We start from the raw sequence: 144,179 nt of genomic DNA, 5'->3' as shown, positions 1-144,179 counted from the left end.
AAGGCACAGAGGAGAAAACTAATGAATACAGATAGAGTTTACAAGCTGCTAGTCCAAAGATCTTCTTATGCCAATGGAGAACTCTCCTGCCCCAAATGCCAGCGGTGCTTCTTCTGAGTGACTAACAAGCAAATTATAGATTGTAATTATGCTTATGTCCCATGGAGGTCAAATTTCAGCTGGAGGCCAGAAATGCTTACCAGTAGCATAAAAATCACACTATCATTTATGACATCAGAACACCCTTAACTGATGTGCATAAATACTAAATGTTAAAATTCTCCATGATTATACTCTCAAACCTTTTAAAATAACCTAAATAAACGTCATCTAAGTGTTTAGGTGATGAAGCTAGTGCCAATACTGAAAAGATGCCCTAAAAAAGTAGGAACCTTGGGATGGAAATAAAATGTAATATCACAGTTTGAATAAAGTGAGGCAGCCACCAAAAAATGCCACCCTATTAACTAAAAATACATATAGATTTGTGCTCAGAAATTGTTCCTTCAACTTTATTCTCAATCCTATGGAAAAATGGGAATGAATTGTTACCTTTGAATTATTATAAATTTTGGGAATATATTCCTTCAGAAACTACTACCACCTTGTACTTAATAAATTGCAACTAAAATCTATGCACCACATCTACAAACTACTTCAAAATGTCTAAGAGATACATGGTCCGATATGTGTTAGTTTTTATAATTATCTAATAAGCTCCTCAAGGTTGCTTTATCTTAGTTGTTTGGATATCCATTCATTAAAAGCTGGAAGTTAACCATGATAGATAAGGTTATCTCCTATTACCTTCCACAGGATGCCATACAACACAGTGATCAAGAATCATGTGCTACTGTCAGAATGATAAAGTTAGCATCTCAACTTTAAGCAACTTGTCTAAGGTTCAGTTAGAAATAGCATTATGTCTTTTTATCACATTTATAAAAATAGAATAATTTAGGTCAAACTCTAAGTCATTGTGAGGATTAAGGGATACAACTATAAAGTGCTTAGAACAGTGTCTGGAGTGTAGGAAGTCCCCAGTACATATTAACTCTAATGATAATTGTGTTTTCTTGCCATATACAGGTCAGAAAAATTTCCACGTTTTAAAATTCCACAGTATTTAGTGATAAGCTCCTCTAAATTGATAATTAAAAATACTAAGATAGTTCAGTTAAAATCTGATGAAAAATAGGACTGCTACTGACAGGTGACAGCGTGCTGGCAGCCCTTGCAGCCCTCGCTCACTCCCGGCGCCTCCTCTGCCTGGGCTCCCACTTTGGCGGCACTTGAGGAGCCCTTCAGCCCACTGCTGCACTGTGGGAGCCCCTTTCTGGGCTGGCCAAGGCTGGAGCTGGCTCCCTCAGCTTGCAGGGAGGTGTGGAGGGAGAGGCGCGAGCGGGAACTGGGGCTGCGCCCGGTGCTTGCAGGTCAGCTGTAGTTCCGGGTGGGCGTGGGTTTGGCAGGCCCCACACTTGGAGCAGCTGGCTGGTCTTGCCAGCCCTGGGCAATGAGGGGCTTAGCACCTGGGCCAGTGGCTGCGGAGGGTGTACCGGGTCCCCCAGCAGTGCCGGGCCACTGGCGCTGCTCGATTTCTCGCTGGGCCTTAGCTGCCTCCCCGTGGGGCAGGGCTTGGGACCTGCAGCCCGCAATGCCTGAGCCTCCCCCCCTCCGAGGGTTCCCGTGCAGCAGGAGCCTCCCCCACGAGCGCCGCCCCCTGCTCCACAGTGCCCAGTCCCATCAACCACCCAAGGGCTGAGGAGTGCGGGCGCACGGCACAGGACTGGCAGGCAGCTCCACCTGCAGCCCCAGTGTGGGATCCACTGGGTGAAGCCAGCTGGGCTCCTGAGTCTGGTGGGGACTTGGAGAACCTTTATGTCTAGCTAAGGGATTGTAAATACACCAATCGGCACTCTGTATCTAGCTCAAGGTTTGTAAACACACCAATCAGCACCCTGTGTCTAGCTCAGGGTTTGTGAATGCACCAATCTACACTCTGTATCTAGCTACTCTGGTGGGGACGTGGAGAACCTTTGTGTCTAGCTCAGGGATTGTAAATACACCAATCAGCACTCTGTCAAAACAGACCACTCGGCTCTACCAATCAGCAGGATGTGGGTGGGGCCAGTTAAGAGAATAAAAGCAGGCTGCCTGAGCCAGCAGTGGCAACCGGCTCGGGTCCCCTTCCACGCTGTGGAAGCTTTGTTCTTTTGCTCTTTGCAATAAATCTTGCTACTGCTCACTCTTTGGGTCCATGCTGCCTTTATGAGCTGTAACACTCACTGCGAAGGTCTGCAGCTTCACTCCTGAGCCAGTGAGACCAGAAACCCACCGGGAGGAACAAATTACAGACACGCCATCTTTAAGAACTGTAACACTCACCACGAGGGTCTGCGGCTTCATTCTTGAAGTCAGTGAGACCAAGAACCCACCAATTCCGGACACACTACTTAACCACAAATATATTAGAAATACTTCAACTTTAGAGGTGCCAAGTTCAGACAAATTTTTGCTTTAATGAAAACAACAACAAAAAAACAATTTAATGAAAAAACCTGGTTCAAGATCTAGTATTCACTACTGGAAGAACATCATGATAATTTTAAAAACTTTGGTCTTTTTCCCTTTCCCTAACTCTCTAATTAGGGATTCCCTATTCAAATTTCATACCTGTAGTAATGCCAGACCTTCTTCATTAGCTTTGTCTCGTGCCCTTTCCATATTCAGTAGACTTGATACATTAGTTAAATCTTCCATCTTTTTGGGAGGGACTTTCAGAGTTTCACACAGTTGTAGAAATCTTAAGGATAAAATAAAAACAATTATTTTGTTTATTTTTGAGTACTATTATTATTTTAAAACAGTCCTCATTTTTTCTTGTCCTCATATTCTTAAGGGTACAATATTCTTTTATTACCACTGGGTAACATTGCCAGTAAGTCTCCCCCTCTAAAAGCCCTGACAAATCATCATTTAGCCTTTCAATTTATTAAGATTTACCTCAAATTAAGGGACACTGGGGCTACTTTACTAAAAGAAAATTTTCTGTCTTACACATTTGACAATTTATGTACATGTTAAAACCAAAATTTCCTTTTATCATCCAGATGTTTTCTAGACTATTACACGACATGAGTCTATTATACATTGTGAATTGTTGGTTGAGAGACAGAACACTAGTCTAGAAGTCTTAACTATGACCCTGGACTCCAAATCTCAATTATTTTAGAGAATGTGATCAAAAATAGAGAAGATTTACATTAGTTATTCTAAATGATTTCAAAGAAAACTGAGTTCTATAGAGTTTAAGGCAAATAAAACACTAAGATTAAAGTGCATTGCTCGAAAATACTATAAACATGAATGGCATTTAATATTAAAGTTAAAAAATTCTTTTACAAATTTGAGTTGATTTGATCACCAGCAGAAACATCTATTTCTATCGTCACATCTGGCAGACTGCAAAATAACTTTCCCAGATTTGGTTCTTGAATTTTATGAGGAGGAAAAGCTAAATTTGATTCCCTTTATAACAGCAGTATCTTTGGGTTCTAAAAAGTTCTACTACTTAAGATTTGAAGAAATCTGAACAATAGTGGAACCCACTATCCCATTTTTGGGATCTTGTTAAAAATCTTAATTAAAAAAAAATCTCTTATTTTAGATTCAGGAATACATATGCAGGTTATGTAGGCAAATGTTGTGGGGCTTTGGTGTACAGATTATTTTTTCACCCAGGTAATAAGCATAGTACCTGATAGGTAGTTTCTCAACCCTCACTCTCCTCCCTCAAGTAGGCCCTGGTATCTTTGTTCCCTTCTTTGTGTCCATATATATTCAATGTTTACCTCCCACTTGTGAGAAAATGCACTATGTGGTTTTCTGTTCCTGTGTTAGTTTGCTTAGGATAATGACCTCTGGCTCCAACCATGTTGCTGCAAAGGACATGATCTCATTCTTTTATGGCTGCATAGCATTCCAAGTTTTATATATACCACATTTTCTTTAATCTACCACTGATAGGCCTTTAGGTTGATTCTATGTCTTTGCAATTGTGAATAGTTCTGTGGTGAACATAAGTGTGCATGTGTCTTTATAACAATTTATATTCCTTCAGGTATATACCCACTAATGGGATTGCTGGGTTGGATGGTAGTTCTGTTTTAAGTTGAGAATCTGCCAAACTGCTTTCCACAATGGTTGAACTAATTTACATTCCCACTAGAAGTTTATAAGCATTCCCTTTTGTTGGCAACCTCCCAGCATCTGTTACTTTTTGACTTTTTAATAACAGCCATTCTGACTGGTTTAAGATGGTATCTCATTGTGGTTTTCATTTGCATTTCTCTAGTAATTAGTGATGTTGAGAGCATTTTTGTCATGTTTGTTGGTCGCATGTATGTTTTCTTTTGAAAAGTGTCTGTTCATGTCCTTTGCCCACTTTTTAATAGGATTGTTGGTTTTTTGCTTGCTAATTTGTTTAAGTTTCTAATAGAGTCTTGATACAGACCTTTGTTCGATGCATTGTTTGCAAATAAAATTTTAATTTTTGTAAAGAAAAAAGTAGGCAGCAAAAACTCCACAAATCATAATTCTCATTAAACTGTTAAGACAAACTCTAGTTATTTAGAAAAATCATCATTAGGCTATCACATTTAAACACAAACTATCTGCCTAAGCTTTCCTAAGAGGAATAAGTTTTTTATTTTCTTAACAAAAATATTTTATTTATGAAGTTTCTTCTATATGTTTATTAAACCAATTATGTGGAAGGGTCATTCACTGCTCCAAATGTTCTAAATAGCAGTTAGATTTCCAAGAGTCTCACTAACTCTTAGAAACTAAAACCATGGCTTGAATATATCCTATTATATCAGCAACATTTAATCACCACTTATAACATTGTTTCTATAGGGCAGACTTTCTGGAAGTATGTTCCTTTACAATTGTAATGGCGAATAGTTTTGTTTGCCTAGCAAACTTGTCTGTGTAATCATGGGGCTAGGTATATAATCCAGTCTGTATCAATCATATCCATGGTAGCTCTTGTCAAAAAATCATGCCAAGAATAGGTGTATATCACCTAAGCTCAGCAAATCAGAAACCATCTCCTAGAATTTTCTAACTGAAGCTAAGGGGTAAGAATCGTCTTTTCCCTCTTTCTTCGCCAGGCTAAAATGATATACACAGGAAGCTGCCTATGACTATAGCTGTAATCTAGTAAGAACTGAAAAGTAAAAAATGAAAATAATGAAGCTAACATTTAGTCAAAAGCAGAGATGAGACTAATATATGAAAATGAGTTCCCAGAAACATCAACTTGGGAGATGCTAGGTTAAAGAAAATGAAATAGATTTATATGAAAATGAGTTCCCAGAAATAGCAATTTGGGAGATGCTAGCTTAAAGAAAATGAAATAGATTTATTTACTGCAGGGCTTCTTACATGCTAAGGTACCCAAATATAATTCACCATAGGTTACTTTTATCCACAGAATATCTGTAAGACCAAGTGTTTCAAATATACTTTGAGAAACACTGCTACAGAAAAATGTATTTAGAGTTCCAATTAGGATCAGTTTGCTAATGTTGTACTTTGTTGTATTGGTAGAAGTAACTGTATCTTGGGTATGGTGACTTCAGGAACTAAAGAAAGCAAGCTGTGAAAGTAAAAATAAGGGGGAAATAGGCCTTGAAATGTATGTACTCCATAGCTGTTACATGACAGAGACTGCCTATCTGTTGAATATAATCTTTTCCAATGAACCAAGGGGATCACTATGAACAGCAACTATTATGTAATAGTCACATTCATAAACTAAACATTAGTATTTGTTCTATATTAAAAAGATCCTAAACAGCTACATTTTCATTATACTTGTATTAGCTTATTTATTATCTTTTTAATATCTTCTTCCTTCTTTAATAATAGGCTGCTATACCTTTAAGCAATTTACAAGCCTGCTTCTAGCAGTTTTTAATTTGTTAAACCTTTCTCAGCAAACTCCCACCCCAACCCAACCCATCTGATTCACTCTTTCTACTTGGCTATTATGGGTTGAAAATTATATTTAAAGAAAAACTGAATAGAATTTGTACTCAAAAGAATTCCTTAAAATAGGTCACAAATATTTCTAGACAAACTTAAAACTGAGAAGCAGAACATTTTCTTTTTTTTTTTTTATTATACTTTAAGTTCTAGGGTACATGTGCACAACTGTGCAGGTTTGTTACATATGTATACATGTGCCATGTGGTGTGCTGCACCCATTAACTCATCATTTAGCATTAGGTATATCTCCTAATGCTATCCCTCCCCCTACCCCATGACAGGCCCCAGTGTGTGATGATCCCCTTCCTGTGCCCAGCTGTTCTCATTGTTCAATTCACACCTATGAGTGAGAACATGCGGTGTTTGGTTTTTCTTCCTTGTGATAGTTTGCTGAGAATGATGGTTTCCAGCTTCATCCATGTCCCTACAAAGGACATGAACTCATCCTTTCTTATGGCTGCATAGTATTCCATGGTGTATATGTGCCACATTTTCTTAATCCAGTCTATCATTGATGGACATTTGGGTTGGTTCCAAGTCTTTGCTATTGTGAATAGTGCCGCAATAAACACACATGTTCATGTGTCTTTATAGTAGCATGACTTATAATCCTTTGAGTATATACCCAGTAATGGGATGGCTAGGTCAAATGGTATTTCTAGTTCTAGATCCTTGAGGAATCGCCACACTGTCTTCCACAATGGTTGAACTAGTTTACAGTCCCACCAACAGTGTAAAAGTGTTCCTATTTCTCCATGTCCTCTCCAGCACCTGTTGTTTCCTGACTTTTTAATGATCACCATTCTAACTGGTGTGAGATGGTATCTCATTGTGGTTTTGATTTGCGTTTCTCTGATGGCCAGTGATGATGAACATTTTTTCATGTGTCTGTTGGCTGCATAAATGTCTTCTTTTGAGAAGTGTCTGTTCATATCCTTGGCCCACTTTGTGTTGGGGTTGTTTTTTTCTTGTAAATTTGTTTGAGTTCATTGTAGATTCTGGATATTAGCCCTTTGTCAGATGAGTAGATTGCAAAAATTTTCTCCCATTCTGTAGGTTGCCTGTTCATTCTGATGGTAGTTTCTTTTGATGTGCAGAAGCTCTTTAGTTTAATTAGATCCCATTTGTCAATTTTGGCTTTTGTTGCCATTGCTTTTGGTGTTTCGGACATGAAATCCTTGCCCATGCCTATGTCCTGAATGGTATTGCCTATGTTTTCTTCTAGAGTTTTTATGGTTTTAGGTCTCACATTTAAGTCTTTAATCCATCTTGAATTAATTTTTGTATAAGGTGTAAGGAAGGGATCCAGTTTCAGCTTTCTACATATGGCTAGCCAGTTTTCCCAGCACCATTTATTAAATAGGAATCCTTTCCCCATTGCTTGTTTTTGTCAGGTTTGTCAAAGATCAGATGGTTGTAGATGTGTGGTATTATTTCTGAGGGCTCTGTTCTGTTCCATTGGTCTCTATCTCTGTTTTGGTACCAGTACCATGGTGTTTTGTTTACTATAGCCTTTTAGTATAGTTTGAAGTCAGGTAGTGTGATGCCTCCAGCTTTGTTCTTTTTGCTTAGGATTGTCTTGGCAATGCGTGCCCTTTTTTGGTTCCATATGAACATTAGTTTTTTTTCCAATTCTGTGAAGAAAGTCATTGGTAGCTTGATGGGGATGGCATTGAATCTATAAATTACCTTGGGCAGTATGGCCATTTTCACAATATTGATTCTTCCCATCCATGAGCATGGAATGTTCTTCCATTTGTTTGTGTCCTCTTTTATTTTGTTGAGCAGTGGTTTGTAGTTCTCCTTGAAGAGATCCTTCACGTCCCTTGTAAGGTGGATTCCTAGGTATTTTATTCTCTTTGGAGCAATTGTGAATGGGAGTTCACTCACGATTTGGCTGTTTGTCTGTTATTGGTGTATAAGAACGCTTGTGATTTTTGCACATTGATTTTGTATCCTGAGATTTTGCTGAAGTTGCTTATCAGCTTAAGGAGATTTTGGGCTGAGACGATGGGGTTTTCTAGATATACAATCATGTCATCTGCAAACAGGGACAATTTGACTTCCTCTTTTCCTAATTGAATACCCTTTATTTCTTTTTCCTGCCTGATTGCCCTGGCCAGAACTTCCAACACTATGTTGAATAGGATTGGTGAGAGAGGGCATCCCTGTCTTGTGCCAGTTTTCAAAGGGAATGCTTCCAGTTTTTGCCCATTCAGTATGACATTGGCTGGGGATTTGTCATAAAAAGCTCTTGTTATTTTCAGATACATCCCCTTAATACCTAATTTATTGAGAGTTTTTAGCATGAAGTGTTGTTGAATTTTGTCAAAGGCCTTTTCTGCATCTATTGAGATAATCATGTGGTTTTTGTCTTTGGTTCGGTTTATATGCTGGATTACGTTTATTGATGTTGAACCAGCCTTGCATCCCAGGGATGAAGCCCACCTGATCATGGTGGATAAGCTTTTTGATGTGCTGCTGGATTCGGTTTGCCAGTATTTTATTGAGGATTTCTGCATCGATGTTCATCAGGGATATTGGTCTAAAATTCCTTTTTTTTTTTGTTGTGTCTCTGCCAGGCTTTGATATCAGGATGATGCTGGCCTCATAAAATGAGTTAGGGAGGATTCCCTCTTTTTCTATTGATTGGAATAGTTTCAGAAGGAGTGGTTCCAGCTCCTTCTTGTACCTCTGGTAGAATTCGGCTGTGAATCTGTCTGGTCCTGGACTTTTTTTGGTTGGTAGGCTATTAATTATTGCCTCCATTTCAGAGCCTGTTATTGGTCTATTCAGGGATTCAACTTCTTCCCGGTTTAGTCTTGGGAGGTGTATGTGTCCAGGAATTTATCCATTTCTTCTAGATTTTCTATTTTATTTGCCTAGAGGTGTTTACAGTATTCTATGATGGTAGTTTGTATCTCTGTGGGATCAGTGGTGATATCCCCTTTATCATTTTTTATTGCATCTATTTGATTCTTCTCTCTTTTCTTATTAGTCTTGCTAGTGGTCTATCAATTTTGTTGATCTTTTCAAAAAATCAGCTCCTGGATTCATTGATTTTTTTGAAGGGTTTTTTGGGTCTCTATCTCCTTTAGTTCTGCTCTGATCTTAGTTATTTCTTGCCTTCTGCTAGCTTTTGAAAGTGTTTGCTCTTGCTTCTCTAGTTCTTTTAATTGTGATGTTAGGGTGTCAATTTTTCCTGCTTTCTCTTGCGGGCATTTAGTGCTATAAATTTCCCTCTACACACTGCTTTAAATGTGTCCCAGAGATTCTGGTATGTTGTGTCTTTGTTCTCGTTGGTTTCAAAGAACATCTTTATTTCTGCCTTCATTTCGTTATGTACCCAGTAGTCATTCAGGAGCAGGTTGTTCAGTTTCCATGTAGTTGAGCAGTTTTGAGTGAGTTTCTTAATCCTGAGTTCTAGTTTGATTGCACTGTGGTCTGAGAGACAGTTTGTTATAATTTCTGTTCTTTTGCATTTGCTGAGGAGTGCTTCACTTCCAACTATGTGGTCAATTTTGGAATAAGTGCAATGTGGTGCTTAGAAGAATATATATTCTGTTGATTGGGGTGGAGAGTTCTTTAGATGTCTATTAGGTCCGCTTGGTGCAGAGCTGAGTTCAATTACTGTATATCCTTGTTAATTTTCTGTCTCTTTGGTCTGTCTAATGTTGACAGTGGGGTGTTAAAGTCTCCCATTATTATTATGTGGGAGCCTAAGTCTCTTTGTAGGTCTCTAAGGACTTGCTTTATGAATCTGGGTGCTCCTGTATTAGGTGCATATATGTTTAGGTTAGCTCTTCTTGTTGAATTGATCCCTTTACCATTATTAACGGTCTTCTTTGTCTCTTCTGATCTTTGTTGGTTTGAAGTCTGTTTTATCAGAGACTAGGATTGCAACCCCTGCCTTTTTTTGTTTTCCATTTGCTTGGTAGATCTTTCTCCATCCCTGTATTTTGAGCCTATGCGTATCTCTGCACATGAGATGGGTCTCCTGAATACAGCACACTGATGGGTTTTGACTCTATCCAATTTGCCAGTCTGTGTCTTTTAACTGGAGCATTTAGCCCATTTACATTTAAGGTTAATATTGTTATGTGTGAATTTGATCCTGTCATTATGATATTAGCTGGTTATTTTGCTCATTAGTTGATGCAGTTTCTTCCTAGCATCGATGGTCTTTACAATTTGGCATGTTTTTGCAGTAGCTGGTACCGGTTTTTCCTTTCCATGTTTAGTGCTTCCTTCAGAAGCTCTTTTAGGGCAGGCCTGGTGGTGACAAAATCTCTCAGCATTTGCTTGTCTGTAAAGGATTTTATTTCTCCTTCACTTATGAAGCTTAGTTTCTTATAAAAAGAAAAAGTTGTGTAAATACTAGAGAAAAGTAATTATTGTAGATCACAGGCAGTGGTGTGCCTTTTAAGAACTCCTGAGAAGAAATCTCCATTGGTGATTTACCATAAGATGAAGAGCAATAATATCTTAGAAAATTATACTTGTTGCTCATGCAAATAATTTAAGACAATATGAAGTGGAAAAACACAGCAATAGGGTAAATATCAGATAGATAAGAGTGGTGAACTATTAACTTCAAATTATTAAAAATGAAGTTGAAGGGAGTTCAAGTTGACAAAACTGTTTTCAAATTCTGATATGGAAGAGTGAACTGTGGAAACAGAATTTCGTGATTTTCAGGGATTTTTTTGTAAGTTCCCCTGAAACTTATTTGAGAAACATGTGGAGCAGCAGTTTAGAAAAAAGAGAAAACATACTTCCAAGTTGTTCACCTTCTTTAAAAAAAAAGAAAAACTTACATTCCACAAGTGTCTGTTTGGCAACATAGAAAGAAGTCAGGTTTTTAAAAATTATGTTTTAATCATTTTAATTATGCAATAGTATTACCTTTTCTTCAGGAAGTTGAGATGGTATTGTATTTCTTCTTTTTCTTTAATACTGTTACTCAAAATTGTCCTAGAAAAGAAAAAAGATGGAATAAATTGTAGTCTGATGCACAAATCATATACTCTTTGTACTTTTTCTCTCTGATTTCTCTCAAGTGCCCCTCCCCACTAGCCAGGCAAAATCAATCACTTTTCCTTTCATATTAAAGACACTTTAAACAGAAGTACAATGAAAAAATTCTTCTTATATATATATTTTGCCACACTGTATTGTAATAATTTATATGCCTGGCTCTTCTGATAGAATTTGCTCCACAATGGCAGAATTCTGTCTTATTTTCTCTGTATCCCCTCCAGTGTGGTAGCTTCTATGTAAAGTGTCACTTTGAACTCAACTTCTTCCTAAAGAACCTCTATTGACAAAAATTAAAATTTTATTGATAGCAAGTCAGGCCACAAACACTTGCTTTTATTTCACTGATGGAATTTCAGGTTTCTAAAATTAACAAAGACTTTTCTGCTGAAGGCAAATACCGTCACATTAATTTTATCTTCTTCTGAAATAGAAATATACTCTATTACCTTAAAATAGATAGCAATATTTAAAAGAATAATATCCACAGGAAACACCTAAATGGGAACCAAAAGAATGAAATGGAAAAATTTTATACTCACATTATTACTGATTCCATCATAGTTTGCAAATGGTCTCTGGTACTCTTTGACAGAGGTTGCCAGGTTTTTCTCTTGCTGGCTGCTATCTTTACGTGTTTTAGGTTAGTGTGCTTTGTTTGTCCTGTCGTTAGAATAGAAGAGGCTCTGATCAATCTAGATGTTTTACATGTTTTTGCTTAAAAACGGAATGTTTTCATCTAAAAAAGCTTATGAAATTATCAGAACAAAATATTATAAAGCTGTATAAACTGTTTAATTTACTTTTTATCACACAGCTGTAACATCCCAGGTGTTGAATATGAATATGCTTTCTATTGATAAGTTAACAGATATACTACCAAGTGATAATAGAAATAATTTTAAATGAAGAATCAAACTTTAATTATGAAAAGTTTCATTCTCAGAAATGGCCTAAATTCTTTAAACATTTCATTGAGAGGACCAGGAAACTATTTTCCAAATGTTGGATGGCAACTGGAACAAAACAGACTAATCAAACCACAAATAGATAGTGTCAACTATGCTGTTGGTACTGTTCTACTTATTAGGTATTAAAAAAAAAGAAGAAATAGTACTGGATCTCATGAAAATGAGTGTTGGAGAGAAGGGATATTGAACAAATTATAGGTGTGCAAAGCATACAAAAGGAAAAAAAAGTATTGTACACTATGGCAGTATAAAACCAGAGGACCTAACCTAGTGTTGGCTGAGGAGACGTAGAGAATCCTTCCATGAAACAGTGATGTTTAAGCAAAGGCAACTACTCTAAACTAGTTTACTCCAAACAAACTTATAATAATGGTTCCAAACTAATCTATACAGAACAGAAAGCATATTTGTCTTGAAGAAAAATTAGTACATTTGTATTTATATCACAGATCACTAATAATTCAGGCTGTGGGCCACTTTGAGTTTCTCTATTTCCTATCAACTCAGTGGCATTGAAGCCTCTACAGTATTTCGTCAGAGGTGCTAAGTAAAATTTCAGTTGACCAAAATAACTAACCACTACTACATATTCTTACAAAAATGCAAATGTAGTTGTTTATTACTATCTTTTGCAGAACTCATAAACAAGATGCTGAACATTTTTTCACGAATGTAGATATAGCTTGATATAGAAGCAGGTTAAACAAGGTAATAGAAAAGAAATACCTTCAGAAGACAGATCTTTCAGATGATTTTTATTTTTTTTCACTGTGTTTCTAACCTAAAGGGAAAAACACATGCATAAACATAAACAGAATTAAACATCAGATAAAAGGATCCTGCTTTTACAATAGATTTTTATATATGTCAAAGAGTATTCATATAATTTCTAGTACATAGAAAAAATGTATGTTGCTACTTCTAAAGAAAAATGGTGTATATTTATCACAGAGAGGACATACTAAAGCAATTCTTGACAATGATAATAATAACAGAATTTTATACAGTGTCAAAGAATGTTTTAAATGAATTATTACTCACTTTGCCTATGAAATAATGTTATATACTTTACCTCCAAAACAAATATAGGCATTGCCTAATGAGTAGGGTAAAACCTGAAACTTTTTTTTTTTTTTTTTTGAGATGGAGTCTCACTCTTTTTGCCCAGGCTGGAGTGCAGTGGCACAAACTCGGTTCACTGCAACCTCTGCCTCTCGGGTTCAAGCAATTCTGCTGCTTCAACCTCCTCCCGAGTAGCTGAGATTACAGGTGCGCACCACCACGCCTGGCTAATTTTTTTGTATTTTTTTTTTTTTTTTTAAGTAGAGACGGGGTTTCATCGTGTTAGCCAGGATGGTTTCGATCTCCTGACCTCATGATCCACCCACCTCGGCCTCCCAAAGTGCTGGGATTACAGGCATGAGCCATAGTGCTTGGCCACAGTCGAAGATTTCTAAATGAGAAACTTGATATTTTCATTACCTTATTCTCTGACAACACAACTTCCTCATTATCCTTTTTTCTCTTTGGATTTCTTTTTAACTGTTGAGCGTTTTTCTCGGAGGCATTTGCTTTACCAGACATCTTGATCTAAACACAGTGCTTCGAAAAAAAAAAAATCTGTAAAAATGAAAATAATACAAAAAAAGCTAAAGCCTTGCACAATGTTTTGTTTAAAAAACTATCCTATAAATGTTCCACATTCTCTTTTTTTTTTTAAAGAAAAATCATAATAAAAGTTTGGGGATAGTATTGTATGCTTTTAAACAAGCATTTTTTAAAAGAAATAATTTTCACTCTTATCAGAATAAGGATATCTAATTCAATTTCATTCCTAGAAATTAACTTCCATTTGTATGGATTTTAGAAAATCATTTAAAAATGCTTTTGTATCTCTTATTTTATACTCTATCGTATGATAACATCCTCTCCATGTTTAAGTCCAAGGAAATAGAAATATAAAGTAGTCACAGATAATGTCAGTTCAAGGGAGTAAAGCCTAGGTCTTGTTATTTTAAGTAATAAATTTACCATTACCCAATTTTTGCCAAAAATGGAAGGAGACACTTTTCAGGATTATACCATCAATCTATGTGGAAATTCATGTGTTAGTCTGACACTATTAAGAATTTAAACTGCAATCCTATATGGGCTATGTGCATTTTAACAAGAGTACAGAAATGTACTGAATACCCTGCCCTCCCACAAATTACAAAACGGACATGGGCTTGGAAATGGGGATGTTGATAAAATTTAGAGTAATTTTCCCTCTTTTATTACCAAACTCATTTCTGATAAAAGGAACAGAAGAATGAAATACTTATTCTTGCATTACACCATAAGAAGTGGATAGAAGTTAGGTGCAGTATACAAGGAAATATGTATATGCACATATTAGCTATATATGCCTAGAAAATATATATATACACATATAAACATATACACATATTAGCCATAGCTAGATATACAGATAAATTATTCATCATTTATTTTCTAAACATTCAGAATTATTATACTGACACAGTTTAAATATATGTGCAGATTTAGAGAAAGACAATGATAAATCTATCCTCTCAAACGTTAAAAGCTTCAAACTCCCCTCCACCCAAGACTGGAAAAAAAATTGGGAAAGAATTGACAGAAAGATCACAAACTACATTTAGCAACCACATATCACACCAGTTACAAAAAGCAGTGGAAGTCAAAATATCACTTTACCCTGCTCTTGAACAATGTGATACCTTACCAAACACTCATTCTCTATCTTGTGTTCAATTTCTAAAATGCCTAATTACCTCAACTTTACATCTACACCCTTATACTTCCCCTACTTAAAAACCCATCCACATGACAGGATTTCACTTGTAGATCTCTCCTGGAAGGGCTGACATGTACAATAGTTCAAGCTGTTCACTGAATAAGAGCATCCAGGTGAAGGGACAAGTAACAGCCGAGATTTTAGATTAAAAATGGTACACATTCCTTCTCACGATTGTTAATGAGCAGTAAGGTCTATGTTCCCTTGTCTTAAATCTTGGCAGACTCTGAAGCTGTTTGAGCAGTAGAATATAGTAGAAGTGATTCTGTTCTAGCTTACTGGCTTAGACATGAAGAGACTGGCAACTTTGACTTCTTCTCGCTTAGAAACACTTGCTTTTTTTTTTGAGAAGTCTTGCACTGTCACTTGGGCTGGAGTGCAGTGGTGCGATCTCGGCTCACTGCTGCAACCTCTGCCTCTCAGGTTTAAGCGATTCTCCTGCCTCAGCCTTCCGAGTAGCTGGGACTACAGGCACCCGCCACCACACCCAGCTAATTTTCTGTATTTTTAGTAGAGACGGGGTTTCACCATGTTGTTCAGGCCGGTCTTGAACTCCTGACCTCAAGTGATCCTCCTGCCTCGGCCTCCCAAAGTGCTGAGATTACAGGTGTGAGCCACTGAGCCTGGCCAACACTTGCTCTTATAACTCAGCCACCACTATAGGAGGAAGGCCAACACCGAGAGGAACTGAAACCCCAGGAAAGTCTTAGCTGAGCTCCCAGCCAAGAGCCAGCACCAACTTGCCAGTCTGGTACATGTACCTAAGTCAATATGCTGCAGCCCACACTGGGTGGACAAGACATGAGCAAGCCCTGCCTAGTCCCTCCCAATCCCAAATTTTGGAACAAATTAATTGAGTAAAAAATTTACCCCAATACGTTCTGTGTAACATTCAAACTCTTTACCACGCCATTTTTAGTCCTTAACAACCTAACTCTGCCTACCTTTTCATACTTCTCTCCTACTACTCCTTAATCAAATCTCCCTCTCTAGCTAGATTTGATGATTTCCTGAACACACTTTGAGTAATTCTGCCTCCCAAACATACACTGTACCTTCTACCTGAGCAGTTCTCTTCTGTCTCTGCCCACCCTCTCAGATCATGAGCCACCTTCTTTTCAAAATCTTCCTAACTATTCTACTTCATTTCTCTCTAAGTCTGTGGCTCTTTTGCTCTGTCTCATTTGGTACTTATTTATAGCTTGGGTCCATTAATCATTTTCTTCTTGATATTCTTTATTAAAATAACATGTAATTTAGCGCTACTCCAAATCTCATTCAAACTGTTTGCCATAATCCTTTCAAGTGTGGAAATTGAAGGTAATCATTTAGAAACTTTTATAGCACTTTGATAGAGTAATTTTATGCACATTGAACCTTATCATAAAATAATTAGCCTTGTCTTTGCCATATCATTTTCTAGTAATTAGTATTTTTTAAAAACAGACTTTTTTCAGAACAGTTTTAGGTTTACAGAAAATTGAGCAAAACATACAGAAACTTCTTATATAATCCCTGCCCTTCCCCATTCCCTACAACCTCTAGTATTAACATCACACACCAAACTGGTACATTTGCTGTAATTGTTGACACATCATATTACCCAAAATCCATTGTTTACATCAGAGTTCACTCCTGGTATTATACCACAAGGGAGTTTGACTAATAATTGATTTTTAATTGCATTTTACAAAAGTATCAGTTATGACTGATTAGAAATAAAAAGCAAAACTGGTCTAACAGAGTTTGAGAAATACTGTTAACAATGAAACCTACCTGAGGCACTAGACTACAGCACGAAGTTTCTCAACCTCAGCACTATTAACATTTTAGATGGATCATTCTTTGTTGTGGAGACTGTGGTGTGTATTGTAGGATGTTTAGCAGCATGCTTGGGTCTACGTAGACCGTCAGATGCTAGAATACTTCCAACCCCTGAGTAGAGCCAATCAAAATTGTTTCCAGACATTGCCAAATGTCTCCTGGGTCAAAATCAACCCAGGTTGAGAACACTACCATAATGGTTAAGAGCAGTCCTGCAACGAGGGTAAATTGTTCAAGCTCCAAATCTAGCCCTGCCACTTAATTAACTGTATATCTTTGGGCAAGTAAATTAACTCATTTTCCCCATTAGTAAAATGATTAATAAAAGTACTAACATTAAAACCTTTTGTAAAGCAAAAATGATTTAACAAAGAATATATAAACCACCTAGAACAGTATTTGAGACATAGTAAGAATCCAATAAACAAAAGACATTGTTTCTATCACTTCTGGGCTACTCGCAGTGCATATAAAAATGAATAGGTATTTTGTCCCATTCTTAGATCCAAGGGAAACCACAGCTTAGTGATGGTGCACAGGTAGAGACAGATATGAAAATAATTACTATGTTTATTTATAAATGTTATAAAGAGGCAAGTGAGCGAATGACCATCTTAAACTGGTGTGTGCTATGGGTAAGAATGTACAGGCACAACTCTTTTTATTGTGTTTTACTTTATTGAGCCTTGCAGACACTGTATTTTGTTGTTGTCTTACAAACTAAAGGTTTGTGGCAAGCCTGCACTGAACAACTATATTGATGCCATTTTTCCAACAGATTGTGCTCACTCTTCATGTTTCTGTGTCATATTTTGATAACTCTCACAATATTTCAAACTTTTTCATTATTATATCTGTTATGGTGATTGATGTTACTCTGTAATTGTTTTGGGGCACTATGAACCATGCCAATATCAGACAGAGAACTTAATAGGTAAATGTGGCGTGTGTTCTGACTGCTCCACCAACTGGCTGTCCCCTGCCTCTCTCCCTCTCCTTAGGCCTCCCTATTCCCTGAGACACAATGATATTGAAATTAGGCCATTTAATAACCCTACAATGGCCTCTAAGTGTTCAAGTGAAAGCAAAAATCACACCTCTCTCACTTTAAATTAAAAGCTAGAAATGTTTAAGCAAGGTGAGGTAGGCATGTCAAAAGCCAAGATAGGCTGGAAACTACACCAGTTATCCAAGCTGTGAATGCAAAGGAAAAGTTCTTGAATGAAATTTAAAGTGCTATTCCAGTGAAGACATGAATGATAAGAAAGCAAAAACAGCCTTATTACTGATAGGGAGAAAGTTTGAGTGGTCTGGGATTGAAGATCAAACTAGCCACAACACGCCCTTAAACCAAAGACGAATTCATGGCAAGGTCTTAACTCACTTCAATTCTATGAAAGCTGAGAGAGGTGAGAAAGTTGTAGCAAAAGAGCTTGAAGCTAGCAGAGCTTGGTTCCTGAGGTTTAAGGAAATAAGCTATCTGCATAACATGAAAGTACAAAGTGAAGCAGCAAGTGCTGATGCAGAAGCTGCAGCAAGTTATCCAGTTCTAGGTAAGATAATTGATGAAGGGGCTACACTAAACAACAGATTTTCAATGAAGACAAAACAGCCTTCTATTGGAAGATACTGTCTAGGACTTTCATATCTAGAAAGAAGTCATTGCCTGGCTTCAAAGCTTCAAAAGACAGGCTGACTCTCTTGTAGGGGCTAATATGGGTGGTAACTTGAAGCCAATGCTCATTGACCATTCTGAAATATCCTAGAGCTCTTATTCTTTTAAATCTTCTCTGTCTGTGCTCTGGAAATGGAAGAACAAAGCATGAGTGACAGCACATCTGTTTACAGCACGGTTTACTGAGTATTTTAAGCCCATCTTTGAGACCTACAGCTCACAAAAAGATTCCTTTCAAAATAATACTGCTCAATGACCACGTACTTGGTCACCCAAGAGCTCTGATAGAGATGTACAAGGAGATTAATGCTGTTTTCATGTCTGCTAACACAACATCCATTCTGCAGCCCATGAATCAAAGAATAATTTTGACTTTCAAGTTATATTATTTAAGAAATACATTTTGTAAAGCTATAGCTGCCCTAGACAGTGATTCCTTTGATGGATCTGGGCAAAACAAATTGAAAACTTCTGGAAATGATTCACCATCCCAAATGCTAGTAAGAACATTCATGATTCATGGGAGGAGGTCAAAATATCAACATTAACAGAAGTTTGGAAAAAGTTGATTCCAACCCTCATGGATGACTTTGTAAAGGTCATGACTTTGTTCAAGACTTCAGTGGAGGAAGTGATGAAAGATCTGGTGGCAATAGCAAGAGAAATAGTGGAGCCTGAAGATGTACCTGAATTGCTGCAATCTCATGATAAAACTAGTGGAAAAGAAGTTGCTTTTTATGAATGAGCGAAGTTCTTGAGATGGAATCTACTCCTGGTGAAGATGCTGTGAATATTCTTGAAATATCAACAAAGAATTCAGAATATAACAAAACCTTAGTTGCTAAAGCAATGGTAGGGGTTAAGAGGATTTACTCTAATTTTGAAAGAAGTTCTACAGTGGGTAAAATGCTTTCAAACAGCATCGCATGCTACAGAGAAATCTTTAGTGAATGGAAGAGTCAACTGCTGTACAAAATTCATTATTTTGTTATTTTAAGAAACTGCCACAGCAACTCCAATCTTCAGCAACCATCACCCTGATTGGTCAACAGCCATCAACATCAAGCAAGACCCTCCACCAGCAAAAAGATTAGGACTTGCTGAAGGCTGAGATGATTGGTAGCATTTTTTAGCAATAAAATATTTTAAAATTACAGTATGTAATTTTTTTTTACACATAATGCTATTGCACACTTAATAGGTTACAATACAGCATAAATACAACTGTTATATGCACTGGGAAACCAAAAAATTCGTGTGACAGGCTTTATTGGTCTGGAACCGACCCCGCAATATCTCGGAAGTATGTTTGTACATTATTCATAGAAAAAGTATTAGTCTAATAACATTTTGAAATATTTAGCCAAAAAGTAGAAAAATGAAGCATCCAAGGGAAAACAGTAAAACTCGGACAGCAGGAAAGCTCGGAAAACAAAAAACAAAAAACAAAAAACCTGGCGTGTTCAGGCACAGGAAAATCCAGCGAGGCTTTTAATGTGTATAGGAGAAGTGAAAAGAAATAAGGCTGGTACAGTAGTTTGCCGCCAGACTATATGCTTTAGGAGAGAGGGAGGCATTCTAGGTTGTCTTGTTTTCCTTACCAGCTTGTTGATACTCATGGGACTCAATTATCTCAATTTAGACCTCTATGTGGGCACAAGAGTGAGTAGGACTCCTGGAGAAACACAGACACTAATGTCCAAGGCTGCACTTGACTTCACTAGTGCCCGCGGGAGAAATTTAGCAATGAGGATGAGCCATGAGGATGATTCGGGAGAAATAGGGAGGAAGTACTCATGGCTTTGCTCCCTCCCCCCAATTAAACATCTCAATCTCAGGATCCTAAGGGCAGACCTTTTAGGACATCGGGCATTTCCCCGTGAGCAATCCCCCCTCGCTATCCTCAAATGCAAACTGCGGAGTCTGCCACAAACACGTTGGCTTTAAAACTCATCCCTGAACTTTAGATCCATCCAGCCGGTTAAGGATATCACGACTCACCACTGATTCTTCTTGCACCCTTCTGGGAGCCGCGCTTAGAGTAATTCGCGCCCAAACATTCGTAAACAGAGGAGACCCGGAAGTGGGTGGGAAGAAAGCGGAAACGGGCATCTAACCCTACCCCTAAACGTCATCAGGAATGCGCCCATGAGAGCGCTATTAGATTGGCTGGAGGGAGGGCGGTGTCGGCCTACGCCCCCAGAGTCTTCCGGCTGACGCTAGAGGTGGAGCGGTTTGTGTGGGCTTGGTGAGGGCGGGGAGGCCTGGCTGTGTGGATGTCTGACAGGTGAGGCGGGGGACGCAGAAGTGCAGCCGCCCTCTCCCACAGCGGAGTCCAAAACAGGCCTACCAGTGAGTAGGACGTACACCTTTCAGATCGCTCCATTCTTCTGGCTCCTGTCCCTCCTCTACCCCTGTATTTTGAACTTTTGTCCTTTCTCTCCCGCTCTGTCCTTTACTTCTGTCTTCTTTACCTTCCTACTGTGACGGGATCCCACTCTCTGCCTTCTCCTTAGGTTTAGATTTTCACTTCGACCAACCTCTCGTTTTGGGCGAAGTCCCTGGCAATTCGGAGGTACTTCTGGAAAGAAGGTGCTTTTAATACTTTAGGGGCCATGTCGGTATCTTCTTTGGCCACTTAAGCACCCTGAACTGTTCCCGTTGGCAGAGGTCACTTTTTGTATGGTTCCAAAGGGATGCGCCTGCTTCATGGCTGCCTCCCTTCTAGGTTGTGGGTTATGTTATTGTCAGGGTCTTTCTAAGAGTTTTCGGGACTAAAAGTGATTTTCTGTGTGTAAACAGGATTAAGAGTGTAAACAGTGTTAAGAGTGAGAGGTAGAATACAAAAGACAGGTCTAAATTGACATAAAAGCTTACATTACTAACTCGTTCTCAGTTTTATCTAGAAAGAAGGTGGTCTTAGGGAAGCTCGAAGCCCTGGATAACGTATGTGTGTAAAGTTTTAAACCACTTGATGATTTTCTCCCAATATAATTTTGTGTTTAATGATGTACTTATGCTAATATCAAATATAATTTTCATGCCCTATGTTTCCATCTCCAAACCCAACTGGTTGAACATCAAAGTACCTTCTTGAAGTATTAATGTGCAATCATACGTCAGCAGCCAAAGCTTGAAACTTATTGGTTCAAGAAATCTTTTTCTCACTGATCTGTTTTTGAGGTGTGGGGGTGGGATTAATCATTGCTCTTTAACTCATTTTAGTTGTCAGTAACATATTTGCTTTGCATGTTGCTTCTTTGAATGCTTGAGGCCTCTCTTGATGGTCTTCTGAGAAAATTCAGAGGTCGTATTGCCATCCGCAGTAGTTGTGTTTTTATCTAAAAATGGTGTCTGTTTCCAGCCTCCACCAATTCACATGTGATTTTCAGGAAGTCACTTAAACGGGGCTCTTTCCTATTAGTTGTTCAGATTTAGGAAAGCCCACGTGAAATGAGTGTGATATTTCCTGCCAACAGTTTAGTCTCAGGTGGTTTTCAAATTACCTTTTACAGGATTACTATTGAAACAGTTTAGTTGTAGCTTCATTATTTTTTCATCCACCTTTTAAGCTAGTAAATGTAGTGGATGGCTTGCAAAAAGATGGATGACAAGGACCCCATGGATTTAAAGAATAAAAATCGTGCTAGTATTAAAAAATGGAAGGTTTTTTTGTTTTGTTTTGAGACGGGGTCTCTCTCTGTTGCCCAGGTTGGAGTGCAGTGGCACGATCTCTGCTCACTGCAACCTCTGCTTCCCGGGTTGAAGTGATTTTCCTGCCTCAGCCTCCTGACTACCTGGGATTACTGGTGTGCGCCACCATGCCCAGCTAATTTTTGTATTTTTAGTAGAGACTGGGTTTCACCGTGTTGGCCAGACTGGTCTTGAACCCCTGACCTCAAATGATCCACCTGCCTCGGCCTCCTGAAGTGCCGGGGTTCCAGGCGTGAACCACCATGCCCAGCCTCTTTTTTGTTATGTTTCCATTTAGACTTTGTTCTATGTACTTTTTACATAGTTGAACCTATTGCACTTACAATTATGTGTCTTGAGTCTTTTACTTACTACTTTTTGAGTTTGTTTCTCTTTTTTTGGGAAACTATGCATAACACATTTTTAACTTTTTACTTATACATATATTTACAGAAACTGCATAAAACATAACTGTATAATTTGATGAATTTCCACAAACAGAATATATCTAGGTAAGTGGCAATCAGATCAAGACCATTACCCCCAAAAGCCCCTCTCTTGCTCCTGTTGTATTCTAGCAACCATTAAGTAACCATTCTTCTGACTTCTAACATCAAAGATTAGTTTTGCCAGCTTTCTAAACATATTTTAATAACTACATGAAATTCTATCATTTGTATATGCTGTAATTCACTTATTCATATGTTATCAGATACTTATGATTTTCTTAAGTTTTCTCTATTACAAATAAAACTATAGGAAACATCTATTTTATATATTACTACAGAAGCTTTCCCAGGAGTAATATTCCTCAGTGGAATGGCATAAACATTTCTGAAGCATTTCATGTATATTGACAATTTACTTTCCAAAGTAGTTAAAATAGTTAATACTGTCACCAGTGGTTTATGTCTCTTGTTTAACGACCCCATAATAAGTGTTGAGTATTGATTTCATTTAAGCTTTACTAAACTGATAGGTAAGAAGTGGTATGGAAAATAAAACTTGAAACTCCCTTTACTTGTTGCCTTATCCAGTATAAAACACATAGTATAGTGAATATATTAATGTTTGTATCTCAATATCTTTTTAAACAATGGGCTCTATATGTTTAGGCTGTATGACTCTGACAAGTTTTAGTAATTCAGGTAAACAGTTTACGGCTTTGTGAGGTGGGATTTTGATCAAGCGACTTTATTTCTCTGAGCCTCAGTTTTTACATCTGGAAAATGATGACGCTGAACCCAGCAACCTAGTATAAAAGTCTATGCTAGTTATCCAGAATATGCAGCTCTAATGTTGGAGCAGTTTATAAACTAGCACAGAAGTAGATTACTGAAGAGGCCATTTAGCTCACCTTATGGGTTCTGGGATGAGTTGTGAGCGTATTAGTTAAATGCAAGGACTTTGAAACAGGCTGCATAGGTTACCAATCAATGCTGGCTCTTCTGTGCCTCAGTTTCCTAATCTGTAAAATAAGGATAATAATAGTACCTACCTCTTAGGGGTATTGTAAAGATTAAAATTGATACTCTCTGTGATGTCTTTATAGCCTTCTATGTTACTGGCACATAGAAACGCTGCAAATTGGAGATAATGCCTTAGCTGAATTAGCCAGAGAAGAACATTTTAGGCAGAAGGAAGAGCAAGAGCAAATTCAGAAAACTTTGACATATGTGCAGCCACCTGTAGGTAATCCAGTATTTCTAGTGCACAAAATGCATAAAGAGGACAAAGACAGAGATGGGTCTGAGGGGGAAACAGAGACCAGTTCATGAAGGCCTTGAATGCCTGTTTGTCTTATTCATCACTTTTTTCTCCATTACCCAACATAATGTCGTTCATAAACTGATATTTAATAAAAGCACTTTCAATGAAAAAATTAATTAGGAGGCTGTAGTATATCTTCCACATGATACAGAGTCTTTGAAAAATTCCATGAGGGGTGTGACATAGTCATATTTACATTGATGTCATTGTATGGAAGGGATTCGTATAGAATGGAGTACAAGGGGGGTAAGACTGGTCAGTAAGACCAGCTAAGAGGCTACTGAGGAAAAAGACTGGAACTACAGGACTGATAGTAATTGTGAAGAAGAGGGGCCAAAGTTATAAAATATCAGGTGCAGGAAGCAGAAAAGGGGAAGAAATGAAATCAGACTAATACATCCTCTTTCTTTTCTGTTCCTTTCTTATGAGTAGCTCCTATTTCCCACCCCCTCTTCTAAATGTTTTTACTCTATGTTTCTTTTTCTAGGTCAGTTCTTATTTCTATTGGGTGTTTCCATGCTCCACCATGTTAAGAGCTAAGAATCAGCTTTTTTTACTTTCACCTCATTACCTGAGGCAGGTAAAAGAATCATCAGGCTCCAGGCTCATACGGCAAAGACTTCTACACCAGCAACAGCCCCTTCACCCAGAATGGGCTGCCCTGGCTAAAAAGCAGCTGAAAGGCAAAAACCCAGAAGACCTAATATGGCACACCCCGGAAGGGATCTCTATAAAACCCTTGTATTCCAAGAGAGATACTATGGACTTACCTGAAGAACTTCCAGGAGTGAAGCCATTCACACGTGGACCATATCCTACCATGTATACCTTTAGGCCCTGGACCATCCGCCAGTATGCTGGTTTTAGTACTGTGGAAGAAAGCAATAAGTTCTATAAGGACAACATTAAGGGTGAGATTTTAATGTAAGACATAATATTTATGATAAGTCATATACCTCCTAGTTTTTTATTTTTTGGGGGTTAATCTCTGTAAAGATGATATTCACTCTATAATTTTGTAGTTAAAGACTATACTCTGAAAAAAGTGGATTTTTTTAACTTCTGTGGTCAAAAAGATAAGTGAATTAGAATAAGGTGCTAAATTTTTGAAAGAAAACAACACATGCACGTTGTTTAAAAGGAATTAGGTGAGGTAAAGTTGCATGAAGAAAAGAAGACATTAGCTTTGCCTTTGAAAAATGTTCAATTAACATTGTTGGGATAGCGGTTGGAGAGGAAGATAGTTTAGATGATGCCCAAAGAAAGTGTAAATGTGATAACGTGGTACAAACATATTCAGTGCAACCTGGCATTCATTCACTGAAAATTATCTTACCTATTATTTCTTCTTTCTGAGCTGTAATAAAATTGTACTGTTTGAATACTAAACTTGTAGATTTATAAGTTTGTATTGCCCATGGAAGGTTGAACTTACATTTAGTATAGACTATTTTAGTTATTTAAAAATTTTGTACGATGGTCATAATTCTGTTTTCCAGAATATTTGAATAGCCAGGAATCCTTTGTGACCATATTAGATAAAAGAACAAAATAGTAAGCAAGCATACAAATGCTAAGTTATTTTTACCATATATGAACAGCCAGATCTTTTCATGAATTTTAGAAATATTTCAATCAAGTACCATATCTTCAGATAGACACGAGATGATTGAGATTTGTTGTTTCTTCCGTTCTTTCCTTTAGTGAGGTCTGGAACTAAATTTGTGCATTTTGGCACAAGGGAAACAACTGACTCTCTTAAGAAGTGAAGTATCTTTATTTAAGTTGGTTTTGACATGTATGAGCATAAAAATAGTTGTTATAAAAGTGTACTGTTATGAGATGAATCAACATTTTTAGTAGTGTTAAAGTAAATCATTTTACCTTGATTCCAGACTCTTGAATCTTACATTATTTTTCTTTATGTATTTAGCTGGTCAGCAGGGATTATCAGTTGCCTTTGATCTGGCGACACATCGTGGCTATGATTCAGACAACCCTCGAGTTCGTGGTGATGTTGGAATGGCTGGAGTTGCTATTGACACTGTGGAAGATACCAAAATTCTTTTTGATGGAATTCCTTTAGAAAAAATGTCAGTTTCCATGACTATGAATGGAGCAGTTATTCCAGTTCTTGCAAATTTTATAGTAACTGGAGAAGAACAAGGTGTACCTAAAGAGAAACTTACTGGTACCATCCAAAATGATATACTAAAGGAATTTATGGTTCGAAATACATACATTTTTCCTCCAGAACCATCCATGAAAATTATTGCTGACATCTTTGAATATACAGCAAAGGTATACTTTGTGGTTATTATAGGTTTTTCTATAGTTCCTTGAATGTAGGAATTTTTACAACATGCTATAACTGAATTTAAAAATTTAGTCTGAGTAATATAAATTTAGAAAGTTTTGTTATTGTTACTTTTTGTTTTTAATGTACTAATTTTATGTTCTATCATTACTTGCAGGAATCTGGGCAACAGATCTTTACTGTGTTTTCTTTATTCCTAAAATTTAACTCTGATAATTGTTAGATTCAGGGAGGTCTTCTACTTACATTTTTAAATTTCCCTCCGAAATTCAGATGCAGTTGTGAAGTAGACACTGGTATCAGACAAATGAGGATTGGAATATCAGCTTTATTTCTGCTAAAAGCTGAATTGGAAGATATCACTTATCACTCATATCTGCAACCTCAAGGAGGTCCCTAATATTCACACCTGAATTAGGCTTATCTTTCCCAATAAGAATGATGGGAAAAGTCCTTCCATAGGGACACATTTTCCTCCTTCATTTTCCTGTGAGCAATTTGTTTATATTTCCCCCCATTATTCACACTTTGCTTCTTACCAGCAATGCGCTCCTTCTCCTTACCTACGTTAAAGTTAGATCATTATTTCATGGCACAGAGAAAATCATCATCAACCCTTTTTATCTCTATCAACCCTTGTAATTACTGTTATCTCCAAACTCTAGCAAGCATTGCGTAGCAAGCATTTTATGTTTGGTTAACTCTTGGTAAAGATAGTTTTTCTTGGCTGTGCAGGATATGTGTGATGTACTCTACCTAACATGAAATTTTAGGGGAATAGTGGAAATACAGTTTTTGTAGTGATTGTGGTGGAAAGAACCTGTCTGGGATATGCTTAGTATTAAATGTCACAGTAAATCAAACTGAAATATTTGATTTTTAAAGCCATGCATTTTATCCCATTTTGTTTCAACATATAGTACTAAGAATCAAATAATTTTATTTTTTTCCTACTGTGTACTTATTCATGTTTGATGCCTTCATTCAAATTAGAAAAGTAATAACTAGTAAATAATAATAAATTTATGCATTTTAAGCAGATTAACCCAAGGTTTGGGTCTACAACCTCTTATGAGGTCCACGTCATTGGTTTGGAATTAAAAATGCCTCATTTAGTTCTCAGGCCAAAGGTTACATTCCTAACCTCAGCTAGCTAATTCCACAATTTAAACTTTCAGAATGGTTAGTATAAATTCTTGTCCACCAGAAAAATAAAGTAGGTACAGTCCTGATGATGGTTCATGGACGAACAATTTAAATTGGAAAGCAAATTAAATGTAACAAATAAGCATTAAATATTTTGTTAACATTATGAACTACCAAGTTTATTTGAGTTTAACATCATTTTAAAATAATATTTATGCTTAGAAAGTGGATTTAATAGAACCTTTTAATATTTTTACTTATTCACTGTTACAATTTTTTTTTTTTTATGTAGCACATGCCAAAATTTAATTCAATTTCAATTAGTGGATACCATATGCAGGAAGCAGGGGCTGATGCCATTCTGGAGCTGGCCTATACTTTAGCAGATGGATTGGAGTACTCTAGAACTGGACTCCAGGCTGGCCTGACAATTGATGAATTTGCACCAAGGTGAGTAAATTAAACCTAGATATTGTTTCAACATCAAGAAATGCATAGGACCATTTTATATATTGATAAAATGAATTTATAAATATAAATGTCAGGCTAGATTTAGATTTTCTTATATTTTATCTGAGTGATAATGAGAGAAAAGGCCAATATTTCTAATAAAAAATAGAATTAAATTTGGCTGTACTTCTTTGTAAATTCGAGGAATATCTTGTCTCCAGCTATTTAGAGAACACAATTAAGTTGCACGTTTTAACAAATTACATTAAAATGTAAACATAATGTTGAGACAGTTTTTTCTAATTTTTCCATTTTAGAATACAGAATTCATCTATTATTATTATTTTTTCTGTTGCACTATCTAATGTAATGTTTTGGGATCCACTGTGCTGTTGAAACATTTGTTTCACAACAGTTTCTTAATAATGTTGTATGAAAAATATGGGAAAACTTAAATGAAGTTTATGAAATATTTAAATTTGGAAGTCGAAAGTCATTCAGTGGTTCAATCAGTACAGCAATCACTTGCTAAGCTTTGCTGTGCCAAACACTAGCCTATATGCTGACAATACAACATGTAGAAAACATAGCTTCTGCCTTTAGTGTTTATAGACTACTGAAATGCTCCTTTGTACCAGGGATTTGTGTACTTACTGTGACAGCAGTTCCCAAAGTGTGGTCTAAGAACAGCTGGGCATTGCTAAGACTCTTTCTGGGGTATTTGAGATCAAAACTGTTTTTATGCTTATATTAGAGCTTTATTTGCCTTTTTCACTTTCATTTTCTCAAGAATTTATAGTGATGTTTTTCAGAAGCTACACGATATGTGATACTGCAACAGATTGCAGAAACAGATATGAGACTCCAGCTGTTTTCTCTTAAGCCATACATTGAAGAGATTTGCAAAAATGTAAAACAATGATGCTTTTATTATATATATATATATATTTTAAGAAGCATACTTATTTTTCATAAGAAATGTTACTAATGTTAACATGTTGTGGGTTTATTTTGATTTGATTTGATGATTATTGAGATAGGATCTTGCTCTGTTGCACATGCTGGAGTGCAATGGCATGATCACTGCTCATTGCAGCCTCAGCCTGCCAGGCTTAAGGGTTCCTCCCACCTCAGGCTCCTAAGTAGCTGTGACTACAGGTGTGTGCCACCATACCTGGCTAATTTTTAAGTTTGCTTGTAGAGATGGGGTTTCCCTGTGTTGCCCAGCTGGTATCAAACTCCTGGGCTCAAGCTATCCTCCTGCCTTGGCCTCCTAAAGTGCTGAGATTCTAGGCAGTAGCCTCTGTGCCCTTCCTTATTGTTACTTTTGAATGAACTAGTAAATAAAATATTGATAGATATTATACAAATAAAGAAATAAATTATTTGGAATTTTCAGTAAGTTTTAAGAGTAAAACGGGAACCTGAGATCAAAATATTTGAAAACTGCTGTGTTAAGAACTTCTTTCAAGGCTGGGTGTGGTGGCTCATGCCTGTAATCCCAGTGCTTCGGGTGACCGAGGCGGACATGAGGCCAGGAATTCAAGACCAGTCTGGCCAACATGGCGAAACCCAGTCTCTATTAAAAATACAAAAATTAGCTGGGCATGGTTGTGCTTGTCTGTAATTCCAGCTACTTGGGAGGGTGAGGCACAAGAATCGCTTAAACCTGGGAAGTGGAGGTTGCAGTGACCCGACATTGCTTCGTTGCACTCCAGCCTGTGCAATAGAACAAGACTCTGTCTCAAAAAAAGAACTTCCAAAAATGTGTCAGAAGTAGATTTGCAAGCTTTGTGCCTTTAGAGACAGGCAAGTAACCTAAATGTTTAAATCAGCACAGAATATAAGATAAAAGGGAGAGGTGAAGGGCACAAATTGGAGAAGTATATGCCTAGACCAATGCACAATCATTCTTTTACAAAACACTTTTCTGGCTAAACAAAGCAAATTTGCTGTTTTATTTCATTCATAGGTGACTCCTGTCTTACATATTGAGTATTCCTAAAATATACATTTTTAAATTAAATTGAATCTTTATTTAATGAAGGGCATAGGAAGAGATTCTTTCATTAAGAAAACCAATTACAAAGTGAATAATTCTTACCTGAAACAAAATTTCTTCCATATGCATAAAACTGTAATTTTATGTTAGGTTTAAAGTTACATAAATATACATGTACTGATCTTAATTCAAATTAAGTTCTTCGAAATTAAAATATAGACCTTGATTTTCTAGTGTGTGATACAATTAGTTTTATTTTCTGCTCTATATTGTTAACTTTAATTAAATTCTGGACCTAATGTTACTATTTTAGGTTGTCTTTCTTCTGGGGAATTGGAATGAATTTCTATATGGAAATAGCAAAGATGAGAGCTGGTAGAAGACTCTGGGCTCACTTAATAGAGAAAATGTTTCAGCCTAAAAACTCAAAATCTCTTCTTCTAAGAGCACATTGTCAGACATCTGGATGGTCACTTACTGAGCAGGTATGTATATAATTTAAAATGTAGAATTTTAATAAAGTTATGTATATATATTTTTTCTGAGCAATGTGGCACAAGCAGGAAATAGATTTAAGAAGCTATCTGTTAATATTTGAAATGATAAATATTCTGAAGCATAATGTATACTTAGGTTTGTAATTATACATAATATAATAAATAAATAAATAAAAATTGTCTCCCTCTGGTGGTTAACAATATAAAATCACTTACTTCCTAGCTTCCCTGTAGTGCTGAAACACTTGTAAAAGTAAACAAGGCTGGGCGAGTTGGCTCACACCAGTAATTCCAACATTTTGGGAGGCCGAGGCACCCAGCCTGGCCAACCTGGCAAAACCCTACCTCTACTAAAAATACAAAATTAGTTGGGCGTGGTGGTGCATGCCTATAATCCCAGCTACTTGGGAAGCTGAGGTAGGAGAATCACTTGAACCTGGGAGTCGGAGGTTGCAGTGAGCCAAGATGACGCCACTGCACTCCAGCCTGGGCAACAAGAGCACAACTACGTCTCAAAAAAAAAAAAAAAAAAAAAAAGAAAGAAAACAGAATTTGATGATGAGAAAGAAGCAAAAGTCATAAGTTAGTACTCTCATATAATTGTAAGAGTTATAATTCTTAACATAAAACTGCCTATTTAAAATTAATTATATATACATACATATTTTATGTGTTAAAGTTATGTATTTAAGCAAGCATGCAAGCAGACTGTTTAAAGACTATTTTTACTTGGGTAATTTAATTTGTTCTCTTAAAAATTGTATAGTTATGGCCTTGTTTTTATACATGTTCTCTTTACATATGAAATTATTTTGGTACATTTAAAAATTATATGTGCAAAGTTACATTGCTTTTATACATTTAAATGTTGAATAATAACTATTATACTCTGTATGAAATAAAACTTCAGGTTCTTATAAATGGAGAAATAGACCTGGCACAGTGGCTCACGCCTGTAAATCCCAGCACTTTGGGAGGCCAAGGCGGGCAGATCACAAGGTCCGGAGATCAAGACCATCCTGGCTAACACGGTGAAACCCCGTCTCTACTAAAAATACAAAAAAATTAGCCGGGTGTGGTGGCAGGCGCCTATAGTCCCAGCTACTCAGGAGGCTGAGGCAAGAGATTGGAGTGAACCCGGGAGGCAGAGCTTACAGTGAGCCGAGATTGCGCCACTGCACTCCAGCCTGGGTGACAGAGCGAGACTCCGTCTCAAAATAAATAAATAAATAAAATAAAAATAAATAAATAAATACATGGAGAAATAAGAGATTTTTAGGGTTGGAAGGAACTTTAATAATCATTTTTATTTTAACCTGCTTATTTTTTCAGCTAAAGAAACTGAAGTTCAGAGAGATCCAATGACTTGCCCAAATCACAATTAGGCATGCAATAAACTAGAACTCAAATTTCCGATATCTCAGTTCATTGTTCATCTATTTTATTAACATTTATTCAGTGCCTGTTTTGTACACATCATTGTGGTAGATACTGTGAGGTAGAAAAAATAATCAGCAAAGAGTGAATTATGAAATGAAGGACTATATAATCTTAAGTAGAAAAAGAATGCATTGTTGATATACTTATAGAAAAGTATTTAGGCAATATAAAAGTAAGCACAACAATATCTGATATTTCAGAGGATTATAAGAGGCACTAAACACTGAACTCTGACTCTTCTAATTTTGGCTTCTAAACTAATTTGTCTGAATTTATTTGCTATTCTGAAGCTTAATATGGAAATTGACATAGAAAATATGCAGCAGTTGCTGTTTAATCATGTTGCTGTTTATAGTTGCAATATCTATCACCTGTTTCTTTGAGTTTTTGTTTTTTATCAAATATTTTAGGATCCCTACAATAATATTGTCCGTACTGCAATAGAAGCAATGGCAGCAGTATTTGGAGGGACTCAGTCTTTGCACACAAATTCTTTTGATGAAGCTTTGGGTTTGCCAACTGTGAAAAGTGCTCGAATTGCCAGGAACACACAAATCATCATTCAAGAAGAATCTGGGATTCCCAAAGTGGCTGATCCTTGGGGAGGTTCTTACATGATGGAATGTCTCACAAATGATGTTTATGATGCTGCTTTAAAGGTAAGTTTTTCCACTTTGCAACTTTGTTTTCAGAATTTACAGATTTGTAAAGATTTATAGATTTTAAAACTTACAAGTCAAGATTTATAGATTTTAAATTTATAAATCAAATCACTTACAGATTTATATAATAATTTAAACGATGTTTGCAAAAAAATTCAGATTTGATTTTATAGTTTTCAAAACAATCCATTTAAAAATACATTTCTATTAAAGTATTTTATTAAAAGAATTAAAAAGACAGCTAGTATTAAAAAGCTCATACAAAGAACAGCAGTTTTTGATCATCCACTTGTTTTTTCCTGCTTTCTGGAGTAAGATACATACTTCTTTGCTTATTTTTGTTTTTATCTGCATAGTTTAAAATCACATGTATACTGTTTCTTGTAATTTTATCAACTGTAGACATTACACATGAGACCTTAGACACTATCTATTGCTTTCCTAGTAGGGTAGTTTAGATTTTGGCTGATTCATACCCCTACTTTTCCTCCTCCCTTACTACCAATATAATTATATCTCAATGTAATCTTTTCTGAATTCTTCTAATGTTCTCATTTGACTTAAATTGTTTTTTCTCTATTTCTGCTCACTATTGCTGTTCTTTGACTCCTCTTTGCCATTATAGTAGGAATATATTTTCATTTCTCCTCTGTTTAATTCTGAATCTTGAAACCCATGTCTATCTCTTGGTTATTTGGAAGTACATCTCATAGAAACCTGCTAAAAATGGTGCATGGGAGATAAATTATTTGAAACTTTTCCTGTTTGGGAATGTCTTTATTCTATTTTTATAATTGATTAATAGCCTGACTAAGCTTGACATTATTTCCAGTCAGGAAATTCATAAGCAAGTTTATAAGCATTGATCTGTTTTTTATTCTAGATTTTTATTCTGGCTTTCAATATTTCTGATCAGAAATTTGATGCCATTCTCATTCAGGATCTTTCTTTCTGAAAGTATTGGGACCTCTTCTTTATTTTTTGTATTGATGTATAACTTGGTGTATTTTTTCCTACATGGTACTGAACCTTTATTGGGTCTTTTTCATCTCACCTTTTTAAAAAAATATTTTTATAGCTCTGGGAAATTTTCTTGTATTATTTCTTTGACAGTATTTTTCTTGTCATTTTCATATGGGTTCTCTTTCTAGAACTCCTAGTCATAAGCTACGGACCTCCTTAAATAATATCCTGATGTGCTGATGTTCTTATCTTTTTTTTTTTTTTTTTAAGACAGAGTCCTACTCTGTCACCAGGCTGGAGTGCAGTGGCGTGATCTCGGCTTACTGCAACTTTTGACTCCCTAGTTCAAGCGATTCTCCTGTCTCAGCCTCCTGAGTAGCTGGGATTACAGGCACACACCACCACACCCGGATAATTTTTGCATTTTTAATGGAGACGGGGGTTCACCATGTTGGTCAGGCTGGTCTCAAACTCCTGACCTCGTGATCCACTCACCTTGGCCTCCCAAAGAGCTGGGATTACAGGCATGAGCCACTGCTCCCTGCCTGTTCTTATCTTTTCTATAGTATATCTGTTTGCCTTTTTTTTCTGTGTTCTTAAAGATTTGTCAACTTTATATTTCTACTTATTTTTACATTCATGTATTATATTTTTGATTCGTAGAGCTCATTTTTGTTTTCTAATTTCCCCCTTATAATTAATGTCATCTTCATTTGTTTCATTAGTACAGAATCCATTTATATTCTGAATTCATGATATTTTCGGAAGTTTTCTTTTACATCCTGTATTGTCTCTGTTTTCTCTCTGTGCTTTTTGTTTTTAGTCTTTAGTCAGAGTACAGGCTTTTATTTCAGTAAGACATCTTACCCTTACTTCTGTCTGTATTTGGTATTTGATAATTCATTGCGTCTCGAGTTCATTTTCTGTAGACAGTAAACTTTGGTTCTCCTGACAGAATGAGAGAGGGGTGGTTGCAGACTCTCAAACTGTCTTCTTCTTTTTAGCTTCTCATTTTACACTTACGTAGAATCCAATATAGATTCTTCTTTCTTGAATTCATCAGGGAAAAGCAGTTTGACCTTGATCCTTTCTGCTAAGTCATATATCATTCCACTGTCTGTTTTCTGCCTTCATATATGAAGCTATGATTGAAGGTTTAAATGTTTCCTGATTTCATTAAAGATGAGGTTACATTGTTTCTCTGCAGCTCAAATCAAAAGTAAATTGCATTTTAAAATATATTTTTCTTACAGACTTTATGTAATTATGAAAACTTTATGTACCTAAAAATAAAGATTAGAGAATTGATGTTGCTTTAATTTTCTCCCAAGACTTAAGAGGTTTTGTGTTTTTTGGAATATACTTGTTAGTTGTCTTTTCAAGTAACTATAAACACACAAATTCTAATTAATGCCTTTGATGTTTATTTAATTCTGTTCTTATGAAACATTAACGTTTAGTTTATAATTTTATTAATATTAGTAATTATATAACACTCATAACAAATTTATATAGTTTACACACATTTTTAATATTCTCTTTTAGTTTTGTTAATGTTTTTCTTTTTAGCTCATTAATGAAATTGAAGAAATGGGTGGAATGGCCAAAGCTGTAGCTGAGGGAATACCTAAACTTCGAATTGAAGAATGTGCTGCCCGAAGACAAGCTAGAATAGATTCTGGTAAGATAGTGAGAAAGTTCATATATGAAATCCAGTAGTTAAAAAGAAATTCATTTCTGTTTGAAGATAACATGTATCGTTAACAAAACAAAAATAATGAAAAATGGAACTTGGGTAAATTTTTTCTCATATACTTGTATCTATCTATATATGTATTTTCACATACATGGATTCACACAGGCAAGCATATGTACAAAGTGTGTGTGGATGTCTAACCATTGTATATATGTACATGTTTGTGGGTAGATGTCATTAACATTTTGAAGATGACACTGTTGATGATCACAGTGTTCTCTGCATTGGAGTATTCATTCATTCAATGAATACTTTTTTAGTTTATTTTGTTTGAGGCACTTGCTATGTCTGGGCATACAACTGTGAACAGGACAGACATGACCTCTATGACCTCTATGCACACAAATCTTACATTCTAGTAAAAGAGAGGAAAATGAACAAGTAAATAAAGAATTATAGATCATGATCAGTGCTATGAAGGAAATATGAAGGAGTATAACCAGGGGTAGGGGTTGTGGGAAGTTTTATGTAAGGGTAATAATCTGGTAGTTTGAGGTAAAATATATTCTTTATCATGTAAGGAAGTATCTTTGTAATTTTGATTTACTAATAGATTATAGAAGGGTTCTTTTTTTGTTTAAAAGTGACTGGCTGAATTCAAAAAAATATTAGAAAAGCTACTGGGTATTCATTCTCTACCTTATAAATCTTAGATGGCAGCTTCTCTGATTGTTATTTTGAAGTGTTAAAAGATTTATTAGAAACCGTGGGAAAGTGTATATTAATAGTTTGGTAGAATAATGAAAGTCCTTCCTTACAGAGACTCTGACATATACCTCTACTTCCCTCTCACACCCCCTTCTCAGATTGGGATTTGCTGATCTATATTGAAGTTGCATTAAGAATTAAGAATACTACTTAAAGATATTAAATTTATAAGGAAAATACATCATAACCAGAGCATTACAATTAGGTAATTATTTGTGAATAAAATTTTTCTTTGGGAAATTACCAGGTTCTGAAGTAATTGTTGGAGTAAATAAGTACCAGTTGGAAAAAGAAGACGCTGTAGAAGTTCTGGCAATTGATAATACTTCAGTGCGAAACAGGCAGATTGAAAAACTTAAGAAGGTATTAATAGCTTGCTTTTTTTATTTTTATTTTTTTAAGTATTTTATGTGTTCTGGGCTCTGGCTAAGCTCTTAAACTGTCCTGCTTAAATTAATCCTTACAACAGCATGAGGTGTGTATTAATTTCCATCATTTCAAATGTAAGGGAACTAAAGATAAGGCATTGAGAAACTTGCTCAGGATAAATAATTAGACAACCAGGACTCAGTCTTAGTCTGTTGACACCAAAAACTTGTTTTAAACCATGATATCTACCTCTGTGAAACTTATAAGTTGTTATTAAAAACCACACTACAATAATAATACCTTCCATAATTTATAGATTAAAACCAAGGCTTAGATGATTATGTACCTTACTAAAAATTAAAAACAAAATAAAGTTTAGAGTTATTATTTGAACCCAGGGCTTCTTATTGTAATTTCTTTCACCAGAATGATGGCATCTGATACTACTTTGAAATAATTACTTGCTTTTTGATTTTTAAAATTCAACTATATTTGGTAGTGCTTTAGTAAGGTACAGTTTACAATAACCTTTATTTATTTTGATTGAAACTAGAGTATCGTATTCCCTTCTTATTTTTAGTTTGTCACTGAGTTGATCCAGAGCATATGAAATACTAAAATAGATAAATCAAATTAATTGTCACTGTTGTAACCTATATATTTTTGTTGTATGAAGCTACTTTGGCCTCTTAATCTTTGGCATTTGTAAGTACTGCTGTTTCCAAGGTAGGAAGCTTACACATTTAATGGTTTTTCTTTGTTTACTTTTCCTGAGATTGTTTAATGTATGGCTTTTTTTTTAGTTCAATCTATAAAAATCTAATAGTATTTATTTTTGGAAAACCCTTTCTTTTCTGTTATACTTTAGGTTATTAACTTTATATCTTCATAGCCTGAACGATTTCATTTATCATAAATAATGATAAGCCTTATTTTGGGCAACAGAGAGAAATTCATTAATGACAATATAGCAATAATAGTTAACATTTATTGAGCACTTACTGTGTACCCATACTGTACTAAATCCTTTTCTTGAATTGTTGTTTTTGTGTATTATTTTATTTAACAGGTAGTTACTATTTTTATTTCCACTTACAGATGAGGGAACTAATGATTGGAGAGTCTCATTTAGTTGCTCAAGTTTATAGTATAAGTGACAAAGCTGGGATTTGAATGCAGGCTTTTTTACTCTAGAGCCAGTTTAGGAGAAATGGATATTCTGATGTAACTTTTTCCTAGTTTTGAACTTTCTTAGGACCATGACCAAATCAAAGTTCTTCTATTATAAAAATTAATTTTCATAGCTAGAATCAGATATTTTTATAGCAAAATATATTTCTGCTGCAATACTCTGAGCTCTCTTTAGTAATGAACTCAAGTTTATATTTTCTTACGCTTTCCTTTTACCTATGGTTTTAACAATATTTTACCTGTGGTGGTAATTTTTTTAAAAATGTGAACTATCTCAACAGTAATTTTATATTAAATTATTTTTCTGTAACCGTCAGCCCTAATTAATTTTAGCATCTGTTTTCACTCCCTGAATTTTAGTAATCTGTTGTTGAGATAATTATAGCAAACTACCTAATCTAAGGATGACTAATTTTCTAGTAAACCAGAAAAGGTGTACTTCTTAGGTCTTTGCTCAAATGTCACCTTATCTAAGAAGCTTACAGTGATCCAATATCTACAATAGCACCCTACTACCTTGTGCCAAATCACTTCGTTATTTACTCGATTTACTTTATTTTTCTCTTAAATTGTATGTGTTTATTGTTTCTTTCTCCAATAAAAGATAAAGAAAAATGGGCATTTTTATGGAGAATTTGGAGTTGAGTTTTTTCTTGCTCTAAATATAGTTGAACCTCCATATCTGTGGGTTCCACATCTATAGATTTAACCAAAAATGAATTGAAGATATTTGAGAAAAAAAGAATGGATATGTCTGTACTGAATATGTACAGACTTTTTTCTTGTTATTTCCTAAACCATACAGTATAACAACTATTTATGTAGTATTTACATTGTATTAGGAATTATAAGTAATCTAGAGATGATTTAAAGTATACAAGAAAATGTACATAGGTTATATGCAAATACTACAGCATTTTATATAAGGGCCTTGAACATCCCTGAATTTTGGTATCTGTGGATAGGGTGGGCAGTGGGTCATGAAACCAATCACTCACAGATACTGAGGGATGACTATAAATTTTCTGTACCTCTGCTTATATATGCTATATAATACTAGTGGCATCTTGAGCAGTATATTTTAGACTCTTTTACAGGTGGTACAATTTGTAAAAAAATGGATTTATGCAACTTTATTTTGACAAATTATTGGCAGAGCAGAGTTAGGACCCAGGGAAAACGTTTTTTACTGTGCTTTTCATTGTATATCTTTTTCTTAGTCCCTCTTTCTCTCTCGAGATTATTTTTAAATAAAAGTATAGCAATATGCATATTATTATCAATACATTGTTATTTATCTAAAGGAAACTTAAAATATAACTAAAATATTCTCTAAGTTTTGATTTTTTTTCTTGTCACTATTAATCTTTAGTGTTCCTTCAAAATACTTCATATGAAAGACCCACTTGTTTACAATGTCTTGGTACTTTAGAAAAGCCTAAGTAACATGTGCTACTTGGGAAGGTCAGCACTATTATTGCCCTTCATGTTTCTGATTTGTTAGGATTATACCAAATGTAATATTATTTTAGGAAATCCTGAGTGAATGAATGAATTGAATGAATAAAATTCCTAGGTTATATATTATTCTTTTCAATTTTTTCCTCTTACATTTGGAGTTAGGATTATGGAAAAAATGCCATATGCTATGCATCAGAGTCTAATCTCTTGATCTCTGTTTTATTCTCTCTTCATGTAAATTGTCCCTTTCCTTGACTTTTTCCATAGATCAAATCCAGCAGGGATCAAGCTTTGGCTGAACGTTGTCTTGCTGCACTAACCGAATGTGCTGCTAGCAGAGATGGAAATATCCTGGCTCTTGCAGTGGAGGCATCTCGGGCAAGGTAAAGATATATAAGTTTGGAGGTTTCCAAAGACTAAAAGTTGACCAGTTTAGCTTTTCAGAGTATACTTAAATAAAAGGTTGATCCTGTAAACCATGTGAGCCCAAAAGAAAATAATGGCATCCATCGTAAATTTAATTCTTATCATTTTAAAATTTCTGTATTTAAAACATTCATGTTTTGAGTGAACTGTATTAATAATTGTGTATTTTACTGTGGCTGAGGAATTTTGAAACTATTGAAATGAATCCATTTCACTGATTCGCAGGTTGAAATGTGTTGGACTCTCAAGTATATCACCAGGTTTATGCCTATTACCTTGGTATTTTACCAGTTAAAATGGCTGTGGGGTGGGGAGGGGAACATTAATCTGAGAATTTATAGGAAAAACTTGTCATCCCATTGCTTTTGAATTAGTTTTAACCATGAAGCAACTGGAAGAGCAACCAACTTCCCCAGACCCCCTTCCCAGTCCTTCTTCCCTTGTTATTGGAGCCATGTGTTCCTTTAGGAGTAGAATACTTATTAATTGTTACTAGTCTTTTATCTCCTTTTGACATTTTGGTCTACTGCATTTGATTTTCTACTGTAATATAATTGCTCTTACTAAGTTCACTAGAGATCTCCTCTTTGTCTGATATTGTGGATAATTTTTAGTCCTTATCTTGAATTCTCTACAGTATTTAACATTATTGACCACCTCTTCCTTCTTGAGATGTTTTGCCTTTGTAACCCTTAACATGCTCCTTTGTCTCCTAACTTTTGTCATCCTGCATTTAAAAAAGGCTGAGTGAAAAACAGAATCTAATCTCATGTTATATCTGCTTCTGTGTTCCCATAGACACGATATTTGGCAAGGTAAAGTTTTTTGTACTTACTACCTAATAGGATTTTTGTGAGAAGACATTAAATCATTAAAAATAGTTCCTGGAACAGAATATGGCACTTAATGTGTTAATTTTTATTATTTTTCTATTTGTTGTTATTTAAAAATTATCTCATTATATGTATCAATATATAAATAAATTTATTATATTAAGAACCAGAAGGAGTCTGAAATATTACCCTTCTTGCAAGCTAACAAGTTATCCTGTATAGTGGGGTGTTGGTTGATGATATGAGATCCCTGGATCAGAACCTAATGACAGTTTGTTACTACAATATTAATAGCCATAACATCAGCAGGTTTTGGGCTAGTTCCTTTGATGCCCAATTGATGTGAGTGATGTGAAAAGGACTGCTAGATGATACCTCATGTACAGTGCATTGGGTTACATTCAAGGAGAGGAAGCCTGAGCTTAGGGATTTGGAATCTTTTGTAATGGGTAATAAGCATGTCCTCCATTTTTCTAGAGGAAGACATTATTATATTGGACAGAAAGCAAACCTATTCTTTCCTCTGGAGGTAGCCAATATTTCTGTCTTCTAAGGCGATTCACTATACAGACATCTTTGAAAAGATAGTCCAGAATAAAGAGCTGTCAGTGCTTTGCTCCACAGGATGTGCAGAAAAGCAAGTGACGCATGGAAAATTTTCTCCCAATATATGGCAGTATCATTAAATGATTACTTTTGCTTTTAAGTGTTTATTTCTTAATATAATGAAGTTTTAAAAAAATATGTTGCTTTAACTGGTTAAGGTATAGTATAACTAGTATGTGCTGTTTTTTTCTACTACTAATTTCATTAAAAAAATTAGATGACTTTTATTAAAGTCCTTTGATGGTTGCCCATTCCTTTTATATTCAAACCTAATCTTCCGATAGTCTGCAAGATGTGCTAGATGTGACTCTTGCCCATCTCTCTGACCTCATCTTATACCACTTTCCTCACTATGCCGTGTTCCTAATGCCCTTCTTTCTATTTTTAGAACATAAAACATATTTTCCTACATCTCAGAGCCTTTGCTTTTAGTGCTTCCTTTTTCAAACACTCTTACTGTTTTATGTTCCCTTGGGATCCCCCTTTTTATAATTTATATCTTAGTTCAAAAGTCATATCTTCACATCTTCAATAACTTTAAAATGGTTCTTCCAGACAGCCCATTCCATCTTTGTGTGGTTTAGTGTCTTTGTAGTACTTATTACCTTATGAAATTGTCTTACTAGTTTATTTATTTAGTTGTTTATCATCTGCATCCTCTGACTAGATGTTACAGATGTTAATGTCTATAAGAACAAGTACTTTTTCTTTGGTCTCATTTATTACTGTATCGCTATAGTAGATATAGAGATATAGTAATATCTGGCACATATTAGGCACACAGCTAATGTTGGATGAGTTAGTGAACAAATGGATGGAATATGCTAAAAGATTTACTTCTTATCAAAAAATATTTATGGGAGTGTTGCTGTTTATCCATTTGTGTTAAGTGGTGAATTATTCAGCAACCTTCAGGTACTTGTCTATATATATAATTATTAGGTCATTCAGTCATTTCTTGGTTGACAAATGTTGAAAAGAGAATTGGATGCATAAAGGCATCCAGAATAAATTTTTCTTAAGTATTTTCAGAAGAGATGCTTTCATAATGCATTAAAAAATTCTTATTTTACATTTTTACAGTCGTTTACTTATGTAATAAAATGTTTAATTATATTGAATATTATGGTAAACAGATATCTTTATCACAAAATAATGAAGTTAATGGAACCACCATTTCATGTTTCAGATGTACAGTGGGAGAAATCACAGATGCCCTGAAAAAGGTATTTGGTGAACATAAAGCGAATGATCGAATGGTGAGTGGAGCATATCGCCAGGAATTTGGAGAAAGTAAAGAGATAACATCTGCTATCAAGAGGTAATATGTAAGGTTTCTTAGGCCAGAATTTCATCTTTTCTGTTAGCACAATCCCCTTGAATCTACTGGGAGCTAAATTTCCTTACATACAACTGAGAAAATTTTTGAATTTTATAATAATAAATAGTAAATTAAATATTAATTATATAGACTATATAACATATAATAGAGTATATAATTTATTCATTACATATAATATATAATTAGAAATATATCATGATACATATTATATATCTATACTATCATTTTAATAGGTACATGATAATATTTAATAATAAATATCAAATATTGAAACTAATATTAGTTTTCATATAATTAATACTATTTTGAACTTTCACCATAGTCCCCTTCAGGAGTTTCTCATGTCAAACAGATGTTTAACTAACAATGATATTGCTTCATATCCTCCAGGTATTTATATTTCAATCTGCTTACTATGGTAGAGTTTCATATTTTTTGAAGTTGTTTACATTTTTCATTGGTTGAATAATTATAAAATCTTAATTTTTGTAATTGAAAGTAAACATTTAGTTGGCATCTATGCATACATTACAATCAGTATTTATTGAACTGATAATAACTAACATTTATTTCCACAGCATGACTTGGAAATATATATTAATGTGATCATATTTCTCAAGTGTAAAAACTAGCTTTTTGATGATTGGTCTTTCCAACCTCTGTAACAAGCTTCCAATTAAAAACTGAATTTCCATACTTGTACACTAGATAAATATCAAAACAGCCAAGGTGAAAGTCATCAAAATGGAACTTTTTTCTTTTAACAAAGATAAGTGCTTTTTTGTGTTGGAAGTAAATTTGTCAGTGGAGCAAGCAAGCATTTTGATTTATATAGCATGATAAGAAACCATATTGCTGTTACCTTGGGAGAATTCACACTTATGAAGGGTAGATGAGATATGGACAATTCAAAGCAGCCAGTCTATCACATATATGTATAAATGACCATGAAGTCACTTTTTAGTTTATATTTCAATCTTTCTGCATGTTGTACTCTGTACCCTGGCTCACGAAGGTGGGAGGTTGTCATTTTTTGTCTTAGTTCACCGTGATGTTCTCAGTGTTATGTGCTTACAGTCTGTGCCATCTTTCAGACTTTCCTCTAAGGGGGAGATGGCTTTAATGGAGCTCTCAATGTAAAATAGATGCATTAACAAAATATGGACGAGAGTAGGGAGATCATCACAAAGAATAGCTAATGGATGCTGGGCTTAATACCTAGGTGATGGGGTGATCTATGCAGCTGTTTACCATGGCACGTGTTTAACTATGTAACAAACCTGCACATTAACCCCTGAATGTAAAATAAAAATTGGAAAAAAGAAACCAACCCAAAATACAAGTAAACAAATTAGGTGCTTTTAAATAAACTTGAAAGATTTGCTGTGAATAAATTAGTTTTTATATCTTACCTTTGGAAAATTAATATCTAACTACTGATATATTTTTAAATGTTTTTCAGGGTTCATAAATTCATGGAACGTGAAGGTCGCAGACCTCGTCTTCTTGTAGCAAAAATGGGACAAGATGGCCATGACAGAGGAGCAAAAGTTATTGCTACAGGATTTGCTGATCTTGGTTTTGATGTGGACATAGGCCCTCTTTTCCAGGTACTAAAAACTGTTGGGGAGAATTTCAAAAGTATTTACTAGTCACTTACATTTAGAAAATGTAGTAAAATGATGACAGACATTGAGCAAATTAATACATCTCCTGGTAACTGGTATGTAGCCACTGACTTGGCAAATGCCTTTCTCTCCATTCCAGCCCATAAGGCCCACCAGAAGCAATTTGCCTTCAGCTGGCAAGGCCAGCAATATACCTTTACTGTCCTACTACAGGGGTTTATTAACTCTCTGGCTTTGTCATAATCTTATTCGGAGAGACCTTGATCACTTTTCACTTCTGCAAGATATCACACTGGTCCATTAATTGATGACATTATGCTGATTAAATCCAGTGAGCAAGAAGTAGCAAACAAACTGGACTTATTGGTGAGACAGTTGCATGCCAGAGGATGGGAAATAAATCTGACTAAAATTCAGGGACCTTCTCCCTCAGTAAGGGGTCCAGTGGTGTGGGACCTGTTGAGATATTCCTTCTAAGGATAATCTTAGAAGGATAAATTAATGAATTTGTCTCCTACTAAAACCAAGAAAGAGGAACAATGCCTAGTGGGCCTATTTGGATTTTTGGAAGCAACACATTCCTCATTTGGAATGTGTTACTCTGTGTTACTCTGGCCTATTTATCGAGTGACCCGAAAGACTGCCAGTTTTGAGTGGGGTCCAGAACAGGAGAAGGCTCTGCAACAGGTCCAGGCTGCTGTGCAAGCTACTCTGCCACTTGGGCCATATGACCCAGCAGATCCAATGGTGCTTGAGGTGTCAGTGGCAGATAGCAATGATGTTTGGAGCCTTTGGCAGGCCCCCATAGGTGAGTCACAGCAGAGGCCTCTAGGATTTTGGAGGAAGGCCCTGCCATCTTCTGCAGATAACTACTCTCCTTTTGAGAGACAGCTCTTGGCCTGTTACTGGGCTTTGGTGGAAACTGAATGTTTGACTATGGGTCATCAAGTCACCATGCGACCAGAACTGCCTATCATGAACTGGGTGCTTTCTGACCCATCTAACTATAAAGTGGGTCTTGCACAGCAGCATTCCATCATCAAATGGAAGTGGTATATATGTGGTCCAGCTTGAGCAGGTCCTGAAGGCACAAGTAAGTTACATGAGAAAGTAGCTCAAATGCCCATGGTCTCCACTCCTGCCACCCTGCGTTCTCTCCCTCAGCCTTTATATATATATATGTAAGAGGGAGTTTATTAAGTGTTAACTCACATGATCACAAGGTCCCACAATAGGTCTTCTGCAGGCTGAGGAGCAAGGAGAGCCAGTCCGAGTTCCCAAACTGAAGTATTTGGAGTCCAATGTTCAAGGGCAGGAAGCATCCACCACGGGACAAAGATGTAGGCTTGGAGGTTAGGTCAGTCTCTCTATTCACATTTTTTTGCCTGCTTATATTCTAGCCGCACCTGGCAGCTGATTAGATGGTGCCCACCCAGATTAAGGGTGGGTCTAGCCCTTTCCTAGCCCACTGATTCAAATGTTAATCTCCTTTGACAACACCCTCACAGACACACTCAGGGTCAATACTTCGTATCCTTCAACCAAGTTGACACGGAGTATTAACCATAACACATATAGTCCAATTAATTATGATAGAAATAAAAATAAAATATAATTAATCTTTCAGACTTTTAAAAGTGTCAGTTCAGAACTAAAACTGATTATGCCTCTGGAACTATGAAGATTACTTTCAAAGATCTTATTGTACTCTTTATTGAGATTTGACTAATATTTTGTGGGAAAGATAGCCCACATGGGATTGGTGAAAAGTGTTTTGAAAAAGAAATCAAATAGCAATATAAACTCAATTCATAAGTAAGGTTATTTTCGTTTATTTTTGTTGTTTTTTTTTTAACTCTACTAATATGTTACTTAGTCACAGAATATTAGACTTAGACAGGAAAATAGTTTGCAGGAGATAAATTACACTGACATTTTCCATAGAATGATAATACAAAAAAATTTGACTAGAAAGTACATTGTAATAATTTTATATGAAAAGCCTTCTCTACTACATACGTATTGATCATCTACCAGATGCTAGGCTCTGAGTTGAGTAGGATACAATTTTGTCCTCAAGGAGGTTACAATCTCCTAACAAAGAGAGATTTACTTACTTGTAATTACATCGTATGAAATTTACTATGTAAATTATTTACTATTTCGTACATAGTATGAAAATTACTATAACTAAATTACTATAACGTTATACTATACTATAACTGTAGTATAAAATTACTATAACTAAAATATGGACAAAGAGGGCACCTCACTTGTTACAAGAAACCCAGAAACTTATATTTGTTGATCCTTAAAACTTATGTTTGTTTCAGAAGCACAGTGCCATTCACTTTCTAGTAAAATCACTCTCTGAAGTGGATGGAGGAGAGCTGCAACTAGATTCAAGCAGTACGGTGAAGAAAAACAATGAGAAACAACGAAGACCTTAACTAGGGCAATGTCAGGATCTCAAGAGAAACCAAATCTCAGCTAGGATTTTGAAGAAAATTTAATGGAGGGACTGCTTACAGATATGTAGGCAGGATTGCTAGAACCACTAAGGAATAATGAGGCCTCCAGGAATTAAATTTTTAAGAATTTCAAAAGCCAGTTGTTTTTCATGGTGTGAAATGGTGTCTCATTTGTTTAAGTTCCTTGTAGATTCTAGAGAGTAGACCTTTTACTATTGCCTAAAACCAAAAGTGATAAGTACTAAAAACTTATCACTCCCTATACTTATATATTTTATTATCTGCTTTTTAGGTTATTTCCATCTATTTTATCTATATGGTAGTGATACTGTATAATTGTGTGGCTATTGTGTGTCTTTTTTTCTGCTTTGCATTTAGTAATGTCATGTTAATAGGGTGAAATTGGCTATGGTTGGAATATTCGCAACATAAAAATCAGCAAACACTAAAAATTAGGGATTGAGTTATTGTTTTCAGAAAATTTGATGAAAAATAAATAATCAGAACCAAGTTCTCTGAGGGAAATAATGTAACGATGAATATTAAATTTAAAAGTTTCTGATATCTGTAGGTATTACATTAGGAAGACCCCCAACATTTGAGGAAACATTCTTTTAGTATTCAAAAAAATATTATTTTTTGTTTGTTTTTTTAACTTTTATTTTAAGTTCAGGGCTACATGTGTAGATTTGTTATATAGGTAAACTTGTGTTGTTAAGCCTAGTACCCATTAGTTGTTTTTCCAACCTCCCTCCTCCTGCTCCTCTACCCTCTGATAGGCCCCAGTGTGTGTTGTTTCCCTCTTTGCCTTGTTTGTGTCCATGTGTTCTCATAATTTAGCTCCCAATTATAAGAAAGAACATGTGGTATTTGGTTTTCTGTTCCTGTATTAGTTTGCTAAGGGTAATGGCTTCCAGCTTCATCCATGTTCCTGCAAAGGACACGATCTCATTCTTTTTTTCTGGCTGCATAGTATTCTTTAGTGTGTGTGTATCACATTTTCTTTATCCAGTCTATCACTGATGGGCATTTAGGTTGATTCCATGTCTTTGCTGTGGTGAATAGTGCTACAATGAACATACATGTGAATGTGTATTTTTTTTTTTTTTTTTGAAACAGAGTCTCGCTCTTTCATCCATGCTGGAGTGCAGTGGTATGATCTTGGCTCACTACAACCTCCACCTCCTGGGTTCAAGTGAGTCTTCTGCCTCAGCCATATGAGTATCTGGTACTACAGGCACGTGCCACCATACCTGGCCAATTTTTGTATTTTTAGTAGAGATGGGTTTCACCATGTTGGCCAGGCTGGTCTCGAACTCATGACCTCAAGTGATCCACCCGCCTCTGCCTCCCAAAGTGCTAGAATTACAGGCATGAACCACCACGCCCAGCTGCAAGCATGTGTTTTTATAATAGAAAGATTTATGTTCATTTGGGTATATGTACGGTAATGGGATTGCTGGGTTGGGAGGTATTTCTGTTTTGAGGTCTGTGCGGAATCACCACACTGTCGTCTACAATGGTTGAACTAATTTACACTCTCACCAACACTGTATAAATGCTCCATTTTCTCCACAACCTTGCTAGCATCTGTTATTTTTTGACTTTTTAATAATAGCCATTCTGACTGGTGTGAAATGGTGTCTCATTGGGGTTTTTATTTGCATTTCTCTAACAATCAGTGATTTGGAGCTTTTTAAAAATACGATTGTTGGCCACATGTATGTCTTTTTTGGAAAGTGTCTGTTCATGTCTTTTGCCTGCTTTTTAATGTTGTTTTTTTGTAAATTTGTTTAAGTTTTTTATAGATGCAGGTATTAGACCTTTGTCAGATTCACAGTTTGCAAAAGTTTTCTCCCATTCTGTAGGTTATCTGTTTACTGTGTTGATAGTATCCTTTTCAGTGCAGATGCTTTTTAGTTTAATTATATCTCATTTGTCAATTTTTGCTTTTGTTGTAATTGCTTTTGGCATCTTCATCATGAAGTCTTTGCCCATTAGTATGTTCTGAATGGTATTGCCTAGATTGTCTTCCAGGGTTTTTATAGTCATTATCTAGTAATAAACAATGATTTATCTTTACTTTCTGACTGTTTAGACTCCTCGTGAAGTGGCCCAGCAGGCTGTGGATGCAGATGTGCATGCTGTGGGCGTAAGCACCCTCGCTGCTGGTCATAAAACCCTAGTTCCTGAACTCATCAAAGAACTTAACTCCCTTGGACGGCCAGATATTCTTGTCATGTGTGGAGGGGTGATACCACCTCAGGTATTTTTCATCTCTATTTTTCTAGTACTGTGATGGGAATCTTGAGTAATGATAGCTTATTTGTGGTTCTAAAGATAAACTTGTAGATTTAGGAACATATTATTTCCTGGTGATTTCACTAAATAAATTCTACAAGGTCTAAAAGTGGACAGTGTTGTTTTGCATTCAAGTTATATTGCAATTTATTATGTATAATTTAACTTAACACTTTACAAAGCTTCAATGAGAGAACTACCTCCTTGCAAACCAGTAACCTATGCTAGATGTTTACCTTCATTCTCAATAAACAGTTATGGAGAAGGAACAGGATAAAAGTAATAAAACTCATAAGTGGAGTAGAGAACAGTGGTAGTAAATACACAGTGAATATATCAAAACCTAGCCAGAGATATAGTGAGTACTCCTTGTCCTGGGGGGTGGAATGAGTCCTTTAGTTTGCTTGCTTCTATTTAGAAGGAGCTACCTTGTGCTTTTCCTCCAGGATGGTCCCATCCCTAAATGTTATCTTACCTCAGAGCTATATCATTTACATGGTCCTATAAAAACCCTTTATTATTTAAGCTAATCTGATTAGGGCTTGGTATTTCGGGAGCCAAAAATATCCTATTGCAGACATAAATGGAATCAGCTTGTCTTGAAAATTATAGGCTGAATGGGGAGGAGGTGAATGCATGAACAAAACTGTGAGTCCTCTTAGTAGAGGAGAAACAGATGTTACCTACAATGATATCAGTTAATTTATTAATGAGGTAGGGAGACACCTTCCACATATGAAATTCCTGGCCAGTTAAAATAGTTATTTAAAATACAAATAGGTTCTGTTTCCAATCCAGTTCTCAATTATATCAAGATTTTCTTTTTTACTGAGAACGGAAAAAATGTCAAGTTAGAAGAACTGTATATGAAGCTGTCGTAAGTAAATGACTCATAGATGCTAGCTGCAAAGGCCCCATCACTATAGCAGGAATCCATCAGTAAAATGTGACCTTGTTTCCAGCTCTACAGTTTTTTTTTCCTCCATTAATACTCAGAATATAGAATAGTACATTCATATACTACTTGTGAAAGGAGAAAATTCATATGAATAAAGTTGTGAGATTCGTAATAAAGTGGGGCTACTGAACAAACTACATATTTATTTTCTTTCCAACAACACATTATTTAATGTGATATAATCAACACAAAATTCTTTTTGTTAATATGCTTGCCTATTATATTCATAAAATAGGTCATTATTTGAGAAAATAAAGGGTAGTTATTCTTTATTGCAGTCTGTCTACAGAATGCTTCTATCAGCGTTGCAGTTTTAGAGTCTGTGATACCTAGGCATGATATTAAAATGTAAGGACCAAAATAATTAGCCAGTAGAAAACATTTGAATTGGAATTCATGTTGAGAAAAAAAAAATGCCTGTTATATAAGTGAGCTGACATTTTCAAGAATTATATTTCAAATAAGTTGTATTAATTCTCTGGATATTTAAATTACTTAGAACATCTTTAGGTGTTTGCCATGTGATTTTTCCCATGAATTTAACAACTAAGGATAAGGACCATTTTCTGTGTTATACTTTTGTGTGAATATGGGTATTATATAATTATAGCAGTTAACACCCTTGTATTTTCTCACTATTTGTTTGCAGTGAATATGTAAAATGTTGCTATTATTCAATTAAAGGTCACTTAGTTTTAAATTAGAAGGCACTAATATCTAGTGGCTAATCAAACAGATACAGCTTCTGCCATGTGGAGCTTAACAGTTTCTGCAGTCTGATTAAATGAATAAACGTGGTCTCTCCTCATCAGTATGTTACTACGATCAGCATTTTCTAACTCTCTTAGCAGCAGTCGCCTCCAAGTTTTTTCAGCAAGTTGAGTAGACTCACAATGCCTGCTTCCATCATGAAGCAGGCACTGTGCTATCCCTAGCCCAGCTAAGTGGAGGACATTCAAACATATATTTTTATTTGGAAATAATTTCAAACTAACAGATAAGTTGCAAAAATAAAAATAGTACAAAAAATATCTGTATACAACCCCCTCACAAAGGTATATTTTACAAGGCTTATGTAAGAAAGAGTTAGATAAGTCACATACCCTTTTTTCAGTTGCAACATCTTGCAGTTCTCTTCCAGTTGAATCCTCCATTCTAAATCCATAACTCAGATGTCAGGACAAATGGTACATGGGATTTTTAGGAAGGAGAGAAGTACAAAACCTATTAATCTGACATCTCCAATTTAGAGATGATTATTATTACATGTTTCATTCAGTTCCCTTATGAGCTCTTAAACTCTGTATCATCTACTCAAGAACAATGACATGTTTTGAGCACTTTTATGTGTCAAGTACTGGGGAAACAGATTGGACATGATCTCTACTCTCAGAATTTCACAGACTAGAAGGAGACAAGTTCAATGAGATGTGTTAAGTTCTGCTGCAATATTATAGTATTATAAGAATATTACAAGTATATAATAGAGACAGAAAAGTAGTAGTTGGGGAGTAATTAGCATGACTATATAATTTATCACTTGAGAATAGAAATGGGTGCTCTTAAAAAGGATGCTGCAACAATAAACAAAAATCAGACTGTCCTGTCATATATGATCACCCTACTACATAATGATCAGGTTCTTGTAGCACATCCTAACATCAATCGATATTGCAGCTACAAATGTTCAGATGTTATAACAGCCTAAATCCTGCAGTATTATTTGTGCCCTTGATATCTTTTCACTCATACTTTGACTGTTAAAATAAACTAAAAAGGCCAGGCACGGTGGCTCATGCCTGTAATCCCAGCACTTTGGGAGGCTGAGGTGGGCGGATCACGAGGTCAGGAGATCGAGACCATCCTGGCTAACGTGGTGAAACCCCGTGTCTACTAAAAATACAAAAAATTAGCCGGGCATGGTGGCGGGCGCCTGTAGTCACAGCTACTCGGGAGGCTGAGGCAGGAGAATGGCGTGAACCCGGGAGGCGGAGCTTGCAGTGAGCCGAGATAGCGCCACTGCACTCCAGCCTGGGCAACAGAGCGAGACTCCATCTCAAAAATAAATAAATAAATAAAACAAATAAATAAACTAAAAAAAATCAACAGCAACAGAGAATGAAAAAAAAATGGGCTTATTTTCATTTATAGAAAATCTATCAGTTGTCCAAATTCAAAGTGCCATCATTCACTAACTGCAGACAAAATACCTAGGAGAAAATAGTGTTTTAAGCTCAAACTTATCACATCATACTAAATTTAACACACATAATGACAACTAGTGAAAATTTAGGTGAGAGAAAATTATGGCTTAAGGCTCAGAAGTTCTCAGTCAGGATATCCAGCTTCCTACCACAAGCAACACATAGAGGCATTTAGAAAATGGGCGGAGTGTTTTGTTTTTTAAATAACTTGGGCTGGGAGGCTGATGCTGATGACTATTAGTAGCACTCCCAATCAAGGAAGAATTTTTTAGCCCCAAATGCCAGTAGTATACCAATTGAGAAGGTTTTGGGTAATTGAGTGACAAAGAAGAAAGGATAGGGTTTTATTTCCGTGAAAATGGAAATAGTGGCTCTTATTAATTAAACACATTCTTTCAACAGGATTATGAATTTCTGTTTGAAGTTGGTGTTTCCAATGTATTTGGTCCTGGGACTCGAATTCCAAAGGCTGCCGTTCAGGTGCTTGATGATATTGAGAAGTGTTTGGAAAAGAAGCAGCAATCTGTATAATATCCTCTTTCTGTTTTAGCTTTTGTCTAAAATATTATTTTAGTTATGATCAAAGAAGAGAGTAAAGCTATGTCTTCAATTTAATTTCAATACCTGATTTGTACTTTCCTTGAAGGCTTTACTTTAAAATACCTTACTTATAGGCCTGGTGTCATGCTATAAGTATGTACATACAGTTTCACTTCAAAAATAAAAAAAAAAAAATCCCTAAAAACTCTCTATAACAATACTTTATCAAGAACTCTGGACAATGGTATTATTTTTAAAAATCATGGTGATGTATTTATTAGAATGTTTCTTATAAATCTGTTTACTTTTTATATTAAGAATTAAACTGTACCTAAAAAAACTCTGACTATTCCCATTTGTCAGTTTAGCATTACATTGTCTTGAGCACCAGAAAATAAAATCCATATATTAATAAAAACCTATCTTGAAAAACTAGTGGAGTGTATTTACGTGGCAAAAGAGATTTTGGGAGGAGTCCTCAGCCAAATTCTACCAGAATCACCTTAATAAAAGAAGTATTAAAATCAAGCACAGCAGGTTGGAATATAGGGAATTTGACAGTATATTTCTTCAAGTCTGAGTTTACTTTCTTCCTGATCATGACCATCTGACCTTGTTATTTCTGGGCTTGGCTCAAGACCAAGGAGAGTGGATGTTTATGAACATTCCTTTAAATAAAAGTGCTTAGGTTGTAGTTATGGCTTTGTCTAGAATGGTGATGTCAACTGTGAGTGTAGGTCTGTGATACAGAAAGAATTCAACTTTCCAGATCTAGAAAGATGCTACCTTGCATAGATTTGCTCCTTAAACTTAAATTGCAAAAATAAAAATATCACAGAGAACACCTGTACTTTGCTTACTGAAAGATTTGCTCACTAAAGAAGGAAAGTTGCCATTTACCTGTTTAACAAATCTGCACATCCTGCACATGTTCCCCAGAATGTAAAATAAAAAAAATTTAAATAAAAAAGGAAAGTTGTTCTTTATTGTTACCATGATATATGTATTCATGTTAACATGAATATAACATAAATAATTATCTTTTTTAATAAATTTCTATTGTATTAGATCAGAGAGCAGTCTTTTGGAAAGTATTATAGATACATTACTGTAGAATTTACAAACTCATTGTAATACAATGTATTTAATTTTCAGAATATGATTATCTGAATGGTATTGTCATGATTATTGTTCCTATTTTCAGATGAACACTGACTTCAAGTCCAATAATATATTCACTATGCCATTTTATTGACTTTTCCTTGTAAAGCAATGCACACTAATTTAGTAAGTATTTGGTTTCTGTGATGTGTTCAGTTGCGTGCTGGGTGACATGTGAAATAAACTCATCCTTGAGGAATTTACAGCTCTTGACAGTATCTTTTGAGTAGACTACTTTGGGAGGAAGAATAGCAGCCACTTGCTACCAAATTTCACATCCATTGTGTGTGTGTGTGTGTGTGTGTGTGTGTGTGTGTTTGTGTGTGTGTGTTTACCCGAAGTCAGAAGTACTGGCTCCAATAACCTTACTATTGAAAACCTATTTTCTGAAATATCCAGTGGCATAACTCATAGAAATGAAATCTGGCCTGACTCTAAGATTAAATTTTCTCATTATTAGTAAATCGAGAAAGTGTTAAAACTTAAACACTTTAGTGTTATTTAGATTCCAAAAGAAATTTCATCCGACCTTTATTACTGTCCTTATTTTTGGATGAAAACTTGTATGCCCAACAATGAGCTGACTTTTGGAAATGATCAGGAAAATAACCAAGTATATTAAAAAAGTGGATAGATATTTTATACAGATAAGCTATCTGATATTCACCAAATAGTACAAGAAAATAATTAATGGATCAGGAAGACAACTACTTTCCTCATTTCCTTTCATCGAAAACATGTGATTCAAAATAGAAGATTCCAGCACAACCAAAACATACTGCACAAAGCAATTTAACTTACTGATATGTGTTGTTTCACAGGTGAGCACTTCATCAATCTAATAGTGCCCAATCTTAGTTACAGTTATTTCATCTTTGATAAGATTATATTTATGATGCATGATGCCAGTGAGGCAACTGGCAGAGATAGGAAGAAGATTTTGCATTCATAGCCAGTGTGATCTAGATATCTTTGCTTTGTTTATAGGCTAATGAAGAATCAAGAGTTCATCTGTGAGAAACACACCACATACACATATCCACACCTGAACTGAAGAAATAGGGAACTCAGGCATTAACTAACTTAAACTCTTACCAATCAGGGTTCAGAGAAGAAGAATCAGTAGGAGACGTGTGTGTGAGTGTGTGTGTGTGTGTGTGTGTGTGTGTGTGTGTGTTTATGAGCCGGCTGGAACCCCACAGGCATAAGCTGAAGCTTGTTTTCTTCAGGGAACCAGTCAGGAAGGAAGATAATAGACGGAAGGGAGAGCAATTGTTGATTCAATGACTGGAGTCTGGGCTCAGGAAAGGTTCAAACCCTTTTTATTATTTTTATTTTGTATTTTTAAATTATACTTTAAGTTCTAGGATGCATGTGCAGGACATGCAGGTTTGTTACATAGATATACATGTGGCATGGCGGTTTGCTGCACCCATCAACCCATCATCTAAGTTTTTTAAGCCCTGCATGCATTAGGTATTTGTCCTGATGTTCTCCGTTGCCTTGCCCCCCAACTCCCCAACAGGCCACTGTATGTGATGTTCCCCTCCCTGTGTCCACGTGTTCAACTCTCACTTAGGAGTGAGAACATGCGGTGTTTGGTTTGCTGTTCCTGTGTTAGTTTGCTGAGAATGATGGTTTCCAGCTTCATCCATGTCCCTGCAAAGGACATGAACTCATTCTTTATTATGGCTGCATAGTATTCCATGGTGTATGTGTGCCACATTTTATTTATCTAGTGAGCTTTTATCTGATTAAGTCAGATGGCTTGCTCAGGATAATCTCTCTTTTGATTAAAGCCAATTGTTTAGGGGCTTTAATTATATCTACAAAATTTCTTTCCAGCATTATTCAGAGATTAGTGTTTGATCAACTGGGGGAATGTGTTTGTGTGTGTGCTACAGAAGGATTGTCTCCTTTCCATCCTCCAATCCACAAAAGAGAGGGAATATCTTATCCGTTGTATCTCATCCTAACTGGAGATATACTAGAAAGGGAATTTTGGAGACTGTAGTTCATTCTAGCTAAATTGACACATTACACATTACAAAATCATCATATCCCCTCACTTTATGTATAGGCAACTGATGCAGAGAAAGGAAGATTTAACCAACACGACATGATATTTATAGCATGTCTAGAGCCTGGTTTGCTGGCTCCAGACTCAGCAGTTTTCATATTCATATCTGAGGAAAACCACATTATCAAGATTTATAACTACCCATATTTGCTATTCATTATTCTGCAGAAAGGTCCAAAATTTAGAGTCAGTACATATATAGTTGGTGACAAAAAATTTGAAGAAGAATCACTTTTGTATTGAATCAAACATTTGCATCAAAGGTATCTGAGGATGTACTTTCTCAAAACCAGTCTTAAAAAAATTATTCTCAGAGCTTCTTCTGTTATTAATGAATATGTCAACTGGGATTAGTAAATATGTAAGACTTTTCCAAGACTGTAACAACTAACAGTAATTGTTATACAAAGCAGGCACTACTTTTCCTTTACTGTAAAGACTGCTCTGATTATAGACACCGTTGACTCTTCTTCCCAAATGAGTCAGGAGTAAATAGACTCAAGTGGAACTTCTGGCTATAATAGATGGAGTTCCATAACTACAGGGAAGGCAAACAAAGTATTTCTAGCAATATTATAAGTAGGCTAGTGGCATCACATCTTATCTATGTGCAGTGTTCTATCAAAAAGCTAATCTGGAGAAGGGAAGTTCATTTGTTGAGCCTTGGACTCTTTCAAAGTCTTGCACAAAGTGTTGTTGAAAAACATATAGAAAATATATATAAAATATAGAAAAAAAGAACTCCAGACTGGATAATCCAGAAAATATGTTTCCAATTAATAGTCTTCTGATAATAGAGCGCTAGTTAAGTCATTCAAAAATTCTGTATCATATGTTTCCTAAGTAAAAGTGAGGAGGCTGTTCGCCTAACAATAGTGACATATTTTTCATTTGGATACTGTGTTTCTCAACTCTAGAAGTTACATTTGGGATTTTTTTTGTAGCTTTCTATTTCTCTTATTTGTCACATTTTTCTTTACATTTTTGAACATATTTGTAATATATTAGCTATGCTAAGGTTTTTGCATGACAATTCTATTATTTCTGTCATTTTGGAGTATGCATTCATTTTTTTTTCTTTCTGGTTGTGGGTTATGTTGCTTTTTTGTAGACCCGGTAATTGATCATTAGATGACATATTGTAAGTTTTGTGTTAGTTTGCTGTGTTAGTCCATTTTCACATGGCTAGAAAGAACTACCTGAGACTGGGTAATTTATAAAGAGAAGAAGTTTAATTGACTTACAGTTCTGCATAGCTAGGGAGGCCTCAGGAAGCTTACAGTCATGGCAGAAAGTGAAGGGAAAGCAAGGCATGTCTTCCATGGCAGCAGGGCAGAGAGAAAGAGAGGAAGTGCCACATTTTTAAACCATCGGATCTCATGAGAACTCATTCCCTATCATGAGTACAGCATGGGGGAAATCACCCCCAAGGTCCAGTCACCTTCCAGCAGGTCCCGCCAATAAGTGGGGATTACAATTCAAGATGAGATTTGAGTGGGGACACAGCGCCAAACCATATCAGTTGCATTCCTTCAAAGAGTATTGAACTATGTCCTCGCAGAAAGTTAAACTACTTGCAGTTCATTTTTATTTTTTCCATGCTTGCTTTTAAGCTCTGTTAGTCTGGGTCAAGAACAGCCTTTACAGTAGGGCTAATTTAGTGCCTTTCTTTTTCTTTTCTTTTTCTTTTTTCTTTTTTTTTTTTTTTGGAGATAGGGTCTCACTCTGTTGCCCAGGCTGGAGTGCAGTGGCGTGATCTTGGCTCACTGCAACCTCCACCTCCCGGGTTCAAACAATTCTCTTGCCTCAGCCTCCCTAGTAGCTGGGATTACAGGTATGTGCCACCACACCCAGCTAATTTTTAATATTTTTGGTAGAGACGGGGGTTTCATCATGTTGGCCAGGCTGGTCTCGAACTCCTGACCTTGTTGTCCTAGTGCCATTTTTAAAGTTCTGATGTCACATGATCCAGTAATTCCATTTCTGGATATATACTCAAAAGAAGTTAAAGCAGGACTCAAACAGATTTATACACTAATTGCTATGAACTGAATGTGACTACCCAAACTTTTATTTTGAAGTGCTTACCCCTAGTGTAATGGTATTTGGAGGTAGGATCTTTGGGAGGTAATTAGGTTTGGATGTCGTCATGAGGATGGGATCCTCATGATGGAATTAGTGCCCTTGTAAGAAGAGACCAGAGTTTTCCTGGTCAGGTGAAGATACAGTACAAAGGCAGCCATCTTCAAGAGAATCCTTACCAGGAGCTGAACTGGTTAGCATCTCGATCTTCTACTTCCCAGCCTCCAGAACTGCCTGTTCTGGAATAACAGAAATAAATGCCTGTTGTTTAAGCCATGCAGTTGATGGTAATTTGTTAACAAAGACACAAATGTTCATAGCACATAGCAGCATTACTCATAATAACCAAAAGGTAGAAACAACCCAAGTGTCCATGATAAAATGTGGTATATACTTACAATGAATATTATTCAGCCTTAACAAGGAAGAAAATTTGACACATGCTACAATATGCACATGCGTCCCTGAAGACATTTTGCTAAACGAAATGAGCCAGTTAAAAAAAAAAAAAAAAACAAGTACTGTATGATTCCAATTGTATGAGGTTTCTATAGTTTCCAAATTCACAGAGAAAAAAGTAGAATGGTGGTCGCCTGGAGCTGGGAGGGGAGGGGAAAAGGGGAAGTTATTCTTTAGTGGCTACCGAGTTTCAGTTTTGCAAGAGAAAAAGAGTTCCGGAGATGGATGTCAGTGATGGTTGCAGGTCAATGGGAATGCACTTAAGTCCACAGAACTCTACACTGAAATATGGTTAATATGATTAATTGTATGTTATATAAATATTTTATCAAAATAAAAACAATATATTTAGGACAATGGTTGGCACATAATACAGGCTTTGTAAATATTAGTTATTGTTATTATTGTATTAGTGTTCCTATTATTATTATTTTATAGAAATAATGAATGTTAAGGTGTGAAACCAAGCAGGTAGGTGGAGAACAGATTATTTAGAGGCTTATGGCCTTAAGAAATTTGGATTGTTATCCTGAAGATTATAGAGAGCCATATAAGAGTTTTAACCAGAGAAATAATCTGATTGTTTCAGCACAGCAGATAGAATATGGCTTTTTATGTGGGCAATGACGGAGAAAAGAATTAAAAGGCTGTTATAGTGATATAATAGAGAATTCAAAGTATCTAAGCTTATCTGCTTAGGTGCTGATGAGAGACATCAGAAATGGAGAGGATATGATTTTATTTTGGAAGGTTGGCTTGACAGAAACTAGATTTTATCTTTTTTTAAAAAGTCTCTAGATCCTTAGGTATTGCTGTGTGGAATCTGCTATATCCCCTCACCCATTTTGGTTGTTTTCTGTGGACCTCTTTTGATGTTCAGTGATTTCATGACTGAATACACTGGTATAATGTCAAAATCAGGAAAAGGTAAAATGATGGGAATTTTTTCTCAGTGATAATTTGTGTCCATACTAGAGCTCTCTGAGCTTTTCCAGCATCAGAAGAGCACCAGAATGATGTGTTTAGGGGGCACTGAAGGCATGAAAATTCTCTTCCTGTAACGTAATGAAAATTTAACTATTGTATAAATATTTTAAGTACAGGAAGTGAAGCAGAGCTTTGGAGAGGTGTCCTTTCTGAGCAAAACCTGCATGGAACTGGAGATTTAAATTAAAGTAACAGAAAACAACAAAAAAATTTGGATGATTACTCCTTCCTTTGATTTTCATCTCACAGAATGGGAATTCATATAATGGGGGGTGGGTGGTGAGGGGAGAAGCTTTTAAAAAGCTCTAGATCTGTCTATTTGCTAACAAAATTATGCCGCATGTCACTGCCACACTCCATTCTCATCCTTAAACTCCTCTGCACTTCATACTAGTCAAAAACCTATTCTTAAAAATAAAGCTAATAAAACCATATATGTTATGGTGAAAATGTCTATTAATGCAAAATATGTTTATTCTACCAGAAATATTTTTATTTTAACTGAAGAAAAAACCTGCCAAAGTGATTAATATCTAAATATACTTATTGCTGCTTGGTAGACACTCAGTAAAAATGATAATGAAGATGATGGTGATGATAATGACAATGATGACAACTAATGTTATTTCTACCGATAAGTAAATCCTAACTCACTTTCAAAGAACTGTGGGTCGTCTTTTAGGCCATTAGACAAAGTTTGATTTTAGAAGTAGCCTAAAGTTGAGAGATAAAATTGAAAAACCATATATTTGCTGTTAAGATATCCTTGTATATGTTGTGCTTATCATTATGAAAAATGCTCTAAGCATTCAAAAATGTTTTCAAGGAAGAACTATTTTGGTTTTCCTAATTAAACACAATGCTATTGTTTTCTGGTTCTCAGATCCTCGTTTTATTATTTTTTTTTCTACTGTACCTGTAGGTGTCTCCCTAAGTTCAGGATTATTCTATTTTCCTGACACTGTATTTGAAATGATGCCCATCCAAGAAACCCTTAGGTGCTATAAACACTCTGAGAAAAATCATGTCTGTTTAATAATTTACTTAGATGCTCCTAAGGTCACCCTTTGTGATTCTGATCTGTGGTCAATAAAATTAAATGTTGATAATTGTTTATGAACTGTGCTACATGTCATACTAGAATAATATGAGATTAATACTGAATTATATTCTGTGAATCCATCCCTAACTCACACAGACTCCTTTTTAAGTTACTAATTCTCCATGAACTGTTTCCTCCATTTACATTCAAACCTCTTATTGTTATACTGACCTCTTCTTACTATTTACCATAATTCCCCTGAAGTCCTGAAAAACAGGGAAAGGCAGAATTTAATAACTTCTGGCAGGATTATTCCAATACCCTTTTGATTCTGAAACCATGGGCAAAATATTAATTCAGACAAATGCTATGAATTCATGATACCATATACTTTTATTGGTTGACTATCATTTGCCAAATTTTAATATGCTATTACTTTTAGAAAATAAAAACAAAGATTTTCCTGTGATTTTGCAGAGCTACACATGCCCAGTAAACGCTATATGTCTCTTTAGTAAAGAGACATTTTTGCTGTTCAATTCCTTCTCTGAATGGAAAGCTGAGCCCTGAGCTTGCTTAAGGGGGTAGAAAAGTAGAGCCACACTGATGACATTCTCAGGTTTTCTGAACCATCTTGACTTGACTTTAGGCATTCTGTCCTATTGCCTTTATTTTAGTTTTGTCATTCTCATCAGACCATATGGTCATCAGAGCAATATTAGTGGCAATTTTTTGTCAGACAGAATAAGATGGTTATCTAGACATCAAGAATTGAAGGACAGTAGGCAGATGGCCCTCTTTGCCTGTAACATATTCTCATTGGTTTAGGGTACCTATGCCTATAAAAATATTATTTGAAAAAATTGCAAATACACTGAGAAAGCTTAATATTAAGTTGAACATTTAATTTTTTTTTTTGAGATGGTGTCTTGCTCTGTCAGCTAGGCTGGAGTGCAATGGTATGATCTGAGCTCACTACAACCTCTGCTTCCTGGGTTCAAGCAGTTCTTGTGCCTCAGCTTCCCGAGTAGCTGGAATTTCAGGCACACACCACCAGGCCTGGCAAACTTTTGCATTTTTAATAGAGACAGGGTTTCACCATGTTGGCCAGGCTGGTCTTGAACTCCTGAGCTTAAGTGATCCATCCCTCTCAGCCTCCCAAAGTGCTGGGACTGTAGGCTTGAGCCACTGTGCCGGGCCAGAACATTTAAATTTAATTCTAAAAACATTAACTGCAAGGGCCATTGCTAATTGTGCATGGGTCATACACTGTCCAACTCCAGAGACAGCCATTTACTTTGTTGACATACACTGTTGTAGTCCTGCATATTTTGTGCTGCAGTTTTTTGTCTTAAAAAAGGGATAATAATAGAGCTCAAATGTTTGTTACAAGAATTAAATGAGACAATGCATGTAACTTTTTGGAACTGTGCACCATGTGGTAAAAACCACAATAAATGTTTGCTATAGAAATTATTATTATACTTTGTAACAGTCTCACGTCTAACCCTTGAAAACAAAACTTTGCTTACCACGTGATTCTTTTCCTTGAGGAGAAGATAAAACAGGTTCCTAATTTTCTTCTGTGAGAGAAATAAAACCTTCAAAAACAGACAATATATGGAGCCTAAATAATGACAGGGATTAAATGGACAGAGCATGAAATTCATAAAAGGAGATAAGATTGAAAATATAGGTTATGAATTTTATCATTTATTAACATGTTACTGTGATATCTTTTTTAAAAAACTGAATTAGCTTACTAACTTCAAGTTGCATTTCTTTTTTGCCTAGGATTGGCCAAGGCCTCTGTGATTAGAGAGATAATTCCTAAGTCACGGCATATGGTTGATCTGCTTTGAAATCCTTTAGGATTGCTTATTAAAAGCATAAGTTAGCTCACAATAGGCCCCTTACTTTCAATCCATTTTGTAAAACCCTTACTCAGACCCGGGGTGGTTGTACTAAATACGTTATTGGTCACGAAAGAATCTGATAACTAGACTACTGGCAAACGATTTTATGATTTGGGGGAGTAAAACTTTTCAGACATGCCTTATATGTATCTAGATTGACAGCATCATTAATATAAAGTGGATCATAGAGACGATGTTTGCAATAGGCCAAATAATTGAGATAACCTGTGTTTACTGCCTTTTTTAGGTGAGAAAATTTAATCACTTCCTATTTGGCACAGAAAGCTACTTCTCCCAAAGAACTAAGCTCTTTGACTAAGATTTATTTTGATCATAAGGTGAATAATCCAGGAAAAGAAAGAATTTTTTTGTGCCAAAATTCAAAATGATTTTCTTTTATCCTCCCAAATGTCATACTTTACTATAGAAGGCATTTGGGATAATTCTACACTTCCATTTGCTAAGAATCCAGCTAAGGGTTCTTTAAACATCCAATTGTTAGTCAATCTGTGCATATGAACCATTCTTGAGCAGAGTAAAAACAGTATGTGAAATACCTTTCCTCTATTGTTTTTCTGAAGATGTGACTGCTTGAGATTACCATAATAGACATGATATTAAATAGCAGTTTTACTCGTTTAAAATTTCTGAAACTCTTCAAAGTCACTATTCAGTGGGACGATAAATTGTAGAACAACAACAAAAAATCAACTCATATGATTTCAGAGATGCTGCCCCAAAATAATTTCCTGCATCCTACATTGTGCTGGACATTTCTTTAACAGTAGACCACATCTTTAATTTCAGTTAGAACTCAGAGTAAACTAAATAGCTGTGATAGAGATGTTAACAGATCTTCCATATTAGGTCATTTACACACATACATTTTGATCTAGGAGAGATTATATAGGAGGTGATAATGTGAAAAGGGGATTTGTGTGAGTAATGGAATGAGGAAAGGGATAGGGAAGAGGAAATGATGTTAAGGCACGTTCTTGCAATGGGTTTTCCTAAACAGTAGGAAATTGGCAGCAAAAATATTTTTTAGTTACTTGTGTGCAACGTAGGCTGTCATTCACTCTACTACCCTACTGTTTATCTTCCATGCAAATATGGAAAACTGAGGTCAAATTTAATTCAAGAATCAGGAAATATCAATATATGTGTGATAGTATACTTCCTAGGATAATGTCAGTAGGAACTCTGCACTCCATAGGTAATCAAGAGTGGAAAGAAAGCAGGGTGCTAAGAAATGCTGCATGCATACCTCTTCGTATAGACACATTTCCTCTGTCAGTTTATTTGTACTCAATAATTGGAGTATTTTTAACACAGATGCATGTGAATATTTGTGTGTGTGTGTGTGTGTGCTTGCGCATGTGCACATGTGTGTGTGTGCAGATGATGTGGAAGTAATCTAATCATGTAATCTATATTGACGGGTATAATGCCTTCCATTTCTAAGATTCTGACTTCAGTTTGAAAACATATTTCTCTTTCTTTCTGTCGCATTGATCAAGTTTCCTCTGTAGGCTTTTATCATTGTACATCTAGGACTTTGTATCTCAGCTGAATTCTGTGAACATACTGAGTTTTGGAAAGAACATGGACTTGGGCAATAGGCTGACCTGGGTTGTAGCTCTATTTCAGCCCCTTCCCAGCTGTTGGATTCTGGGCAAGTTTTTTTTTTATTTGTCCTGCTTAGCCTCAGGTTTCTTAATACCTTAATACTTGCCTTAAATGCTCTTTGCATGAATGTGTGTCTCAGACAGAGTAAACTGAAGACATGCTCATTTTACTTCCCTTAGGGAGAGAGAAAACAAATGTATGAGTTATCTAATAATACAATGGGCAAAATTTTTTACTCCATTAAGACTGGAAGGAAAACAAAACCTGACCTTCTATTTTACATTGACTACCAAAGATATCAGAGGACACTAGTAAGTAAGGTGTGATATTTATTTAGTCAGTTTTCAAGGTGTGGATTTGTGATATATAGAAATCTACAGCAGCACATTCAAAGTAAGTCCTGCAAATAGATTTAATTTGAGTCACCTTGTCAGTTTAGAAACAATATAATAAATATAAATGACAAATTCCCAAGGAAAGGCAATGGCCATGCCACTTTGCTAGCTTTCACAAAACCTAATTTTCCATGCAGTCTCTGGTGCATTAAAAAAATAAAATGTAACATCAGTGTTGAAAGGTGTTTCCAGATGGCATTTTATTAGCTACTGAGAAGGCTATTTCTATTCTCTATCAACTGCACACATCACAGCAACAATTTTCACTTTTCTATATGATAAGTTCTCATTGTTGCATGAGATGCTAAATAACCCTTGGAGGACTGGCCCATAAAATATTTTTTGAAAATGCCATGTTCATGGCATAGTTCATAGGATCACAAATGCAGATTTGCTTTATTTGCTTGAAGGTCAGACAATGTCAGTAATATTCCTTCACCCTTTTAGAAATTATTTCTGCTTTTGACCTCTCTTATAAAATTTCCACTGAATGTTGTATATCTCAGAATAACTTTAAGTAGGAAAAAGAAATTGTTTGAGAGTTTATTCAACTGAGCACATTCCAAATGTTTAAGACTAGAAGTTCCTTTGTGAAAGCAGGTCAAGTTAATTTTATTAAAAAATAGTGAACATAGGGGCAACTCCTAAGCTCTTACATGACATTATGTAAAGAGAAATCTTTCTTTGTCTATTTTCCATGAAATTCCCTGTCATTTTCCTCTCTACTTTTCTACTTGCATCTTTTTCATAAGGACTTTCTGGAACAAATTCACTCAGCATTCCCTAAAAGTATAGATTAAAAGAAAACCAAACACAAAAGAAGAACCAAACCAGATTTAGGGTTTAATAAATATATTGTATGCTAAACTCTGGATGGACCTTATATCTTGACGTGTTGATTTCCATGGTTATTAAGAACATGAGAACTGGGTCATAATAAACCCTTGATCTGAATAGGGGAAATAAAGGATTATAGAGGAAAAAAAAATCTAACCAAATGGAAGCCAAGGACTCTCCTGACCTGCTCATTATTGTCTTCCAAGGGATTTACCTGAAACCATGGAATGTGGTTGTCCTAACAAATGTTCTTACCAAAAGTACTTGGAGCATTAAAAAGAAGGCACCCTGATTGGTTAGTGTTCATGTCAAATGATCTGGGCATCAAAATAGTTCTGTGGTAAGAGTATAAATTTCCATTAGCAATGAATATCCAATACGGAGGGAGAAGAAAGCTGAATAAAAGACTGTGGTATCCTGTAAAGATGAAGTCCTCAGTTAAAAAGGAAAGGAAAGGTGTGGAGGAAACAGGATGAATCGGATCAGAGGTAAGACAAGTGACATCTGCACAGACTGTGCTGGCCACTTCACATTTAACTATCGCAATCACCCTAAAAAGAACGTGTCATGGTTCCCAATGAGAAATGGGCTTTTCAGTCAAGTGGTGGAGACAAGAATTTATACCAGGGATATCACCAAAGTCTGCTCCATTTCCGTAGATGACAGCTTCATTCTCATGCAACTCCCATGCTCTCTCTGAGAAGCATCCATGGCCTCAGCCAGGCTATTTCAGCAGAAGCCGGAGACACTTGCCCCTTCGCCATTTTTGCTACTTCTGCTCAATTTAGCTTTTTCTTTTTATTAATTTTTAATTTTTATCAGTACATAATTGTTGTACATACTTATGGGGTAAGTGTGATATTTTATACAAGCATACAATGTGTAATGATCAAATCAGAGTAATTATGATACCCATCACCTCAACTGCCCATTTGCCTCTGGTACAAAAGGACTGCTCAGCTGCTGCCCTCTCTTGCTACCTGCTCCAGATGACTTAGACCAAAAGCCCTTTATCCCAAACTAAAAATTATTTCCTGTTTAGAGGCAAAAAAAGAATAAAGCATTTATTCACTGATTCAGTTGCCTAAATGGAATTGGTAGTAGTCCCTCAGGAGATAGGGGAAGAGGAGACACAAGAAACTGATGAAAGCACTGTGAAAGGCCAGGATACTATGAACAATTTTAGAAAGGAGGAAGTTCTAGTTGTTTTTTCAGGGTAATGTGGATTGGGTGCTACTAAATTAGATAAAGTCAATGACCTTAAATGTGACTAGCACAGCTCCCACGAATTCAACTTTACTATGTGATCTTTCTCCATAGTTGACGTTCTACACTTTCCTCTTCTAACAGATGGAAAAACTGACACTGAGAAGGTGAAATGACTTCCTCAAAGTTTTATAGCCAAGTTGTGGTGAAGAAATGATTAGACTCTCAGCTGCTCTTATTCAGCTTGCAGGGTTAAACAGGACAAAATCAAGTTTCTGCACACACTGGTGCTAGAATTCACTTCAGTGTCATCTGTCCAGCCTGATAAATTCTCCCTTGCTTCCCTTTCATCTCCCTCTTCTGTTTCAGGTTCACCTGAGTTCCAACAAGCCTGACTCCTGAACATGGCCCTTGTGGGTCAGTCCCATATGCCACCACTTACATATAGACAGAGAATTTGTCTTTCAAATTATACAGGTGACAGATGATTACACACTTTCTATGATGTGAAAAAATATGAAAGTGTATAGAACAAATGTGAAAACCCTCCTTCATCCCAGTCTCTAGATATATTCACCATAAAATGTTATACGTGCATCATTAACACATACTTCAAATGTTTTGACGTTGTTTTATCTAAATGGCATAATTCTATATGTGTAGTTCTAGAAATTGTGTTATAAAAATTTAATATGTCCTAGGTCAGTGTGTATTAATCTACCCCATTCTTTGCACATTCTTTATATTTCAGAACTACAGTTATGTAATCATTCTCCTATTGATGAGCATTTGGGTTATATCAAGGTATGCACCTATATGAATGTTTATTCAAATTCATTCCCAGAATTGAAATTGTCGGTTTAGTACTTTTCAGCATTAATATTCATTTTTCTATTAAAGAATAAAAGAAGCCTCTTCTTGGTGTCCCAAATTTGAAAGGAAAAGTTGTAATAGTGTGTCAGCATCATCATATTTTTATGGAAGAGTGAGTGTGCTGAGCAGTGACAGGCCACATCCTTGGAGGTTTTCCTCAGGTGGCTTTATCTGTGTCCATTTCTCTGCTAAGGTAGATAGTCTCTGCTACCCAGACCTTTGAGCTGAAAGAAAAATCTCACCTATGGAGGCCTGAAAAACCAGTGCAAGTAACATATGATTATTCCTTGACATTACCTTGAGTTGGAAACAAAAAGGGATTGTTTTGGAAACACCCTTTGATACGGCATTTAGCTTTTAGAGTTCTGTAACTTTCACTGCCTGCCTCATAGAAAGAATCAGTAAAAATAAATTAATGAATAAATGGACAAATAAGACTGACAAAAGGAAATGATCTAGTCTTCCCAATATTTGGTCAAGAATTTTGCAAAACACCAGGATGATTTACTTGGGATATTTTGACCATGTGCTGGAATTTTTACTTTGTAAGCGAGACCAAAGCTCCAGAGTCAGAGTGCATCATTCAGAAGGTAAACACAAGAAGAGAGGCTCATTTTCTAAGTAAAATGACAGAATTGACTGAAGGCCAGCTGAGTCCCAGTCATGGGCATCAGCTCTCAGGAAAGTTAGGTATGATACATGCAAATGTTTCACACATGTAAATGTCTCTATTTGTCTGCCTCTTTTGTGTGTTTTGTTCTGTGGAATTTCCCCCACCGTCTTCATCCATAGGACTTGGTTGGATGTCTGGGCAACTTACTTTCAAGAATATTACTAACTTAAGTTTATGATGACACATGCACAAGAAGCTAGGTTGGTGACACTGTGGAAAATGTTCACTTTTCAAAATCACTGAAAACTTCTTAGTGGTTTGAAGATCGGATGGAGGGCATGGCACTATGATTTTTCTCATTGAGAAAAACAGAGGTATTGTGACACTGATTTTGAGATAAGGTAAAAATGAAAAACAGTTTTTCATTCATTTACTTTTTATTGCAGCCTCAGAAAATATGGCTATTATTTGATGTATTACTTCTGAGTTTAGTAAAATGTTATATAACATGTATCTATTTTGTTGTAATTTATTCTTCATTTCTCTGGTTTCTTTATTCAATTACTCACCAAATATTTATATACCATATGTTATGCATTAACACATAACAGATGTGTAACCAATTGGACATAGCACATATACAATAGTTTTATGTAATTTTCCTTCGTTCCTTCTTTCCTCCCTCCCTCTCTCTCTCCTTCTCACCCTTTGTTCCTTCCTCTTTCTACTCTCTCATTCTTCCTGTATGTGTTTAATGAATATGTTATGTGTCAGTTTTATAGCACTAAGTTGTACTAAATGTTGAACAAAGCAGTTTTATAGTCCAATGTGGCAGACAGCAGACATAATGTTAATAGGTGGCACTGGGATGAGGGTGTGGAGACAAAAACATTAGATTGGCCAGAAAAGGCCTTTTACAGGAGGTGGCTTGGGGGAAAGGGATAAGGGGGAGAAGTGCAGGAACCTATGAAATATTAAACACTCTGACTAATTTTTGCTTTTAGATAGCTGCATTTTTGGAATTCCTACTGATAATCTCACTCTTATTTTAGTGAGTTGATCTTTGTCTAAAACATCTACCAGCACCTCCACACTGACATTCCTAATATTCTACTCTCCTGCAAGATCAATGTCATATTTGCTATTTTTCAAGTCTGATTTCTTATGGCTAACACTCCAAAATTCTAGTTCTAATCTTACTCCATTAATATTAATGTAAGAGCCTATCCAACATTTCCACTTTGGATTCCAATTTCCATTTCAAATTACCAGTTCCAAAAAATCACTGTATCTCAAACCAGACATTATTTTACCTTCCAAACAAATTATTTATCTCACTGCTCTCATTTCTCTTAGCGACATCAACATTGTTTCAGTATGTCAGGCTAGAATATTTGGAAATTTCTTTCATTTTTCTTTAATCCCCCATATTTCTTTTGTCATCTGATTTTGTCTTTTTTTTTTCTTCTGACATATTTATCAGAGGCACACATCTATCCAATTTCCAGTCCTTTTACCATCTTTGCTCTTAGGCATTGTGTCATAGTGACCATTGCCATGGCCTCTCACATCTGGACTCACCCTTCCCAGCACAAGCTGCATCTTTCAGCCAGGTTCATTATTTTTGGATGATACTTTGATCATGACATTTCTCCACTCAGAACTACTGTGTCTTATGAATGCTCACTTACTTATATGTGGATCTCCTCTTTCCCCCATTACCTAGCCCCTTAAGGCCCATTCAGTCTCATTCCCACAGCTCCTCCATGTGGCCCTCAGGCATTCACGATGCCATCCAAGCTCCCTGTCACATGCCGGCCTCCTTGCCTCCTTGTTTTGCTTATACTTGCACTTTACTTATTTTTTTCCATAAAGAAAAGAAAACACATTTACTATTCATTAAGTGAAAGTGGTCCATTATAAAGGTCTTTCTTTTAAAAAAGTTTTTTTTTTTTTTTAGGTTCAAGGGGTACATATGCAGGTTTGCTACATGGGTAAATTGCATGTAGTGGGGATTTTGTGTACAGATAATTTTGTCACTCAGGTAATGAGAAAATAACTAATAGGCAGTTTTTCAATCCTCACCATCCTCCCACCCTCCACCCTCAAGTAGGTGCCAATGTTTATTGTTTCCTTCTTTGTGTCTATCTGTACACAATGTTTAGCTCCTACTTATAAGTGAGAACATGTGGTATTTGGTTTTCTGCTCCTCCATTAATTCACATACAATAATGGCTTCCAGCTCCATCCATGTTGCTGTAAAGGCCATCATCTCATTATTTTTCATGACTGCATAGTATTCTGTGGTGTATATGTATTATATTTTCTTTATCCAGCCTACCACTGATGGGCATCTAGGTTGAGTCTTTGCTATTGTGAATAGTGCTGTGATGAATATATATGTGTGCATGTGTCTTTATGGTAGAACAATTCATATTGCTTTGGGTATATACCCAATAATGACGTTGCTGTGTCAAATAAATTGTAGTTCTATTTTAAGTTCTTTAAGAAACCTCTAGACTGCTTTCCACATTGGCTGAATTAATTTACATCCTCATCAGCAGTGTATAAGCATTCTCTTTTCTCTGCAACCTAGCCAACATCTGCTATTTTTTGACTTTTTAATAATGGCCATTCTGATTAGGGTGAGATGATGACTCATCATGGTTTTGATTTGCATTTCTCTAGTGATTAGTGATAATGAGCATTTTTTTCATATGCCTGTTGGCTAGTCATATGCAGAAGATTGAAACTGGACCCCTACTTTTTGCAACATACAAAAATAATCTCAAGATGGATTAAAGACTGAAGTGTGAAACCTAAAACTATAAATACCCTAGAAGAAAACCTAGGAAATACTATTCTGGACGTCAGTCCAGGCAAAGATTTTATGATGAGGGCTCCAAAATCAATTGCAACAAAAGCAAAAATTGACCAATGGGACCTAATTAAACTAAAAAGCTTCTGCACAGCAAAAGAAACTATTGACAGAGTAACCTAAAGAATGGGAAAAATTATTTGCAAACTATGTACCCAACAAAGATCTAATGTCCAGAATCTATAAGGAACTTAAATTGACAAGTAAAAAACAGCCCCGTTAAAAAATGGGCAAAGGGCATGAATGGACACTTCTCAAACACTTGCACTTCAGATGCCGTTCTTCATCCTTTCTCACTCATCGATTCCCACCTATCCCAACATTCTACCTGCTCTGTTAGGCTCCCTTCTTTACCCTTCTAAACACACACTCAATATTACTGCTTTTGCTAATACGTTTGCCTCCGCCTGTAATGCACTCTCTTCTCATCTCAATCCTTTCTTTACTGTTAAGTGACATGCCACCTCCTCTCTAAAATCTGCCTGTATTTTTCCATCTTTGTCCATGTGCCCATGGAATACTGGGATTCATATTCCTATTAGAGCATTTATTAATTGGTGTTGTATTAGACTGTGCTCTTTGAGGGCAAAGACTAAGTCTAATTTAGCCTGACTTTCTCCACAGGCTAACTCTTGCACAAAGTAGGTGCCCAATAAATTCTGTGGGACTAAACTTCTTGGCTGATCTTGCATTTATAGCCCCTGTCTTTGAATTTAGGTGCTCATTTGGTGCTAATTTTTTCTTGTTTGCTAATGTCCTCCTCGATAATAAGCTAATTTTTGGTGGTGATTCTGCTGTGTAGCACGTGGTTTTCTTGACTCAGTCTCCAGTCTTAAATGTCCACTCTAGTTCTAATTGATGTCTGTGATTTCTAAATTTGTATACTACTAGACTTACAAAGTTGAAGAAAGCTTCATTTGTGCTACATTGCTAGTCTTTTTCGTTACCAATATTAACTTTTCTTGTTAAAAAATATGAAAAGGGTAATTTACTTTGCAAGATAATGTAAAGATTAAGTCAGATAATTTATTTGAAAGTGCTTTATGAATTGTCAATTATCATACAACATGGTGTTATTAGTAATAGTAAATTGTATGCCTCTTGAGAGTAAAATATACCTTTTACTGTGCGGCAGATTTTGCCTACTAATCATCTACCAGCTGTCTGCACCCTACATGCTCCTTTGTACTTCTTTGCCAGCAGAATATTGGTCCCGCAGTAGGGGCTAAATATGTCTAATATTCTTTCTCCTGTATCACTTGCAGCTAGAACCTGGGCAGTGGACTCAATTTTGGCCGAGGAGTCCTGAGTGGAAACCCGCTGTGTGATTTCTGGGATAAATTTTGCTTCCTGTTTTTTTTAAATGCATGAAAATAAAATTTTCTGTTTTCTGTCTTGCTGTGGTTGCCAGGGACCATGATGGTAATCTTGCCACCCCAAGAGAAAAGCCAAAAATGAGTGCCAGTTATCTATGTGTGGCAGAGTGGAAAGGTGTAAGGAACATGGGCTCTTGTTCTGTTGTTGAACTACTACCTACACCCTGAAACTACTTCGCCTCCAGAACTTTTGTTATAAAAGAAAATAACTGTTCTTATCAATTAAACCACTTTTAAGCTGCATATTCTGTTCCTTGTACCCCAAAGGATTCTACTTCTATTATATCCTTCACAGTGTCAAGGCCAAGATTAGATTATTAAGTACTCCCTGTTTGATTATAATTGTACTTATTTTCTTCTCATGTTTTTGTAAAATGGGTACTAATATTCATCAACTCCTTGCAAAGGCAAAGAAATTACACTCCAAGAAAACATAGACACATTGATTGTTAAGATTATATGACCGTGTCATTATCAGGATGCCACAGACGCAAGGCCTGAAATAAACAAGACTTAAATTGAAAGCAGAAATACTATAGGCAAGATGAAAAGAGTCAATACAAATGAAAACTGTGATGGAGGACAGCTTCTAACTGTGACTCTGCGACTGGTAACAATGCAAAGCTTCATAACCTCTTGGGTAAATAGCTCTCATACTCCCATCATTGTGCTAATGTCTCCCTCATTTCTCTTTCTCATGTCTGAGGTCAATGTATCAAATTACATTATTTAATGGCCTATATTATAATTTAATTTCAATAGGATTGACCACATTTATACTCAGAAATGCTCAAAATCATATGTATGCTTTTTAAGAAAATTTCCCTTGGAAAAATTCCAAGCCTATTATTAAGAACCTGTGTCGACCGGGCGCGGTGGCTCACGCCTGTAATCTCAGCACTTTGGGAGGCCAAGGTGGGAGGATCACGAGATCAGAAGATCGAGACCATCCTGGCTAACATGGTGAAACTCCGTCTCTGCTAAAAATACAAAAAATTAGCTGGGCGTGGTAGCAGGTGCCTGTAGTCCCAGCTACTCGGGAGGCTGAGGCAGGAGAATGGTGTGAACCCGGGAGGCCGAGGTTGCAGTGAGCTGAGATAGCACCACTGCACTCCAGCCTGGGCGACAGAGCGAGACTCTGTCAAAAAAAAAAAAAAAAAAAAGAATCTGTGTCACCCAAGTAATCCATCTAAAATGGTTTATCAGGCTACAACCATAATATAAATGGTACAAATACGTTGGATAATCTTCATGTTAAAGCTGTGCTTTCTGATTATATCCTATCCAGCAGTTAACTCTTAGTATGAAGAGAAAATAGAGCTTGAATGACTGACAAATGCACCTATCAAGTAATTGGACTGGGCTGGTTGTCAGTGGCTTAAAAAAATTTATGACCCATGAAATTTCTTAGTAGTGTCATTATTGTCCACGGTACCCGACCAAAATGAAGGCTTTGTTTTCAACTGCAGCTGGATTATCATTTCAGATATTAGGACAGAGCTCCTTACTTTAAAAGTTCCCTAAAGTGAAAGATGGAATTTCAGATGTGAAAGGGTTCAACTTTTCTTCTCTCTGAATTGATATTGCTACCAAATTTAATATCCTTATTATCTAGTGTGGAGACATAATTATCAAAGCGAGGCACATTGTTAAATTAGGCAAAGAAAGGTGTGAAACCAGGAAACACAGATGAGAATGAGAGAATTCGAATCAATGATGGAAACCGAGTTTGGGAAAACTCCCTGAGTCTAAAGGTATCCACAACAGAGGAATCTGTTGCCTCAGGCTGAGTGGTGAGAGAGCTCTTAGGAGTCCCCACCTATTACAAACTTGGATTTGGATAACGGCAAGAGTTGTGTAAAGGGAATTTAGAATTATTGGCCTTGCATCCTAGCAGTGTTAGCCTCTCAGGCGCCTCTGGTCATTTCAGCTCATCTGTAACAGTGAACAGATGACAGCTGCCTCAATATTGTGTGCTACGTTGAAGGAGCTGCTATACCACAAATGGCCAGGAGAGGTCAGCATCAGAAGTACATGACGGCACTCCTGGATTTTTCAGAAAAGCTGTGATAGCTACAAGGAAATCAAAAGGAAAATATCTGTGAACCATATATCAGATAAGGAGTTAATTTCCAAAATATGTAAGGAAATGTAAGGAATTCCTGTCACTAAATGCCATATATATATTATATTATAATCTATCTATCTAAATCATAGGCAAGGATTATAAAAACACAAAAGAATAAAAAAATAGGCAAGGACAGGAACAGAAATTTCTTCTATTGACATACAAACAGCCAACAGGTATATGAGATGCTCAACATTATTGATCATTAGAGCAATTAATATAAAATTATAATGAGATATTATCCATGCCTGTTAGAATACCTTTTATATATATATATAAAACAAAAGATAAGTGTTAGTGAGGATGTGAAGAAATTGGAACCCTTGCACATTATTGGTGAGAATGTAAAATGGTGCATCAGCTACAAAAAACAGTGTGGAGTTTCCTCAAAACAGTTAAAAATAGAACTATCATATAAATAAATCAAGAATCCTACTTCTGGATATATATCCAAAAAAACTGAAATCAGGTTCACCATGATATATCTGCACTCCCATGTTCCTTGCAGTGTTCTTCAAAATAGCCAAGATAAAAAAGCAACACAAGTGCCCATAGACAGATGAATGGATTTTAAGAATGTGGTATATACATACAATAAGATATTATTCACTATTAAAAAAGAAGAATATCCTGCCATTTGCACAACATAATAAACCTGGAGCACACTATGTTAAGGGAAATAGGCCACTCACAGACGGACAAATATTGCATGATTCCGCTTATGTGTGATGTCTATAATAGTTAAACTCATAGAGGTAGAGAATATAATAGTGGTTTCCCAGACCAGAGGGGTGGAGGAAATGGGGAGTTGTTCCATTAGTATAAAGTTTCTCTTACGTCAGATAAGCAGATTATAAAGATATGCCATATGACATAGTCCCTATAGCTAACAATGCTGTATTATGTACTTCAAAATGTTAGGAGGGTAGATCTCAGGTTCAAAAGGAAAATATTTGCAAACCATATATTAAGTGTTCTTACTATAAAAACAAACAAACAACTGAAAAACAAAAACAAAAGAAAATAAAACTTTGGGAGATGTCATTCTCCTTAGGAAGAGGCAATCTAATATGCTTTCTGTGCTTTGAGGCCAGAAAATCAAGGAAACAGCTTACTACAGTAGATATTGCCTGGGATCTATACTCAGTAGATCTGGATTTCCATCTGGAGTCTACCTCCTTTTAAGGAATCATGTAACTTCTTTTAACTTGAGTTTTCTCACATATTAAAATAGGGTTCATAATATGTACTTTACAAAGTTATACTAAATTATAAGGTTATTGTGGAAATGAGTTAAACATTTGGAAACCAATGGGTACGTATAAATTGATAAAAATATTTTTTGGAAATTATAAGAACTTTTCCTTTTCTAACAAAATGGAAATAAGCCAAGTCGTTAGAAGAAGGAGAAAACTGAGCAGTGATACCTATAGAAGTCTGGGTCTGGGTTACAAAAAACAAAGCAAACAACTCTGACCAAATGGAATTTATTGACAGGACAATACATAGTTTTCTGAACTTAAGGGATGGCTGAAGAGGTAGACATGGAGGTGGACCAAAATTTGGAATGATGTCACAGCCAAAATTTCACCCTGTGAAAAGTTTGCTGATGCTGCTGCTGGCTCCATTGTCACTGGATGTGGTTTCCAGGACATCAGTCCCTATTGCCACCATCATCTTATCCTTAGACCCTCTGCTATTGCTTGAGTCTCAACTTTATCATAGCTGCTCTGAGTAAACACTAATTTTTTCTTTATTTATTTCAACAATATTTCTGTAGTTTTTAAGGTATATATTTTGCCCTTACATTAAATTTATTCCTCAGTGTTTAATTCTTTCTGATGTTATTGTAAGTCAATTATTTTCTTAATTTCATTTTCAGATTGTTCATTGCTAGTGTATCGAAATAAAATTTATTTTCTTGTAGTCCATAAACATGCTGAATGAATGTATTTGTTCAAATTAATTTTTTAGTGATTTTTTTCTAGATTCTCTATATGCAAGATAATGATACTTGAAAATGGAGATAATTTTAGTCATTCCTTTTCAGTCTGGTTACCTTTCATTATCTTGCAAATTATCCTGGCTAGGACCGCCAATACAATGTTGAATAAAAGTGGCAAGAATAAACACTTTTGTCTTCTTCCTAGTCTTAGGGAAAAGCATTCAGTCTTTCTCCATAAGTATGATGTTAGCTTAGTTTTTATAGGTGTTATTTATCAGATTGAGAAAGTTGTATACTATTCCTAGTTTATTGAGTGTTTTGTCATGAAGGAATTTTAGATTTTGTAAAATGCTTTTTTTTCCTGAATCTAGTTAGATGATCATGTGGATTTTGTCCTTTATTCTACTGATATGATGTATTACACTTATTTTCAAATTTAAACTACTTGGTCATGGTGTAAAATTTTTTTATATATTGTGGCTGATTCTGTTGGTATTTTATTAAAGTCTTAATTTTCTCTAAACTTGTATCATTCTCTCAAGGTTTGAAGGTTCCAATGTTCAAAATCTCAGTTGGGGCATCTATTGGTTGATTCTATGCCTGATACCCACTGCTAGCTGCCAGAGGGCTGAAGAACAGTCTTTCTTGTTTTTTAGGTAGTAAGAAATGGAGCCTGAATCTCACCTTTACTTTAGGATTTAGGTTTCTTCTCAAACAGGACAAATGGTTATTTGCTAGACATCCAAAAATGACAAATGTTCATTACAATATTCCATACAAACATTCATGTTTTATGTTATACATTTACATTCATATTTATAAGCACACAGCATAATTTCATGAAAGGGCAGCAGGATTTTTTATTTTATAAAGTAAATTGAATCATTCCCAGCTTTGCATTTTCACTTTGATGTGCAGCCTCTTTGGTGTCTTTGGGTTAACAATGTAGGCAAGGTGAGAGGTTTACTACCTAAGTTACAGATGCCATTGGGAGCACGTTTGGTGATTTTTGGTGTGATATATTTTAAGTGCTGAAGAGCCTTCTTCTCTATTTTTCTTCTTAAAGCCAGTGCCTTCTGCTGGGTGAACATGGTAACAACCCAGCTCAGGAAAGTCAGAAGTCACTTTTCGCCCTACTCCGTTCTCATGCTTCTGTGTTAATTCTTCCTGTTCATACCATCTTTCAACTCTTGACACATACACACAAGTGTACTGGCAAAGCAAGTGTAAAGGCCTCACAAATCCCTGCATGGAATTTGGAAGCTGAGTCAGAAGGAGGTTAAGTGCCAAACCCTAGCTCTTCCAGCACAGTGAGAGCTCCTCAGAATTGAGGTGCTCATCCATGCTTGTGAATTGATTACCTTAAGCACCATGATTTAACACAGCCCTGCCTTTCTAGAGCAGCAGGGAGGGAGCAGGAAACTCTACACTGTGCCAAGCAGAATTAGCTTTTGAGTTTAGGTCACAAAACTACCAGCCCTGGAACCGAGGATCTCTCCTGGTTACTCTTCAGCTTACACTCTATTGAGGGCGAGGCATCACTGATAATTGAACACGTTACTCTATTTGTGACAGGATAATGTTACTCAACATTCAGCCTGTCTCCAAGTGTGCTATGCAAGTGGATGATCTGACTCTTTGATTACAGGGGAAATGCAAGAGAAATGTACTCTTACATTTTAAATTAAATCCCACATTTTTCTTGGAAATTAATTTAAAATGATTGAATAAATATTTATCTGAGAAAATGCTTCTGAATTTTTGTGGAGAGACATCAGATGAGGATTTAGTCAACAAGCTGGAATAGGGGAATGGGGTCATGACTGAGCCAGGAGTGTGCCAGTGGCAGCAGAGAGATGTTGATCAAGACACCCTCTGAGGACAAATTGTGGGATTTATAGGCATTGTCACATCCTGAGGCACAGAATAGCGAAGTGGGAGACTGTGCAAACCCTTTTAAGGTTATTGAAAATTTTTTGCAAACAGATCCAAGTTCATGTTTAGGCTAATAGGAGGAGTGTATTTATGAAATGAGATTTTAAGGTCTTTGAACTCTGTGAAACTTCATTAGCTTATCATTAGTGATTCTAACACCACCAGTAAGAACCATTTTTTGGGATTTCAGTAATAGCTCTCCAGTGATGCTGTTTAATGTTTTATCTTTTAAAGCATTTTTATTATTTTAAAAATAAATTTTGTCATGTATATTTGAGGCTTACAACATGATATTATGGGATAAATGTAGATAGTAAAATGATTACCATAGTGAAGCAGATTAACATATACATCATCTCATATGGTTACTTTTTTATGACAAGGACAGTTAAAATCTACATATTTAACAAAAATCCCCAATGCAATTTTATTAACCATAATCCTTATGTTGTACATTAGATCTCTAGACTTGTTCATAGTACCTATATGTTCTAGTTATGCTCTTTTAAAGTGCAAATATTCCTGGGAAAAGTAACATGTAAAACTGTAGTCAGGTTTTCTCCACTTAATTTGAAACACTTTTGTTTTATCTAATTTATTTTAGACATCATTATTGGCACCTATAACATAGGGTTTCCTTGGTGTATGGATGAGATATAGGTGATACATAACTAAATGACTAATGAAGTGAAATATCTCTACAAGAAAAACTATAAAACGTAGATTAAAAAATCATAGATGACACAAACAAATGGGAAAATATCCCATGCTCATGAATTAGAAGAGGCAATATCATTAAAATGACCATACTGCCCAAAATAATCTACAGATTCAATGCAATTCCTATCAAAACACCAGTATCATTTTTCACAGAATTAGAAAGAAAAAGCTACAATTCTTATAGAATCAAAAAAGAGCCCAAATAACCAAAGCAATTCTAAGTAAAAAGAACAAAGCTGGAGGCACCACAGTATCTGAATTCAAATTATACTACAAGGCTATAGTAACCAAAACAGCATGGTACTGGTACAAGGATAAACACACAAATCAATGGAACAGAATAGAGAACCCAGAAATAAGGACTTACACCTATGGCCAACTAATCTTCAGCAAAATTGACACAAACTTACACTAGGGAAGGGACAGCCTCTTCAATAAATGGTGCTGGGAAAATTGGACAGCTATATGCAGAAGAATAAAAGTGGGACCCATGTTTCTCACCATATTAAAAAAATCAACTCCATTTAATCCCATTAGGATGGATTATAGACTTAAATGTGGAAACTGAAACTATAGAATTCCTAGAAGAAAACCTCAGAAAAACTCTTCTGGCCTAGGCAAAGAATTCATGACTAAGACCTCAAAAGCAAATGCAACAAAAACAAACATAGACAAGTAGGACTTAAACCATAAAGCTTCTGCAGAGCAAAAGAAATAATCAACAGAGTGAACAAAAAACCAATATGATGAGAGAAAATATTTGCAAACTATGAATCTGACAAAGGACTAATATCCAGAATCTACAGGGAACTCAAATAAGTCAACAAGAAAAAAACAAATAACCCCATTAAAAAGTGGACAAAACACATGAATAGAAATTTTCTAAAGAATACATAAAAATGGTCAATAAGCATGTGAAAAAATAGCCAACATCACTGATCACCAGAGAAATGCAAATTAAAACCACAATGTGATATTATCTTAAACCAGTTAGAATGGCTATTATTAGAAAGTCAAGAAATACTATTATTTCTTGTTCACTGTTGGTGTGAAAGTAAATTAGTACAACTTCTATCAAAAACAGTATAGAGGTTTCTCAAAAAACTAAAACCAGAACTACCATTCAATCCAGCAATCCCACTACTGGGTATCTACCCAAAGGAAAGAAATCATTATATTAAAAAGATATCTACACTGATACACTGATATGATTATCACAGCCCTATTTACAATATCAAAGATAGAAATTAACCTAAATGTCCATTAACAGATGACTAGATAGAGAAAATGTCGGGGATGAGTGTGTATACACACACTATATGTATAGTGATACACTATGTATATCATGGAATACTACATATTTCAGTATTTAGTGCTGAATATATATATAATATAAATATATAAATATTTTATATATATGATAGAATGCTACTCAACCATAAAAAAGAATGAAATCACATCTTCGCAGCAACACAGATGGAACTGGAAGCCATTATCTTAAGTGAAATAACTCAGAAACATACAAATACCACATGTTCTCACTTTATAAATGGGAGCTAAATAGTGTGTACACACAAACATGCAGAGTGGAATAATAGATACTGGAGACTTGGAATGTGGGCAGGTGGGAAGTGGGTGAGGAATGGGAAATTACTTAATAGATACAATGTACACTATTGGGTGATGGTTGCATCAATAAATCAGACCTCACTGCTACTCAATATATTCATGTAACAAAAGTGCCCATGTACCTCCTGAATCTATAAAAAAAAAAATTTCCCTTCATGACAGCTATGGTAAAAGCACTAACCATGTGACTAAAAATAGACATTAATTTCTCATAAAGAAAGAGATCGTGAAGGCTTAATTAATTAAAGTAGGTAAAGTATCTAGTAAGTGTCTTGGTGTACAGTAGCTGCTCAGCGAATTTTAGTTATTTTACGTTCCCCTTTCCCTTTCTCCTTTTCATACTCTCCCACTCACATTTTTCTGAAGAAAATAGGAGGCATGGCTTTGTGGCTTAGGAGGCATCAGTTCTTGCTAGACACCTAAAGACAGAGACATATATAAAAACGGAAGTGGAAGTCCACTGAGGACAAATTTATCATTTCACTGTGATTTCGGGGGGCAGTATAAACAGTGTTTAAGACTCTAGAATTTGGAGTACAGAGCTTAACTCTGATTCCTGCTAGCTGTGGGATCATGATAAACTAAACCTCATCTGCAAATTATGATAACAATATCTATATCAATATATGTGCTGGAAGAACAAACATAACAAGATAACGTATGTCAAGTACCTATTTCAGTACCTGGCACTTGTTATAGTAGCTATTTAGAGCTTTACTGAATACTGATCCTCCCTAATGGACACCCTGCCTCTTCTTTTGTGTGAATTTAGCATGCCCTTCCTCCATGGATTCTTGTCCATGGGCCACAAGAAACTCATATTTTAATCCTGTATCTTCTAAAGTGCAATACTCTGAGCACTTAAGTTTGGAGAAAGAAAAAGGAAGAAAGAAGAAGCAGTATGGTTGAGAACGGAGGTGACTCCAGAGGAATTGCTTAATCCCTTGTTTTAAACTTGCAGTTTTCTTATTTATTTATAATTTTTTTTCAACTTTTATTTTAGGTTCAGGTGGTACATGTAAAGGTTTGTCACATGGGTAAATTGCATGTCACTGGGGTTTGGTGTACAAATGATTTTGTCACCCAGGTAGCCATCAAAATACCAGTTAAGTAGTTTTTTGATCCTCACCCTCGTCCAACCCTCCCTCATCAAAGGCCCCAGTGTCTGTTGTTCCCTCTTTACGTCCATGTGTGCTCAATGCTTAGCTCCCACATACAAGTGAGAGCATTAGATATTTGGTCTGTTCCTGAATTAATTCACTGAGGATAATGGCTGCATCCATGTTGCTGCAAAGGACATTTTAAGTACAATTTTTATTTTATGTCTTAGATTTATAGGAAAATTGAAATGATGGTACAGAGAGTTCTCCTATTTCCCCTATTGTTAACACCTTACATTAGTATGGTACATTTTTTACAATTAATGGGCCAATATTGATACATAATTATTAACTAAAATCTGTATTCTATTCACATTTCCTTTGTTTTTTTTACATAATGCCCTTGTCTCTTTAGGCTCCTTTTGGCTATGAGATTTTCTTGGACTTTCCTTATTTTTGATGAGCTTGACACCTTTGAGGACTACTATACAGATATCTTTTAGAATGTTCCTCAACTGAGATTTGTCTGATGTTTTCCTCATGATTAAACTGAGGTTACATATTTTGGGGAGCAGCACCAGAGCTGAAGGCCATTTTCATCAAATAAAATCAAGGGTACACACTATCAACATGACTAATCATTGTTGATGTAGAGGACAGCAGGTACCCATCTGCGGGGACTGTAAGGGAACCAACATTCATTGAACATGTGGTTAGGTCTGTTTTGTTTGTGACCCCATTTAATACTCACAACCACTTAAAGAGGTATGTTTTAATTATCACCATTTTGTAGTTATAGAAACTGGGATAAGTTGAAAAACTTTCTCACCCCAGCATGCAAAATACAGACTTTGTATTCGGAAGACTCGGGTCTATCTGATGCTAAAACTTCTTCTCTCCACTATACCATTTTGTTTTCTTTGTAATTATATAAGATTTAAAATGTTGGCTGAGATTTTATGTAAATAGAACTAAGGATGTTGTGTGATATACTATTTGATAAATTGAGTAGGAAACATGCAACTTCTTTGATATTGGATTCAGATGAGTATGTTATTGGGAGACACTTGTTGGTAATTTAGGGCACATCTAAACTAATTTAGTCTTATGTGAGATTTATGAATTTATGAATTGAAGCTGATGAACAGAGATGAAATGTGAGCAGGCTGAGGTGAGGAAATATTATACTCAGATATAATGTTCAGTTGCTATCAAATAAGTTTATCAGACTTGATCTGGAGATTTGATGGATAATTTATGAAATATTCAGAGAAAACCCTCTGTGTTGTTCATGCCAATCATTCTTTTGCATGAGGGATTTTTATGGTGCCAAGAGTGAGAGTGGAAGGACCGACCATGATTCACTATTTTAATGCTCTGGCACAATGCCCTGTGTCCCTGGTAGTATTAGTTTGATCTTTGAGGCACTGATAGGTCCAGGGAATATATGTATACATGAATTTCGAAACCTCATTTCTTTCTAGGCCAGATGCACTTGTGTTTACAAATTTTAAAGTATTGATTATAAAATAGAAAAGTGTCTCATCACCGCTAAATACAAACTTTCAGATAAGCAGTTAATAGTGGTAACCTAGAATAGTGTCGGTATCAAGGATATAGGAATTTAACTGACCTCAGACTGAAATATATACATGTGGCTATCATGGACAACTAAAAGAAGGACAAGTTTCACACCTACATTTTAAAATTAGAATTGCAACAAAGAGTGGTTACAGGGCTGAAGCCAAGACTCCATTAGTTGATGTACTGAGTTAGGCAATGCTTTCTATTAGGAGTGGGGTTTGACAGGTACAATTTGCCTAAGGACAGTTGGGACTCTGCAGTTGACACTTTGTTGTCTGCCATTCATTTTTCTTGTGTTTCTTGGTAGTAATATTCCAGGTTTCTTTTGGGGAAAAACTCCTTAGCCCCTGGCCCTGGTCCTCAAACTTATAGTTTCAGGAATGGATTCTGACTGGTTTAAACAAATCAGGATAGCCCTCTCCATAGTTACACTAATTGGCTATGGATGAGTAATTGATTTAAAAGAGTCCAATCAATGTAAGTCTAAAAAATTTTATTTGAAATGATGAAGATGAGATTCTTCTGATATTGAGAGAAGCAATGTAGAACTGCTGCAGCTAGAGGGGAAGACCCCGGAGTTGCTGGGTGGAGACATAAGGTAGAACCCTAGAATGGGTCAAATCTGCGGAAGGAGAATCGAGTGGTAAATTCCAGAAGATGTTTTTGGAATTCCAGATAAAGCTGGTGCCTGAAATCAGATATCTGACAGGAGCAATTAAATCACCTTTTTTGTTTGACTGATGAAGGCTGTCACACTTATTTATGTAATTATTTATTTCATATGTGAAATGTTCCTAAGTGATAAGGGGCTCAAATGTAGTTAGAATGCAAAAACAAATTATAAGGTAAATGAGAAAAAAAATCACCATAAAAGCCACTATAATTGAAAATGGCACCTGGCATATGAGGCATAGCTTCTGTAGAGACTGGTATGACTGTGTTAGAACATCCTAGCACCTATCGTACTTCGTACATCACTTCCCCTTGCCCATGGGAGCGGCACATCGGAATAAAAAGCTGATTTATTCAGGAGTCCACAAGCTCTGCTGTGAAGTTTTCTATGGCTGGAGAGAGAAAGAAAGAGAGAGGAAACAAGAGATAGGAACAGGTATCAATAGCTGAAGACTATTGGTAGGGAAATGACCAGGCCCTGAGAAGGTCAGTAAGCAATGTATTCAGTGACCTGAGATCAGCAGAGCAACAGCAGATATTGGTGCAGAGGAACTGCAACTCTGATTCTATGAGAAAAACACACGGAGGACTCTTGGAGGGAAGGTACCATAAGCCACAGCCAATGCTGCTGGGGAATAAGTGTTCCGCAGGTGAGGTGATTGAAAATATTCTGGAAGTGAAAACCCCGAAAAGGGGAAGAATTTATATTTGTCAGCAGAGTGGGCATGAACGCTTATCACCGAGAGATCTTGGAACAGCACAGTTTTGGGCATAATCACTCAGGTTCCCCAGACACTCTGTGGTTGATCATTTTCAAACTTCAGAGCATTCAGTCTCCAGAGAAGAAAGATAGTGCAGCCTCAGTATTGAAAATGTCAGTATCAATCAATGCCACAAATGCTCTTTAGAGATTTCAAATTTATAAGTCTATTAGGGAATTGGATGTTTATTTTTGCCCACTGTGGTTGCCTACTGTGGTGACACAAGACTACCGGCCAGGAACTTGAGTTTTATGTTTGGCTCTTTCTTTAGTTAGCTGGTTATCTGGACTCCGAGGGTCTTCCTTTGCCACTAATTAGTTATGGATATTTACATAAATTTCTAAACCTTTTTAGTTTGTTTTTCTTGAAAATGTGACTAATAAACATAACAGGGCTGTTGTGAAGATAGATTGCATGAATATTTCTTTTTTTTTTTTTTTTTTTTTTTTTTTTTGAGACGGAGTCTCGCTCTGTCGCCCAGGCTGGAGTGCAGTGGCGCGATCTCGGCTCACTGCAAGCTCCGCCTCCCGGGTTCACGCCATTCTCCTGCCTCAGCCTCCCGAGTAGCTGGGACTACAGGCGCCCGCTACCACGCCCGGCTAATTTTTTGTATTTTTAGTAGAGACGGGGTTTCACCGTGTTAGCCAGGATGGTCTCGATCTCCTGACCTCGTGATCCACCCGCCTCGGCCTCCCAAAGTGCTGGGATTACAGGCGTGAGCCACCGCGCCCGGCCGCATGAATATTTCAAATCCTTTAGGGCAGTGCCTGGAACACAGAAAAATAGATCTCAAATGAGTATACACATCTTCCAAAAGACATAATTTTGGGGTAGGAAAGGTATGTGAACATTGCTTATTACTAGATTTCTTAATAAAGCATCCAAAATCAAATAATCTTTCAGGCTTCTCAATGACTCCTCAAAGACTAACCCTGTGCCACTGTGAAGTGAGGTTTAGTTGGACTGTCTTTTGAATGTAGCAGTTGGTATATACAGCACTGGGCTCCAAACAGAGCAGTGAGAGGTTGGTGCATCCATGGAAAAAGAATGTTCAGATTAGAAGTGGCACATTTTATCATGTGTTTAATTCATTCATTTCCATGGTGGTATGTATGGTGGTGGTTGGTGTAATGTGATATAATCATTATTAGAAAAAAAAAGATAGAGGATGAGTATGACGTGATATATGGACTCACTGGTTTGAGGAACTCTAGATTTTATTAATACTACACTTTTGTCTCCATTATGAATTGATATCATACATTAAAGATTTCTGATAATGAGAAAAATGCTCAGACCTAAACACAAAATAAATGAGATATAAACAAGTAGCAAAATCTTCAATTAGCCAAAGACATTAGAAAGAATGCTGCTTTTATAAGACTTAACAAATGAAGTGTTATTTCATCTCAAGGAATTAAAAAAAATTGAGACTTAAGGGTAATAGCCAGTTTCAAGAAAATCAATGCTAATTAAACAAGAACAAGCTGTTCTTTCTAACAGTACCCTCGAGGAGGGAAAACCTGACATTCCCCTTTGTCACAAGACTTACTGACAGCATGTCAAGCTTTAATACAGAAGATGACTGCACAGGTGTGCTGGGCATTCACAAAGATCCAGTGATGAAGGCACGAATTTGTATTGAATTTGATGAGCATGTTTCCCCAGAGAAGAGAAGTTGCATATTCAGACACTTAGGATGTAAGTTGTGGTTAGATTAGCGGTAAGAGACTGATTATCCAGATGCTGTTTGAAATTGTTAACATAAATGTATTGTACCAGTCTAATATTTTGTTCTATAAAGAATAGACAATACAAACAAACCAAAGTTGTCTTTTGGCATCAGGCCAATCCTTATACTTGTGTCACCTCTTCATTAAGAAATTGGGGCTCTAGGCTGGGCACGGTGGCTCCCGCCTATAATCCCAGCACTTTGGGAGGCCGAGGCAGGCAGATTACCTGAGGTCAGGAGTTCAAGACCAGCCCGGCCAACATGGTGAAACCCCGTCTCCATTAAAAATACAAAAATTAGCCAGGCATGGTGGCAGGTGCCTGTAATCCCAGCTACTTGGGAAGCTATGGCAGGAGAATCGCTTGAACCCGGGAGGTGGAGGTTGCAGTGAGCTGAGATCACACCATTGTACTCCAGCTGGGGGCAAGAGTGAGACTTCAACTCACACAAACAAACAAACAAACATGGGGCTCTAAGCCTTATTTTACTTTACTCAAATTCTTACTTTCACATTGATGATATAAATGTGTGGCTCCTTAATCCTATTTCTGGAGGCTTGGTTGCCCCTTCAACTCTTCTACTTTTAAGATCTCACCTTCTTACACTTCCCCTGAGCCATTGTCTTCTCTCTATTTTCTGTATCTTAATCTTTCTCTCTTGACTGGCTTGCTTCACTCGCCTTCATCTATGCCCTTGCTGAGAGATCCATTCTCTGTCATCCAATAATTCTCCCCTTCTTACACCAACTTCTCTAAATGTTCATTCTATCACTAGCTGTTCCTTATCCCTCTTTTTCTCCATGAACCATGACACTCTAGTTTCTTGCTCTTACTGCTAAAAGGAAACTGCTCTTAGTAAAGATTAAAGGCATTAATGATTTCCTAATTATAATTCTATCAGATATCTTTCAGGAATTGTCTTCTTGGATTGATCTTGTTCATTTGCTGCTTTTGTTCTCTTTTGACTTCTCAAAAGGACATTTCACTTCTTTGACAATCATAACACAACAGTCTGTTGCTTCTATTGATACTTCTTTGCCTATTTCCTTTACACTTTTGTGTGAGTTCTTCTTTTTTCACTTAAAAAAAAATGTCCTTTCTCCCTGTGTTTCTCATTCAAGCCGCAGCCCTTACTCTGCACATACACTTTCCAAGTGACCACCAAAGTGATCCATTTCAAATTTGGGTGTGATGATACCATGTGATTGCTTTAAATCCTTCAATAACTCCTCAAGGATAAGTTTTTTATGTGGTAAATATTCTTTTCTATTATCTGTTCTCTACCTAACTCTGTAGTCCCATATCTCTTTATTTTGTTTTATTGTCTGCTTAAATTTTTAATTTTTTATTTCAATAGGTTTTTGGGGAACATGTAGTGTTTGGTTACATTAATAAGTTCTTTAGTGGTGATTTCTGAGATTTTGGTGCACCCATCACCCAAGCAGTATACATTGTACCCAATCTGTAGTCTTTTATCCCTCACCATCCTCCCACCCTTCCTCCTAGTCCTCAAAGTCCGATGTTTTATATCATTTGTATGCCTTTGCATCCTCACAGCTTGGCTCCCATGTATGAGTGAGAACATGATGTTTGGTTTTTCATTCCTGAATTACTTTACTTGGAATAATAGTCTCCAACTCCATTCAGCTTGCTGCGAATGCCATTATTTTACTCCTTTTTATGGCTGAGTAGTATTCTAATACATATATATATATCAATCATATTTTCTTTTTCTACTCATTGATGGGCATTTGAGTAGACCCATATCACTTAAGTCTCTGCTTTATAATGTATAATCTAGCAATTTAGAGCTTTTTAGAGTTTCCCACTGTGCTTTCTCAGTGAGTTACTCTTGCCTGTATTGCCCCTTCTGCCAGTCATGTCCTTCCCTGCTCTACTCTACACCATCCTTACCCTTATGTCAGGTTAATACCTACACATTCTTGATCTCAGCTCAAATAGATACTTAGGAAGCCCTTTCATTATGCGACAGTCTAAGTTAGGGGTCACTCCTTGGTGCACACATAGCACATGTGCAGGTCTCCATTAGTGCACCTACTTCATAATATTATAATTATCTATTTATCGGTCCACATTCCTCACAGACAATGCATTCTTTGTGATCAGGAGCTATTTATTTATCTTTGTATATCTGGAGCCCTGAACAGTATCTGGAATATCAATGTAGTTAATCCTTTATTATGATTTCCCAAAAACACTTCTCAGGAAAAGATTGTCTTTCTTTGTCTCATTCTGCCAGAACTTTTCGAACTTGATAATGACAAAGTTCTGTCAGACATACAGTCATGCATTGCATAACAACAGGAATACCTAAGAAATACATTGTTAGGTGATTTCGCCATTGTGTGATCATCATGGAGTGCACTTACACAAACCTAGATAGTACAGCCTACCACAAACCTAGGCTATATGGTCTAATCTATTGGTCCTAGGCTGCAAACCTGTACAGCATAGTGCTGTATTGAATACTGTTGGCAATTGTAACACAATGGTAAGTGTTTGTGTATCTAAACTATCTAAACATACAGAAGGTATAGGAAAACAATGGTCTTATAATCTTATGGGAACATCATTGTATATGTGTTCTATCATTGACCAAAATGTCCTTAATCAAAATGTGGTTATGTGGTGCATGACTGTATTTATTTTGTGCTACTTCTAAGGATTATAAGCTTTAAGGTTCTAAATAAGAATTGAGAGATTAAGTAAAAAATAAAATAGGTAAAAAGATTTTCTATTTTCTACAAATTTACATTATAAGAATCCAAGATATTTGTTTTATTCTGTGTATTAGTCCATTTTCATACTGCTATGAAGAAATACCTGAACTGGGAAGTTTATAAAGAAAAAGAGGTTTAATGGACTCATAATTTGACCTTGCTGGGGAAGCCTCACAATCATGGCAGAAGGCAAAGGAGGAGCAAAGGCATGTCGTACATGGTGGCAGGCAAGAGCGTGTGCAGGGGATCTGCTCTTTATAAAACCATCAGATCTCATGAGACTTATTCACTATTAAGAGAACAGCACAGGAAAAACCTGCCCCCATGATTCAATTACCTCTCATCAGATCCCTCCTACAACACATGTGGATTATGGGAGCTACAATTCAAGATGAGATTTGAGTGGGGACACAGCCAAACCATATCATTCTGGAATGTCAAAACTTTACAGTTATTACATAATGACATTTTTATTTATTAAATACTCTATGTATTACTTCTAATATTAGTGTCCATGTGACTCATAATCTAGGAGAAAAATCAAGTTCCACTTTCTGAATGGAGCAACTTTCTTTGGTCATGTGCCTGAGAAACATTCAAAGAATGAACAACCTGAATTTTCCATTTTTTAGCCCAACCTTCATGCCTTAGGATTTACCCTATAGTCAGGGACAAATTCAGAATGTGTGGGCTGGGCATGGTGTCTCACGCCTGTAATCCCAGCACTTTGAGAGGCTGAGGTGGGTGGATCACAAGGTCAGGAGATCAAAACCATTCTGGCCAACATGGTGAAACCCTGTCTCTACTAAAAATACAAAAAAATGTAGCTGGGCATGGTGGTGTGCACCTGTAGTCCCAGCTACTCAGGAAGCTGAGGCAGGAGAATCGTTTGAACCTGGAAGGCGGAGGTTGCAGTGAGCCGAGATTGTGCCACTGAACTCCAGCCTGGGCGACAGAGTGAGACTCCATCTCAAAAAAAAAAAAAAAAAAAAGAATGTGTTACTTGGACAAGGTAGGTAGCTGGTAGCTCTAAATTGCACTCCTTGTTAGACCTCTCTCATTTACATCTATATTCTTAAGTTATTTGGTCACTGGTTTTATCAAGCTTATTCTAAATATGAACCTCAGAGAGGAAATCAACTACATCTTCTACACTTTTAGATAACCTGAGCCTGTCCTATTTTCTTAGTATGCCCTAAGCATTTACCTATGGGTATATCTTCTTTAATTAAAGGTATCATAATAGTTAAATATAAAGTCCCAGAGACACTACTTTTGGCCTAACTTTCAATTATTAAAAAACACTCCACGAAACCTGTGGGACTGAATTTTGCTGATGCATTGCAACAAAGAGCCTTTCTCTTGTTTCATTTGTCCTTTCACTGCTGCTAAACTTCCTCTAATTGCTGTTTTTATTTATGTGACCCCAGGATGCATTGCCACCAAATGAAGAACATGCCAAAGGAAATAAACAAGTTTGTTCCTAAAATCACCTGAGGCCGTCATTAAAAAAATTGGGAGACTGATCCTAATAAAATATTGGAGGAGAAACAAGTTGGATAGGCCATGGTATCACCTAACAGCATCTCCTCTCAGGGCAGAACTCTCTTCTACAACTTTCTTAATTGAACCAGTGAGGGATGTACCAGTGAGGGAGAACATTCTAGATCATTTATGTGTATTTTATATACATATTTTAAATAATTGCTTAATGTATATTTTATTTTATATTCTATTCATTTGCTTTACATTCAAACTTTAAACATTTCCTAGGTCTGCATGGCTCCCGCTTCTTGCTTCCTTTCTTCCATTTAACTCACATCAACACTTAAGACTAATATCAGTTTGGGCTCAGGCAGATGTGTGTCTGAATCTAAGCTCTTATCAGTTCTTAATGGAAGGACATTAGCTAAGTTACTTAATATCTCTAAGCTTTAATTTTTTCATCTGTAAAATGGAGATGATAATGATTACGATGTTGTTATAGGAATTTAGTTTGATAATATACATATACATTAATTTCATTCTTTTTCCTTTTTTAGGAATTTAGTATCTGGAAGTGCAAGACCCTGTCCTGATCTCAAGGAGCTCAGAGTTTAGTGAAGAAGACAGATGACAAGCGTTGACTAGTGTAATGTGAAGTGTGTTACTGGAGTTACACACACAGTGCAAGCCTATATACACGTGTCATGTTTCATTAGACTATCCAAAATTATCTAAACATAAACTTAAACATTTCAAAAGTTATATGTATTTATAAGCTTCAGAAATTACAGATAATCAAAAAGACAAAAGAAAATCGTACTCTAAGCACTGTTGACATCTTGTAGTATTGATATTTTTCTCTGCTGTATTTACATAGATATGTCATATCTATGTCTATATATGATGCATTTGTAAATAAATGGGTTCACATTAAATATTACTTTTTGTGACTTTGCTTGTTTCCTCAACAATAGACTATGAATTGCTTTCAATTTTAAACTATTTTTTTTTGCATCCCATTTTGTGCTTCTGTTTCCCTTTTCTTTTTTTTTTATTATTATTATACTTTAAGTTTTAGGGTACATGTGCACAATGTGCAGGTTAGTTACATATGTATACATGTGCCATGCTGGTGTGCTGCACCCACTAACTCGTCATCTAGCATTAGGTATATCGCCCATTGCTATCCCTTCCCCCCTCCCCCCACCCTACAACAGTCCCTAGAGTGTGATGTTCCCCTTCCTGTGTACATGTGTTCTCATTGTTCAATTCCCACCTATGAGTGAGAATATTCGGTGTTTGGTTTTTTGTTCTTGCGATAGTTTACTGAGAATGATGATTTCCAATTTCATCCATGTCCCTACAAAGGACATGAACTCATCCTTTTTTATGGCTGCATAGTATTCCATGGTGTATATGTACAACATTTTCTTAATCCAGTCTATCATTCTTGGACATTTGGGTTGGTTCCAAGTCTTTGCTATTGTGAATAATGCCGCAGTAAACATATGTGTGCATGTGTCTTTATAGCAGCATGATTTATAGTCCTTTGGGTATATACCCAGTAATGGGATGGCTGGGTCAAATGGTATTTCTAGTTCTAGATCCCTGAGGTATCGCCACACTGACTTCCACAATGGTTGAACTAGCTTACAGTAACACCAACAGTGTAAAAGTGTTCTTATTTCTCCACATCCTCTCCAGCACCTGTTGTTTCCTGACTTTTTAATGATTGCCATTCTAACTGGTGTGAGATGGTATCTCATTGTAGTTTTGATTTGCATTTCTCTGATGGCCAGTGATGGTGAGCATTTTTTCATGTGTTTTTTGGCTGCATATATGTCTTCTTTTGAGAAGTGTCTGTTCATGTACTTCACCCACTATTTGATGGGGTTGTTTGTTTTTTTCTTGTAAATTTGTTTGAGTTCATTGTAGATTCTGGATATTAGCCCTTTGTCAGATGAGTAGGTTGTGAAAATTTTCTCTCGTTCTGTAAGTTGCCTGTTCACTCTGATGGTAGTTTCTTTTGCTGTGCAGAAGCTCTTTAGTTTAATTAGATCCCATTTGTCAATTTTGTCTTTTGTTGCCATTGCTTTTGGTGTTTTAGACATGAAGTCCTTGCCCATGCCTATGTCCTGAATGGTAATGCCTAGGTTTTCTTCTAGGGTTTTTATGGTTTTAGGTCTAATGTTTAAGTCTTTAATCCATCTTGAATTGATTTTTGTATAAGGTGTAAGGAAGGGATCCAATTTCAGCTTTCTACATATGGCTAGTCAGTTTTCCCAGCACCATTTATTAAATAGGGAATCTTTTCCCCATTGCTTGTTTTTCTCAGGTTTGTCAAAGATTAGATAGTTGTAGATATGTGGCATTATTTCTGAGAGCTCTGTTCTGTTCCATTGATCTATCTCTCTGTTTTGGTACCAGTACCATGCTGTTTTGGTTACTGTAGCCTTGTAGTATAGTTTGAAGTCAGGTGGTGTGATGCCTCCAGCTTTGTTCTTTTGGCTTAGGATTGACTTGGCGATGTGGGCTCTTTTTTGGTTCCATATGAAATTTAAAGTAGTTTTTTCCAATTCTGTGAAGAAAGTCATTGGTAGCTTGATGGGGATGGCATTGAATCTGTAAATTACCTTGGGCAGTATGGCCATTTTCACGATATTGATTCTTCCTACCCACGAGCATGGAATGTTCTTCCATTTCTTTGTATGCTCTTTTATTTCCTTGAGCAGTGGTTTGTAGTTCTCCTTGAAGAGGTCCTTCCCATCCCTTGTAAGTTGGATTCCTAGGTATTTTATTCTCTTTGGAGCAATTGTGAATGGGAGTTCACTCATGATTTGGCTCTCTGTTTGTCTGTTGTTGGTGTATACGAATGCTTGTGATTTTTCCACATTGATTATTTATCCTGAGACTTTGCTGAAGTTGCTTATCAGCTTAAGGAGATTTTGGGCTGAGACAATGGGGTTTTCTAGATATACAATCATGTCATCTGCAAACAGGGACAATTTGACTTCCTCTTTTCCTAATTGAATACCCTTTATTTCCTTCTCCTGCCTAATTGCCCTGGCCAGAATTTCCAACAGTATGTTGAATAGGAGTGGTGAGAGAGGGCATCCCTGTCTTGTACCAGTTTTCAAAGGGAATGCTTCCAGTTTCTACCCATTCAGTATGATATTGGCTGTGAGTTTGTCATAGATAGCTCTTATTATTTTGAAATGTGTCCCATCAATACCTAATTTATTGAGAGTTTTTAGCATGAAGGGTTGTTGAATTTTGTCAAAGGCCTTTTCTGCATCTATTGAGATAATCATGTGGTTTTTGTCTTTGGTTCTGTTTATGTGCTGGATTACATTTATTGATTTGCATATATTGAACCAGCCTTGCATCCCAGGGATGAAGCCCACTTGATCATGGTGGATAAGCTTTTTGATGTGCTGCTGGATTCGGTTTGCCAGTATTTTATTGAGGATTTTTGCATCGATGTTCATCAGGGCTATTGGTCTAAAATTCTCTTTTTTGGTTGTGTCTCTGCCAGGCTTTGGTATCAGGACAATGCTGGCCTCATAAAATGAGTTAGGGAGGATTCCCTCTTTTTCTATTGATTGGAATAGTTTCAGAAGGAATGGTACCAATTCCTCCTTGTACCTCTGGTAGAATTCAGCTGTGAATCCATCTGGTCCTGGACTCTTTTTGGTTGGTAAGCTATTGATTATTGCCACAATTTCAGATCCTGTTATCGGTCTATTCAGAGATTCAACTTCTTCCTGGTTTAGTCTTGGGAGAGTGTATGTGTCGAGGAATTTATCCATTTCTTCTAGATTTTCTAGTTTATTTGCGTAGAGGTGTTTATAGTATTCTCTGATGGTAGTTTGTATTTCTGTGGGATCGGTGGTGATATCCCCTTTATCATTTTTTATTGTGTCTATTTGATTCTTCTCTCTTTTTTTCTTTAGTAGTCTTGCTAGTGATTTAACAATTTTGTTGATCCTTTCAAAAAACCAGCTCCTGGATTTATAATTTTTTGAAGGGTTTTTTGTGTCTCTATTTCCTTCACTTCTGCTCTGATTTTAGTTATTTCTTGCCTTCTGCTAGTTTTTGAATGTGTTTGCTCTTGCTTTTCTAGTTCTTTTAATTGTGATGTTAGGGTGTCAATTTTGGATCTTTCCTGCTTTCTCTTGTGGGCATTTAGTGCTATAAATTTCCCTCTACACACTGCTTTGAATGCGTCCCAGAGATTCTGGTATGTTGCGTCTTTGTTCTCATTGGTTTCAAAGAACATCTTTATTTCTGCCTTCATTTCGTTATGTACCCAGTAGTCATTCAGGAGCAGGTTGTTCAGTTTCCATGTAGTTGAGCGATTTTGAGTGAGATTCTTAATCCTGAGTTCTAGTTTGATTGCACTGTGGTCTGAGAGATAGTTTGTTATAATTTCTGTTCTTTTACATTTGCTGAGGAGAGCTTTACTTCCAAGTATGTGGTCAATTTTGGAATAGGTGTGGTGTGGTGCTGAAAAAAATGTATATTCTGTTGATTTGGGGTGGAGAATTCTGTAGATGTCTATTAGGTCTGCTTGGTGCAGAGCTGAGTTCAATTCCTGGGAATCCTCGTTGACTTTGTCTCGTTGATCTGTCTAATGTTGACAGTTGGGTGTTAAAGTCTCCCATTATTAATGTGTGGGAGTCTAAGTCTCTTTGTAGGTCACTAAGGACTTGCTTTATGAATCTGAGTGCTCCTGTATTGGAAGCATATATATTTAGGACAGTTAGCTCTTCTTGTTGAATTGATCCCTTTACCATTAAGTAATGGGCTTCTTTGTCTCTTTTGATCTTTGTTGGTTTAAAGTCTGTTTTATCAGAGACTAGGATTGCAACACCTGACTTTTTTTGTTTTCCATTTGCTTGGTAGATCTTCCTCCATCCTTTTATTTTGAGCCTATGTGTGTCTCTGCACATGAGATGGGTTTCCTGAATACAGCACACTGATGGGTCTTGACTCTTTATCCAATTTGCCAGTCTGTATCTTTTAATTGGAGCATTTAGTCCATTTACATTTAAAGTTAATATTGTTATGTGTGAATTTGATCCTGTCATTATGATGTTAGCTGGTTATTTTGCTCGATAGTTGATGCAGTTTCTTCCTAGTCTCAATGGTCTTTACATTTTGGCATGATTTGGCAGTGGCTGGTACCAGTTGTTCCTTTCCATGTTTAGCGCTTCCTTCAGGAGCTCTTTTAGGGCAGGCCTGGTGGTGACAAAATCTCTCAGCATTTGCTTGTCTGTAAAGTATTTTATTTCTCCTTCACTTATGAAGCTTAGTTTGGCTGGATATGAAATTCTGGGTTGAAAATTCTTTTCTTTAAGAATGTTGAATATTGGCCCCCACTCTCTTCTGGATTGTAGAGTTTCTGCTGAGAGATCAGCTGTTAGTCTGATGGGCTTCCATTTGAGGGTAACCCGACCTTTCTCTCTGGCTGCCGTTAACATTTTTTCCTTCATTTCAACTTTGGTGAATCTGACAAGTATGTGTCTTGGAGTTGCTCTTCTTGAGGAGTATCTTTGTGGCGTTCTCTGTATTTCCTGAATCTGAATGTTGGCCTGCCTTGCTAGATTGGGGAAATTCTCCTGGATAATATCCTGCAGAGTGTTTTCCAACTTGGTTCCATTCTCCCCGTCACTTTCAGGTACACCAATCAGACGTAGATTTGGTCTTTTCACATAGTCCCATATTTCTTGGAGGCTTTGCTCATTTCTTTTTATTCTTTTTTCTCTAAACTTCCCTCCTCGCTTCATTTCATTCATTTCATCTTCCATCGCTGATACCCTTTCTTCCAGTTGATCGCATCGGCTCCTGAGGCTTCTGCATTCTTCACGTAGTTCTCGAGCCTTGGTTTTCAGCTCCATCAGCTCCTTTACGGACTTCTCTGTATTGGTTATTCTAGTTATACATTCTTCTAAATTTTTTTCAAAGTTTTCAACTTCTTTGCCGTTGGTTTGAATGTCCTTCCGTAGCTCGGAGCAATTTGATCGTCTGAAGCCTTCTTCTTTCAGCTCGTCGAAGTCATTCTCTGTCCAGCTTTGTTCCGTTGCTGGTGAGGAACTGTGTTCCTTTGGAGGAGGAGAGGTGCTCTGCTTTTTAGAGTTTCCAGTTTTTCTGCTCTGTTTTTTCCCCATCTTTGTGGTTTTATCTACTTTTGGTCTTTGATGATGGTGATGTACAGATGGGTTTTTGGTGTGGATGTCCTTTCTGTTTGTTAGTTTTCCTTCTAACAGACAGGACCCTCAGCTGCAGGTCTGTTGGAGTACCAGGCTGTGTGAGGTGTCAGTGTGCCCCTGCTGGGGGGTGCCTCCCAGTTAGGCTGCTCGGGGGTCAGGGGTCAGGGACCCACTTGAGGAGGCAGTCTGCCCGTTCTCAGATCTCCAGCTGCGTGCTGGGAGAACCACTGCTCTCTTCAAAGCTGTCAGACAGGGACATTTAAGTCTGCAGAGGTTACTGCCGTCTTTTTGTTTGTCTGTGCCCTGCCCCCAGAGGTGGAGCCTACAGAGGCAGGCAGGCCTCCTTGAGCTGTGGTGGGCTCCACCCAGTTTGAGCTTCCCGGCTGCTTTGTTTACCTAAGCAAGCCTGGGCAATGGCGGGCGCCCCTCCCCCAGCCTCGCTGCTGCCTTGCAGTTTGATCTCAGACTGCTGTGCTAGCCATCAGCGAGACTCCGTGGGTGTAGGACACTCTGAGCCATTGCGGGATATAATCTCCTGGTGCGCCGTTTTTTATGCCCGTCGGAAAAGCACAGTATTCGGGTGAGTAACCCGATTTTCCAGGTGCCATCTGTCACCACTTTCTTTGACTAGGAAAGGGAACTCCCTGACCCCTTGCACTTCCTGAGTGAGGCAATGCCTCGCCCTGCTTCGGCTCACACACGGTGCATTCACCCACTGACCTGTGCCCACTGTCTGGCACTCCCTAGTGAGATGAACCCGGTACCTCAGATGGAAATACAGAAATCACCCGTCTTCTGCGTCGCTCACGCTGGGAGCTGTAGACCGGAGCTGTTCCTATTCGGCCATCTTGGCTCCTCCACCTCTTTCCCTTTTCAAGGCACCCCAGAAGAATTTAGTATGTGCTCTCTCTTTCTATACCCCCTCCCTGGATTTGACTGTAACTCCCTATGATAGCAGTGTATCACTTGGTTCCCTGAACTATAAATGTCACTTTTAACATCTGCTATATTGCTGGACCCTTGTAGAAAAAAAATTAAATATAGAACGAGGTTGTACTTCGTTCTCCCAATCCCTTGCCCTTTTTAATACTATGGCACTTAAAACAGAACACAGTGAAAAGAATGTTACCTCTTTAATGTACAGTTTAATAAAAGTCATTAACTGACTCAATTAGCTGAAAGTCTACACTAATTCAGGCAGAAACAGGGCCGAAGTTTTATTTTTCATAGTATATTAAAAAAACTTTTTAAAAAGAAAATTAGTATCACACATACACGCTTAGAAAGACATAGTTTAGATTCTTGAGAGAAAATAATTTTCATGTCTTTTAGGCAGACTATTTCAAAACATTACATATATGTATATATCTTAAACACATATTTTATAATCTGAATATTAATTTACCCTTCTCAGAATTGAGGGGCACTGAAAAACTTCCATTTGACCACTCTTAATATAGTCTCAAAAATATGAACAATATTTATTATGTGAGTACCCTGGGGCAAGTCATTTAGTCTTTGAGTCTTAGTTTTGTCAACTGTGAAGAGAGAATACAATAATTCTTTCATAATAGGGTTATTGAAAGATCTATAAAAACTGAGAAGTATTGTATAAACAATATTACTTAGTCCCAACTGCTGTATGAACTTAAGTATAATTATACTTTTCTTTAAAGCATCATATAAATCAGCTTTTCCTCAATTCAAAATGATCTTTTTCTCAGAATTAGTGATGCTATAATTCATTGAGACAATACGGTTACATATGTTTCTCTAGCATGTCTTATTGTTAATAAATCAATTTTTTCTCAACCGCATATATCATTATTGTTTTCACAAATACATCACAGGTAAGTTAAGAAAGGAGGTGGTTTAGAGGAACAATTGAGGATAAAGTGGAATGGTGGCTCGGAATCGTCAATTTCCCATTTTATGTGTTCACTTTCAATGAATTCACTGAGATTCTCATTGAGAGTGGGTTGGAGAGAAGGGTGTCTTATTCTGTGCAAAGGTCTTGTGGTGGAGTTGAATGTTTCCGGTGCTGTTTTCCCAGATGCTCCACGGCGTGTTTCTTTTGCAGGTTCAGCACAAAGCAGAGGGTATCACTGAGGACAAAGGATTCACATTCCTCTTTCCATTCTTGCTGTTTGGTTTGTGTTCTGCTAAACATGAATAGGTAGGAAACATACGAGCAAGATCTGAGATACTAGGCTTCTTCTCTCTCTCTCTGGTAGTGGAAGATGGAAGAGGATCTTCCTTGCTTCCTCTATTTCCATTCTTCCTCGCTTGGGTTTCTCTTCGGCTTGCCATTACCTTACTGATGAAGGATCCTGCCAGACTTTTCTGTGTTTGGATTAGGAATTTCTTTGAAAGCCAGAATCTGGTCCTTTTATTTATTTTTTTTGTTTGTTTGTTTCTCTGCACTGTACTCAGAGGGGGTATAATATATTTTGGTTCAAAATACTGATGGATCAAAGTTTTAATGTCAAAGAGAATATTCTATCGTATAGTACATAACTCAAAGGGCCTTTGAAGACTAGAAATAGCAAGCAAAGGAAGTCACTGAAACCTCTTTGATTCCCACATAGAAGTCAGAGCCACATTAGGAATTCCCAACTGTCGCAGAAACATCTGGGATGTTGTGCAATGCTTTCTTTCTTACCACTAACTCCAGAATGAACTTGGACTATTTCTTTCATATATGAAGGTAATAAATATGCCCCAATATGCAAAGTTAACCCTCTCACCTCCCAAAATCCATGTACACTTTTCTGAAAAGCAAAAGCATATCATTATTTGCCAGGAGAAGAATGCAAACAAAATACAAAAGAATAAGGATGTTGACTCATAAGTAAGCTTAATCTTTTCCCAGTTTAGACCACATATTCAAAAACTCAATTAGATGATGTTTGGCTACACTGTAACTAGAAAGCAAATCATGGCTTTGTTTCTCTTTGGCTTAAGCTACTTCCTCAAAACCAGAAAACAAATTTTAAAGCATATTTCATTTGTCAGTCCAAACATAATCTCTTACTATGTGTATTCTTTTGCTAGAGCTGTCATAACAAAGTACCACAACGGGGTGGCTTAAACTGCAGAAATGTATTTTATCATAGTTCTGGAGACCAGAAGTTGAAGGTCAAGGTGTTGGCAGGATTGACATCTTCTGAAGTCTCACTCCTTGCTTTGTTGATGATCGTCTTCTCCCTGTGTCTTTACTAGGTCTTCCCCCTGTATATCTAATCTCCTCTTCTTTTAAGGATACCGAATGAATTGGATTAGAGCCCAACTTAATGACCTCATTTTAACTTAATTACCTCTGTGAAGACCCTCTCCCAAATATAGTCACATTCTAAAGCACTGGGGGGTTAGAAATTCATCATATGAATTTTGGCAGGGGTGGAGAGGATAATTCAGCCCATAATACCGTGTTTAATGATACAAATAATAACAAAAGCTCCTCTAGACTTTGCCAATACTAATTAATTATTTTATATGATAGATTTCAAAAGGTAAATAGGCTTCTTACTATACACAAAATCATTTCTGTATAAGACAGATAAGAGTAAGATTACCCAAATTACCAAAATTTAGAAGATTTTTTACCCATCTTTTTATTTCATTTAAATGATCCGAGTCAGTACTGTTTCATCATTATCATCTGTCATTTAAGATTGCAAAGGACTTTCAAATTGCTTTAAAAAAATTAAGTTAAACCTTGCAGAATTTTCCCTTTTTATCTTTGCAGCAATATTTTCCCCCAGACTATGTATACATTTGTGTTTGGGGTAGTTGTACAATGAGCTTCCTGGAGCACAGTGAACACTTTGGTTTATACATACTTATGCTATTCTATCTATATATACAAGTTTCTTCATATTTTTGACCCTTATTTCTCTTCTTCCACAGAAATATGATATTTCTAAGGTTAAGTCTACATTTTCAGTCTTCTGTATCACTCTCTCCTTCATATGTTTTTCATAGCTGTGCATTTTCATTATTCTGTGAGAATTTCTAAATTTTGATTTCCAAATAGCACATTTCATTTTCTAACATATCAGTTATGTTCTTTATAGTCTCCACTACAAAATTTTAATTCTGCCTTTACTGTTATAGTTTCCTTCTTTTCCTCATATTCATTAAAAATTATCCTTAACGTCATAAAGATAAGTCTGCTTTGGTTATGAGAATCCCACTTTATGAGAATTTCCATTTAATGCCGGCACTTTGGCTAATGAGGCAGATCTTTCGTTTTTTGTTTCTTTATTGAGGTATCATTCAAATAAGGAATGACTCGCCCTTCTTAGGTGAACAGTCTTATGTATTTTGACAGACTATGCAGTCATTTAACCACCACCACCAGAAAATGAAACATTTCTGTCACCCCTTGTTTAACGCTGTCCCTTCATTCTTAGGTCTGGCAACCACTAATCTGAGTTTTATCTTCATAGTTTTGTCTTTGCAAGAACACCATATAATTGGAATCACATAATATGTAGCTTTAGAGACTGATTTTTTCAATTAGGATAATATCTTTGAGATTCATAATTTTGTTGCATATATTCATAGTTTGTTCTTTTTTATCCTTAAGTAATATTCTGGTATGTGGTATGCATATCAATTTGCTCATCCATTCATCAACTAATGAACCTTTTGGTTATTTTCAGCTTTTAGGAATTAGAAGTAAAGCTGCTCCAAACATTCATGTATAGGTTCATGTCTTTATTTCTCCTAGTTACATACTGAAAGGTGAAATTTCTGAATTGCATCAAGAGTGCAAATTTGATTTTATAAGAAACTACCACTGCTCAAGGAAATCAGAGAGGACACAAACAAACGGAAAAACAATTCATCCTCATGGATAGGAAGAATCGATACTGTGAAAATGGCCTTGCCACCCAAAGTAATCTATAGATTCAATGCTATTTCCATTAAACTTCCATTGACATTCCTCACAGAATTAGAAAAAAACTACTTTAAAATTCAAATGGAGCCAAAAAAGAGCCCGTATAACCAACACAATCCTAAGCAAAAAGAAGAAAGCTAGAGGCTTCATGCTACCCAACTTCTAACCATACTACAAGGCTACAGTAACCAAAACAGCATGGTACTGGTACAAAAGCAGACACATGGACCAATGGAACAGAATAGAGATCTCAGAAATAAGACTGCACATCTACAATTGTCTGATCTTTGACAAACCTGACAAAAACAAGCAATGGGGAAATAATTTTCTATTTAATAAAAGGTGCTTGGAAAATTGACTAGCCATAGGCAGAAAATTGAAACTTGACCCCTTCCTTATACCTTATACAAAAATTAACTCAGGATGGATTAAAGACTTAAATATAAAACCCAAAACTACAAAAACCTTGGAAGAAAATATAGGCAATACCATTCAGGACACAGGCATGGGGAAAGATTTCATGATGAAAATATCAAAAGCAGTTGCAAAAAAAGTAAACATTGACAAATGGGATCTAATTAAAGAGCTTCTGCACAGCAAAAGAAGCTATCATCAGAGTGAACAGACATCCTACAGAATGGGAAAAAAATTTTGCAATCTACCCATCTAACAAAGGTCTAATATTCAGAATGTACAAGGAACTTAAACAAATTTACAAGAGAAAATAAACAACCCCATTAAAAAATGGACAAAGGACACGAGCAGACACTTCTCAAAAGAAAACACTTATGTGGCCAACAGACATATATAAAAAGCTCAACATTACTGATCATTAGAGAAATGAAAATCAAAACCACAATGAAATACCATCTCATGCCAGTCAGAATGGTGATTATTAAAAAGTCAAGAAAGAACAGATGCTGGTATGGCTAAGGATAAATAAGAATGCTTTTACGGCTGTGCGCGGTGGCTCACGCCTGTAATCCCAGCACATTGGGAGGTGGAGGCAGGCGGATCACGAGGTCAGGAGATCAAGACCATCCTGGCTAACACAGTGAAACCCCGTCTCTACTAAAAATACAAAAAACATTAGCTGGGCGTGGTGGTGGGCCCCTGTAGTCCCAGCTACTCGGGAGGCTGAGGCAGGAGAATGGCGTGAACCCCAGAGGTGGAGCTTGCAGTGAGCCGAGATCGCACCACTGCACTCTAGCCTGGGCGACAGAGCTGGACTCCGCCTCAAAACAAAAAAAAAAAGAAAAGAAAAAAAAAAAAGAATGCTTTTACACCATTGGTGGGAGTGTAAATTAGTTCAATCATTGTGGAAGACAATGTGGCGATTCCTCAAAGACCTACAGGCAGAAGTACCATTTGTAGAAATCCCTTTACTGGGTATATACCCAAAGGAATATAAATCATTTTCTTATAAAGATACTTGCACACGTATGTTCATTTTAGCACTATTCACAATAGCAAAGAAATGGAAACAACCCAAATGCCCATCAATGATAGACTGGATAAAGAAAATGTGGTACATATACACCACGGAATACCATGCAGTCACAAAAAGGAATGAGATCATGCCCTTTGCAGGGACATGGATGAAGCTGGAAGTCATTATGCTTAGCAAACTAACGCAGGAACAGAAAACGAAACACTGCATGTTTTCACTTATAAGTGGGAGCTAAACAGTGAGAACACACGGACATAGGGAGGAGACCAACATACACTGGGGCCTCTGTTGGGGAGTTGCGGAAGGGAGATCATCAGGATAAAGAGTTAATGGATGTGGGGCTTAATACCTAGGTGATGGGTTGATAGGTGCAGCAAACCACCATGGCACACATTTACCTATGTAACAAACCTGCATGTCCTGCATATGTCTCCAGGAACTTAAAATAAAATAAAATTAAATTTAAAAAATAAGAAACTACCAAACCATTTTTCATGGCTGAATTGCGTTACATTCCTCCCAGCAATATTCCAGTTGCTCTGCATCTTTGTCAGTACTTGGTATTTTCAGTTTTAATAAGTATGTGGCAGCATATTTATGTGGTTTTAATTTGCATTTATATTTACTTAATGACCACTGATGCTGACATTATACATCTTTTCATGTGCTTGATTGCTATTCATATGTTTTCTTTTGTGAGGTTTCTGTTAAAATTATTTCCCCATATATTTATGGAGATGTCTTCTTATTACATTTTGATAATTGCTTATATATATATAATATATATATATTTAACAGTCATATATCTGATATACATCTTGCAAATATTTTTTCCTAGTCTAGGGATTGTCTTTTTTATTTCTTAATAATGCCTCTCTCAAGAGTGAAAGTTTTTAATTTTGATGAAGCCCAATTTATAATTTTTTATTTTATGGTTCTAGTTTTTTGTGTTCTCTCTAACAAAACTTAGCTTATTGCAGGTCACAATTTTTTTTCTGTGGTTTCTTCTATAGGGTTACCAGTTTAGGTCTATGTTCCATTTTTTATACCTCATGAGATATGAATTGAGGTTTCTCTTTTTGCATATGATTGTCCAATTGTTGTAGCAGTATTTGTTTAAAAGATATCCTTTATCCATTGAATTGCTTTGGAACCTTTGTTAATGATTGATTATATATGTGTGTAAGTCTATTTCTGAACTTTCATCCTGTTTTATTAAGGCATGAAAAATGTAATTTTGCCAATATCATTGATTTATAGAATCATTTTGCTAGTACTATACTCTATTGTATACTGTGGCTTCAGAGTAAATATTAAAATCTAGAAATTGTAGTCCTGCAAGTTGGTTTTTTTCCTTGAAATTGTTTGACTATTTTGTGTCATATGCTTTTCACATATATATACTTTTTTTTTTTTTGAGACAGCATCTCACTCTGTCACCCAGGCTGGATAGCGGTGGTGTGATCTTGGCTCACTGCAACCTTCACCTCCCGGGTTCAAGCGATTCTCCTGCCTCAGCTTCCTGAGCAGCTGGAATTATAGGCACGTGCCTCCACACCTGGCTAATTTTTATATTTTTAGTAGAGACGGGTTTTTTCCCGTCTGTTGGCCAGGCTGGTCCCGAACTTCTGGCATCAAGCGATCTGCTGGCCTCAGACTCCCAAAGTGTTGGGATTACAGGCATGAATCACCACACCCAGCCCCACTTTTCATATAAATTTAATAATTAATTTAAATATTTCTACTAGAAATCCTTCAGGAATTTTGATTTTGAACTTTTATATGTGTTTTTTATTATTGTTATTTTTTGCTTTATTGAATTGGCTAAGACCTCCAGCAATTCATTGAATGAAAAGTGTTGAAAGTGGACATCCTTGTCTTATTTTTGATCCTAGAGGTATTTCAATATTTTTTGCAGAGAGTCTAATGTTAGCTGTACGTTATTTGTAGACTTTTTCTTTAAAAAAATAGAGACAGGTTCACCCTTTTTCACCCAGGTTGGAGTGCAGTGGTGTGATCAATGCTTGACCTCCTTGCCTCAAGTGATTATATTGCCTCAGCCTCTCAAGGGATTCTCCTGCCTCAGCTTCTCAAGTAGCTAGGACTACAGGTGCCTGGTATCACACCTGACCTAAACTTTTCTAAAAAATCAGATTAAGGGCCAGGCATGGAGGCTCACACCTGTAATCCTGGCACGATGGGAGGCCAAGGCAAGTGGATGGCTTGAGGCCAAGAGTTTGAGACCAATCAGGTCAACATGGTGAAAACCCATCTGTGCTAAAAATACAAAAATTAGCCAGGTGAGGTGGAGCACACCTCCAATTCCAGCATACTTGGGAGGCTGAGACATGAGAATCGCTTGCACCCAGAAGACAGAGGTTGTGGTGAGCTGAACTTGCGCCACTGCACTCTAGCCTGGGCAACAGAGCAAGACTGTCTCAATTAAAAGAAAAAAATTGAAAGAAAAAATCAGATTAAGGAAGTCTTATTGTGTTCCTAGTTTGAAAGTTCTCTGTAAAAATTATGAATGGATTTTAAATTTAATAAAAAATTTTTCACATCTATTTATATATACTATTTTAATCTTTATTCTGTTAATATGGGAATTTGCGTGGTTGATTTTTAAATACTAAACCAACTCTACTTTCTTATAAGTAACCCTATCTGGTCATGATTGAACATTGTTCGAGTTTACTGCTAATATTTATTATGAGACATTAGTATTCATTTTCTCTTCTTGTAGTGCTCTTTCCAGTGTTTGGTATAAGGAATATTCTGGCTTAAAAAATTAGTTTGGAAGTATTTTATTCTCCTCTATTTTTTGTAAGTACTTGTTTAGTATTGAAATTATTTTTTCTTAAAGAAGATATTTTCTTTCATATTGGAAGACATCTTTCTAAACTTTGCAGCTGTGTTGACTTTCACTTCTACATGATTTCTTTTTTCTTCTTCTTCTTTTTTTTTTTTGAGATGCCATCTTACTCTGTCACCCAGGCTGGAGTGCAGTGGCGTGATCTTGGCCCACTGCAACCTACGCCTCCTAGGTTCAAGTGATTCTCCTGCCTCAGCCTCCCAAGTAGCTGGGATTACAGGCACACGCCACCATGCCTGGCTAATTTTTGTATTTTTAGTAGAGATGGGGTTTCACTATGTTGGCCAGGCTGGTCTCAAACTCCTGACCTCAGGTGATCCACCCACCTTGGGCTCCCAAAGTGGTGGGATTACAGGTGTGAGCCACTGCTACTGGCCACTACTACGTGATTTCTAACAACCTGTTTGGATTCAATATTCTTTTTGCACAACTATCTGTCCTTTAGGAATAATGTGACAGTAAGAGTGAAAGTGCAAAAATATAGTCAGTTGTTTCATATCATTCACTAAAAGTAATTGTTCTCATGCATGCACTTGGGAGCAGTCATCTTAAGAAAAGTTTACTACAGTCAAATGTGTCTGAAATACATTGTTCATTATATCTCTTTCTCAGGAGGCAGAACACATGTAGTACATTAGAGACTTCACAAGGTCCTGAAGAAATGAATTTAACTTTGTATAACCCAAAGGTTTCCAATATATTTCTCCTAGAATTCTTTTTACTTGCACAATACATTTTAAAATCACTCAGAAACGAATGCTCCATGTACAGCAGTTTGAAAAAGCATGGACTAGAAAGTACTGAGACTGAAATTCATTAAGCTAGAAAAGAGTTTAATAAAATAGCTTCTCCCAAATCATTTCAGGGCTGCTCCATTTCAGCAACATTTCTAATCTTTAGCTATATTCCTTGGTGATGTTTTACAGTATGATGTCCAAATTGCATGCATTTTAAATTTCCATAAAGTGAATCTTAGTCATTTTCCTTGTAGAAAATTAATAGACTAAAATTAATTGTTCATCAATCTGGAGTCTTCCTCCCACTCCTTCTCTCCTCAGTGAAAGAAGAAGGAGCTGGAAATGGCATGTTTCTTAACTGATTATCTCAACTTTAATCATCCTCTGCACTGGAAGGTCTGATGCCCACAAGATACTTTCACTGTTTTCAGTTATGAAGAATGGTCATTTGTATAATTTTGCTCAAGAAAAATTGCTTCTATATACAAAACCCAAGGAAGAATATTGCATCTGTAATATCTAAATAAATAAGTAACCTCTTTTTGTCCTAGAATCTTAAAAATTGGCCTTTTTTGATTTCCAACTTTTAATTTCAGGGGCACATGTGCAGGATGTGCAGGTTTGTTACATAGGTAAACATGTGCCATTGCGATTAGCTGCACAGATCATCTCATCACCTAGGTATAAAGCCCAGCATCCATTAGCTATTCTTCTTAATGCTCCACCCTTCCACAGGCCCCAGTGCGTGTTGCTCCCCTCAATGTATCCATGTGTTCTCATTATTCATCTCCCACTTATAAGTGAGAAGATGTCGTATTTGGTTTTCTGTTCCTGAGTTAGTTTGCTGAGGAAAATGGGTTCCAGCTCCATCCATGTCCCTGCAAAGGGCATGATCTTGTTCCTTTTTATGGCTGCATAGTATTCCATAGTGTATATGTACTACATTTAATTTATCCAGTCTAACATTGACAGGCTGGATAAAGCCACAATTTGCAATTTTTTGATAAGAGTTTTCTCCTCAATTCCTTCCTAATTTTACAAATTTATAAAAATGAGTTCTAGCATAGATTTTTAAAATTCACAATCTGTTTGAAATTACCAAATACATTTATCAACTTTCAATCAAGGTGAACAGATTATTCTAATGAATTTTTTTCTCTAAGTCTCTGCACATTTTTCTCTCTGAGGAAGAACAATTATGTCAGGCTTCTGACAATCTTATGACTGACAATTGATTAATATTATTTTTAGTGTGTTTCCAATGCTGGTCTATGATGTGTTCTGTCATAGAAACTTTACTTTTCTATATCTTCAGATCTTTTTTCAACAATCAAGAATAGATACTTTGGGATTTTATTTATTGCACACCTAGTAAACTGGCTAATCTGATATCTTCATAGGTTACGCATATCTAATTTAAGGGATAGTACTTGTTTCTTTCATGCAATAAAGACTGCAAGAATATTATATATTTTTAAAATTCTTGTATGTTTTTAATTGATGAAAAATATCTAATTAATTATGTATAGATTGCAAAGTGAATTACTGTAAACTCCTTAAGGGTGTCAACTGTATAACCTTAGCAGTCAAGCAGAATGCTGGGCACATTTAAATGGCTCAACAAAAGTGTCAACAGATGATAAAGGAAGGATGATTTTCTGAAAAAAAATATTACCAGTACTGCAACCTTGTGCCATATCATGCATCACTGGGCATTAAGAGACAAATGAGAAAGCTGGGATTGAAATATTAAAGAGATATTAAGGATTGACATCATTGTTCAAGCAAGAGAGTATATTCAAGTGGAAGTAGGATATTAGGCAAGAATTATATTTAGTAATCGCAAATATAATTCAAGATAGCAAGGGCTACAGCCAACAAGCAAGGCAGTCAGATTGACATTTCTTTAGCCATTTTTCTTAATTTCCAGACAAATATAAGTCCATCCTTTTTGATCATGGTTGGAACTCGCTGTTTTTTTAAATTGCATGAAGTTGTGATATCCTACAATTTTATAACAGTCTTTGTTTCTAATACACCACTTTCAAGCTTTCAATGATTTGCAAATGAAGAGACTACATATATTTCTTTTGACAGTGTCTGAAGTGTTGGTATAATGCTTAACAGGAGTCCCTCATCAGGTGACTATTTTATATAATTGAATTATCTAACTAGAATCAGAGGTGAAAAGCTATGACACAGTGAAATGTGAAATTATTTTGCAGATCATAAAGAGCTTTGCAAGTATGCAATACCATCATTATGAGTTCAGCAATCTGTCAAAGAAAATATTAATACTGGCAAAGAATTTACCTACAGGGTAACAGAAAATGAATACTTCTTATTGATCACGTTTCTAGCAAATTATTAAAACAGCATAATTCAGAGCATCAGGCACAAACTAATTTTGTGAATAAAGGCCCTTAGGCCACATCCTCTCTATTAAGGAAAGCTGGCTAACATTCCAGATGTATGGTTAGTTTTTAATGGGAGGGTGGTGTGAGTAAGTGGGGGATCCTGTCTCAAAGAAGTCAAGTGACATTACCCGACACTCATGCATTGGCCTTCCATGAGTGGCATGGTATTGTATTTATTATAAAATGGCAGCAGATTTTCTGAGATTAAGTAGAAAAATTGGTAAGTATTTAACTACTATCTAGCGACACAACTCTTTAAAAACATCAAATAGAGAACTGAGGCCAGAAAAATAGCAATAAAAAGTCAGTTTGAAAATTTTAAAAAAATCTTCAAATAAACAGCATGAAAAGAAGGAAACTGGGAAAATAAAATCTGAGATATACTGAGTAAAATACCTTTGGATTGAGTAGAGCTATTAGCGGGAAAAAAATAAGGCAAGAATTTGAATGAAGCTCATAAGAACTGAAATGCTTGGTTTTAAAAGTTGAAAAAAGAGGCCTTTTAAAATATTCTTAGGTAGCTGATTATGAATTAAAGAGGAAACATCACATTGAATCTAAGACTTTCTCTTTATACAGGGAATGAAAGCTTAGCAGATTAATATTAATGAACAAACTGAATGAATGAATGAATGAATGAATGCCTACTCTCTATACACAGGTGTAATTTTAATTAGCTGTAAGAGTTAACTTGTCAAGGCCTGTGAGATTGTAAACTAGTTGAAATTGTTAGGCTTCCTCTCCATCCTTTTTTTCAAGGCCTATTTTTCCCTTATCCATTGTATGTGACTTTTAAAAAAAACAGACTTATCCTGAACTTTCAAAAATGCAACTAAATAATAAACTCACTCATGATTTCTTCATTCAATAAATATATTTTGAGTATCTATCATGACCTGACACTGTTTCAGGTGTCTGTAATTTAATAGTGAGAAAAACAGATAGGATATCTGACCTCATGGAGCTCATAGCTTAGTCTAGGAATTGTATATAAAATAAATAATTTCCTAAATGAATATATAAGTATATAATTATAAACCATCATGTGTACTGTATTAGTCAGAGTTCTCCAGAAGGACAGAATTAATGGAATAAAAGAGTTTCTTAGGTATTTAATGAGTTTATTAAGTATTAACTCACACGATCACAAGTTCCCACAATAGGCCTGCTGCAGGCTGAGGAGCAAGGAGAACCAGTCCAAGTTCCAAAACTGAAGAACTTGGAGTCTGATGTTCAAGGGTAGGAAGCATCCAGCATGGGAAAAAGATGTAGGCTGGGAGGCTTTCACATTTTCTGCCTGCTTTATAATCGCTGGCAGTTGATTAGATGGTGTCCATCCAGATTAAGTGTAGGTCTGCCTTCCCCAGCCCACTGACTCAAATGTTAATCTCCTTTGGCAGCACCCTCACAGACACACACAGGATTAATAGTTTGCATCCTTCAGTCTCATCAAGTTGACACTCAGTATTAACCATCACATGTGCTATGGAACAATATGATTTCTGTGAGAACATATGACTGGGTTGGTTAGGGAAGACTTTCATAAGAAGATAGTATCTGAGAGAGAGCTGAAGAATTAGCAGATAATAGCTATTTGGGGAAACAGGCATTCATAATAATTTATGGAGAGTGTTTTAGGCCAAGGGCACAAAGAGTAGGGCCTAAGAAGCATGTTAAAATACTTGCTTATTAATGAATTATATTGTATTTTCTCAAGGATTGTTTTTATTTTAATTGAGAACTTTTCCCCTTCTTTGACTGTATTATAAGTCATCTAACAAATTTTTCTCATTATAATTCAAGCAGCTTAGAATTATATGTGTTAAAAATATATAATAAAATGCATAATTATATACATTATTTTATAATTGTGAGTGGAAAATCATTATCTCAATTTCCTAAAAATACTTATTATTGCATTGTTATGCATTAAGACATAAATTTCATACATGTGCACACACACTTTATTTTCTCTAAAATGGTTTCATACTATATGCAACAATTTGCAACTTGCTTTTTTACTTAACAGTATGACTTGAACACTTTCCCTGCCAGTATGTATAGTCATTATTCATCTATTTTATGTACACATGTCATTCATATACATATGATATGTGAATATATAAATTCATTAATGTTAGTACATATGATACATGAATTCATATATAGTATATATGTGATGTGTGAGATATTGTTACATATATACTGATTATATCATGATTTCTATAACCACTGTTGTATAAATGCACATCTAGATTGTTTACAAGGTTTTTTTATTTTGGATGATGCAGCCAAACATATTCTTGCACACAAAAGTTTTTGGATCTGTATGAGTAATTTTTTAGAAAAAAGTTTCTGGAATTAGAATTACAGCTTCAAAGTACAAATTTTAAAAATTTGACAGCTATTATAACCAAATTCTATTCCTTTACAAGAAGACTTTTTATTAGCTAAAATGTACAAGGATAGCTTGTACATTTTCTGCACACTTGACAAACTAAATATAATTATCTTTAAACTTTTAACAGAGGGCTCTGAAATCGGAAGCATCTTCTGTACAAAATTGACTGCTTTTATAATTCAATAGGTAGTATCATTGTTTGGATCAGGATATACAAAAAATAAAAAGTGGTAGGTATTGTGCCAAAGTAGAGAGGGCTTGCCTGGTATGGAGACATTCAAATTCGAATCCAAATACCACCACAGCCAAATGCAATATAGACCTGGGCTGGAGTCCATCAGCTGGAACTCACGGAAGTAAAGAGTCTCAAGAAGAAGATAACTGGTCCCAATTGTTCATTGTCCTTAAATCATTACAATTGGCTGTCCATCCAACATCTCATATACAGAAGGTGGGCTTTGTCTCTGAATCAGGCTGCTACACCCACAAATATGAAAATTCCTTGTTAAGAATTGCGAGGTTGGAATTTCACTTGCTGACATCTTAGAATGTGGTAAATTTTTTCTTACTCCTAGAGCAGTCAATCAACATAATAGAGGAAAAATAATACATATTTAAAGGGATCTATTATGCTTCAATTAAATTGCATGTTCAATAATGAAACAAATGGCCAGGTGCGGTAGCTCACACCTGTAATCCCAGCACTTTGGGAGGCCAAGGAGGGCGGATCACTAGGTCAGGAGTTAGAGACCAGCCTGGCCAACATGGTGAAACCCTGTCTGTACTAAAAGAATACAAAAATTAGCTGGGCATGGTGGTGTGCCCCTGTAATCCTAGCTACTTGGGAGCCTGAGGCAGGAGAATTGCTTGAACCCAGGAGGCCGAGGTTGCAGTGAGCAGAGATTGCACCACTGCACTCCGGCCTGGGCGACAGAGCAAGACTCGGTCTCAAAAATAAAATGAAATAAAAGAAACAAACACTTTAATAATACTTACTCTGTATAATGCTTTGTACAGATCCAGCATATTAACTAAGAAAATGGATTAATTACCTTTCCAGTAAAATTCCATGAAACTGATGAGTTTTTAAAAATTCTATTCCTTTTTGTTTTGTAGAAACATAATATAATGTTTCAAATGATGGTGTTCTGTCTTATGAATTGATTGAATTCAATTCATTCAAAACATCGAAAAGTAGGACTGTTTTGTAGATTATTTGAAAAAAATTACTTTCAATGCATGAATGTTTTCCCAGCCTAGAACATTCCCTCTCTATTGTTCCCAAACCTAGTCCAAACTATATCATTGACATATTTGAAAGCCATAAGTATGAGGAACAGCTGCACAAGTTACTGATCTCAATGAATACATTTTCCTGCTTTGCACCCCAATTCTTTCCCTGTTGAGGAGCCTTAAAAATTTTCTTAGCCAGAGGAAGTAAGGGATAAAATTTAATTTTCTCCATCTCAGCATATCTACTTTAATGAGCTCCCCAGGCTTCTTTCTAGATTTGCCTAGATAACTGGATAATAACAAGAATTCTCACAGAATGTCTTTTATGATTAAAAAAATTTTACCTGTGGATAAAATCATAAAATTGGTAAAATTGGATGGGAGAGTCACCTGTAGGGGCAGTGTTAACTTCAAAGTCAGTGGGTGGGTCTGTGTTGCCAATTCATCTCAGCCATTTGTGGATGACTTCTGGTCAACTAATAAAAACTGGTTTGTTGTGTGCATTAGATGAGATAGAATGTGTACGGCACCCAGCACTGGGCCAGCACATAGCTCTTAATAAATGTTACTGGATAGGAAAAGATTAAAACAATTTTTTTTGTTTCTTTCTTTCTCTTCCCTGTGGATAACCACAGTGGTTCTGACTCCCTATGCAACTGCTCCATTTTCCCTCTCCACTTTCTATGCAGCCTTTTGAAAGAATGGACTTCTCAGTGGGAACTGGTCTTCTGTGAAAGATTCATGAGGACTGCATTCAAAACAACTTTATACCCATGCTTTCAATCTGACACATTGTTTCACTTGACAAATCTCTCCTTTTACCACTCATATTGTTTGATATGGATCATCATTATCATCATCTTCTGCAAGTTTGGAGAATCTCCTAACCTCTCTCCTATCCCCTCCAACCAACTAAAAAGCAGCTTCTGGCAGGCTAAAAAGTCAGGTGATCATGTCCATATTAAAATGGTGGTTATCTGTTTGACAGACCTATAGAGCTCAACATACACAGCAGTATTCCAGTGTAAAGTGGAAATGGTGCATATGTGATTGGATCTGAGCAAATCCAGAAGGTAGAAAAATAAAAGCAGATGACTCAAACTGTCATGGTACTACTTTCTACTGCTTCATTGCTTCTCCCTCCACTCATATCTTTGAAGTAGGACTAGTTTTTATCTGTAACTGTATTGTATATTAGCAGAGTTGATCCAGGAAGTAGTGAGGAAATCCTTTAAATAGCACTTTAGATTGTGCCTTTGGTCATTTACTTCAAGTGGGAAGAAGACCTGAGATACAAATCTACAGATTTAAGAACAGAGGCTAATATATTGCTCAAATGGTCAAGAACGTGGAAAGAACAAATATTGTAAACTTTACAAGGGATGAGGGGTATATAGTAAGGGTATAGAGAGTGTGATGAGATCTATATCCCATACAAATGTTTATCAGAGGTCTACAACTGACTAGAGGGGTCTCCAAGGCACTCTTTCCAGATTTTCCTTCAGGTTTGGGGCCTCATTCCCTCAACTACTGGTCATGTTGGCCACCACTGATAAATCATGGCTGTTTCCTTCTCTTAGAATTACCCTGAATGATAAGAACTGACTCACTCAAGGATGGCTTCCCTGTCCAGGGGCAGACCACATTCAATTACTAGTAAATGTAGAGGTAAAGCCCCACCCCTCACCTTAATGTAATTTCACTTTGAAAGCCCCCAAATAAAGAGCTCCCTGTAGAATCAACTGAGGCTTCTGCTTAAATTGTACTGTTTTTTGCTTTTAGAGTTACCAAAGCAGGCTGGGTATGGTGGCTCATGCCTGTAATCCCATCACCTTTGGAGGTCAATGCAGGCAGATCACTTAAGGCCAGGGGTTCAAGACCAGCCTGGCCAACATGGTGAAGCCCCATCTCTACTAAAATACAAAAATTAGCCAGCTGTGGTGGCACGCACCTGTAATCCCAGCTACTTGGGAGGCTGAGGTAGGATCGCTTGAGCCCAGGAGGTGGAGGTTGCAGTGAGCTGAGATTGTGCCACTGCACTCCAGCCTGGGCAACAGAGCCAGACCCTATCTCAAAAAAAATTATCAAAACAAAACTCCCACAGATAAGAATAACTCTTAAATATTCCCTAAGAGGTTCATTTCTTTGTTTGTATTATTCCATTTCAAGTTAACAAATAACAAGTATATTTGATAATTTGATTGATTATGGACAGATGTGTCTCAAATCTGAGTAAGGCTGATCTAATGGCTCAAAAGACATGTGGCTACCTATAAATGAATAGCCTTTTATTTATGAATTGTAACATAATTTGTAAGGACTTGTTTTCCAGAGTTGGCAAAAAAAACAAGAGAAGTTTTAAACATGACTTAAGGGAGGTTGCCGCCAATGCAGTAAGAAATGTTGATTCCAATCTGACTGAGAATTAGAGATCATAAATATCCATCTGGCTACTTGGAAAGTTGAGCTATTTACCTTTTAGCTGTCATCATCCGTGATGAACATTCCCAGGACTTCAGACAAGCATTTGCATTATTAGTGTTAGGACAGACTCTCAGAGCTTCTGAGATCCAGACAATTGTCACATGTGTATGAAGAAAGATTAAAAAATTCACTGAAGAAGGATTTTATGAAAAAGAGTGAAAGGAATGTCAGCTACCACTATTTAAGATGCTTTTTAAGGATGTTCCTTTCTTTCTTTGACTCTGTATTGGAGCCAAAAATTTTCTGTATGAGGGTGTTTTATGATGGTTGCTACAGTTCCAGATCACATTCCAGGCATAAAGTCCTGGAAATGTTCATTGCACATGGTGCACCTTAGGGAGCTCATGGGAGGCATTCTCACTCTGTATTAACTTATACTATTGTATTTATTTATTTAACTTTTAAGTTCAGAGATGCAGGTTTGTTACACAGGTAAACTTGTGTCATGATTATTTTATCACCCAGGTATTAAGCCTAGTACCCATGAATTATTTTTCCTGATCCTCTCCCTCCTCCCACCCTCCAGATTTTTTTTTTTTTTTCGATATGGAGTCTTGCACTGTTGCCCAGGCTGGAATGCAGTGGTGTGATCTTGGCTCACTGTAAGCCCCGCCTCCTGGGTTCACACCATTCTCCTTCCTCAGTCTCCTGAGTAGCTGGGACTACAGGCACCCACCACCACGCCTGGCTAATTTTTTGTATTTTTTTAGTAGAGATGGGGTTTCACCGTGTAAGCCAGGATGGTCTCTATCTCCTGACTTCACGATCCGCCTGCCTTGGCCTCCCAAAGTGCTGGGATTACAGGCATGAGCCACTGCGCCCGGCCCCACCCTCCACATTTTGAAAGGCCATAGTGTGTTGTTTCCCTCAATGTGCCCATGTGTTCTCATCATTTAGTTCCCACTTATAAATGAGAGCAAGCAGTATTTAGTTGTCTGTTCCTGTGTTAGTTTGCTGAGGAAGTGGCCTCCAGCTCCATCATTCTTTTTTATGGCTGCATAGTATTCCATGCTGTATGTTTAGCACATTTTCTTTATCTAGCTTACCATTACGGGTGTTTAGCACAGAGCTCCCAGAGGAAGGGACAGGCTACATTATTTATTAGATAAAGGATTTTATAAGATTTTCCACAAGAATCAGAGCATAGTACTATTTCAGAAGTTCATAATATTTTTATATAAAGACTTTTCTTCCACCAACAGGATGTAAGATGCATGATGGATGCCTGCATGAGTAGTTGTCCACATTCAAGGTGTTTGTTATAGTTTTTTGAATTACATGAGGGATGGTTATCACTTATCATTTGGCATGATGTTACAAAATTCTAGCTACAGTGGCTTAAACAAAAAGGAATTTATTTTTACATAATGTAAGAATTTTTTGAGGCAAGTAGTCCAGGTCTAAGATGGCAGTCCAATGAGAACATCCATATTTTAGTCTTCCTATAGCTTTATCCTCTTGGTATGTGGCTTTTATTCTGATGATTTTATGATAGTTGCTACAATTCCAGACCACATTGCAGGCATAAAGAAAACTGAAGAAACAAGAAAGAGCATGAAAATTTTGTTTTAGTAATACAAAACATTTCCAGGAACGCTGAGTAGAATGTGGCTTATATCTCATTGAGCAACAATGTGTCACATGGTGATATGGTTTGGCACTGTGTCCCTACCAATATCTCATCTGGAATTGTAATCTGAATTGTAACCCCCAAGTGTCAAGGGAGGGACATGGTGGGAGGGGATTGGGTCATGGGGGTGGTTTCTCTCATGCTGTTCTCATGATAGTCAGTGAGTTTTCACGAGATCTGGTTGTTTGGTAAGTGTCTGGTGTGTCCCCTGAGCTCTCTTTCTTGCCTGTTGCCATGTAAGATATGTCTTGCTTCCCCTTTGCCTTCTGCCATAATTGTAAGTTTCCTGTGGCCTCCTCAGCCATGCAGAACTGTTAAGTCAATAAAGCCTCTTCTTTATAAATTACTCAGGCTCAGGTAGTATCTTTATAGCAGTGTGGAAATTGACTAATACAGAGAATTGGTACCAAAGTGGGGTACTGCTATAAAGATAACATGAAAATGTGGAAGTTACTTTGGAACTGGGTAACAGGCAGAGGCTGGAACAGTTTGGAGGGCTCGGAAGAAGACAGGAAGATGTAGGAAAGTTTGGAACTTCCTAGAGATTTGTGGAATGGTTTTGACCAAAATGCTGATAGTGTTATGGACAATGAAATCCAGGCTGAGGTGGTCTCAGATGGAGATGAGGAACTTATGTTTAAACGGGAAGCAGAATATAAAAGTTTGGAAAATGTGCAGCCTGGCCATGTGGTAGAAAAGAAAAACCCCATTTTCTGAAGAGAAATTCAAGTTGGCTATAGAAATTTGAATAAGTGATGAACCAAATGTTAATAGCCAAGACAATGGGGAAAATGTCTCCAAGGCATGTCAGAAATCTTCACAGCAGCCCCTCCCATCACAGGCCTGGAGGCCTAGGAGGAAAAAATGTTTTTGTGGGCCAGGCACAGGGCCTCACTGCTCTGTGAGCCTCAGGACTTGGTGTCCTGTGTTCCAGGCCCTCCAGCTCAAGCCATGGCTAAAAGGTGACACAGTACAGCTCAAGCTATCACTTCATAAGGTGCAAGCCCAAAGGCTTGGTAGCTTCCACATGGTGTTGGGCCTGCGAGTGCATAGAAGACAAAAGTTGAGCCTTGGGAGCCTCCAACTAGATTTCAGAGGAGGTATGGAAATGCCTGGATGTCCAGGCAGAAGTCTTCTGCAGAGGTCCCTCACGGAGAACCTCTGCCAGGGCAGTGCAGAAGGGAAATGTGGTGTTGGAGACCCTATGCAGAGTACTTACTGGGGCACAGCCTAGTGAAGCTGTGAGAAGAGGGCCACCATCCTCCAGACCCCAGAATGGTAGGTTCACTGACAGTTTGCAGTGTGCCCTGGAAAAGCCACAGGCATTCAACACCAGCCTGTGAAAGCAGCTTTAGGTGCTGTATCCTGAAAAGCCACATAGGCGAAGCTGCCCAAGGCCATGGGAGCCCACCTTTTGCATCAGCATTCCCTGCATGTGAGATATGGACTCAAAAGAGGTTATTTCAGAGCTTTAAGATTTAATGACTGCTTTGCTAGGTTTTGGACTTGCATGGGGCCGGTAAACCTTTTGTTTTGTCCCATTTCTCCCAATTGGAATGGGAACATTTACCCAATGCCTGTACCCCCATTGTATCTTCAAAGTAAATGACTTGTTTTTTATTTTACAGGCTTATAGGTGGAAGGGACTTGACTTGTCTTACATGAGACTTTGGACTTGGACTTTTCAGTTAAGGTGCTGGAATGAGTTAAGACTTGGGGGACTGCTGGGAAGGCATGATTGGTTTTGATATGTGAAAATGACATGAGATTTGGGAGGGTCAGGGTGGAATAATTTGGCTTGGCTCTGTGTCCCAACCCAAATCTCATCTGGAATTGTAATCCCCACGTTGAGGTAGGGACCTGGTGGGAGGGGATTGGATCATGGGGTGATCCCCCCCATGCTCTTCTTGTGATAGTGAGTGAATTTTCATGAGATCTGGTTGTTTGATAAGTGCCTGGTGCTTCCCCTCTGCTCTCTCTTGTGCCTGCTGCCATTTAAGACATGACTTGGTTCCCCTTCACCTTCTGCTATGACTGTAAGTTTCCTGAGGCTTCCCTAGCCATGCAGAACTGTGTCAGTTAGTCAGCTAAACCTCTTTTTTAAATAAGTTACCCAGTCCCAGGTAGTATCTTTATAGTAGTGTGAAAACAGACTAATACACATGGCCACATAGATGCAAGAGAGGCTGATAAATGTTGATTTTAGTTGGCATATTGAGAGTATGTATAAAGTCTGTAAAAATGAAAGGGAGTATAGATATTAGGTAGGCAATAGTGGTTCTGACAAAATGGATTTTCGCTTCTAAGTACATCACTACTATTTCACCTTTCTTCCTCAAACTATGCCCACCATTGCTAGATTTTATGGACTTACATCATTGTCTACTTAAACACCAAAAAGTGGGTGATGCAGTTTTCTACAGTAATTTTTTTGCATATAGGCAGAGTTAGAGTATGTGTAAATATCTCTCTAGGTGCCCATTTTTATGAGAGGAGCCACTTTCAATGAAGAGGTTGCCAAATAATCTCCTTAACAGAACTGCCAAATGTGTAATAGTGATTTAAAATGAACAAATTATTATGTTAAGAATGATTCCCTATTAGATAACCTTGAAAACTCACCTTTTGATTAATGTCATGCGAATAAAATCATTCTTTGAACCAGAGAAATTATCTTTACCATATATGTTGCATGGCTATTTTTTTAAAATTACAATTTTTTGTAACTGATAAAATTCAGCTTGGTGAGGGCAATTTTAATTCCCCTGTAGTTCAGTCACAAAAGTGATATCTCTGGCTTCATTAGCAGTGGAATTACTTGCTCTTCTTATGACTTAATTTCTTGCTGAATTTCACAGGCATGCTCTTCCTACAGAGGAAAGTTACAAAGAACAAACTTCCCAGGTGGCTAAATTTCATTGAAAAAGAGTCATCTAGGAATAGAACAACTTGAAAAGAAGTTCAATATTTGTTTACTGCCACCATCAACTTCTTCTGTCAGACAAAAATGTAAAAAAGTCAAATGAAAGCTTATGACATTCTCAAATTAAAAAATGAGTGTGTTATTGATTTCTTATTTACAAAAAAAATCAGCAAAATGTAGTAACTGAAATTATCGAATTTTAAAATTGGCTCATTTCTATTAATCAAGTAGAAAAGTTTTTGATGTGTCTAGATGGATATTTAGCAGTAGATTACCATGTGGACAGTTGGACATTTTTCTTTTTTTTTTAACTAATGCATTAGAATGTATTTGTTGTTGTTTTGTTATTGTTAAGCCAAGTGTTATTTAAAAGTACAGAAGAATAGTAGCACACTATAAACTGTAGCAGGGGATAAAGGTAGAAAAAAGACATTTTAGTTGAATTTTGATTTACATTGTGCTTAATAAGCAATCTAAATTCACCCAGACTTTTTTTAGTCATTTCAGGATATTGAATGGCAAAGTATTAAGCTGAAGAGAAAGATTAATATTTGGAAACAGCATTTTTACACTGTAAAGTTTTGAACAAAAAGAAATAACCTAGAAAATCACGTTTTCCAGGGAACTTAAAATTAACCCAGAAAATTAAATAAAATTTACCACTTGGTTTCTCCCTCCCTTAATATCTTTTAAATTCATTTATGATCCAATAGATGTTGTAATTAAGGTCATCCAAGTAACTTGTCAACTAAGACGTTTTGCTGGGGGTAATCTTCATTGTCAAAAGAAAATAATTGATTGAAATAGCCATTGAGATAATTAACACACATAGACAGATATGCAGTGTAAAAAAATGCCCTTGCCCTTGGTGCTAACCTTGTTGGGTAAGTTGAGTGGGTTTTTAATTCTTTCTGATTGCCGTGTTTGTTTTTCTAGACTTATTCAGTTATATTAATTCTTTGCTTTGGTTTTAGAATTCCAGCTTCTTGGTGCAATGTTTGTGTATACATGCATTTTCTACTTGGTGAAAAAAAAATGGGAGCATGAGTAAATGCTTGTGAAGAAGCAAAACAAAATAAAAACTAATGTTTTGTTTTTTTCTATTTGCCATATTGTCTGATCCAAAAATTCTACTAGCAACTTTATGAAAAAATGAAATGTCACTATGAAATAAATTGATGGGATTATATTTATCTAAGAATTATAAGCATTCTCATTTAATGGTTTGTCAATTTTCTGCCATGTAAACCAGGTACTAGGAAAAGAAGTTTTTCCTTAACAAAATCAAACATTTTATAAAGTTTGTATTCAGTGTTTCTCTAACCCCTTTCTGTCCTAACTTAGTACTCTCACATTATTTTGGGGTGCCTTTCATACCATAATCTCATATCTTCTTCTGCTTTCTGTCTACCAAGCAACCCCCACAGTAGAGGCTCTTCCTAGTAGGGATTTCATAAATATTCATTGAATAAATGATTGTGGGGGTAGTTTTCTGACCTTCAGTTATAGCAAGATTGTGGGATCTTGAATTCAGAAGCTGGAACAAAGGATGCCTGATTGTGGTGGAAATAGGAGTCCCCTTGGTGGGCTGGTTTTACAGTATGGTCCTGGAAGTATTTCTGGAAGTACACCATAGAGAAGTTCTTTAATTCTACCAATAATTTTGAAAACACCCTATTCCTGGTACAAAACTCTTTGCTGTTTAAAATAGCCAGAGCGTTTTCTGTTACAGTGAGTCAATAAAGTACTTGATACCAAAAGACATTACAAGCAACAGACCTCAAGTTTGTGATAAGAGATTTATTATTTGATCTAGTTAGATAAGAAGGCAGTGAGGAGCAGGTTAACATTAGACAGGAAACATTTTTAATCCATGACTCCAATCATTAAAATATTGAGAACAGATCAAATGATGGTTGCTCTAGCATATCACAATGGGCATAAGTTATACAAGGACTATAGAGTGAGGTAGTTCCAGAAACCTCTATTGGAGTGTAAGCGATAGAATCAGAGCTTTAAATTCTATACTCAAGGCACCAGAGATTTTCTATGACTATTCCTAAAATAATTTCTTATAGCCACTGGGTTTATGTAGATATTTCTCAGGTTTAGAATCTGATTTTTTTATTTCTGGAATTTTAACATAGACCAGGTTTACAGTCTCAGTGTGTTTCTTCTGAAAGTTAGGATTTATTTGGAAAAAATAGAATATTATGACATGGAATATGGCATTTTGGAGACTTCAAATATATCTCAGTGCCTCAAACTCCAAAATTTCCCAGAACTTTTCATATCAATAGAATCGATCCCTCTTCATTGGTTTCATGACCTGGTTTCACTGGTTTCAAAGACTCTGCATTAAATTCGTGAGCTTATTATCTTGCAGGCAGATGCAAATTCTCATTTCTGATCCCTGTCACCTCTCACTGTCCTCTTCTATAACTAGAGTCAGAATGCCCTACAATTATAAATTTAAACCTCAGAGGGAAGGGTTACACATTAAAAACTTTGTAAAACTTTAAAAACTTATATCAGCCCAAATCTGGAAAACTTGTGGTGCAATAGACACTGAGGGTACTTTACCAGGGAGAGGAAAACACGGCTAAATTTATTAATTTGGAGCTCTTAAAAAATGTTATACCCTGTGCTTGAGTAGCTGAGAGAAGCTTGGATTGTTGACTAAAACTAGACTAAATGGGAGCCTGTATTGAATGAAGCTTGGGATTCTAGAAATTATTATGTATAAGGTAGAGGAAGTAATCTAAATATTTAGAAAGAAAAGGCCCACAGGTTTTTTTGTTTTGTTTTGTTTTTTAATCAAAACACTAAGAGATAAATTGACAAGGAAGGCACTACCTTTCTTAAATAATTCTGTAGTGACTGTATTTTTCTAGACTTAAAAAGAAGAGAAAGGTAGGAAAAGCTGCCAATAAAATGAACTCCTGATTTCAATAAAGAAGTTAACTTAATTACTACTGACTAAGTGAGCATGGTTACCAAGATAAGATATGACCCAAGAAATCAGAATGGTTTGAATTTAACCAAACTTTGAAGATAGTTAATCGATCATGCAATATCCAGGACTGAAAAAGATGAGGAGTCTACAAAGTTCTCTAATGGGAGAGTAGCCAGGAACACTTGGGGAAGACCCATTGCATATACATATATATATATATACATATACATATACATATACATATACATATTTCAAATATTTCTCTTGTCCTTCTGCAAACCTGTAGCCAAAGTAATATTGGACTGGGTAAAGTGATAGACCCAGGCTTTTATACATATATGTATATATGTATCATTTTTTTCTGAACATAGAAAGCTGATGAACAGTTTCAGAATGCCATTGAGGACTACCAATCAAAGAAAAGTGAGGAAATTAAATTATTCAGGTAAATGGAGTTTTGGACCCAATCTACATTTTACAGTGGGCCTGGTAGATCTGGAAAAAAGTTTCTGTGGTTATTTACTTAGCTGCTGAGTTCATATCAGGAATAAATATATTCAGCAACAGCATCACCACCTTGCCTCTTGAACTAGTAAAGGCTCTTACAGTAAAAAAATGGCCAGCTCCTAGAATATTCTATTTTTACTCAAAAAGTACATCAAAGTCAATATCTGTTCCCTGGAGGGAACCAGAGAGATTAGTGGCACCATCAACGTCTTAAAAGATGCATGTAAAAATAATATTTTTATATACCCACTTAAATTGACAATTTGACCTGTACAGAAGATAGGAAAATCTTGTAGGACAGTAGATTAAAATACACTTTATCAGGAGATGGCTACAATTGCAGATGCTCTTTCACATGTGGTATATTTGGAAAACAAAGTAAATATAGCTGATGGTGTCTATGTGACTTCATGTGAATTTTTTCTCTGAGTTAATAAACATTTTACTTTTACTTTATTAGTACAGCAGTATGCTTTCTTCATCCTGCCTTAGGGTTATAGCAACTTTCCACCTCTGCTAATTGTACTGTCTAAGGAATGTAATCATTTTGCCATACTTCTGAGGATCATGTTTATCAATTACATGGATGATATCATGTTATAGTTCACTGGTGAGGAGAACATAGCAAGATGAGTTGATAAAACATGTGAAAAAGGGGTTACAAGTAAATTCTATGCATGATATGTTGGGAATTTATAATTCAGTTTAAAAGTTGGCAAACTTTTTCCATGAAGAATTAGATAGTAGCTTTTCCACAACATGTTTGCCTTCAGAACACATGCTGCTAAAACCACCCCTAAAAGCCAAAATGCAAAGGAAGAGATTCATAACAGCTTTATTGTTATTGGACACATAGATCTGGGAAAGTCCATGACTACTGGCCATCTGATCCCCAAATGTGATTGCATCAACAAAAGAACCATTTAAAAATTTTAGAAGGAGGCTGCTGAGGTGCGAAAGTGTTCCCTTAAAGGTGTCTGGGTCTTGGATAAACTGAAAGCTGAGCATGAATGTGATATCACCATTGAAATCTCCTTGTGGAATTTTGAGATCAGCAACTACTATGTCACTGTCATTGACACCCCAGGAAACAGAGACTTTATCAAAAACATGATTACAGGAGGATCTCAGGCAAATTCAAAGCTGCTGTCTCCAAGGATGAGCCAACCTGTGATCATGCCCTTCTTGGTTACACTGTGGGTGTGAAACAATTCTTGGCTTTAATAAAATGGATTTCGCTGAGCCACCCTATAGCCAGGAGAGATATGAGGAGATCATTAAGGAAGTCAGCACTTATATTAAGAAGACTGGCTACAAACTTGACATAGTAGCATTTGTGCTAATTTCTGGTTGGAATGTTAATAACGTGCTGGAACTGCGATGGTTAATATTGAGTGTCAACTTGATTGGATTGAAGGATGCAATGTATTGTGTGTCCCTAAGGATGTTGCTAAAAGAGATTAACATTTGAATCAAGGGACTGGGAGAAGCAGACCCACCCTCAATCTGGGTGGGCACCATCTTATCAGCTGCCAGTGTGGCTAGAATAAAAGCAGGCAGAGAAACGTGAAAGGACTAGACTGGCTAAGTCTTCTGGCCTCCATCTTTCCCCCATAATTGATGCTTCCTGTTCTCTAACATCAGACTCCAAGTTCTTTAGCTTTTGGAATCTTGTACCTACACCAGTGGTTTGCAGGGGCTCCTGGGCCTTCAGTCACAGACTGAAGGCTGCACTGTTAGCTTTCCTACTTTTGAGGTTTTGGGACTTGAATTGGCTTCCTTGCTCCTCAGCTTGCAGATGGCATTTTGTGGAACTTCACCCTGTGATTGTGTGAGACAATACTCCTTAATAAACTCCCTTTCATATACATCTATATTAGTCCATTTTCACACCACTGGTAAAGATATACCCAAGACTGGGAAATTTACAAAAGAAAGAGTTTTAATGGATTTATAGTTCCAAGTGACTGGGAGGCCTTACAATCATGGTGGAAGGCAAGGAGGAGCAAGCCATGTCTTACATTGATGGCAGCAGGCAAAGAAAGAGAGCTTGTGCAGGAAAACTCCCCCTTATAAAACCATCAGATCTCATGAGACCTACTCACCATCACGAGAACAGCATGGGAAAGACCCACCCCCATGATTCAACCACCTCCCACCAGGTCCCACCCACAACATGTGAGAATTCAAGATGAGATTTGGGTGAGGACACAGACAAACCACATAAACATCTATTCTATTAGTCCTGTCCATCTAGAGAACCCTGACTAATATGAGAACCAAGTGCTCACATGTCTTGTTTCAAGGGATGGAGAGTCACCTGAAAGATGTCAGTGCCAGTGGAACCACACTGCCTCAAGCTCTGGACGATCAACTCTTCCAACTAACAAGCCCTTCTATCTGCCTCTCCAGGATGTCTACAAAATTGGTTGTATTGATATTGTCCCTGTGGGCCGAGTGGAGACATGTTCTCAAGCCCAGCATGGTGGTCATCTTTGCTCCAGTCAATGTTACAACTGAAGTAAAGTCTGCTAAAATGCAACATGAATCTTTTGAGTGAAGCCTTTTCTGGGGACAATATGGGCTTCAATGTCAAAAATGTGTCTGTCAAAGATATTTGTTGTGACAATGTTGCTGGTGGCAGCAAAAATGACCTGCAAATGGAAGCAGCTGGATTCACTGCTCAGGTGATTATCCTGAACCAGCCAGACCAAATCACTGGTGGCTATGTCCCTGTACTGGATTGCCACACAGCTCACATTGTTTGCACGTCTGCTGAGCTGAAGGAAAAGATTGAATACTAATCTGGTAATAAGCTGGAAGATGGCCCTAAATTCTTGAAATCTGATGATGCTGCCATTGTTGATATGGTTCCTGACAAGCCCATGTGTGTTGACAGCCTCTCTGACTATTCTTTTCTGGGTCGTTTTCCTGTTCATGATATGAGATAGACAGTTACTACTGGTGTCATCAAAGCAGTGGACAAGAAAGCTTCTGAAGCTGGCAAAGTCATCAAGTCTACCCAGAAGCCTCAGAAGGCTAAATGAGTATTATCCCTAATACCTACCACCCCAATCTTAATCAGTAAAAGAATGATCTCAGAACTTTTTGTTTCAATTGGTCATTTAAGTTTAACAGTAAAAGATTGGTTAATGATAACAATGCATCAGAAAAGCTTCAGAGGGAAAGGAGAATGTTTTGCGGATCCATTTTTTTTTTTTTAATATGTGGTAGTTTTAAGTTATTAGTTTTTAAAATCAGTGCTTTTTTTTTTTTTTTTGGAGACAGAGTCTCACACAGTCACCCAGGCAGTGGCATGATCTCGGCTCACTGCAACCTCGCCTCCAGGGTTCAAGCAATTCTCTTGCCTCAGTCTCCCGATTAGCTGAGATTACAGACACCCTAAAATCAGTACTTTTTAATGAAAACAACCAAAAACCTGTCACAGAATTTTGAGACCTGTTAAAACTAAGTTTAATCAGAAAAAAAAGAGTCAGATAGTAATATTAAAAGTTTTGTAGGCCAGGAGACTAAATCAAGAATATTAGATAATCTAAGGATATTAAATAACTAATATAACAAGAGAGAAAACAAATGTCTATTTTTATTGATGAAATTAAAAAATAATATAACTGAGTACATATTTTGTAATGTAATTGAATAAGAAAAAGAGCAAAATTTTATTTTATTTTGGGGGGCACATATTATTTCACTTATTTGATGTTCAAAATTAGTGGTTCATATTTCAAAATTGATTAAAAATATTCATCTGTTCATGATAATATGTAATAAGAGTTGGTTTATTTCATCTTTGAAAATGTCTTTTTAGACAAATAGTTACTGCCAAATACTGATATAAATCTATGAGCATATGATTTTAACTGAGCATATTCAATGCTTGAGAGGCAGTTATATATTTCTATTAGATTTTTTCTTGATATTTACCATTTAGCATGTCATTTTATTGCAGATTTATCATTTCTAATCGAAGGTTAAGTGGAAGGTCTGCAATTGCTCAGTCAAGTGGATTCTGAAATACAGATATTTCCTTTGCATTTATATAGAGGTTCCCAAGACACTGCTGGAACTGTAGTTTGATCTTGTAAAATATACCCACTACAACTTTGTATGAGAATGGATTTCTCACTTTTTAAAATCTGATAGCATCGTAAGTATACAAAGTAGCTTAACATTACACGTGATTCCAACGACATTTAGTTGTCATTGAAATAACTTTGCCATAAGTTTTGCATACATGTTGTTTTGGCTTGAAATTTTAGGTTTAATTCATTAAGAAAAATAAATCTGTAGTGAAAACTAAATTCCAAAGCCATTCAGTGTTCCATAATAGTAGTTGAAGGGATTTCTTTTCACTTATAAAGAAATTCATTCTCTGCTTGAACTAAATATGCAATAAAATTTTAAGCCACCAAGATGTTGTATGTTAGGGCATGTTAGGATATTTAACTTCTATTTCTGACAAAAATTCTTGGAAACTGGTGATTGTCAAGTTCTCAAAAGTGATGAAGTTCACTGTTAACACTACATGAAAAAGCCAGATGTTTTCTGGAATGTACTTGCTGTTGAATTCAATGAATAACCATTGGCTTTAAACATCTTACATTTTTATAACTTTTTAATTTGTCCAATGAACACTTTTAGCTCTAAACATAATTTACCACTATAAATTTGGAAATATTATCAGATTCCCCTTTAATTTGCGCTAAATTAATGTTCTTCTTAAATTCTTTTATAATGTTCTTACTTGGTGTTTTTCCACTCAGCTTATTCAGTGAACTTAATTTTTTAGTTGATTCACATTCAGCATTGACACTTTAAACAACTGAGTGATAGAGTGGTCCCTTGGTGCCTGCAGGGGTTTGATCACAGGATCCCCTTGGATATCAAAATTCAAGGATGCTGAAGTCCCCTATAAACAATGGTATACTATTTGTATATAACCTATGGAAATCTTCCTGTATATTTGTTTTATTTTTTATTTTATTTTACTTTATTATTATTTTTTAGAGATAGAGTCTCACTCTGTTACCCAGGCTGGAGTGAAGTGGTATAATCATAGCTTACTGCAACCTCAAACTCATGGGCAAAAGCAATCCTCTCACCCCAGCCTCTCAAGTAGATGGAACTACAGGTATGTATACCAGTCTGGCTAATTTTTAATTTTTTTTTGTAGAGATGGAGTCTTGCCCAGGCTGGTCTCAAATTCCAGATCTCAAATGATCCTCCCTTTGGCCTCCCAAAGTGCTGGGATTACAGGTATGAGCCATTTCACTGAACCACCTTCCATGTACTTTAAATCATCTCTAGACTACTTATAATACCTAACACAATGTAAATGCTATGTTAAAGTTTCTAAATATATTCTATAATAATTTTTTATTTGTGTTATTTTTTAGTTTATTTTAAAGTTTCTAAATATATTCTATACTAAATTGTTTGTTATTTGTGTTATTTTTTATTGTTGTATTGTTACTTTAAAAAATTACTTTGCTTGGGATTCAGGGGGTATTTTGCAGGTTTGTTACATAGATATATAGTATAAGGGTGAGGTTTGTGTTTCTAGTGTATCCATCACCCAAATAATGACCATTGTACTTAATAGGTAACTTTTCAACTCTTAACCCCCTCCTACCCCATCCCCCCAAACTTTTGGTGTCTCCAGAGTCTATTATTTCCACCTCTATGTTCATATATTCCCACTGTTTAGCTCCTGCTTACAAGTGAGAATATGAGATATTTGATTTTCTTTTTCTGAGTTATTCACTTGGGAGAACAGCTTTCTCCTTTGTTGCTGCAAAGGACATGACTATTATTTTTTAATGGCTGCATAGTATTCCACGGTGTATATATACAACATTTTTTTAAATCCAATCCACTGTGGATGGACATACGTTAGTTTTATTGGTTTGCTACTTTGAGTAGTGCTGCGATAAACATACTAGTGCAGGTGTCTTTTTTATATAATGATTTCTTTTTCTTTGGGTAGACACTCCATAGTAGGATTGTTGGATTGAATGTAGTTCCATTTGTAGTTATTTCAGATATCTACATGTTGTTTTCCCTAGAGGCTGAACTAATTTACATTCCCACCAACAGTGGAATTTTTCTTCTCATCCATGTCATCTGTTGTGCATGTGTGTGTCTTTTACTTCTTTTTTCATAATGACCATTTTGACTGGTGTAAGATATCTCAGAGTGGTTTTAACTTGCATTTCCCTGGTGATTAGTGATGTTGAACCTTTTTGCATGTGTTTGTTGGCCACTTGTGTTTCTTCTTTAGAGAAATGCCCGTTCATGTCTTTTGCCTAGTTTTTAGTTTGGTCGTTTGCTTTTTCTTGTTGAGTTGTTTGAGTTCCTTATAGATACTGGATATTAGTCCTTCACTGGAGGCATAAGTTGCATGTATTTTCTCCTGTTCTATATGTTGTCCGTTTACTCTGTTGATTATTTCTTTTGCAGCATGGAAGCTTTTTAGTTTAATTAAGTCCCATTTGTATTTTTGTTGTTGTTGTTGTTTTTGCCTTTGCTTCTGGGTCCTTCATTGTAAATTATTTGCCTAGGCTAATGTCCAGAAGAGTTTTTCCTAGAGTTTTGTCCAGAATTTTTATAGTTTCAGGTGTTACATTTAAGTCTTTTATCTATCTTGAGATAGTTTTGTATATGGTGAGAGATAGGGGTCCAGTTTCATTCTTCTGCACTTGGCCAACCAATTTTCCAAGCACCATTTATGGAACTGAGTGTCTTTCCTCCATTGTTTATTTTTGTCACTTTTGTTAAAGATCAGTTGTTTGCAGGTATTTGGCTTTATTTATGGGTTCTCTACTTTGTTCCATTGATCTATGTGTCTACTTTTCTGCCAGTACCATGCTGCTTTAGTTACTATAGCCTTGTAGAATAATTTGACATCAGTCAGCATGATGCCTCTGGATTTGTTCTTTCTGCTTAGGATTGCCTTGGCTATTCAGGCTTTTTGTTGTTCTTGTTCCATATGAATTTTAGGATTTTTTTTCTAATTCTATAAAGAATGTTGTTGGTATTTTGATAAAAATTGCTTTGAATCTCTAGAATGCTTTGAGTGGCATGGTCATATTAATGATATTGATTCTTCTAATCCATTCCATGGGATGTTTCTCCATTTGTTGTGTTATCTACCATTTCTTTCATCAATATTTCATAGTTCTCCCTGCAGAGATCATTCATTTTTTGGTTAAAAGTATTCTCACATTTTTTGTGGCTATTAGAAATGGGATTGTATTCTTGATTTGGTTCGCAGCTCCAATGTTACTGTTATATAAAAATACTACTGACTTTTGTACATTAATTTTGTATCCTGAAACTTTCCTGAAGCTGTTTATCAAATCTAGGAGTCTTTCAGAGAAAGCTTTAGGGTTTTTTTTTTTTTTTCCTAGATGTATGATCATTTTGTCAGCAAATAGATAATTTTATTTCCTCTCTTTCATTTTGGAAGCTTTTTTTTTTTTCTCTTGCCTGATTGCTCTGACTAGGACTTCTAGTGCTATATTGAATAGTAGTGGTGATGGTTCAGTTCTTAGGCAAAACATTTTCAACTTTTCTTTATTCTGTATAATGGGGGCTGTAAGACTGTCATATATGGTTGTTATTATTTTGAGGTATGTTTCTTTGATGTCTTGTTTGTTGAGTTTTTTTTTTATCAGGAAGGGATGTTGATTTTATTAAATGCTTTTCCTGGATCCATTGGGATGATTATATGGTTTTTGTTCTTAGTTTCTGTTTATGTGATGAATCACATTTATTGATTTGCATATGTTGAACCATCATTGCTTCTCTAGAATAAAGCCCACTTGATCATAAGAAATTATCTTTTTGATGTGCTGTTAAATTTTGTTTGCCAATATTTTGTTAAGGATTTTTGCATATTTCATCAGGGATATTGGGCTGTAATTGTTTTTGTGTGTGTGTTCCCTTGCCTGATTTTGGTATCAGGGTGATACTGTATTTATAGAATGAGTTAGAAAAGGGCCCCTTCTTGATTTTTGGAAATAGTTTAAGTAAGATTGGTATTACCTCTTCTTTGCACATCTGGTAAAATTTGGCTGTGAATTCATGTTGTCCTGGAGTTTAATTTTTTGGAAGTTTTTTTTATTACTGATTTGATTTCATAATTCATTACTGGTCTTTTCAGGATTTCTGTTTCATACTGGTTCAATATGGGGATAATATATTGTTCCAGAAATTCACTCGTTTCCTCCAGGTTTTCTAATTTGTGTGCATAAAGGTGTTCATAGTAATCACCAATGACCTTTCATATTTCTATGGTATCAGTTGTAACATCATCTTTGTCAAGTCTGACTGTGCTTATTTGAATCGTCTCTTTTTTTTTTTCTTGGTTAATCTAAGTAGCACTGTCAGTTTTGTTTAACCTTTCAAAAAATCAGCTTTTCATTTCATTGATCCTTTTTCTTTTTTTTGGTCACAATTTCATTTATTTCTGCTCTGATCTTTGTTATTTCTTTTTTTCTGCTAGCTTTAGGTTAGGTATGTTCTTGTTTTTTTAGTTCCTTGAAGTATGACATTGTGTTGTTAATTTGAAGTCTTTCCACCTGCTTGATGTAGGCATTTTGTGCTATAAACTTTCCTCTTAGAGTTGCTTTTGCTGTATCCCTTAGGATTTGGCACATTGTGCCTCTATTTTCCTTCATTTCAAAAAAATTTTGCATTCGACTTTCATTTTATTGTTTATCCAAAAGTTGTTCAAGAGTAAGTTGCTTAGTTTCCGTGCACTTGTGTAGTTCTGAGAATTCCTCTTGGTATTCATTTCTAATTTTATTCCATTGTGTTCTAAAAAAGTATTTGATATACTTTCAAGTTTTTGAATTTATTGAGACTTGCTTTATATAAGGTCAAGCATATGGTTGATTTTGGAGAATGTTCCATGATCAGATCAGAAGAATGTATTTTCTGTAGTTGTTGGGTAGAATGTTCTGTAAATGTCTATTAGGTATATTGGGCCTACAGTCTAGTTTCAGTCCAGAGTTTCTTTGTTGATTTTCTGCTTTGATGATATGTCTAGTGGTGTCAGTGGGATGTTGAAGCCCCCTACTATTATTGCATTCCTGGTAATATGTTTTCCTAGGTCTAGAAGTATTTATGGTAAGAATCTGGGTGCTTCAATGTTGGGTGCATATATTTTACATAGTTATAATTTTTTGTTTTATTGAACCCTTTATTGTTATATAATTCCCTTGTCTTTATTTTACAGTTGCGGTTTAAAGTCTGTTTCTCATATCAGATATGAGATCTGATATCAGATATGAGAATGGCTATTTCTACTCACTTGTTTTCCATTTACATGATATATCTTTTTCCACCTCTTTACTTTGAGCCTGTAAGTGTCCTTAGCTATAAGGTGGATCTCCTGTAGGTAACAGATGGTGGGATCGTATGTTTTATCCAATTTGCTAGTCTAAGTCTTTTAAGTGGAGAATTTAAGCCATTTGTATTCAAGGTTAATGTTGATATGTGGGGTTTTGTTCTGGTCATAGTTTGTTAGCTACTTGCCTTGGAATCTCAATTGTAGTTACCTATAGAATCTGTGAGCTTTCTATTATGTGTGCTTTGATATTGGTGAGTATTTTCCTTTCATTTCCATGTTAAAACTCCTTTGAGCATTTCTTGTAGGACTGGTATAGTGGTGTTGAATTCTCTTAACATCTCCTTCTCTGAGAAATACTTTTTTCTCGTTCATTTATGAAGCTTATTTTGATAGGATATACTGTTGGCTGGCTTTTTCTTTTCTTTGGGCAGGTAAAAATAGGGCTTCAATCTCTTCTGGCTCCAAAAGTTTCTGCTGAAAACTCTAATATTAGTCTGATGGGATTTCTTTTATAGCTGATTTGGTGTTTTTCTCTGGCTACTTTTAGGATTTGCTCTTTCACGTTAACCTTAGATAGCCTGGTGAGTATATAACTTGGTAATGTTCATCTTGCATAGTATCTCCAAGATATTCTCTGGATTTTGTATATCTGCATATCTACATCTTTAGCAAGATCCAGGAAATTTTCCTGAATTATTTTCTTAAGTAATTATTTTCTAAACTTCTTACTTTTTCTTTTTCTCCTTCAGGAATGGCTATGAATCACAAGTTTGGTTGCCTTATAAAATGTTGTGTTTCTCAAAAGCTTTGTCATTTTTAAAAATTCTTTTTCCTTTATCTTTTCTGACTGGGTTTTTTCAAAAGACTGGTCTTCAAGGTCTTAAATTATTTCTTCTGCTTGGTCTAGTCTTTTGTTAAAGCTTTCAATTGCATTTTGAAATTGTGTCCATGAACTTTTTATTTCCAGAAGTTCTCTCTGTTGTTGATATGTTTTTAAAGATATGTGTGAAAAACAACCCAAGAATTGTTTTTCTGGTTTATGTTGGTTTTCAACTTTCCCTTGGATGTCATTGAGCTTCCTTATAATCTATGTTTTGAATTCTATGTCTGTCATTTAAAATGTTTCATTTTGGTTAGAATCCATTGCTAGGGAGTTAGTGTGGTTCTTTTGGGGGTGTGTCACAACATTCTGTTTCTTCATGTTGCTGGAGTTCTTGGCTGGTTCCTGCTTATCTTTCAGAGGTTGTGATTCTTATTTTTGAATTTACTTTCATTTGGCTGGGGGTTTTTCCCCTCGCTTGCTGGTGTGACTGTAGAGCATGTTGGGTAGAGTCTTTTGGCTTTGCTTCTATTGCCCTGTGCACTTCTGTCATAGTTTTATATCAGATTTTGCAGTTACACTTACAGGTCAGTAGATGACACTAACAGGTAAGAGCCAGCTATGGCAAAAGCAGATGGGTATGTACTAGATCTTTGTTTACTGTGTGGTGCATTCTGGTGACACAGCTGGGCAGGCCTGGATCACCTGGCTTGCCCATGAATATTCCAGTGATGAGCACAGGAACTAATCCTGATGGGAGTGGCTCAGGAGCTCCTGGTGAAATATGATGATGTCTGCTGGAGGTAAGTGGGATGTGCTAGCTTTATGTCCAAGACAGGCAGGAATGCAGTCTGGGTCCCCATCACACCCCTGTGCTGGGCTCTTGACTCTCACATCAAATGCACACTGTCATCTACCTCAGCCCTCAGTGTAGCTAAGAGCCATGGAAGATACCTGTGCTGTGGTTTTCTGTGAGACTGGTTTCAGGGTGGAACCCCCTCCCTCAGCCTATGTATTGCTTTATTTTTTTCTTTTCTTTTTTTTTTTTTTTTTTTTGAGAAGGAGTTTCACTCTCGTTGCCCATGCTGGAGTGCAATGGCATGATATCGGCTTACTGCAACCTCCACCTCCCGGGTTCATGAGATTCTCCCGCCTCAGTCTCCTGAGTAGCTGGGATTACAGGCACTGCCACCATGCCTGGCTAATTTTTTGTATTTTTAGTACAGACGGGGTTTTGCCATGTTGGGCAGGCTGGTCTCAAACTCCTGACCTCAGGTGACCCACCCACTTTGGCCTCCTAAAGTGCTGGGATTACAGGTGTGAGCCACCGCGCCCAGCCTGCTATTTTTCTACCGTTCTTTCCAAATATTTTCAATGGCCGTTAGTTGAATTCATTGATGTAGAACCCATGGATACAGCAGGCCAACTGTGTTAGTAATATCCCTCAATTTGTCAACAACCAAGGAAAAGCACTCTAAATCATTTTTCTTTAAAAAAATTATTTGATTTTTCTCCTAAAGTCCTTAACTCTTTGAACAACTGTTCTTGCAGAAAGGCTAATAGTCCTAAACAAGATTACTTTCTCTGAACACATTTCCTTTTCTGTAGCGATCAATATTGTGATAAATGCTTAATCTGGTAATATCAACATACATTATAATCTTTTAGCACAGCTACATTGTTATCATATAACGAATACAATTCTTGTTAACTAAGATAACAATATCCACACTTGATTCTGCCTTTAAGTGCAAAGCCCACTTTTCTTGTTTTCACAGAATGGGTATGCAGTGATAATAAAAAATAAAGTTGCAATATGGAGATATATATGTTATTTGAAGAGCTGTCAAGTTATAACTATGTCATTGTGATTTGTGAATTGAATAGCAGTGAAAAGTAATGAGAGTACCAGATAAGGTCTTTGTTTCACGTACTCAACTCGGCAGCCATAGAGAATACATAAACCAATGAGTACTGCTTAGTTAAATAAAACTTTATCTCTGGACACTGAAATTTGAATTTTATATAATTTTCATTTTGTCATTCCTTGTCAGAATGAAAAAATGTACCATAATTACACAGAAATATTCAAGTTAGATTGAAAACCTAGAGCCTGATCATCAGTTAGTTTAAAAGAATCATAGCGTGTGTGACCATTCTTAAAGGATACTGAGTCTGACTCAGTTAATTTTTTAGAAAATAAATCAATGGGCTGGGCCTGGTGGTTCACGCCGGTAATCCCAGCAATTTGGGAGGCTGAGGTGAGTGGATCATCTGAGGTCAGGAGTTCGAGACTGGCCTGACCAACATGGTGAAACTCCATCTCTACTAAAAACACAAGAATTAGTGTTGGGTGCCTGTAATCCCACCTACTTGGGAGGCTGAGACAGGAGAATTGCTTGAACCTGGGAGGTGGAGGTTACAGTGGGCCAAGATCACGCCACTGCACTCCAGCCTGGGCGACAGAGCGAGACTCCATCTCAAAAATAAATAAATAAATAAATAAATAAATAAATAAATAAATAAATGGTCTGAAGTGTTAAATGACTCATGCAAGACACATAGTAACAGTAGAGCTAGAAATCTTGTTTTAAAATTTTCTATGTAGTGTATTTCTCTAATTACAACATGGACTTTATATATACAGTAATGAATACACATTTTTGTTTGTTTGCTTTATAATACTTGTCACTCTTTTGGAAAAAAATATATATTAAGCATAAAAGTATCCACAACCAATGTACAGACTAAGTAGCAATAATAATAGTTACAATAATAAGGCAAATACCAATGTACCTGCTATTAATCTTAAGAAAGACAAGTGATGATGGTGGCATACCTAGCTTTTTAAATTTAAAATATGATACTTTCAACACTCCATGATTTTTTGTGATTTTAGTGTAATTACTTTTTCTTTTTAAAAATAGATTCCCTTTCTCGGGTTAAGAAAGTTCCCTTCATTTCTTAGTGTCCTAAAGGATTTTCTGGTACTCCTCATTCTGGTCCTCTGGACTGAAACTCAAGTTTTAGGTATTCTGCTCTGCAGCTCATTTTCTGCAACTGTGCTCATCTCTGGGGTCAAGTGACAGGAAGACTGAGAAAGAAAATAAGCACCTATCCTCTTTAGACCACCACTTCTCTATTGGAAACAAAGTTTCCCTTGCCTCAAATTTTAGGTACCTCTTGGACCTTGCTGGTGCCAATATTCCTCGTTTATACCACTACTGTGAGATCACCTGAAGGCTAGGGCATGAGAGAAAAGAAAAAAAAATAGAGACAAATGGGGAAATTTCCCTCCACGTTCTCTGAGTGTCAGGAAACCTTTCCGAGTCTTCAGGAGAGAACTTGAGGGTTTCTAGAACTCTCTCTGTTGCCACTTCCATGTTTTGGGCTGCCTTGGGCCCCAGCTACGTTCCATGGAGGAGATAGTTTGTAGAGTGCTTCCTCCTTTGACCCAGAATTAAGGACTAGCCAGCAGAACTTCTTATATTTCTAGCTCTGCTTAGAGCGAAGTTCGAGACAGGCAACCATATTTATCTTCTTCTATAGAACTTTTTTTTTTTTTTTTTTTTTTTTTTGAGACGGAGTCTTACTCTGTCACCCCAGGCTGGAATGCAGTGGCGCGATCTAGGCTCACTGCAAGTTCTGCCTCCCAGGTTCACACCATTCTCCTGCCTCAGCCTCCCGAGTAGCTAGGACTACGGGCGTGTGCCACCACGCCCGGCTAATTTTTTGTATTTTTAATACAGACGGGGTTTCACCAAGTTAGCCAGGATGGTCTCGATCTCCTGACCTCATGATCCTCCCACCTTGGCCTCCCAAAGTGCTGGGATTGCAGGTGTGAGCCACTGTGCGTGGCCTATGGAACATTTTTTTAACTAATAGACCTTTTGAAGGTATTGCCCTTCCCTTTAGGGAGCCTTCTTTTGTGTGGAGGTGCTCACTTTGATCTTCCATCTTGCTTGTCTCTAGACTTTATTTATCTCCTGTATTCAGGGGCTTCTGAAATGCCAACCTAGGGAAAATGCCTGCTTTAATGTGCTGCATAGTTCTCTAGAATAAATTTTTCTTTGCTCTTACTTACCTCTGAGGTTATTCCCTATTTTTAAATAAACTCATCCATGACAAAAAGGTAGATTGTTTTAATATTTTATATAGTATTATAAATATTCTCTATGTGGAGTACTTTTTTATACCTCTAGCTCAAAACACTTGCTACAAATGGCAGTTTTGATGGATTTTTAAAAACTAAAATTGATTTGTGGTTTTGATATGATGTGCATATGTTCCAAGGAATGGCTCTAGTGAACCCCTAGTTACGTTACCTCGATGAATTAATGAATCAGCAACTCTATCTCTAATATTTCAATATATCTCTCTGGAATATTTTTTTCTCAGATTTTTTTAAACATTTGAGATAAAGAGAAGTCAAATTGACTTGATTTTAGGTATTCACTTGATACATGGGTATATTTGCATTAGATTCTAGTTCATCCTCAGTGCTAATTTCAAACAATATGAACTCAATGATACATTTACTGTAATTTAAGTATCAGTGATTATGATGAATATGAATTTCTTTGGATTTGTAAAGTCCACCTCTAAATATACTTAAGTGACAACTCTGGTATAAATCCTCTTCTCATTCTGTACCCTTTATCCTTCTGCTGTCTCCTGTCACTTACCTTCAGAAACGTGTCTCTGTTCCTACAAAACATTGAGAAAATGAAGTATTAGAACAAGGTGGTTTCTTCTGGAAAGATTTGCATTTTAACCATGATAAAAGCTTTAAGTTATGAGTCTATGATAACAAAACTTCAGGTACCAGAGAGGATTTTGAGAGAAAACTCACCCGAAAAAATTGGCCTAAGATTGTGGCATAATACAAAATGCATGGCTTTCAGATTTTAAAATTTTGTGTTGATTTATTGAAGGAATTTAGGTGGGAAAAGGTGGTTATTTTCTATGATGCCTGGAGGTTAGCAATACATCCTCATTCCCTAATAAAACCCAGTGATGCTCAGTGTGATTTACAAGAAGAGTATTTGAGGAATAGTGAAATATATAAAGACAGCATTTTTTTCATAATAACTAAGTCAGCAGTGTGACTCCCTATGGCAAACTTTATTTCAAAGTCTCATAAGCCTATTAATTCTTCAGTAAGCGGATTCCACTGGACAGGGTATTAGGTATATCTGGAAGGCTTGAAGGGGGAAGTTCTGAATAAGTTGTAATTTTAGGGTTTTAAATTAGGTTTAACAAAGCCTGTAGGGTATTTGAGTCTAATATTCTCTGCACATTTGAAAATTAATGTTTGTGGCGTAAAAACATCTGGGTTAGAGATTAAGCTTTCTTTGGTGTAAAACATTATTACAACAGTAGATATGTAACTAGAGAGAGAAATTGAAGTTTGTGGGTGTGTTCCAGTTCAGTAGGTAGTTTAGTTATTGCACTAATTCCTCCAGCTTGCATTCTCTTTGTGGAGTACTTGGAATTCCTTGGTATGTGTGGCTTCCTAAGTAATACATCTGATCCTGATGAAAGCCAACCAGACCTATCCTCGGAGGGTGAACTTACTCTTTGATGTTGAAAGTGAAAGTCAACAACCACTCTGCTGTCTGTATTAGAGATATTTATCAGAGCAAATACGTGATATGAATATAGAGCAAACTGAGTGTCTTGGGTATAAAGTAATGATGATCAGGCCTGTGTTAAACATGTCACATAGTCATTGTTGACTCAATTTTGCTTGATCTTTGGATGTAGCCAGCCTTAATCTTGGATGGATCTTGCTGCACGTTTTAGAATGAAGTCTGTGAGTTGCCATGAAATGGGCTTCCATAATTATGATATAGTGGCTCATTGGTTTGTTTGGATTCACTTAAGCTGTGGTGACAGACATGCACTGAGCCAGTGAATGGTGGAAAATATCCTCTAGGGCTCTTCATTAGTCACACTAGAGACTCAAACATCATTTAAAACATATAAGCTTCATATGACTTGATCATCCAGTGTGTGAATTTTCTTTCCAAATCAATCAATCGTTCTCTCCCACATGCCTCCATCAAAACAAGTTATCCAGTGTTACAGCTCTTTTAGAATTTGTCTAGCAAGTTCTCTGGTCTTCACTGGAAAACCCATAAAACATTAATAATAAAACTAGTTTTCTAAAGAACAGCTACTCATTTGCTATCTCTTCTAGTAGACGTAGGGAGTTCAAACTGTTTTCACCATTACTGCTTTTGAATCCACATAGCATTATGTCTAGTGGCATTCTAATCTCTGGTGCTTCGAATGATGCTCAATTAATATGCTACAGTACTTGTGTGATAAGAGCTTCATTAGATGATGTCTGGGATCTGCTCAGTGCCCAAGTTGCAAGTATAGGACTTAAAACATAGTTGTTACCTGATATCTGCCCTTGGTAAATGCTTCCTATTTCCTTCTCTCATACCTACTTCCTAGTGAAAGGTTGACAAGCAGGAGTTATACATCCAGAATGATCCTTTATTGCTCTTCTTCCTGTATTTACTCTGCAGAGAAACACTGAAGGATAGCGTGCACAAAGTTGTGAAGGAAGGTGTGGCAGACAGACCCTAAGGTGAGCTCCCATTATCCTTGCCTTTTAGTATTTATAATGTTGTTTAACCCCCTTCTCCTAAATGTGAACAAGGCCCTTGACTTTCAGCTAATCAGTAGAATAGGGCAAATGAGATGACATGTCAGCCACTTGATTAGGTTATGTTATATTGCAAAGGTAAAGAAATTTTGCATATATAGTTAAGGTCCCCAAACCAGTGGTTTAGAAGTATCAAAAGGGAGGTTAACCGGAGAGATCAGGTGAAAACCCTTGACAAGATGACTGGGCCTTCCCTGAGTGACAAACTCTCCTGCTGACCTTGAAGAAACAAGAAGTTAAGATGTGAACTGCCATGGAGAATGCCAGGTGGCAGGGAACCAAAGGCAGCTTCTAGGAGCTGAGGGCCTCAGTGCTACAATTGTAAGAAATTAAATTCTGCCAACAACCACACGAACTTGGAAGAGTACCCTTAATTTCAAATGAGATTGTAGCCTGGTTGACACATTGATTGCAGCCAGTGAGACTCTCAACAAAGAACCCAGTTATGTTCCCAGACTCCTGACTCACATAAATGGAGTATTTTAAAGTGTTGGGCCAGGCACAGTGGCTTATGCCTGTAATCCCAGCACTTTGGGAGGCTGAGGCAAGAGGATCACTTGAGGTCAGGAGTTCAAGACCAGCCTGGGCAACGTGGTAAAACCCTGTCTCTACAAAAATATTAAAAAATTAGCTGGCCCTTGTGGCATCCGCCTATAATCCCAGGTACCTGGGAGGCCGAGGCAAGAGAATCACTTGAATCCAGGAGGCGGAGGTTGCAGTGAGCTGATATCGCACCACTGCACTCCAGCAATGTAAGACTCCATCTAAAAAAATATATAAATAAATAAAATGTATATAAAATAAATAAGTAATGTATTTTAAAATGTTAAATTTATGGTAATTTGTTATACAATAATTAAAAGAAATGAATACACAAGTAATATAGGAGATTTGGGATTTTATAATCACAGACCTGTACCCAAGAGAGGTGACTACAAACTTTCTGCTCACATAAAACGTGTGGAGAAGGACTCCCTTCTTAATATTTATACCTGTGAGAGGGGATTTGTAGCCAGATAGACTCAAATTATGATCTTACCTCTGCCACTTTATAAGCTGAATAATTTGTGGCAAGTTCTTTCACTTGTTTTAACTTGTCTTCTCATTAGACAAAGGGGATAATAGTAGTAATGACTTTGCAGTATTGTGGAGATGAAAGTGAGATATGTCAAGTGCTGAGCCCATAGTTGTTCAAAAACACTACTCTCCTTCCCCATTCTTTATGTTTGCCAGGCACCTCTCTCTTTTGTATATATATTTAAATTACACATATACTTTTAGATTCAGCTCATATGGTGTATTGGTCACATTTTCTAGTTCATTAACTAGACTTCAAGCACCTAGCAGACAAGGATATGTCTCATTCTTTTGTGTTCCCAGCATATAGCACAAACGCTGGCATAACACAGGTGTCCCTGTGACACTCCAGCTCAGTTGGATCTCTTCTTTGAACTCAAATGTATGTGTTTGGGATGGAATGCAGTCGATTTTGTACAGAGGCTTGAGGAGGTGGTGATTGATTTACTAGGGCCGGGGGGATTGGTTTGACCAGGTATGCCATTTACATAGCCTGGGAAAAGCCTGGCCCTCCCATCCTAGTCTTTTATTATGCAAATGTGCCACTGCCTGGAGCTCTGCCAGGATGCATGCACAGTGTGGTATTACCTGGAGGCCGCCATGACACGGGCACACGTGGTGAAAAGGAGAAGAGAGTGGGAAACGCCATATTGAATGTACTTGGCTTTCAGGTACAGCTGCCAGCATTTACATATAAAAGCTTCTAGTTTGCATATTTATGCCTGACTCTTCAGGCTGCTTTCTGTTAGAGAAGAAATAGTTTGGGGCTGCTTTTTATTAAAGGAAAATTCCACCTAGAACTCTTCTACCCTTTTTAGCTTTTTACTCTTTCTCTACCACTTATTTTACAATACTGCCTTTCCTATTTCTTTAATTTTAATTTTGCTCTTGCTTTCTGAATTTTCATGTGTAGGTCATGTCTCCCAAACAGATTATAAACTCCTTTAGGGTAAACCTTATTTATATCCAATACCTTGTGTGTTTGTCTGTTCTCATGCTGTTAATAAAGACATACCTGAGACTGGGTAATTTATAACGAAAAAGAGGTTTAATTGACTCACAGTTCCACATGGCTAAGGATGTCTCATAATCATGGTGGAAGGCTAATGAGGCTTGTTTTACATGGCGCCAGGCAAGAGAGCTTGTGCAGGGGAAGTCCCATTTGTAAAACCATCACATCTCATGACACTTATTCACTACCACGAGAACAGAATGGGGGAAACAACTCCCATAGTTCAACTATCTCCACCTGGCCCCACCCTTGACACATACGGATTATTACAGTTCAAGGTGAGATTTGGGTGGGACACAGCCAAACTATATCACCTTGCCTAATAGTGAAAATATACATAGCATTTCTAAAAAAATAAAAGAGGGACTTGGATGGGATATTACAATCGGTCATGGACTTAAATGTTCATCAGTTAAAATAATTTGCACTCTTGTTTACTTAGAGATTAAATACCTTGAAGCGATGATATTTATTATTAAGCAGGTGCATTGCTGCCCAATTTTTACTTTTTATTTTTTGGATACACTGAAGTATAATATCACTTGAGCGTCACTGACCAAAAATTTTATTGTATTATAGTGTGAAATCTAGCTTGGAGATTTTAATGAATAGTTAGCTCTTCAAGAAGTGGTTAAATTGGTTTTTAATTAAATTTCATTTTATTTGTAGTGATTAATTTTAAACTAATTTAGGATTAGATAAATGAGAGTAATCTTGAAATCAAGAAACTGACTTAATTATGAGAAATAGCTATTTCTTACGGTGAAATGAGAAACAAAATATTAATTTCATCTAAGAGGACACTGTTTTAGCTAAGATAAAATTACAAAGAAAGCATTTGGGGAGGAAATTTTGCATTTCAAATAAACTTAGGATAAAGAACATACATTAACTGAACCACTGATGAAGAAAGCTTGCAGCTTAAGTTTTCTAACTGAAAAGCAGTTACCATTGTGAACCCTGAAAATCTGAGACAGGTCTCAGTTAATTTAGAAAGTTTATTTTGCCAAGGTTGAGGACACATGCCCATGACACAACTTCAGGAGGTCCTGACGACATGTGCCGAAGGTGATCAGAGCACAGTTTGGTTTTACATTTTAGGGAGACATGAGACATCAAACAACATATGCTAGGCATACATGAGACAATCAACATATGCAAGATGAACATTGGTTTAGTCTGGAAAGGTGGGACAACTCAAAGCAAGGCAGGAAGACTCGAAGTGGGGACGGCCTTCCAGGTCATGGGTAGATAAGAGACAAATGGTTGCATTCCTTTGAGTTTCTGTTAGCCTTTCCAAAGGAGGCAATCAGATATGGATTTAACTCAGTGAGCAGAGGGTGGCTTTGAATAGAAAGGGAGGCAGGTTTGCCCTAAGTAGTTCCCACATTGACTTTTCCCTTTAGCTTAGTGATTTGTGGGCCCCAGTTTTCACACCATAAAGTTATCTTCAAAGGGGATAAGATCTGGAGGTTGAAGGAAAGATTCGTCTTCATGATTCATCTCTGATTATTTGTCCAATCTATTTTTACATTTTCTAATTGATGCAGCATTTTAAAGTCTTTAAAATTATCACATTAGTTATTCATAGACATTGTTAGAAAGGTGTAATAGATGTAACAAAGTTTTCTGTCTGTTAATGTGATATAATTTTTTTCACAAGCTCTGTTGTTTGACTAAACGTCTTTCTTCTCTTGACTTATCAACTATCCCCTGTGTTCCTGTTCCTTCATCTTTGCCACTGACATGATCTATATATACTACATTTCTTTCTTTTCGTCCACTTTATGCACTATATTTCTTCCACTATATTTTACTTTGCACTCTAAATGTAGAAAATTTGTTTTATTTTCACAATAGGTAGATTGAAGGTATAAGAATATTTAGTTTCATAGTGTCATAGTATACAGAAAATTCAGCTGCTTATTTTTTTCCAGTAGCAGTACCATGACTGAAGATGCATTCAAATATAAACACACACACATGAACACACAGACATTCACATGCACACACATACACTAAGTCAAAAGAGAAAAGTTGGCAGGTAGAAAAACAATATGAAATTGAATAGAATTAAGTAATTACATGTCATGACAAAGAATCCCTCTATACTACTCCAATGGTGTTGTTGATAACATACAACGTTGGATATGGATATGAAGTAATATTTCTGAAGAAAACAAAATCTGTACCCATTTTGTGCCCTGTACATTTTAAAATAAATCACGTTCTTATTTCAGTGGCACAGACTGACTCTCCTTAGAGAGAGTTTCAACTTTTTCAATATAATCATATATGCAGTATAAGTCTATATTTGATTATAAAACCCTCTGAAAGTATTTAAAATTTATTAACTTATTTGAAACTTACTACATTCTTGGAGCTTGTGGTATTAGTTCTACTTTGTAG

At 36.4% G+C, this 144,179-nt stretch overlaps 2 protein-coding genes, 1 non-coding gene and 1 pseudogene across 8 annotated transcripts in view; 3 read left to right on the top strand and 1 right to left on the bottom strand.

The window, feature by feature from the left end:
* CENPQ (centromere protein Q) overlaps positions 1 to 20,496 on the bottom strand; it is a 28,459-nt gene extending 7,963 nt beyond the window's left edge. The window contains exons 1-6 of one of the 2 annotated variants that reach the window (XM_008958673.4): positions 20,381 to 20,496; positions 13,545 to 13,682; positions 12,789 to 12,843; positions 11,634 to 11,754; positions 10,960 to 11,028; positions 2,674 to 2,803 (exon numbers count right to left, since the gene is read on the bottom strand). In XM_008958673.4, the coding sequence (XP_008956921.1) occupies positions 2,674 to 2,803; positions 10,960 to 11,028; positions 11,634 to 11,754; positions 12,789 to 12,843; positions 13,545 to 13,646 (477 nt within the window). In that variant the 5' untranslated portion in view covers positions 13,647 to 13,682; positions 20,381 to 20,496. The remainder of the gene's footprint in view (positions 1 to 2,673; positions 2,804 to 10,959; positions 11,029 to 11,633; positions 11,755 to 12,788; positions 12,844 to 13,544; positions 13,683 to 20,380) is intronic. The other variant, XM_003833183.4, reaches the window with a different exon arrangement.
* On the top strand, positions 20,495 to 53,477 carry MMUT (methylmalonyl-CoA mutase). 5 transcript variants are annotated; one of them, XM_014345376.5, is made up of 14 exons: positions 20,495 to 20,666; positions 22,526 to 22,584; positions 24,330 to 24,753; positions 25,776 to 26,143; positions 27,598 to 27,755; positions 30,071 to 30,242; positions 32,105 to 32,353; positions 34,889 to 35,000; positions 36,031 to 36,146; positions 39,072 to 39,187; positions 41,859 to 41,990; positions 43,474 to 43,621; positions 48,209 to 48,376; positions 51,976 to 53,477. In XM_014345376.5, the coding sequence occupies exons 3-14, from the start codon at positions 24,369 to 24,371 to the stop codon at positions 52,102 to 52,104; spliced, it is 2,253 nt and encodes a 750-aa protein (XP_014200862.1). In that variant the 5' UTR covers positions 20,495 to 20,666; positions 22,526 to 22,584; positions 24,330 to 24,368; the 3' UTR covers positions 52,105 to 53,477. The 5 variants fall into 5 exon arrangements, with proteins under 5 accessions (XP_014200862.1, XP_003833232.1, XP_054969647.1 ...); XM_008958674.6 differs by having other exon boundaries at positions 20,568 to 20,731; XM_003833184.5 differs by lacking the exon at positions 22,526 to 22,584 and having other exon boundaries at positions 20,518 to 20,731.
* An 18,714-nt stretch (positions 53,478 to 72,191) lies between these two features.
* LOC100996094 (elongation factor 1-alpha 1-like) lies at positions 72,192 to 126,396 on the top strand (annotated as a pseudogene).
* Positions 126,397 to 139,081: 12,685 nt separating this feature from the next.
* LOC112440231 (U7 small nuclear RNA) lies at positions 139,082 to 139,143 on the top strand. The gene has a single exon (XR_003028407.1). It is a non-coding gene; the product is annotated as a U7 small nuclear RNA (small nuclear RNA).
* The last annotated feature ends 5,036 nt before the right edge of the window (positions 139,144 to 144,179 follow it).

This window comes from Pan paniscus, chromosome 5 (genome assembly GCF_029289425.2).
Source record: "Pan paniscus chromosome 5, NHGRI_mPanPan1-v2.0_pri, whole genome shotgun sequence".
Lineage (NCBI taxonomy): Eukaryota > Metazoa > Chordata > Mammalia > Primates > Hominidae > Pan > Pan paniscus.
Note: the sequence above shows the minus strand (reverse complement) of the source record. Positions and strands in the feature narration are given on the sequence as shown.

Coding starts and splice junctions, on each gene's coding strand:
- MMUT (XM_014345376.5), top strand. CDS start 24,369: ATGTTAAGAGCTAAGAATCAGCTTTTTTTACTTTCACCTCATTACCTG. Junction 26,144..27,597: donor TCTTTGAATATACAGCAAAG/GTATACTTTGTG, acceptor TTTTTTATGTAG/CACATGCCAAAATTTAATTC. Junction 43,622..48,208: donor ACATAGGCCCTCTTTTCCAG/GTACTAAAAACT, acceptor CTGACTGTTTAG/ACTCCTCGTGAAGTGGCCCA.